The 144179-nt window shown below is 40.7% G+C and overlaps 4 protein-coding genes across 6 annotated transcripts; 1 reads left to right on the top strand and 3 right to left on the bottom strand.

Annotated features, from left to right (window-relative positions):
* Nucleotides 1-10896: 10896 nt before the first annotated feature.
* LOC116723939 (protein FAM110A) lies at nucleotides 10897-35443 on the bottom strand. Of its 3 annotated transcripts, none has more exons than XM_032569184.1 (3): nucleotides 35341-35443; nucleotides 14005-14346; nucleotides 10897-13914 (listed from the first exon to the last, which is right to left on the bottom strand). In XM_032569184.1, exon 3 carries the CDS (start codon nucleotides 13901-13903, stop codon nucleotides 12497-12499), a length of 1407 nt encoding a protein of 468 aa, XP_032425075.1. In that variant the 5' UTR covers nucleotides 13904-13914; nucleotides 14005-14346; nucleotides 35341-35443; the 3' UTR covers nucleotides 10897-12496. The 3 variants fall into 3 exon arrangements, with proteins under 3 accessions (XP_032425075.1, XP_032425059.1, XP_032425066.1); XM_032569168.1 differs by lacking the exon at nucleotides 35341-35443 and adding an exon at nucleotides 22781-22965; XM_032569175.1 differs by lacking the exon at nucleotides 35341-35443 and having other exon boundaries at nucleotides 14005-14614.
* Nucleotides 35444-60750: 25307 nt separating this feature from the next.
* On the top strand, nucleotides 60751-67182 carry cox4i2 (cytochrome c oxidase subunit 4I2). Its single transcript, XM_032557603.1, has 5 exons — nucleotides 60751-60898; nucleotides 63581-63686; nucleotides 64731-64895; nucleotides 66728-66859; nucleotides 66938-67182. Exons 2-5 carry the CDS (start codon nucleotides 63581-63583, stop codon nucleotides 67069-67071), a joined length of 537 nt encoding a protein of 178 aa, XP_032413494.1. The 5' UTR covers nucleotides 60751-60898; the 3' UTR covers nucleotides 67072-67182.
* Nucleotides 67183-75313: 8131 nt separating this feature from the next.
* bcl2l1 (BCL2 like 1) lies at nucleotides 75314-111203 on the bottom strand. Its single transcript, XM_032569161.1, has 3 exons — nucleotides 110913-111203; nucleotides 104535-105283; nucleotides 75314-75508 (listed from the first exon to the last, which is right to left on the bottom strand). The coding sequence occupies exons 2-3, from the start codon at nucleotides 105072-105074 to the stop codon at nucleotides 75365-75367; spliced, it is 684 nt and encodes a 227-aa protein (XP_032425052.1). The 5' UTR covers nucleotides 105075-105283; nucleotides 110913-111203; the 3' UTR covers nucleotides 75314-75364.
* A 2308-nt stretch (nucleotides 111204-113511) lies between these two features.
* On the bottom strand, nucleotides 113512-142337 carry arfgef2 (ADP-ribosylation factor guanine nucleotide-exchange factor 2 (brefeldin A-inhibited)). The gene is made up of 39 exons (XM_032569150.1): nucleotides 141989-142337; nucleotides 137231-137261; nucleotides 136826-136949; nucleotides 135231-135377; nucleotides 133840-134019; nucleotides 132754-133033; nucleotides 132549-132671; nucleotides 131980-132107; nucleotides 131582-131715; nucleotides 129968-130202; nucleotides 129781-129880; nucleotides 129456-129595; nucleotides 128611-128719; nucleotides 128342-128528; nucleotides 127877-127988; nucleotides 127586-127791; nucleotides 127382-127466; nucleotides 127039-127210; nucleotides 126715-126866; nucleotides 125885-126013; nucleotides 125634-125792; nucleotides 125392-125539; nucleotides 124885-124981; nucleotides 124766-124806; nucleotides 124522-124691; nucleotides 123523-123674; nucleotides 122536-122708; nucleotides 122251-122411; nucleotides 121604-121734; nucleotides 120484-120613; nucleotides 120263-120398; nucleotides 119676-119814; nucleotides 119461-119518; nucleotides 119268-119376; nucleotides 119044-119183; nucleotides 118110-118287; nucleotides 117776-117914; nucleotides 116170-116287; nucleotides 113512-115025 (listed from the first exon to the last, which is right to left on the bottom strand). The coding sequence occupies exons 1-39, from the start codon at nucleotides 142161-142163 to the stop codon at nucleotides 114861-114863; spliced, it is 5493 nt and encodes a 1830-aa protein (XP_032425041.1). The 5' UTR covers nucleotides 142164-142337; the 3' UTR covers nucleotides 113512-114860.
* Between the last annotated feature and the right edge of the window lie 1842 nt (nucleotides 142338-144179).

Raw genomic sequence — 144179 nt, 5'->3', positions numbered from 1 at the left:
GAACACTAGCACAAAATATCGTGATAAAACTTTTAAGTCCAGATCCAGACCTACTGAGGTCTGAGTTCAGTTGGTGTTGGGTTCATTACAGCGTGAAACTTTCCCACTTTAAAAAGTGAATACATTTCTTTATAGCAACGTTGGTCACACTGAGGTCAATGGAAACCTCTGGTCTGAGCAGGGAACAGCAGCTAAAACCAGCTTGAATTTACTTGACCAAAACAAAAAGAAGCTTCCTTAATTTGGAGGAATCCCTCAGGGTAACAAAGGTGAGCAACGTTTTTTTTTATGTTTCTGTTTTTATATTGGACCATCTTGAGCGTAACTTTCTGGTGTAATCAGGCTGCAGTTGGCAGGTTGTTGTCTGAGTTATTTTCCCATAGTTCAGTTCAGTTCGGATGACAGCTGCTGATGACGGTTTTTACTGAATCCCTAAGTGCCAGCTGTGGCCCAACGGTCTACGGGCACACACACACGCACACCCCCACACACACACGTTCTATTGCACAAGAAGCTGCCGTAATGACTCTAGGGACACATGAGGAGTTTGAGGAAGTTCTTTGCCTTGCAAATGTCTCCATCAGAACCAAAACATCCAGATTATTCCGTCTGTAACCACCAGTATTACCTCGATATTAGAAAAAATAAATTAAAACATAGCCTTTCGTGATGTTTACACCACTTTAGGTGATCACTGAGGGAGGCATTAACCGTTAATCCTGTATGGGATGGCTGGAGTTTAATTCTTCTATGAGCCATGTTGCACTTTCAAACATTTTTAATTTGTTGAAAGAAATGCACAAGGAAACACGGTTAAAGGCTCCGAATGGAGTGTCTGAGGCCTCTAACCTTCATGAACAACCTTCCTGTAGAACTATATCTGTTATATGCATATAATCACCTAAAATGTGTTAATTTATATACAGTTCCTATCATCAGGGCCACTTTTTTTCTCAGAATTGTGAAAGTCAAAATTCTGCCAAAAAGAAAAAACGGTCAAAATTCTGAGATTAAATTCTGAGGTCCTATTTACATGACAATGATCCAGCAGAAATTGATTTTTTTTTTTCCCATTTCCAGATTAAAGAAAGAATTCAGAGATTACATTCAGATTTCTTTTTTCAATGCTCTTCCATATGTTCTCCTCCTTTGTTCTTTGTATATGTTTACTTAATTTAGTGCTTCTTTCTATTTATTGTTTGTCATTTTTTTTCCTCCTTAACTTCTCTCTGCTTTGTTCATCTTTTACCTTTCCCTCAGCTCGCTCCCCTTCCCAGCTGCCTCTCAATTCCACGTTTGCCTCCTCCTGCTTCTTTCCCCAGCTGCATCTACTCCCCTGTGATTAGCTCCTCTGGTCCTCATGTCATCCTCCGCTCTCTCCACCTTCCTTTCTACGTCGTTCTCCACTGGTTTTTCCGTCTTTATCCGTATTTCTCTGCGTTCTGTTCCACTCTGCATCTCAGTCCAACTTTACACCAAACATATGGACACTTGTTGCTCTTTTGCTAAAACACTTTAATTTATTGTAAAACATCTGATCATTATTTAAGACATTTGGGGCAAAGGATGTTTTTGCTTCTTCAGTTCATATTCAAAATGCATTTTAAAGTAAGATTAAATCACACTAGTCTCAGAAGTCTCTCCAAGCTCATAGAATCATCACTGATTTTTTTTTTATTTGTCTTTGTAGCATAGCTTAGCACAGCTGTGAATGCTAGCAAAGCAGCATGGTAGCTGGTGTTTTTGGTCAGTTTTCCCATCAGACACGAGGTTAGGTAAACATTACGCTTTCAGCTGCCAACTGTCTTTCACTTTCTGTCTCGCCGACAGCAGCCAGTGTTCCTTGGCAGCTTTCACCGGTGGGTAAACTCCGTGTTTCCACCGATTGCTGCTGTAGAGCTGCTGGCCAACAATTCTGCTTTGGCTGCAAAAGTGAAGTGGAAATCCCGCTTCAAGCACATCTTTTTTTTTTTAAAACTCAACTTTTTAAAAGAATTATTTACACAGAGTGAAACTAAAGTTAATCAATTGTGTTCTTATTTTATTATTTTAATCGGGAGATTGTCCTACTCAGAGAGAGTTTATCTTCTTCGCCTCATGTCAGCGGCTGCAGAATGAAAGAGAATCTGTATGGTGAGCTGGGACCGAAGGGTCCAACAGCAGCCTGGAGGCCATGTCTGCTTGGTGTGTTCAAAGGAGTCTGTTGTCATGTTAAAGTCCAGAAGATCTGTTTACATCGTACTTGGCAAAGTCGGAGGGCCTTCAGCTCCATCCAGCTTCTGGCAAGACACACTGTGACTCCAAGAAGCATGAGTCACGAAAAATACCACAGGGGGGAAAGGATTAACAGCAGCAGAGCTGGGGGAACAAAAGGCCATTTTGCAAAGATGAGAGTCAACAAAATAACTTTCTATATACACTGTAAAGAGTCTGAATGTGACGACTGAAAAAAAAAAATCTGCCTTCAAAGACGTCCTGCGTGCATTTCACTGCACATAAATTAGCCTGAGCGTTTAGTTTGGAGCTGGCCTGAAAATTAGAACACAAATGAGCCTCTTAATGTAGCGCAGCATCTATTAATACCTATGTACCAAACTATGAGGTGGGTGTTGATACAGCATGATGAGAAGTGTGATACAAACTGACAATGAAATTATTTAAACTGTTAAGATGGATGGATGGAAAATAACATCTGTAATAGATAGTGAAATAATATTGAATTGATGAAATGGCAAAATTCATACTCAAAGTGAAGATTGTTATTGTTTGTTTTTAATCTAGAGATGATGACAGGATGGGGGGGGAAGCTGGAGACTTGACAGCAGGACAGTTGGACTAAACATGCAGGCAGAACTAAAGTGAAGTGGTTTAGATCAAAGAACTGAAATGGCCCAGACAAAGACCAGACATAAATCCAAATTGAAAATCTTAACCCTCTGATGCATGACATATTGACTATACAGTCTTCCATGAGTGGGTCTTTTTGGACCCGTGTTTAGATCAATGTGTTTTTATGCTACTTTTGTCATTTTGATTCAAAATAACGTTTAGTATGATACTTTTGGCTGTGTTTTATTTCACACAAGTATTATTTCATGTTGGCGCAGTGGGTAGAGCCGTTGCCTTGCAGCAAGAAGGTCCTGGGTTAGATTCCCGGCCCGGGGTCTTTCTGCAAGGAGTTTGCATGTTCTCCCTGTGCATGCGTGGGTTCTCTCTGGGTTCTCCGGCTTCCTCCCACCGTCCAAAAACATGACTCTCTAAATTCTCCCTAGGTGTGAGTGTGTGTGTGGATGGTTGTTTGTCCTGTCTGTCTCTGTGTTGCCCTGCGACAGACTGGCGACCTGTCCAGGGTGAACCCCGCCTCTCGCCCGGAACGTTAGCTGGAGATAGACACCAGCACCTCCTGACCCCATTAGGGACAAGGGTGTAAGAAAATGAATGGATGGATGGATTATTTCATGTTTGAAATATTTTAATTTTTCACTTTTTTAAGCATTTTTAGAAGAAATTGTAGAACATTTGTGACGATTTGTAGAACATTTTTAAAACAAAGCTAACCAAGCTAGCTAACATTGCCGTCTGTATTCTATTGTGCTGTGTGTATCATGCTTGTGAGTGCGTGTATGTATGTACATTTATTTATCCATCCATCCATTCATCCATCCACCCATTCATTTTCTTCTGTTTATCCAGAGTCTGGTTGCAGGGTCAGCAGCTTCAGAAGGGAGGCCCAGACTTCCCTCTCCCCAGCCACTTCTTCCAGCTCCTCCGGGGGAATCCCGAGGCGTTCCCAGGCCAGCTGAAAGACATAGTCCCTCCAGCGTGTCCTGGGTCTTCCCCGGGGCCTCCTCCCGGTGGGTTGTGCCCGGAACACCTCACCAGAGAGGCGACCAGGAGGCATCCTGACCAGATGCCCGAGCCACCTCAACTGGCTCCTCTCGACGTGAAGGAGCAGCGGCTCTACTCTGAGTCCCTCCCAGATGACTGAGCTTCTCCCTCTAAGGCAGAGCCCAGACACCCTAAAAAACTAACACTAATTTCAGCCGCTTGTATCCATGACCTCATTCTTTCGGACATGATCCAACGCTCATGAACATAGATGAGAGTAGGAACTTAGACCAGTAAATCAAGAGCTTTTTGCTTTTTGGCTCAGCTCTCTCTTCACCTCGACAGACTGGTACAACGCCCGCTTCACTGCAGACGCTGCGCCAATCTGTCTGTTGATCTCCCGCTCCACTTGGGGCAGGACATCCTCCCCGACCCGGAGAAGGCTCTCTATTCTTTTTCAGCTCATTTATTTATGCATTTATGCATTTATTTATATATTTTTAAGAACCTTGATCACATTGATCAACAGGTTTTGCATTTTATTCAACACATTTTCTCTTTTGGTTTTCTCATCCAGGGTGTCAGACACACACAACCCCCCCCCCCCCCATACACACACACAAATAATACACATGCACAATAAAGTATAGGCAGTAATGTTAGCTAATTTGGTTAGATAATTAGTGTTAGCTAACTTCAAAGAAGGCTTATAGGTTGATTTGTGACAATAACACTGCCTCAGTACTGATGATCGACACACACCCACACACACACATTTTTGAGGTAAAAATACAGATAATAATAAGTTCTTGCTGTGTAAGATATTATTATTCAGGGGTGAGACTTAGGACTCAGTGTGTATGGTTCACAAATAAATGTTTTCCTGACAGTCACAGCTGGTAAGAAACAAAGATTCCCATTAAATTCCATCGGAAATGAATGCGGGTCATTTTGGACCCACTTATGGAAGAATGGGGCAGTGACATAAAACATGCTATTTCTTAAAATGTGTAAAAGGTAAATAAAAAATTTGAATTGCATGATATCAATAACATGTTTGTTGAGGAATACCTGGAATATGAAGTGATGAAAGCTTTTCATTACAAAAATATTGCAAAAAGATGACCTCACCGGGTCAAAAAGGAGCCACTTATACATAAGAGGGTTAACAAAGGTGAACAGCAGAAATCAGTTTCCTTCTGTATCACAAGGATGCACTACTTTGGGCTGGTCTATCACATAAATCTTAGTGAAATATAGTGATTGTTGTAGAGAGGCAAAATGGGAAAATGTGTATGAATACATTTCTAAGACACTGTATGTGACAAATAACTGAACTCGTGCTTGCTTTCTGTATATCTGTGGTTGGATGAAAATGTAATCAGGTGTTAGTTGGACGTTGGTCCACAGTGACAGAAAGTTTGTGACATTCATCTGTGTGTGTTTGTGTTTCATGCAGATCATCTTAACAGCTCCTCCCCGTCTTGTCTCTGCACGTCTTGCTTTAAAAAAAAAAAGTCGCTTGTGGTTCGTTTGTTCATGTGTGTTTTCCAAAGGCGGCCATAGGTGTGATGTCACGTAGTTTGTCGCTAGATGATTTCTGTGCAGCCTCCCACACTCTCATGGTCCTGTGGGGAAACTCAGGACTAATCATTCGTCTGCTGACAGACGGTCTGTCAAGAAAACATGAAGAAATCTGTATTACACAACGCTCCCATCCTTTACCATTAGCACAAAGAAAGACTTACTTACACTGCTGATGCCCCATAATAGTTTTTTAATCCGTTTTCTTTATTGTGTCAGAATGTTTTCACTTGTTCATATAAAATGGTTGATCAGTGTCCAAATAGACCTAAGGAATAAATGAGAAATCTGAGTGCCTTCAGTTACTGTGTCCAGGGTTCCTCCGGTCAGCTCCTTTAATTTCATTTCATTTATTTGGTAGGGACGATGCACATCAAAGAAAGTTTCTGTAAATGTGCCAGAATTAGCCAAAAAGGCTATTTTTCATATTTTGTCCTTTGACAACGCTCAATTTGTCTTGCTACAAACAAACTGAGGCTATACAATCTAGTTTAAAATGATTGAACTACACCACCAATCACTTTAAAGCTTTAATAACTTTTATTTAAAAAATTTTAAAAAACGCATTTTTTTTACATATTTTCCAAAACTGTCCCTGTGTTGTGACAGTATGCTATGACACACATAATCTGTGAAAACATCCAGCTCCTCTGCCCTCTCCCAGTCCGCCCAGCGCTAACTAGAAACAACCAATCACAACTAGAAGGCGGGTTTTAGTGCTGTCAATCATTAATCCGGCGTAAAACACCAGAAAATCTCAACAGGGGTCAAGGCTGGCTCAGGGTGGGGTCTGAAGGGACGCTTTCCCCAACAATAAACAAAACTATATATACATAAATATACAGTATATACGCCATAAAAATCTGCAGTGGCACAAAATTTATCATAGCTTCTGTACTTAGATCTAAGGGATGAGTGAAAACTGACAGAGGTGTTGCTTTTTGAAGGGGTTTCTAGTTTGTTTCACCCACTTCATCCATATGACAACGTTTACACTAAGAGGTTCACCCAAAATCTTGGGAACGGGGATCATCCTAAAACCACACTGAGTGTGGATGTACTCAGGCGATCCGACGGAGAGGGAGAGAGGAAGAAAGGCAGATGGGTCCGAAGCGATAACGGATGTAAATGCATCCCTCTGCAACAACACGCTAAGCTAACACAGACAACCCAGTTTTGTTTTCCCATGGGATATACACTCAGTCTCACAGAGAGAGAGACACACACACAGCCACGCGCACACACACACACACCCAAACACACGCACGTCAAAAACCCAGAGATCCCATCTGCCCTGACGCTTTAATCAGCTTATCACTCCCTGCTCCGTGGCCATTCAGGCCCTGACATAGTTCTGCTGTACACAGGAGTCAAGTATACTGTCCCACTGCAGCCTGCATCAGCTGTCGCTAGCTAACCCTGAAATAAACGGAGCTCTGATGTAGAGAAGCACATCCTTAAAAATACAGATGAAGGAACATCTCTAATCTTGCTCCCGCACACAGTTGGGGCCGTTGTAGGCAGAGAAAACGGGAGAGAATTTCAGACAAAACTCTCGGAAATCTTTAGACTAATCTGTTTTAGTCTACCGGAGTGTTGTAGAAAAAACTTGAACGTTTCTGAGCTTGAAAAGGCACAACAAAAAAAATTGCAAGGAAAAAGTCAGAAAGTTAAAAACTTTTTCTGAGACTTTGGAAGTTATTTCTCAAAACGTTATGAGATTAATCTCAAAATTTCTCACTTGTTTCTCCTGACTTTTCAAACTCAGAAAGTTTTCTTTCCTGAAAATTTCTGATTACGTTCCAAATTTCACTTTTTGTTTCAAGCAAATTTGTGATTTTTCCAACTCAGAAATTTCCAATTTTCTTTCAATTCAGTCAATTTAATTCAAACAGGAAAAAAAAAAAAGATTGAGACAACAAGCACATACTTTTCAACTGAGGAGAACTGGACAGGTTTTACAGTGCGCATTCTGTCCTGAGTTGGACTTTTCACTCAGAAAACGACACAGAGCTGAGGCTCACAGACGTATGAGCGTGTTTGTATTCCAGCAGCATGCCAGAGCCCAGCTGATCCCTCGGTAAATATTGACATATGGTCGGTCTGTGTTGGGAGAAGGAGCATTAGGATGACATAGATGATTTCATTGGGTGGGGGACGTCCTCATCATCTGTCCACAGGGACACATCGCATTATCCCACTGCATGTGTTCCTCTTCCAAAGGCTTCAGGGGTTAAGCGTTGTGGGACTCTTTTTTTTTTTTTTTTTTTACATCAAGCCTTCCCATCATATTGTTCAGTGGGTCAGAGGTGCTTACTCTGGGTTACATAATGAACAGAATGTCTGTGCTGGAAACGAGACGAATCGTCATCCTATCTTCTCAGTCAGATGTGTTTCTTACGCAAGTGTCCGATGGGGTTGGAGTGGAGAACACATCAACGCCTCCTTTTTGCTTCTGCTTCCTCAAAGCAGAAGCAAAGGCGCTCTGTATAAATCATTATACACCGCTCAGTTTTGAGTGGAAAAATATATACAGTGCCAATACATGCAAGATACTGTATATTGTTTAGTTTGTGTGAAATTCTTCTATTTTCCGAGATGCTTTGGTCTTTGATTCATGTCTATAGAAGCTGGTGTCCTTTCTTAGATACTGAATTATAAATGTAACAGCTCAAATTGGTCTTTACTACGGTCATTCAGACAGCACACGGTCAGACAGAAATGAAAAAATACTTTATTTAACCCAAAGGGAAATTAAATGTGTAACTAGTGTCATTCAAGTATCTTCAAAGAAGCGTGTGGATGGTAATGTTGTTGGCAGGATGGATCTCCAGTAGCAGTCAGTCTTGCAACAAGTCTGGAGAAGTTTCTGCCTGAAGACTGTTGCTGTGTCATAGTGATGGTTATTTATGACAGCAGAGACAATATTCCACAGTAACATCTACAGGATGAGACCTTCAGTTGTTGGCAAGCACTACAAATCCACCTCATTTGCTTTGGTCTTGGAAAGTCAGGTCTTGAAAGGCCTGATTTCAGTTTTGGAAGATCTGATCTTGGAAGGTCGTGGTCTTGGTGCGTCTGGACTTGATCTAGTTCTTGGAAGGCCTGGTTTCAGTTTTGGAAGGTCTTGGTCTGGGAAGGCCTGGTTATTATTTTTTATAGATTTGTTATTTTTTGGAAGCTCTGGTCTAATCTTGGTCCTGGTTTCAGAAGAATCAGTCTTAAATCCATCTGCAGCAAATACGAGTCTCTTCTTAAAGTCACCTGAGGGTTTTGCAAGTCAACTATTCAAACCAGCCATGAATTGTGACAATGCATGATTACATAATAGTGAGGATGCTGGACCCAGACGTACCCTTACATAAGCCTACATTCCTACTTAATCCATCGTGGCTCTTGGTCCTGTGGAAGTGGGTGAAGCAGTGCAGCGAGATTCAGGGACATTATTGAACTGATCCATCATTCATCCATGAGGAGAAACATTTATGGAGGCCCTGTTACAGTTCCTCTAGTTTAGTGTTTCAACCTCAAGCTTCTCTGCCGTGTTTGAGCCTCATAACTGTTGTGTCATGTCGTCTTGTTGGATCTGTGATTCTTCCTCTGAGTGTTTCTGCCTGTTAATGAGGGCTAATCTGGACAGCAAACAGCTGCTGTCATGATGCCCAGCTTCATCAGTTCACATTTGTCCTCTGGCCACCCACATCCTCCGCTACAGGAAGTAGCAAGCAAAAGGAATCTAGGTTCCGAAAGAAATTCCTTGCACTTCTCAGATCATTCTTTGCCCGCCTCCATCTGTTTCGGCTGCACGATTTAGGGGCAAAACCAATTATGTCTGAACAGCCCTGGAAAGACAGCATTTTGGAAAATGCTTTGAAGCTTCAGGGTGGAACTTGTAATGTTTTAAAAATGACAAATCTAATCAGTCTTCTGTCAGTGGTCCCCAGCTCAAAATAGGTGTAACCCACAGTGCAGATGTCTGAAAACTCCACCTCAGACAGGAGACCTCATCCAATGTGGCGTTTGATCTGGAAAACGGAAGCAAAAAGGAAAGTCTTTATGGCGAGCCGGCTCAGTTTTTAGTTCTCTGGAAATTCATTGTAAGGGAGAACTCATTTTCTATTAAAGCGAGCTGAATCATTGTTACTGAAATCTAGGATCTTGGAGAGACTGAAAAACAAAACACTCCATGCTCCTCTATTTATCTAATTGTCTCACAACTTCAAAACATTGTCTGGCTAAAACGTGCTATTATCTAATTTCTAACACAAATGAAATCAGAGTGTGGAAAGTAGCTCAATGTAAGTTATTATCTATTATTGCTAAATTCTTGTTCGCCAGGAGTGAGTGCTACAAGTTAATGGCTCAGTGCAATCTGCTGGGTTTCCAAAACTTTCCAACCAATTTCAAAAACAAACTGTGTTGTTTAGTTATTAGGATTCATTGCAAATGTAAAAGAATTTGCATGTTTGGATTAAGTCGACGTTTTTGTGGAGTGCCTTCTGGCAACATTTCTTCTGAGTCTAAAATGAGCAGGAATGAAAAGACTTCAGCTGCCTCAAATATTAAAAAAAGAAATCTTTAAGAAAAAACTGCTTTACTGAAGCATACTTTTGAGCTATAAACTTAAATCATTTCATCCAATGTCAGAAAACATTTTAGATTTTCTGACATCACATTTCAAGTAAGAATAGAATTTACTGCCAACATAACCCTTTCACACCCATTCATTTTACACTGCACCTCTTTAATAGTGTTTTATGAAGCAGTTGAACCCTCCAAAAAGAGATTTAAGAGCCCTGAAAACAGGTGTGGTTTAGTGTGAAAATGAGAAACCCCCCGTCTGCTCCCCCAGTGAAGCGAGAGATGTTCTGAATTTTACAATAATGGACTCTTAAGACAGCCACAAAAAGCAGGAAAGTGAAGAAAAACTCCCCTGGGAAGCTCAGTCTGAGCGCTGGGTGTCAATTATTGATGCAGGAGTGAGATGTGGATTACCAAGAGTAACACTTGCCTTCACTTAAAAGTGCCCTGCAGAAGTATTCATACCCCTTGATCTTTTTTTTTTATTGCATTTAGTAAAAATTCTGTTTACATTATGTGATAAAGAAACAAAGTCGTCCATGTTTGGAAGGGAAAAAAGGGAAAGGATGCAGGATTTTCTTTTTTCCTTTACAAATAAAAAGTAGGAGAAATTTTTACTCAAGCTCCTGCATTCAAACACGCCTAAATAAAATTTACTTAAACAAAATACCTTCAGAAATCACAAACTTGTGTGCCAATTCAACTCGGTAGAAATCTAGTTCTGTGAAATTGAACTTCATGAAGTCCAACTTTGGGTTGGAAGTCTGTGACTATACCATGACACAGCAAAAAACCTCAAACGGTGTGAATACTTTAGCTGATCCCAAAACAGATTTTGCATTATAACCTGAGGAAGTGACACAAAGACTTCTTTAAAACTCAAAAAGCAGAAATACAGACAAGTTAATACTCAAACATATTTTATTAATGGATTCGGGATACAACACTGTAAAGCATTTCGGACCTCTTTATCAAAGACTCTTTGGGCATCCAGTGCCTGAAAAAAAAAAAAAAAAAAGCATATTTTGTTTTCAGATGCTCTCTGATCTGATTGCCACTGCATGCTACTGCTGATTCTGGTGTGAAGAAGAGGAAGACCAGACCAGACTGAGAACAGTTCAACAGACGCAACAAACAGGAAGTTTAATACAGAGCGATTCTCTCGCGCTCCGTGCGGAGCAGCAGCTAACACATCGCAACCCTTCTGTTTACTCACTGAACGTGTGAGTGCATTTAAATGCATGTGCGACTCAGTCTGATCTCTGTACACAAAATCCCCTTTTAGTGAAAAAAAAAAACCATTAAGTTATGTTTTCCAAATAAATACTGGTCCATTTGTTACTATGCCATCTTCCTGAGTCACGGACATATTCGTGCACCACAGATCCCGGAGCGCCCTCTGTTTGCTTGTGAGATCATCCTTCATCATATGACTCGCTCTTCCCTCCCCCCCGTGCCAAGACGCACGTGGTAAACCGATTTCCCAGGCTGCGCCAACGCAGAGTAATCCAAGGCTGCATCGGAGGCAACAAGTAAGGATCAGATGAAAACTCCCCTGTGACTGAACTGGATGTGCTGTGAATCTGGAAGCCTGGGGCTCGCTTCCTGATTTTTTTTTTCTTCTTTCTTTCTTTTTGATATGACGTGCTACGGTATAGTGTATACAAACATGCTGACAGAAACATTTATGGTAACAGTCTTACAGCCAGCCATTTTCTCTGTAATTTTTTAAAAATACGAACATATTTGTGGAAGCTTTACTTGTAGGTTTCACAGTATGAACGTGCTTCTCTTGCTGCTCTGCTTCTCTGTGCTGTGCAACTTTTTGGCAGTCTGTAGCCAAACTCCGGTATAAAACACACACACGTACATGTACACTTACAGTACCTATAGGGACCTTTTAGCACCCTCTGCCTTCATTCTCACCAGCATTGACAATAATCTGTTATTGCTTGCAAATACCAATGAGATCAACTAAAAGAACGTAACAATGCATTGTCCAGTTGCAGTCCTGACTTGCAGCCTTTAGAACAGAAACTAAGGGGTGCACCGACTGATCAGCCGGCCAATCAGCCAATACTTGCATGTGAAACCGATCTTTTGTGACCTGGAAATCAGCTGCTGATTTTCTGTTTGTGTACCGTAAGAGACGGTACACAAACAGACCCGACAACGTCTTCATATTAACAATAGTTACCACACTATTGCCAACTTAGTGACTCTGACACTAAATTTACCAACTCTTCAAGCAAAACATTTGGTATTTTGCAAAAATCGGAAACAGCAGGTCAGATTTCGAAAGGCCACTAATCGAGCAGAAATTTGCAATCGATGCACCCCCAACATAAACTGACTCATTTCTGTCTTTTTGCCCAGTAAAAGTGAGTCCTCTCAGGAAACTGAAGACAAACTACCAGATGATCCGGAACATTGATCCGGAACATTGATCCTGAACGTGGAAATAAGGCAGCGAAACAAGAACGAACAAGCCGTCATCATCAGTCTAGACGTTCGAGACGCCACTGTTCGCCTCTCTCGCCTGCCGGATGCCGTACAGCCACTTGATGACTCGTGCGTTCCTCTCGATGACCGAGATCCCGTAGGGGACTCTGTCGTTCGTCCTCAAGGGCCCGTCCTCATCATCCTCCTCCTCGTCACCGCCTCCGTACCCCCTTATTCGCTCCACGTCGTCCCCGCACTCCGAGCTCGGCGTGCTGACGCTGCGGAGCTTGGAGACGGACACAATGTCTGAGTTGGCCCGGGTGAAGCGCTCCACGCCGCCCAGTCCCTCCACCTCCTCTGGGTCCAGCCCACAGTAGTTGAAGAAGCGCTCCAGGTCAGCAGTGGCGCGCGAGTAGCGGTCGCTCAGGTCCGACTTGGAGCGGTGCAGGGATGGGTGCTTGCGGGAGGAGCCTTTGGAGCTGGCGTTGGAGATGCGTGTGAAGGCTGGGGAGGCCGGCGGGATGATGCCCGCTCGGACCAGCATAGGGCTGGGGGGTGGGTAGGCCGGAGGCGATGCCAAAGTTTGGGATGAAGTGTTGACCTTGGCTGGTGGCTGATTCTGTGATTGAGGAGGCGGCGGTGGAGGGGGGAGCTGGGAGTGTGCAACCTGACCCTGGGGGATCTGTCGAGGCCTCAAGTGGGGATGCAATGCAACTCTCGGTGGCTTCTTCACCTCAGCATGAGGCCGAACGTCAACTCTGCGGACAGTCACTGAGTTAGGGGCGTTGTAGGGGGCCTGAACCCCCCGTACAACCCGTGCTGGGACGGGGGGTGGACGACGGGACAGTTCTGCTGCAGGGACGCAACGGTTATTGCTAAGCAGGGAAGACGTGCAGGAGGAGGTGGACGAGGAGTTGTTGGTACCGTGGTTCAGGGGTTTGAGGTTGTTGACGAGTCTGTTGCTCTTATCCTGTTCTGCAGACAGGCTACTGCAGATGCTCTTCACCCCTGATGATGGAGACGAAGAGGAGGGGGAGGTGGAGGAAGACGACTGTGCTCCGTCACACACATCATTGATTAGATTATTCAGGATATCCAGGTTGAAGGGTCTCCTCTCCCCCAGCACCACGCCGCCTCCCCGGTTCTCCACATCAGCTGGGCAACGGGGAACCTTCCGGGCGGTCGGGGCGCCCACGTTGCCCTGGAGCATCATCACTGGGGGGACAAGGGGCTTCCGGATGAGTGGTGCCTGGATAGGCGCCTGCCGAGTCAAGGCCACTTGCTGGCTCTTCACGTACTTGGCCTTGTCGGCCTCCAGGCGCTCCACGGCGCTCAGCTTGCGGGCTCCTGTCTCGGCAGGGGGGCGGAAGTAGTTGGGACCCTTGTTGAGTATTCTGAAGGGTCTGCCTGAGGTGAAGGCGACCCCGGCCAGGCGGCCATCTGAGGGCCTCAGCGTCTCCACCGGCATCACTGCGGGACCTGAAGCAGAGACAGATGTTATTGGAGAATTCTTACGAATCGTACGTCAGACATCCCACCTCCTCCCACAGCCCACATTAACTTTCTTACCAGTCGCTGATCTGAGGTCCTCGCTTTTCTTCTGTCGCTCCTCTCCTTCTTTTTTTCTTCTTTCCTCAGTCAAAGACTACTTGTGGGACTGGGTCAGCTGAGGTCAAATTCCACATCAAGACCGTCCGGACTGCCTCTGTCACCTCGGTGGCGACCCACTTGGGGGGCGGGAGATCGGGATCAGAGCCTTAATGAAGAACTCAAAGGTCCGAAGATGAGCCAGTAGTGAGAGCGGTAACACGGCAGCCCTCTCTGATCCTCTTTATGACGTCCTGCTCGTCTGCCGAAGCTTATCCCTCCAGCTGTGATCAGAGGCAACCACTCAGCCGAGCCGCTTCGGTCCTGGAAGGGTAGAACAAGGAGTAGTCCAGGTCAGACTCAGATGGAGTTTCTGGTTGCTGCTCAATAAGAAAACGACAAACAAAAAAAAAAACATCCACACAGTCAGATACACACTCTCTCTCTCTTTCTCTCCTCACACCGACACACACAGCTCTCCGTCTGACAGACGGAGACTCTCTTCAACTCTGGAGTGGAGCAGACTGGGGGGGGTAGAGAGGCTTTAATAGTACGTCTGGCTCCTCCCAGGCGCCCAATCACCCCGCAGGCCGGGAGCCGTGGAGGCAGGAGCCGCTCCTGTATTGGCCCAGCTCGAAAGGCACTCCAACCAATCAGACCTCTCCCCACCTCCCCTCCTCCTCAGAGCACAACAAAACACTGAGGCAAGGCTTTCATTCAAATGAAAATTCATTGAAAGGGAGAAAGGGGTGGATGGGTGCAGTGGGGGGGGACAACGGACGAGACAGATGCAATTTTTTACATTGACTTGCATCAAGCTCAGTGGGGTTCTATGACGACGCTGTGCAGAAAAAAAAACACACACAATTGCACTTCTTTGTTCGTCTCTGTGTCGGGAGAAGAGGAAACAAAGTGAAGAGTCTGTTTGGGTGTGAGCAACTGATTCTTTAAATAATTAAACAAAGGACGGTGTTATTTTAAAGACATAAACTGGTTTCCACACAGTTTAATAGTTTATGTTGGGTAAAACGCAACTGAAGTCAAGAAATGCTGGTTTAAAGTTCAACAAAGGCAGACAGGAAAAGTTTCTATCCATTTATTTCTAGAAATAACAGCGATTAATTTTGGATTATTTACCTCAGATGTCAAAACTTCAAAGTGTTGCTGATATGAACAATCTATTTACTCCACCTACATGTTTCTGGCTGTACTTCTACAGAAAAACAACTTCCCCTCCCCCAGGACAGCCGTTCTTATCATTTACCACATTACCTCTACAGTTACATCACACTCAGTTAAGGGTCTTTCTCCTCCCTACCCCCACCTCTCCTCCACCTGCAACCCATCTATCCACACAATTTAATGGGGCTTTTTTTTTTACTGCCATCCTCCACAGCATATGAACTCATTGTTTTCCCCCTGAACAACAGCCAATTAGAAAGAAGACTGAGAGCAAAACACATCACTACTGCATTGAGAAACAGGAAGTTGGTTTGCCTTAATTTGAGCCTCAAGAGACAGAAAAACATGTTTACTAAAGCTACGCAACATGTCCAGTTGAAGTTATCATTGCGATGTGTGCAACATCAAGACAAACAGACTGAAAAACAGTTTACGCCCAGTAGCCATAAGGGCATTACATGCTACCTAGTACCATTTATAACCCAATTTTGTTATAGTCCATGTAATTCCATTACATGGTTTTTATAATGACAATAAAGATCATTAATTGATTGATAAAACCACGACTAAAAGTACATGGGTTAGGATGAGGGAAAGGGCAGCCAATATTTCTGCAGACCCCACACATTCTGGACACAAACCGCTTAGACCTTTAGTTTCAGTAGTTGCTTTTATACTGTGTCAAAAGGGTAGGGAAATATACACACATATATATAAGTAAATATTTGTTATTGATATACGATATTGATATGGAATATCAGCATCGGCACAAACTTTTACATGGGTGCATTCCTAATTTCTTTGTTTTTAATTTGCCAACGTCTCCAGTACTAAATATCTCTCTTTTGTATAAAAGAGATGGATAAAATACATCTTTTTTTAAAAAAAATCTATTTTGCTATAATGCAAAAGAGTTAATCATTTGATATTTTCTGTAACTCAAAAAAGTTGTTTTAACACAGAAGTGACATCTAATGAACACATTTTGATTCAAAGTGAATTTCAAAAGCTGCAACATGATTAAACTTGCATTATGCTGTAATGTACAAATGAAAACATCATGAGAAAAAATACTTTTACTTTACACTGTAAAGTATCTACATTTAGCAACTCTAAATAAATAGAACAAAAATGATCTTTCACAACACTTAAAAGTTACTTTGTCACAGTAACTAAGTAGTGTACATGGTAGATTAAACTTTCTTTAACACCTAATGGGCTGAAACTAGCAATCTACACAGTAAGAAATTAAGTCTGATGTCTCTCTTCAGAGAAATTCTACACAATAAAAGTCCATATTTGACACAGTTTCAACGAGCATCACAAGTGTTGAACGTGATTCAAAGCAAAGCTCAAACATGACCTTCAAAATACCAATCTTGCTCATTCATAAGTTAGATTATGAAGAAAGCTGCTTTGAAATTTCTTCATGCTCAACAGATCTCTTCCTCTAGCGTGCTTGGTAGTTTGGATGAAGCAAGAGGAGAACTTCTCTTTCAGTAATGACGGCAATCACTGAACTAGGTTTGGATAAATCTGATGAGCAGGAACAGATTTAAAGGAACTTAGAAGGAAAGGAGAGGTTTCAGAGTTTACTGTAGCTGTCGGGAATTTTCAGCTGAAGGAGGAAAATCGATGGCATCATTTCTGTTTGTTTGGACAACAGCTGTCTGAAAATTATTCTGCTCATCAGGCATGTACTTTTTCTGATGACCAAACTGCCTTGTCAAAAACTGGTTCCTATTAACACGACAATCTCTGAATTCCTCTTGCCTTAAGATTTAAATATAAGTGGAATTTCTCTTTAACACAGAAGCCAGTGAGCTGAATGCAGAAACCATCAAAACTCTACAATTTATTTACACTTTTCATAGATGGTACAAGAATCCTGCAGGTGAAGGAAAATTATTCATGGATTTGTTTATCAAGCACATCTGCGAAAGTGCAGCTAATGAAGCTGAAATACCGAGTAGAAATTCTACTTGACACATTATTGGTTGACGTTTGGAAAACAGCTCAGTTCCTGAGACACTTGAAAGCTGAATGGGTAAAACAGAACTTTGCTTAGATCTGATGGTTGAACAACCTCAATAACAAGTTAAAAACAATATATTTGTTATTGAGCTCATGTCTATTTAATCACTAATTTATCAGCAAAAAGGGGTTTTTAATTTAAAATGTTGCTTGTCAGCATAGCTTTTAATAAAATGTGATCAATTACAAACTGCAATTCTCCATTGTTGCTTTCTTTTTACAGAATCAATCATCAGACTCCCTCATCCCTGATGTTGGCAAATCCTTTAAACAAATGAAGGACTCGATGCCAGTCACATTAGCTTAAACTCATCTGCAGATAACTTTAACCCAATTATTCATGCTTTATTCAGACAATGTTTACTTACAATGTAGTCATGAATAGAGAGACAGAGCACCAATTCTCATTAAGCTGCTAAATAAATTCCCCCCATATGGAGATCAGGTTTGGTCTAAGTATTTAAATGTGAAAGCTGTAGAGCTATGAGCATGCAAACTATCTCCAGGCTGGAAAGTCATTCCAGCTGAAAACAGCAGCTATTGTCATTCGTTTTCTCATGAAAAAGGGTCAGACGGCTAAACCGTTATCTCCGCTAATGTGTGTGCAAACAACACCGCTACCCCACTGATCAATAAACCACATTAGCACCAATCAGCGTGAAGCAGAAAGCAAACAAAGTGTAAAAGCATTTTGTGCAGCCACACACACACACACACCAAGACACACACAAAAACCCGGCTGATGTCTCCAAAAGCATCAGACTGCAGTCCCAGTCCAAGAAATGACATCTCTTTTCCACAGTGGAAACTTCGATTGGTTTCCTTATTATAAAAAAAAAAGTGTGATCCACAGTGGTATGAATAAGACTGCTTTTTACATTTAGTGTTTCCAACCACTAACTGTGGTTGGTGGATGGTGGCTTATGGTTTGTGTCTCATAGTGGATGTAACAATGTGGAGGGTAGACGACGTGTCAGAAAATGAGTGAGAATGCTGCAAAAGAGCTTAAATGGAGCAATAATAAGATGACACACCAGCTGGTTTTAAGGTCAAAGTTAGTGAGAGAATAAAAAGAAAGTAGCAACATGTAAGGGAAATGGGTTCCTCGTCAAAAATCATGTAATCCTGCACAAAAAGTGTTCACACCAAGTCAGGGACAGTCAAAACATACAGAAGGAGCTCTACTCAACTCCATGTGTGGTGGAGACCCTGAACACACCATCACCATGGTGACAAATGGTGGTGGCAGCATCAAGCTTTTCTTCAGGAGGTGGAGGACAGCTGGGCAAAGCAGATTTTTCTCTACATGTGCAAAGTTGGTAGAGGTAACCCCAGGAGGCCTTGCAGGAGAAATATCATGATATAAGTTTGTAGATGTGCACGAATTGATCGGCCAGCTGACCGGCCGATACTTGCATGTGAAATCAATCTTATCTACCATTGCAAAGGTCTAAAATAGACGTCGTCCCGTTTTGCTCTGCTGTAAGAGAACTGATGAGCCCACCCAGCAAGTCACCATCTACATGTATGCCATTAACAATAGTCAACCCACGTTTTGCCAACTTTAGCATTACATTTTGCACACAAAAAAAATTAATGGTATAAGCCAAAGTTAGAAAGTCAGGCTTTTCAAAGAATGGGGAATGGCTAGAGGACTGGAATCTGTGTTTTCCAAATCTTAGCTCTTCAACAGAAAATGGTACAAAAAATTTGTTTCTTGGGTACCTCAAAATTTTTTTCTCACATGACACAACTAAACAACTTTATATTAAGAGTAAATGTGTTAATATTGTCCAAAACAGTTTAATGGATCATATTCACATAGTTTCTTCCGCTAATATCATTGAGTGACTGGCCAGAAAACTGCAATTGATGCAGCCCCTAAAAGGCTGTTAAGGCAAAAAGCAAACTTTGAAAAGCTTAAATTATTTTTCATCCACGTAATTATATACTATCTTCCCAACAAATTACATTGAAGTTTGAGGTTTTAACATAACAAAAATTTAAAAAGTTCAGCAGGGTTGAATATTTCTGGAAACAGTTTACTTGGAAAAAACAGAAAAAGAGGATGTAGCCTTCTGAAGGTCCAAACAGCGAAGGCCGTGGCCAAGATGAGTTCGTATGTGTGTGTGTTCTGTGACGCCAGATTGTCGGTCATATCACAGCGGCCTTGGTCCCTGCAGACACTGACTCCCCCCACCCTTCACCTCCACCAGTCAGCATTGAAAACAAAAAAAGCTCCGCCCAAAAGAGTTGTCAGAAATGTCCTCTACTCACACGTGGATTTGACTGGAGGAAGTCTGGTCAAGTTTGATTACAATTAAAAAAAAAGAAGAAAAAAAAGAAATAGTGAGAGACAATTTGCTCTAGAGTTTCTAAACAAACTGAGTGACCTGGTGAGTTTGTTAGCAGTGACTTGTGAGGGCTTTGCCCCTGATGGACGAGGCGAGCAGGAAACACTGACACATTTTACAACAGCATGACGATAAGAAAGAGAAAAAAAAACAATAAAAGTTGCTCAGCTATGTAGGTGTGTTTGCGTCTTGCAGGACGGCCCTGTTTTTACGAGTCGTCTATTTATGGCTGCTTGCCATTTTCCAGGGAAGATTTCAAACAATACACTGAAAACGTTGTCTTAAAGACTGCAGAAGAACTTATCTGCAGCCTGACAAATACAATATAACAAATACTGATGCGGACTTACAACTAGCAGTAAAGGAGCGGTGTCGATCGGTTTTGGAATGGAAACAGACATAACAGTGTACCGAACATCACCGACCCGTTATTGGAAACTTTAGAATTAACAGAATGGAATCATTTAGGCAGGTGGTGCTGACATCACCTTTCTAATTCTTATCATGCCTCCCATATTCAAAGCTCTAACTAAGCCCAATTTGAATTTTTAAAACCAGGCTCCATTTTATCTTGCCGCTCATTATCCCACAGAGACATCCTGACTTCAACCAATGACAAACTGAAAGAGTTCAAAAGGCTATCCCCCCCGTCCCTTTAAAGGCTAATTTAAGTGGGGTGTTGGGGGGTCCTGAGACGTCTAATGAAGACAGACAGCCCAGCAACACGTCTCATTGTCCTGGCCTTTACACTGAGCTGTGAACCCATTTCCTGGAATCAGAAATGAGCAACATGCATAACTAACATGACCGGACTCCAGAGTTATGCAACTATATTAACTGCAGAAACAACCACTGAACCATGAGTCAGTTGTTTTAGCACTTAAACCTCTCTTTGGCAGCATCCAGACTCCCCCTCTCTCTGTCCATAAGGGGCCTCCACCCCCCCAAAGGTGGGAAAGGATGCAAACAAAAACTTTTTGTGTTGTACAGCGTTAGATGCATGCACCCATTTATAAATATTTCACTGAGTTGGTTAGAAGTGAAAGGAATAAGGATAATTGTAGCTTAAAAAACTAATAATGAAAACAGAGAAGGAAGTTGAAACAATCGTGCCTTTCAAAGCAAATTCAAAGAAAAATTATTGGGAAATGTTTCTTTCTGACTTCTCGTGACAAAAGGTTCATTGCAGCCTGATATTCAGCAAGATTTTGGAGAAGAAGAAGAAGAAGAAGAAAATGGTGTTGGGTTATTTCACAATACTGCCCTGCTGTAAGGCCAGAAAAAAGGCCTGGTTCTCAGCTTGATCGTCTATGAACAGCTGGTAGAAACTCAAAAATCAGATTTTTTTTCTGATCTGTGCTGGCACCATTGCTAAACATGGAGAGGACTCTGCAACAACAACACTCTTCAGCGTAACAGTTGTTACAGACTAAATACAGATAACTTTCTATTTTAATAACTTACCACCTCTTTACCTTCTTAAACTTTTTATGCTGCATTAAATAACATGGATGACATACAGAACCTGAATGCGTGGCACAGATAATTAGCTAAAACTTATTGCAGCGCAAGTAGTTTTTGGCAAAACATATTGCATACATTAACATTGCAATAATGATGAATTTGCAGCCTACTGTGTTTTAATCTTTTGAGTTTCTACACTGTCTGTCATGGAACATGCTGGCTTTAGAAACGTTACAGATATCAATTTCAAGAGAATCATTTACATTAGACGTGAAGGAAAGTTGGAAAGTTTAAAATCCAATTCCTGCCATTTTTTTTCCTTTTATTTAGAAAATAGCAATAAAATCCTGGTTTACACCAACTTTTCTCTCTCTCATCCACACAGTGTCACTTTGCCTCTCCTCCAAATAATTACACACCTCTGCTGCAGGAAGGCTAGAAAAAATGTTTCGAATGATCTTAGTCGGCTAAAGTCAGTATTAAAGCTCTGCAAAATCAGATTCTAAGAAATTGGCTCCAAATCAAATGATGCTGTTTCCCAGCTGTTTTATGTTTGACCAAACAGCTGAAGCATGCATTTTATTCAAATCTCTGCTAGCATCAAGGTAAATGATTTTAGATGAAAACAGATACAGTTTTGCACAGAATTCTGTTTTTACATTTTCCCAGGGATGATTCTCAAAACCGAGATGATAAATCCCCAACTGATCCGAGAACAGAGTTAACCATACATTAGAGCGCGAATGAGTGGCTGACGGCAGCTACTTTCACCTCACTCAGCTGGAGCTGATCTGCAAAGATAACCAGAACACACGCACGCACGCACGCCGACTGTCACACACCTGGGGGCATAAAGCACACATTAAACGCTTGGTTTTATGCAGCAGCTACAGCACCCGAAGGCAAACAAAAAAAAAAGAAAGGAGAAAAACAAAGACTTTTCTCTTAACGTGGTGAGGAACATTCCAGAAACGAGTAATCACATACTGCTGCCCTGACTCAGATCCAGAACCACCATACACACAATCACACACACACAGGAAGAGAGAGTGGTCACCAGGATGTCAGTGTTGGATTTATGATGAAAGTGTGTTACTCACACACGCACACGCCCACACAGAGGCATCATTCTCCTATAGTTAACCCTTTGTAAATCCTGGTTCTCTTATCACAGACAGGTGTTGGCAGCAGAAACAGTTTCTACTTGTTTTAGCCAACAGTTTGATTAACTCCTTCTCTTCGGTCTAAAAATATCACATTAATCGGTATGAGAGAAAACTTTTCCTTTCTAAAACATCTTCTCAGTGCCGTGTGTTCATCCAGTCAGCGTGCCGCGCCGCGCTTCAACCCGTTACAGCCGAGAGAATGAAAACCTGCCCGACGTTACAATTCACATCGGTATTTTTAGATCTGGTATTTGCAGAGAAGGACAAAGAAGTCCAGTCAGCGCGCTGAAAAGCACAACAGCTACTCATACTATCATAGACATTTTCAGATGCTTCTTGGGACGCTTTACAGTAAATTTAAATGTTTGTTTTTTTTCTTGACAGACAGAAGTATAATGCAAAAAAAAATAAAAAAATCAATAGATGACAAATTAAACTCATTTAAAGTGGAGAAAAAAGCAACATGACGGCCCCTTCTTTTAAGTATCTAAACTCATATCTACACAATGGATGAACAGCTTTCTGCTCAAACATGCAGGACATAGAAAGTGTACTTACTCTATCTAAACAAGCCGTGTAGGCAGCTCTGAGGAATCCCACGCTTCACTGAAGGAAGCAGGTAACAGTGCAGCTTTATAAGTAGCGCCGTGCCTTCCTGTGAGTAAGTGTTCAGGCCAAATGAGGAGCAACCTGAAAAGTCTCCCTGCTCCTCAGGCTCCAATCCACTCCTCCTCTTCCTCTGCTGGCTGAGGAAGACTCCACCCTGCTCTGCCTAGAAGCAGGAAGGGAGGTAGGGGAGCAGGAAGTGAGAGCTTTAACGAGAAACCACATGGTCCTCCCAGCACTTTATTATGATCCGGCCCTTTGTTGTTGTTTTTTTTTGTGTGTGTGTGTGTGTAAATAGAAATTATTTTACCTTCCTTATATGGTTTATCTCATTTTACCTACACTGTTGAGTTGAAAAGTATATTGAGGGCAACAAAAGATTTATTTATTATTATTATTTCTTATTAAAAGTTGTAAAAAAAAAAAAATATTTTCATCTGCACAACTAACACTAGGGATGTGAATCTTTCAGGGTCTAGCAATTAGTGCCATTTTGCAGCAGAATCAAGTAATTATGTTAACTTCATTTGGTACAAAAAAGGTTTACAAATTGCTTCTACATATGACTTAGAAGCAATTTGACTTCGTCATCTAACGTCTTGAAATCTGCTGCTTTAAAAAACTCCTGCTCTTTTCTGAAACTCCGCCTTCAGGAAGTCATCACAACATTGCTCCTCTATCAACCCTTTAACAACATTTTTACCAGTGTTTCACTGGGAAGTGGCTCGTATAATGAGCTCAGCAGATGCACAGTTCCACAAAGTGTTTGCTAATTGCTGCTGGCTAGTCTGAAGGAGTAGAGTGAGGGAGTCACAGGGACAAGGCTGCACTGAGGAGGAGCTGTGGTTTTAGGTCCACCCAGGCATTTTGCACAACTGAATGGTTGCCTTGGAGATTAAAGGATTTCGCAAACATGCATGAAAGATTCAAGGCAACACTCCAGGTATGTTTTTGATGAGGGAACAACATTATAACATAATATAAAGCACAAAACAGCCAATTTTCCATAATACTGCCATTTTTAAAGACCTGTAAAATTATATCCCTCCTCCATCTTTATATGCATAATCAAACTTTATAGCCAGTACAACACATGTACGGTACATGAACATTTATGGTGGATCATTTGTGACCTAATTACTTCACTTCTTCATTTGATCTCACTTAGTAGATAAAAATATCAGTGTTTGAAGATAACCTTTGCATTAGTAGAATTCATTCTCCAAGGCTATATTTTGTCCTCTGATCATCTCCCAAACATTTGCCTGGAAGGGATCCAATTCATTCTCCTCTAGCACTGAGGGCTGTAAGTTTATCTGATCAAAATGACTAAGCTTCAAGTAAATATCACAATATCACAACACAATTAGTTGTTCGATAACCCATCAGTCAGAGCAGCTCACTGAATGTCAGAAGTCAGAAAACAAGCACTTTCATATTGGCATGATTACATAATGAACTCAGGATAAAAAGTTGGAGTCCAACTAAATATAAACAAGGGAAGCAATGATTTCAGTTTGGTGGCATGTTTATAATGCCGGTAAACATTTCGCCATTTCCCCTTCCAACAAATTTCTTTTGAGTCGGAAAGAAATTCTAGGAAAAGAAATGCAATGTGAGGCAGCTGATGAAGGAAGGGGTTTTACTGTAAGCAAGGTGTGGTCTGTATCCTGCTTTGAAAACCTGGAAGCAGAGATGCAGGAGGAGCTTTACTAATGCAACACATTTAAGCAAGTAGGCAATTCCTTCTATGGTGCCTTGTTCAGATATACAAACTTCATCATGTTTTACTAAGATGCCATCCATGTGACACACCAACTATAATTGATACTTAATTGTAAAGTGGATGTTTCTGGATCCTTATTGAAACCTGAGAAAGAGGCAAGGCGAGGAAAATTTTGTATTGGTCATTTCTTAAACATTTTAATAAAAGTAATTTTTATAACAGTATATGTCAGCCTTATGAAACCAGCAGGAAAAAATGTATTGTAGCACAGGGCATTCTGGGGAAATACAACCAAAACAAATGCTCGAGTCTAGCGCTAGCAAGAGAAGCTTGTTGTTTTTTTTGCCAAAAACAAGAGAAATCCTACAACCGATAAAATCTCACGGCAAATTTACATTTCATGACGCTCACTGTTTTCTTCAGGGGTTGTTGTGTTATTTCTTACAGTGGTTATTGGTGCAGCATTAGGGTATCACATATCTGGCCACATGTTGACTTGGCTTGAGATTCTGCGGCAATTGTTGAAAATTGAGGTTCTGAACAGGCTCTGGAGTATTGATTATTTAGCAAAGAATAGACTAAAATGTCTCTCGATGTCCAAACCCAGCAGAGAAGCACGTCAGCAAAGTTGCAGCTGCAACAAAATGAGATCCTAGAACTCAGAAAGGCCAGAAACAAATGCACGTCACATACTTGGCTTCAAATTTACACACTACTATTTGTGTTTGTAACCCGTCACATAAAATCCCAACACAATATAATAGCTTCAGCAGATTTTTTTCCGAGACACAGTTGCCGAGCATCCCTCCCTCCTTACAGTCCAAGCATCCAGCGCTGCTTGTTTAAAGGAGTCAGCACGGGAGGGAAGCGCCACACTCACCTCCCTGTGGTCAGCACACATGTATACTGTACATTCTAACACACAGATTCAGGCACTGCACCCCCCATCTCACCCATCTCACCCAACAGTCTTAAGTCAAACCCACATGACTGCAGTGGTCAGTCCCTCTACAGAGCCAGAAACAGCGGGCGGATTTCCCCTGGACTCTTTGCTAAGCATGAAAATAAAAGCAGCGTCCAAAAAACACAGAGGGAGTAGATAGTTGGTACAATAAACATTTCAGCTGGGTCAACAAATTCCGACACACCACCTATGGTGCCAATCAGACCCCTGTCCCTTCCTTCCTCCCCTCCCTTCCCTACAAATATTGAAAGAACAACATTGGATCGCTTCACTCCTTCAAAATTCCAGCGTCCTATCGGCTGTCTTCCTCATTCATTATGAACGCTACAACACTTTTAAGCTGGTGGATATTTTTTTTAAGTCACAATACTTTTGTAAGTCTCCTAGCAGCAGTAACGTAACTCCATGGGAACGTGAACCTTCTGGCGGAGATGCAGCGGAGGCAGGTGGATTAAAAGTATTAGTGTGAGTGTGCAGTGCCTTCTCATTTGGCCAAACACTTTGTGATTCCCAACATTTAGCACACTCACGTGCCTACCTACCCATAAAGTGATGAGTCAATATTGACACCACCATGGAAGTTTACAAAACACGCACACACACACATTACCGCTCTTTTCTTATTTCCCTTCCTTGATCCGTCACTTGGTCTTTTTATAAAGACCACCATAAGAGAGTGACGGGTATTAGGTTCCTCTGGCTCCTTTCTCTCATACCCAAATCATAATCTCTGTCACGTTGAGCACACACACACTCCAGAAATGCAAGGCGCGCCAACATTGCCACTCACATTACAGCATGCCTCCACAGGCCCTGTCTGCGACACCCCGCATCCTTGTTGGGTTGAGAAATCCACCCACAACAAACTGGAGGAAATGTCCTGGGAAATATTTGTTAAAAGAAGAGACAACGTTAATATCTCTTCCAATATTAACGTCAGTGGAAAAATAACTTGCGCGAGGACACGCAAGATGAGCAAGAGTAGTTTAGGAGCATGTGGTTTGAAGACTAACTCTGAAATTATGTTACGTATTTGGCCATAAACCTGGAAATATTTCAGGAATGATAATAGATGGGAGCTGGATTCAGATTTCAAGAAAGACTCGGTTAACAATGATATGCAGTGTGTGCTGAATTTCACAGTCAAAACAAATATTATAGGCTGAATCTAGCAGAAATGTTCTTTACAAAAAAATTAATTTACATAAACAGGTAATGTAGCAAAGGAGACGACTGCTAGAAGTCTTTATTGAATTGAAGAGTTTGAAATTCAATGAAATTGAAGTACAAGAAAACTACTTTTGGGATATTTTTGCTTGCCAAAACTCTGACTGACAAACATATATATATATTTTTTTTTGTACAGCGCTTTGTGATGTTATGTCTGTGAGAAGCACTTTATAAATAAACTTTACTTACAAGCCAAAACATTGTCACATAGATATGGAGTTAAAGCCACATTCCAAAACATGATCATTCCTACCCTAGAAAAAAACCAGCCCCTTGTTCCACTCTTCACTTCACTCAGAGGGCCTGGACCCTCGGCTATTGAGAAACGATTGCTTCGTCGTGGTAGGGGTGGAGCAAGATATCATCGTACAAGATCTCGCGATATTAAAAGAAAAACAAAAAATACCACTATTTCTCACTGAGTTGATTGTTATGTCGTGAGCACTTTGCCTTGTTAAGTTGTAAGAAAAGATACCCCGAGTACACTTAAATCATTTGTTTGGTCACATTTTAGGTTTCCAGTAGGAACTATGAATGGCAAAAGAGTGACAATCAAGACATAAATAATGTGTACGCACTGCATCGCTGTAACAACCAATGCATGGATTTCTAAGGGTACGTCGAGCTACTTCGCAATCACAACACACCATCAATAGCCATTGGGAAATGTTGTACCTGTTGTACTGCAGACCATATTTGTAGCACAGTCCTAACGTCTGACAAGATCAAAAGAAATCAGAAAAAGGCAGATCAGGTTGTTCAGTTTTTGGCAAACCTATAAAAATACAGAATAAATGTCTTCATGAAGAATAAATTTGATCTTTGAAGGCATCTTAAGAATAATATAAAATTCTCGACCTGTCTTGTTCTCGTGAACGCAGTATTGTGAGTTTTAGGTATAGTTACATCCCTACTTCTTGGAGGTGTGAACTCTGTTGAGGTTTTCAATTTTACCCAATTGCTAATGTTTGTCCGTGACACATGGACCAGTGTCACGGACAATTCATGGCATCGCCAGTTCGATGCCATGAAGATTACTGGAAATTGCCTGCTCTGTAAACAACCAACCTTCACTGCCAAGAGAGAAGTGTCGATCTGAACGAGGCAGCGGTTAATTTTAATTCAGTATTTGGAAGCGTAGCCAACACGGACTACATGGCTTTGTTCACTTTCTCTCCTGCCATTGCTAAAGCTACAGGTAGACAGTAAAACAGTGTAAAAACTTAACGGCATTATTCACAACTTTTCCTTCTGTTCTCTGATTGGCCTGGTAGAAATTCTCCCTGATTGAATTTAAGTTCAAGGGAGATTATAACAGAGCCGAATTGCGTAGGAAGGTGATGACCAGGCTGCATCATACCACAAGTTCAAGGGTTTTCTGGGCTTAAAAGAAAGTTTCCGGGCACTGTGTACCTATATCCAGTAAAATCAGTTCAACACAATAGAGCAACATGATCTATAACATAGACATGCTACATCCCACTTGTTCAAACCGTCTGGTTAGTAGGTCAGTGGATCCAGTGAGGAGGGGGCAGGATAAATAATGGTTAACCCAAAGTATGTCTCTAGATAACGACCTCCAAACAGCCGGAGGCACTGATGACAACAGGGCAGAGTCTGTCTCACGTGCAGTGCTGATGGCCTTATGGGAATTAAAATAGGAAGGAATGAGAGGAAGGCTGGGATTCAAACCGTCATCTGCCTTAGAAGGGTGCAGCAAGTGAAACTAAATGGGCAAGCATGCCTACAGAAAACTGCTGCAGAGAATTTGAAACCAATTAATCCATAAGAACCAAATGTTGCTCACTTAACCTGAGCAGTCATCTACATTTAGGTGCTAAATGTCTGGTTAACCAGCCTATGACCCAATTTGTAATAATGACTCAATTTGGGCTGCCTGCAACACAAATGCCAGAAGATCCAAATCCACTCCCACACTAGGTGGACAAAGAGAAAGCATTAAGGGAGATCTGTTCAGACGTATAAAACTGTATTACATAACACGTTCAAAAAATTTTATTCAAGTATAGCTGGACCAAAACCTGAAGGATCATAGTGTTTTGGGAGGACAAAAGTGAGGGCCACCTGTCTGAGTCAGTACTGAGTTCATCTAAGAATCCTTGGCGACAAGACTGGCCATCCACACGTGAAGAGACGGCATGCAAGGCCTGAGCCTCTGCAGAACCAGAGACTAAAACCTGCCAGGACAAGTCACACTGACCTCATTCCTCAGCAGGAGGCTCGTCCAGGCTGCAAGCATCCAGAGGCTGGAGGGAACTCCTGCAGTCAGGAGACTGGGGAATTCAGGACAAATATAGCTTATAGACTTAAAACTGACGATCAAGTATTCTCCATCCAATATTAAAGAATAGAAAATGAAATGTCGGATGTGCAGAGCTAGTTGAGACATTCGATCAAAAAAATAAAATAAAATTAAAAAAACAGCAGTTGTTAGTAAAATGTACTTCTACAAAACATCAAATAAGAATGGATAGTAGATACATCACACAGAATTTTATTGGAAAACCTCAAATTATTTTCAATTCATTTTACACTAATTTTCTTCGTTGTTTTGGTCTGTCACATAAAATACCAAGAAAACAAGGCCGAAAGCTAACTAAAAAGTTAGTTGCCTTAACCCTAAAGTGCTAATCATTCCTTATTTCCACTAACGCTCAAGCAATACATCAGCAAAAGTGAAAGATAAAATGCTAACTTCAATTTAAATAATATCAGGTCTTGAGAAACTACCATCCTGAAGCAGCAAGTTAACTTTCGCTTTATAAATTACATGTGCAGAGATATTGTATGCATTTATGTTTATATCTTGTTCTCTATTTGTGTTTTACTCTGTTTTTCCATGTTTCTTGTTTGAAAAAAAAAGGTACTTGGAAATAAAAGCAAGAGAACATGAGGACAGGAAATGGAACTGCTGCACAGTCTTCACCCACTTCAAAATAAGAGCATGAATCTAAACGACTATTTGAAGAACTCTTTAACATCCAAAACTTCAACACAGATGTTTAACTTTGCTTAACTGAAAGTTTACAAAACAACCTAGTAAATTAGCACATTAGAATTTATACCAAAAACTTTATTTAGGTCATGATGAATGCTTTCAAAGTTAGCAAAAGTACTAAATGAAAAATTTGCTCCTCTATTAGCACATTCACAAGCTATTTTGTCGTTTAGGCTGTGCACCCACACGGATCCGCCGTTTTTGGGAGACCAGAAACAATCATTTTTGTGTTGAAATTTATCGGATCTATGTTTCAATATGTACATGTAAGCCACGTCTTTTTCGAAACAATGACGTTGCTCCTCCCTCTCTCCTTGTAACCCGTGTGCACGTTACTCTCACAAACAACAAACATGACACAGTAAGCTGTTGTTCGGTGTTTTTTTGCGTCATTCTGTGGCAGTGTTAAAGCTCCACAGATAGGCCCGGCATGCTTACTACAGTGTTTTCTGTCATGCTGCATCCTGTCCGCACGACAGTCTTCATTGATTTTTCCCTAATTTTCTTCTTTATTGTTTACAAAACAATTGGCATGTTTGTCTCCATGTGGAGGGAGACTGAGTTGACAAAATGTGTATAAAGTTTCAGGGGTCATAAATACTTTTGTACTTTGCTGTATTTCTGCACTACAGGCAGTGGTACAGTTTACCACATACAAACACAATGACGCCATGTTGCCTTGTGTTGCACCTTTCAAGAACACATCACTAATCCAAATGTGTCAAAAAAAGATGTGAAAGATTCGTCTGTGGTGTTTTCCAGTTAATCACATTTTCTGTTATACAACTGACTAAATGAGCAGACAGAGGTTACAGGCTCATGCAGTCACACTTATTCTAGGTATTCTAACTCTATAAACGTGAATCTAGGTGGGGTGATGATACAGCTGGGATTAAATGTTGTAGCTTTTCTGTCTGTGCAGTAACTCCACTATGCCAAAGAGGACATCTACCATAAACCTAAATTAGAAAGGATTCCCTCTTCTTCTTTTTTTTCCAGATGAGCTAAATTCAAAAACAGGGTATCACCACAAGGGAGGACCAAAATACTGCAGAGTAAACATGAACAGCAGGGGGAAAAAAAGACTGAGACAGAAAACCTCACTTCCCAAACCTCAGACATGGTGACGGATAAGACGCTGTGAAAAAGATGTAAATCTTAAAATTCTTTCTTAGCTGTGAAGATTAAGAATTGAAGCAACCAAAGAAAAACTAAATAAAAACAACTTAAAGAAGCCCAAAACAAAATAAAAACTAGGTGTGCATCAATCCCCTTTTTTACTTCTATTGAAAACCAATCTGAGGTTAAGTATCAGCCAATACTGATCTGCTACACAAAACCAGTGCTGAATTGATTGAAAACATTTCTATCTCTAAATAAATGTACTGAATTACTAACTTATTTGACAACCAGTACAGTACACTTAAATACACATACATCAACATGCAGAAATAACTTTAATTTGTCCAGTTAGGAGTCTAACAACCCACTTTTTTAATTGTTTATTTAATTATGAATAAACTGAAGCTGACAAAAATAGGTTGACTAACTTGGTCAAACATGCAATAACTGCAACAAAATTTCTTTCAAATGATTCAGAAAGTGCAATTAAAAATTCTACATATGATTTAAAATAAATAAAGCATGATGTCACTCAGAGCACAAAGCATTAAGCTGAATAGATCTGCCCTTATGGATCTGAAAAACTGTCACCGATACCAGATCTAAAGCAAATGTCAATATCGGGACCGATACCGATATTAACATTGGATCGGTAGATCTCTAATAAAAACAGTTTCATGGACTTTTGTCTTGTTTTTATTGCTGTAAACTAATTTCTCCTTCCATTCTCAAAGGATTTTATTCACAGAAAATATTCATATGATTAAAAAAAAGAAAACTACCTATACCTACCTAAAAAAAACAAAAAAAAAAAAACAGAAACGTCTTTTCATAGTTTTTTGAAAAAAAATAAATAAATAAAAATCGACAAAATCCAACAACCACGAGTTGCTGTATTTATACTGAGATTACTAATAAAGTAATGAATCCCGACTAATTTTTCTACATTAAAAGAGGCTAAATATAACCATACATTTTATTTTTTTTCTATTTGTACAAAGTTTTGAGAACCACGCATTAAAGCCATACGAATACATTAGCGAGCGCCACAACTCTCTGAGTCAAGGATTAAACGGTAGCTGTCGACATAGTAAACCTTTCTGAGGGGCTGGGAGTAGCTGGAAAGCAACAGGAAAGAAGTCAAGAGTAAATTCCAAGAAGAAATCCGTGCAGACACGCTTTCCCAAAGTGCCACGCAAAGAGGGAATATTTACTTGTCTAAAAATAAAGAAACATGTCTATTTCCAACATGGGTAGTAGTTAGAAAAACAGCTACACTGCCGGTAAACTATAATCCTTCAACATGACAAGATGTTCCAAGAGCATGCTGGGAGCAAGTTCCCATTTCCTGCTTCAATCCCAGCGAACAAAAACGGGACGCCGGTGGGTTGTGGTGGGCCTCTGCCTTGAGCTGAAAACCTCATAAGCTTCTTTCCAGACACCACCAACCCGGATTCCTTACAGCTTTTCATTTCTGTCCCTGTATAAATGGACAAAGAAAACCAAAACTTGTTTGCATTTCTCTGAAAACAAAAGTGAATAAGAATCTGTTGGTTTCTACCAGCAGTGTATGAACTCTGTCATAAACTAATACTGATTGAGGAGTGAAAGAGAAGCCAGAATGTTCCAGAATTCCAGCAGCATCAGCAAACCCGCCGTGAAGAACGCTCCCAACACTGAAAGCTCGTAAAACACGCTCCACGCTGACACGTAGACGGACTTTTCTAAGCTGCAGGATGCGCATTCCCGGCCTGGGAATGATTAAGAATGGAAATTACAAGGTGGCGTGTGTGTGTTTGTGTTGCTGTGGCCCCGGGGAAGATAATGTCTGAGAGTCATTCACACCTTCTGGTTAAGAGCTGAACTGGGTGACAGCTACACAAGACTTTCTGACAGCGTGAGGCAGAGACGGAGCAGTTCCAGAGGGATTTGCCCAGCTTCGTCACTCAGGCTGTGAGGAAATCTTTCAGATAGTCATCAGTTTTCAGCTGACTCTCAGTCTACTGAGGAAGGACAGCTTGAGCCAATATAGGAAGGGTCATCTGAGTAATAGAAGCACATTTCAGGTTCCAACTTCCTCCTGTGACTGAGAAAAGGGAACCATTTCCCTCCCCCTGGTGGAAATACATCAACAGCTTCATGGAGGGAAGCCCATAGTGACCTTTACACCACATTCATATCCTCCAATGCAGAGGTGGACTTCCTCTTCTAACGCATCAGGCGCCATGCAAACACAAATCCGATTAAATTCCACTATTGACACTGGAACATTTTTTCATCAAATGACTAATTTGAAGCTGATGTTAGCATCCAATTTGAAGGATTTAGTATTTTTAGTAAAGGGCTCATTTAATGCCCACAGGATTTTGTGATTGTCTTTATGATTTTATATTCTCCAAAACACTGATATTTTGGTACTACCTCAGAAGTATTTACAATTTTTGCGCTTACATATGACAGGAAATGTGACGCTTTGTTACTCGCTACATTGATGGCAGTGTATAACTTAACAGGTAAAGCTGAGGCAGCAGTGTAAGGCAAGTAAGAAAAACAGAATCACTTAAAACCAATGTTTTTGATCTTTTTTTGCTCACAATTATGCTTTAGCACCAGTAAATGCGGGAACCTGCTGATTTTGTGTGAATTTCCACAATTGCATAGAAGTGGTGCCCCCAAAACATTTTCACAAGGGTGGTCAGACCAGCCCAGTAAGAATTTTAGGTGGGCACAGCTTAAAAACCAAATTTAAAAAATAGATAAAATTATATCATTTCATTTATTTATTTTGTATTCATTTACTTATAGATTTTTACATTTACGTGGGACATCCAGAATTTTTCAAGAGGGGGCCATGCCTCTCCAACCCCCACTTTTGGGGCGCCACTGCCGCGCAGTCACAAAAATCTAGAGAGAATGTTTAATATACCTTAGAGCTCCAGTTCATAACCTGAAATATGGATAGAACCTACACTGCACTAAAGATTGCATGAAGATAATGTGTTGCAATTTCAAAACTTCGGGCTTGTGAATCAACTTTCAGCAGATTCAACAGTAAAGTTCAACTTAATCCAATTTCCCACAGTTAACCCTACCGCAAACATTCCTCTCCGTTCTTATCAGTGCACAGTCATTTCAGGCAGTGGTCAAAATATTCCACTAGGAATCACCTTCAGGAAGCAGACATGTCACTGGCTTCACTGTAAAAATGTACAGTTAAGCCCATGTTTATTGTTCTCCTGGTAAATTCAGCTTGAAAATAATTGCATTTAACAAAAATTGAAAGCAAATGAGGTAGAGCAATCCCAAATGATAATAAAAAAAATGCAAAAGGTGTTGTTTTTTTTAATTGTCTGTTGTCTGGGATACTGAAAGTAATGTCTATTGCTATCAATAATTGCTGATCAGTTCTTTGCATGCATCTGCTGGTATTTAAATGATTTATCTTAAAAGCTCCATGTCGTTGAGGTTGGAAGGCCTCCTTGCCATCACCCTCATCTTTAGCCACCTCCACAGATTCAAATCAGAACTATTCTGCTCCGTCTTTAAGTCAGAAGAAACAAAAAGACGAAAAAACTAAAAGTTTTCTTTAAATTTAGATCTGCTACAGGAAGGGATTGTAGAGATTGTATTTTGTTTAATACAAAATGATAGAAAAAAGCTAACAAAATATTAACTAATGAGATTTCTTTTCAAAAATGGTCAAAAACTAAACACTGAACTCCCTTAAGAATTACATTTTCTCAGCCGGCAATGTGAGAAGTCTTGCTCAAAGTACTGTTTAAAAGAGAAAATATTTTGAATGTAACCTGAAAATAATGCAGATTAAGTTCACACTACTCTGAAATCTTTCTTAATCTTGTAAAAATGCTTAAATAACTTCCATACTGCATCTTAGGCCCCATGTAAGAGATTATTGTGCAAAAAATGATTCGTCATAAAATCAAGAAAAATACCGAGAACCCTGAGCATCCTCTTCAGGAGACCGCTATACAAGTCTTCAGTCGGAGGTTTAAAAAGGTTTGCTGCAGCACAGACTGCTAGAGGAAATTCTTCCTGCCCACAGCCATCATCATCTGCGACTCTTTTAATTACGACAAATTAATTACATCTGGTTGATCCAAAGCAGAGTTATTGTGAATGCCAATAAAACGACACAATTCTTTTTTTCTGTGTGGTTTCACAAGTCGCGCAAATATTTCACATATTGTGGTGTTAAAAAAACTCTATTGTCATATCAGAATAAATCAGTCCAGGTATGGACACTCAGAGTAATGCAGATGTTGACCTGCAGCTTGCCCAAACTCGTGAAAAACTGTTAGGTAGCCCGTTAAAAGCATCGACACGAAGGCTAGAAACGGGATGCTAACGTCGGTCGTACATTACTTTCTTCACACATGTGCAATATTTGTTGTGTTCATAACTAAAATGTATAGCTGTGGGATAATACGTACCTTTCGTTACTGTAGCTTTTCTGAGTCAAACGAAGCTGGTGGGGTGTTTTAATAAAAGTTCACCAACATTATAAAAACAAGCTGGGGAAACTTTCATTGAAACTTTCAATGCTAGCGCGGTTGATACCATACGCTAGCCTAAATAGGACTGCAACTATTACTTCCAGCCTATAAAATAGGAGCATATAGTGTCTCATATGTATCCAACATGATATTAAATTAATATGCTACTCTAAGAAAATTAGAAGTTTATAAAGAATTATGCAGTAAAAATAAAGGGGTGTCTGCGTACAGCACACCCCTACTCTAAGGCTTCTCAGCTTTGGTACGGTCCGCCTCTCCTTCATTGGTTATTCGGATTCCTTCGCCATTTTTGGAGGATACTAAGTGTGCGGTAACCTAGCAACTACTGTTTCTCGCGAGAATGGACACATGGCAGGCAAATCTCTGCCAAAAGCATAATGGAAAACATAGACATTTGAGTTCAACAGTGCTTCCGATATTTTTATTCACCCATATGCTTCTATATATTTTGTTTCGCCTCAAATCCTAATAGTTAAATACTATGTATAAAGATTTAGTTGTAGGGTTAAAAATTGATACATTTTCCTGTAAAAAAGGGAGGGTTATTTCCCATGCTTTAATATAATTATGTATCCACTGAAAAAATCCCACCACAATAAGGAATCAAATTACTTTCTAATAAAGAGTACAACAATTGTAGGGTTGTAACGACCCCAGAAAACGTCGTTAGTTGATAGCTTCCTCCAGTGGAATCACTCCATTAGAGAACTATATGGGTGCAAAAAAATCTGAAAATATCATGCTTTGTTGACATATTTCTTTGTAAACTCTTGCCGCAAATTCCAATACATACCCATGCTTATGTATACGCATGTATGCTCTTTTATATCACTACTGAATGATACGCACATACCAGGGATTGTATTGGAAGCACTTTGCCACAATCTCATCGTCAGAGACAAGACTTCCATAGCTAACTTACATACTAAATACTTACATTTAAACCTGTTCTATGTGCCATATTTGAAATAATCATCTCAATTTAATTTCAGATCAATTTGACAGCGCACAAACAATTTATTTTTATATATATTTGTAAATAAATCCAGGCAAAAAGGGAATATTTAAAAGCTATCAAGTCCCACGGTGAGTCATCCAGGAAAGATTCTTTCACTTCAGCAGCATCATAGATCTCCTTTAGATTCTCGTGGAGATGGGGGCCAATGGAAGGGCTCAAGTTCAACTAATGACAAAACAAGCTGTGGGGATGAGCTAATGTTTTGGCAGCAAACTGCTTTAATTAACTAATTCAGGACAGCCTGAGCTCTAAGGAGAGGAGAGTTTTTCTCCCCTTGGTTCACGTGTGTGCGTGCAAAGGAGACTGGTTCCCAGGAGGAAAAATGTTATTTTGTTCTCCTCTGAAACCCAACCGGTACTCCTTGGAGCGCTCTCCTTTGACTCAAGGAGAGGAGGCTAAACGTCTGGATGGGTGTTGATAAGAATGAGAATGATGCAAAAATTTCCACACATCAGAAAAACTGCCAAGAGCAGCATGAGATGCGATATAACACAAATTATAGCTGCAGATGCTTGCCTCACATCTTTTCTGAATCCAATCATGAGAAAAAATGTTTCTTATTTTTCTTTTTTATGAAGGGAATGTAAATGTTGTTCTGTTAGCACTGTCGTCTGAGATCTAGGTGGATATTTTAAGTCGCCGTCCTTGTCTTTTTGTGAGGAGTTTGGATGTTCTAACTGTGGCATGTGTGAACTCACTCCCACAGTAGAAAAACATGCATGTTAGCTTATCTTGCTGCATTTCCACTGACCGTATAATTGCACAATATGGCATTTTGAAAATAAATTTGCTTAATGGAAACATGGCAATTAAAAAAAAACCTTTGCTTTTTGATAAAAAGGTTTTGCCGCTACGATGAGGTGTTTTTTTTTCTTTGGTCGTATCAAAATTGGTTTATTTCGCGAAGCTGCAGTGGAAACACCTTTTCACATCACACCAGTCACATGACCAACAATCAGATGTTGTCACTGACACAAACCACGAAGACGAAGACAACTGGAAGTAGAAGGAGGATTATGGCCTGGCATGTTTTCTAATGACGTATGGCGTCAAACGTTTTCACTTGTGATTTTAATTGCTTTTCGTATTTAATGGAAACAACGCAATTACGAAATTGTGCTTTTTCAACAATAGTGGGATACTATTTTTGTGCACATTTGTGACGAAAATGCAACGACGGTTAGCTCTACATTTAATGAGCTGTTATATTTCTGTGTTGACTGTAAAGGATTCGGCTCCTACTTGCAAATATCCACTTCTGATTCTATTCCTATTTGTTTGGGTTGCCTTTAGTTCCTTCTGCAGTTTCTGTCTGTGCTCATTTTAAATGTTGAGTCATAAAAAAAATCTACTTTCTCTGACTGAAAGAGCAGGTATTCACATGAGGACAAATTACTCCCTCACACTGAACTCTGTGGAAATTCCAAATACCGCATCATGTTTGCCATTACTGCTTTTCATAACATTTGAGCTGCAGCTTCCGCTGTGTGTATCTCCTGCTGAAAACACTTCCATATTGTGTAGGTGAAACCTTAAATCTGCTTAGTTTTGGTTAAACGCAGACGTGCACGGTGGATTGTTTGGTTTGGGTTTTATGCATGAGTAAGAAGACTGCAGGATGCAAAAGAGGAGCGTGCGAAAACCGTTCAGAAAAGATTGGATATTTGAAAGCTGTTTCGGCATCGCAGCGAAACAATTATTACATGTTAACCTTCTGAGTTCTGACCTGAATTGCTAAAGCAGTAAACACTAAGGGATTTTTTTTTTTGTTTTTTAGATCCTTCAACATTAGCACTGATCAGGCCTTCAAGCATTTGCTGTTCAATTCTATGAATCTCTTTCTTCACATTGTGGTGCTTTACAGACCTATTAAAACTGATTTTTTTTTTTTTTTAAATCTACACAAAATAGTCTACAAAGCCAAACGTTGCCATGAAACCCATAATTGAGCTCCTGCGGATCCATTGGTCATCTTGGGATGCTTCTTCTATGTCATCTCAGGTGAAACAAAGATTTTATACAAATTCCAAGTGAAAGAAGTTCGGAACTAAAAGAACCCTTCAGAGATCCTCCAACCCAACTGAGTACCCAGAAAAGAAAGACCTTGTTCAGAGAGACGACCAAAAAAGCAATGGTTGCTAAGGTGGATTTCAAAAGTGCTACACTGAAAAAAGAAAATAGTTGAACCAACTTAACTGAATTGCTTCAATTGGTAACAAGTAATTGTTACCAATTGACAATTTCTCTAAATTGTCCCTAGGTGTGAGTGTGTGTGCATGGTTGTTTGTCCTGTTTGTCTCTGTGTTGCCCTGCGACAGACTGGTGACCTGTCCAGGGTGTACCCGCCTCTCGCCCGGAACGTTAGCTGGAGATAGACACCAGCACCTCCCGACCCCACAAGGGACAAAGGGTGTATAGAAAATGAATGGATGGTAACAAATAATTCAGTTAAGTGTATTCAACTTAATTTATTAAGTTGGTTTAACTTGACTAATTTAAGTCAGGCTTGCTCAATTCACTGAAGCTTGCGTCATGTCGTCAGACACAGGATACGAAGGCAGCATTTAACTTAATTGTTTCAAGTAAAAGCAAAGTAAAAAGTTCCTTTAAGTAAAAAAAAAAGTTAATTCAGCTCAGAAAAGTAAGTTGTCATCACTAAACCAAAAGAATTTAGTGAGGTTAATGTAAATGAGTCCATAACATGAACTACAGCCCAAATACACTTTTTAGAGTGTGGGAGATTCCCTCAGGGAACCTGACATCTCCGTCTCCCACACGGCTCTCTAATGCATACAGAAAACACAACGTTGAAAACATGGAAACTTAGACTGACCCACTGACTAATTGACTAACTGATCAACAGTCAATATCAATCAATAATATTTAAAGGGTAGTGTCTGGCTGCTACATTTTATCTCAAACCCTAAGGAAGTAGCAAGAGTGTACTTAGGTTTTATTAGTCATAAAAAGTTTTTATTATGGCAGTAAGAGAAATAGCTTTCACTATTGTGTTCAATAATATAACTACATCAGTCTATTAATTTCATGTTTTTAATCTCAGACATATGAGATTAGAGCAAAACATTGCTTAAATAAATTATTGCTGTTTCATAGCCCAGCAGTGAAGTTCATGAGTATTATTATATGTCTAAAAACACAAGAAGATGTGAAAGATGAAAGTTGGAAACGCACTCTTTGGTTTGGTTTTTGTATCTTAAAAAAGCGTTTGGTTTTGAAAGTGAATGCCAAACATATTCAATCTTTATATTTCCAAAGAATAAACAGAGTTAAGGTTTGAAATGTGAGACAAACTTCTTCAGCTCATCAACACAAGCCGTGGCGTCTGACTGCGTGTTGGTGCCTTTATTTAGCGCTTCTCAAGCAGAGGCGCAGACTTCCTCCTGACTTCAGTGCTATGAGACTTGGCAGCTCCTCATTTTCCAGCTTACATAACCGTCTTATCGTTTCATGTTTGGTACCTGGGCTCCTGGCGTCAACACACACCATCTCACAAGCACACACCTTCCAAAGCCAAATGCTCAAAGTGAAAGTATTTATAGGGGAAAACAGCTCGAAGCAACATGCTCGTAAAATCACATTTGTCAGAAACAATTTGGTCTCCTTACGTTATGCAACAAACCTTCTGTTTCTCCACAAAGATTAACAATAATGTGTTTCGGAACCTGTTGACTAGCCTGTCTGGCTGTTGTTTAACCTGGCCATGTTGATAGGTACTCGTGTCATTTCCAATCAGGCAAGGATTGCCTGACTTCAGTCAGGAAAGGATTCTGATTCAGGATTCTCCCTGAAATGATTAGATCTGTGTCTAATCATTTCAGGGAGGACGAAATCTCGCATGGAGGAACTGAAAGTCATTATAAAATCAGGGTCTGTCACACAGGTTATTATACACACTAAAACAATGGAAACACATTTAAAGGGGCAGTATTATGTGTTTTCTAGGCACACAGTGCCATTTTATAGTACAATCAAGGAACTATATTACCTTCAGTTGTTATAAATATGATGTATATCACTTAAAAGAACTTTGACTATTCAATTTAACACCTGGCAATTGGGCCTCCTTAACTTTAAGAAACTCCTGCTCCTTCTGAAACTCCGTCGTGAGGAAGTAATCACAACATTGCTCCTCTATTAACCCTTCATCAAGACGAGACTCAAAATTGGTGGGAAGTAGCTCATGCTGATGCACAGTTCCAGCAGGTGTTTGCTAATTGCTGCTGGCTAGTCTGAAGGACATGAGTGAGGGAATCATATTTGTTCACTTACAAAGTAAAATTTCTTTTAAGCCACACACATATATATATATATATATATATATATATATATATATATATATATATATATATATATATATATATATATATATATATACAGTATATATACAGTATATACTGTATATATATAGCATTTTATAACAACTAAAGGTAACTTAGTTGTTACTTGATTGTGCTTTAAAATGGCGCCATGTGGCTAGAAAACACACAACCTTTAAAACTCGAGATGTTTGCTTTTATAAATCAGAACTAAAAACAAGACTGTTTATTGTAAGTATTTGTAAGTACTAAGTATTTGTTTTAAATGAGACTTTTATAGTTTCATTTTCTGTGTGATGCTTAAATTTTTATATTATTTTTACAGGAGGTTTTTTGTTTTAGTGTGATTTTCTTGATCCCTCTTTACATTACCTTGTGTATGAATTGTGAAAACAAAATAAAGTTACCTAAATTCCGAGTGGAGATGTTAGAAAACTCAAAGGACGGTGCAATCTTGGTGCAAAAAAAAAATGTCATTCAAACCTTCTGTCTCATTTGTCATGATCTGTTTTCCCTTTATGATGTTCCTTTTGCATCCCATGGTAGAAACAGGTGTTCACCTCTACACCAAACAGCACTTCACTCAATTGGTGTTGTAGTTATCTCGTGTAACGTACCATTCACTGGGTCTCTGTAAAGGAGACATTTTCATTCGAATGTTTCTGCACCTTAAATCTGTTGTCTTGATAAAATCGTGATTCCGTTTTTCTCAGGAAAGTGAGATGGGAGGGTATTATTGCAACATACCTGCACTAAAAATTCCTTGGAAGCGTCGTCTGGATCCTGGAATTTTCCTACAGCCATGTCTCAAACAAGCACAAACAACAGAACTCCCTACAAAATGATAGAGATTTGATCTCTTTGTTTCTGTCGAACTCAACCCGGATAGTTGTTTTTTTTCTGATGAAGTACACATTGTTGTTGTTTTTTTCAGAAACCTAAAGGTTATCACAACAGCCATTTTATAGTATAACAAATTAAGCCCTGAAGATGAAAGCTGAATGGACCAAAATGGTAAAAACCTTTTTAAAACTTATGTAGCTTTATGTTATTAAAGCTAAAGTTTAATCAGCAATACTTTTATAACAAATTTTTGTCAGATCATGATTTGTTGGTTAATGTCAAGTTGTCATAACAAAGACATTTTGAATAAAGTCAACTTTGTATTAAAAGTGTCATGATTTACCGAATGACACTTTATGACAACAGTCATAAATATTCATGAAGACTTATTCATGGTCATGACAGGTGTTATGTCATGTTTGTGACGGAGTCATGTCAGTCTTATTCACAACCCGTCAAATAAAGTGTTACCAAAAAAAATGTATCAAGTTCATTAATAAACACCTTTCTTTCATTTGTCCTGGAGGAAAGCAAAGTTCTATCTTCTCCTTTTTTGGCAATGCAAATCATTTCCTATTGGCCTTGACCATAAATGTTCATTAATGTTGATTTGATCAGCTCTCTCCATCTGGCGTAACACCGTAGAACTATTTATACTGCCGGTTTCCTGGTATTCAGAGTTCGCTGCTGGTGAAAGGCACGGCTTGGAAAAAAGCAGTCCATCACGGCCGACAGATTTCCTCTTTAACGCTTTTCGTTAGATTCATTCAGGCGTTGGTCAACACTCCTCATCTCCTTCCACCGGGCTATTTCTAGAGCTTCTCAGGAAGTAGATGTGCAAAAATAACACATGCCTTTGTTGGCTTTTTGGAATCATGTAAGACTATTTATAATTTGGTCTTTCCCTTGGAAACTCTACTCGGTTTTGTTTCTTTCACATTATGAATTGGAGCCTGCGGAAGAGGATTTGGAACAAAAGAATGAAAGGATCCAGACTTTATTATCAGAATTGTGACATTTTTCTTGGAATTCCGACTTTAATCAAAAAATTCTGAAATTTTTCTCAAAATTCTGACTTTTTTCTCAGAGGCCATTTACTTTTTTTTTTCTCAAAGTCAGATAAAAAAATTTTTCAGAAGCTTGTTCCCTAAGAGCCAGATGAGATTAATTATACTTTGAAACTGTGCCTGATTTCAGCCCAATTGGAGGGAAAATTACTTTAAGTACACAATGGGCATCGGATATGTCTCCAAACAACAATAAAATGGGGGGACAAACAAGCCAGAGAAGCAGACCGAGGCAGAGTCACGAGGAGCAGCAGAGGTCCTCCGTGCCTTGGCACTCCGCTGGAAAACGTGTGCAGAGATCGGAGCCGTGGCCCAGGCAGCGGACGAGGCTTCCAGGGGAGCGGACCGCAGCGTTCCTCTGGCTTTCCTAATAGCAGTGTACAGCTGTGTTACCTCCACTCGCTGGAATGTGAGAAAAACGGAAAAACTGACACGCACACATATAAAAACACTTGCTTAATGACTGCATTCTGTGCCATAAGCTTGTAAAATAACAAAAAAAAAAAAAAACTCAACAAATTTCTACAACCACAAAGACATGAGCCGCCATGCTACAAGTTTGCACTAAATGTAAATTAGTTTGTTCTGTTTATATGTCATTACAACTCTATATTCCATACCTTACAAGCAGCCTTTTCACTTTCATTGGCACATTTAGTTTGTAAGAGCCTTGTACAGGGCTGGTTCATTCTGCCCAAAGTTTGAGAAAAGAAAAGAAAAATACATCCTATTCAGATGCAAAGAGATATAGAATCAGTTCTGCTTGACAGCGGGTGCTGAACTGTAAAAATGTAGTGCAGATTAACAAAACCCAGACTTAATGCTGCCGTCTTGACTGCAGGGTGTTAGGTTTAACTAATGTTAGTCAGCGTAGTCCTGTTTAGCATTTGGGCGCATGTGCAGGGTGATGGGCCAGCAGGCACGTGTGGGGGCGGAGGGGTAAAGGTCAAGTCGACGGTTTCGGGTCAGGTGATCTCAGGATTTGGACAGATGGTGATTTACCAGAGTTTGGCAGCAGGTTCCCTCTGGGACATCCCAGACACCCCTGGGGCTTTCCACACAAGTCGACTGGAAAAACAGACGAACGGAGTGAAAGTGCTCAAAATCGGACATTTCAACGGAAAATAAAATAAATAGATGGCGAAGAGGTTTTTAATTGAATCATGCTTTCGTGTTATTTGCAGGTCAAAGCATTATTGTGCATTATGGGTTTCACTAAAGAAATAAACATTTACTAGGTTAAATTTGCTCGTGGAGGATGTCAAGAAAACTTCCCCTCATGTCTGTCTGCATTTTATGAAGCTGCATGCTGCATTAGCTTTACTTATCCTGGCAGGAGCTTTGGCAGGAGAAAATGTAGTAGTTTTGTAAGGGCACATTGTGGCGACCACAGCTATCTCAGCAAACGTTTATGTCTTCAAACTTAGAATTTACTGCTCTGCTTTTGCTTGGTAAGAGTGCTGAAGACAAAGAGACAAGGTCAACATGAAGGTTTTCCAGAAGACTTCCTGAGCCTCTCACAAGCCGGCTACTAGAGCCGCTCACATTTACTTAAAAACAGCAGATCTTAGAATTTTTCATTTCCAATGGCTAAAAGAATAACAAATAAGTGAGCACTGATGTACACCAACCTACTTTGTTGTGGAGAGTTAAGTTTTCCCTAACACGCATTTTCATGTTTTTCTTGTTTATAGTTGCAGAAATTCTGTGTGCGTGTGTGTGTGTGTGTGTCCGTGTGTGGGTGCGCGCGTGCGTGTGTGTGCAACACAGATCTTTAATTTTAATTTTGATCTTTCAAACTAGCCTGTATTAGAAAACCAGCCTTACAAACCTGTATTTTCTCTCTGTTTTTAACATTGTTTAATGTGCTGACTCGATGAAATAACTTGGAATTGAATTGAACATCTCAGAATAATTCTTGCCTATACAGGAAAACAGATTGAACTCATAAAACACTTTTATATTCCTACTGACCAGTCAGAGCACTGTACACAAGAGACGCATTCACCCATTCACACTCACACTAAAATATCCCTGAATAATTCATTTATTTAAAAGTGAATCTCATATGTATGAGGGGCCGTTTAGGACAAAATTTACGTTTGTCTCTCACACACTACCAAAAACTCTTGCATACTCCAAAAAAGTAGCCACGCACACTCCAAAAAATTACGTTTTGTCTCTCACACACTACCAAAAACTCTCGCATACTCCAAAAAAGTAGCCACGCACACTCCAAAAAATTACGTTTTGTCTCTCACACACTACCAAAAACTCTCGCATACTCCAAAAAAGTAGCCACGCACACTCCAAAAAATTACGTTTTGTCTCTCACACACTACCAAAAACTCTCGCATACTCCAAAAAAGTAGCCACGCACACTCCAAAAAATTACGTTTTGTCTCTCACACACTACCAAAAACTCACGCATACTCAAAAAAATAGCCACGCACACTCAAAAATTACTCACGCACATTCAAAAAATACTCAAATTGCGTATACACACACTACTAAAATGTCACACACACACACACAAACGTTAACTTTCTCGCTCACATACACTACTACCAGCTCGCGCACATACACCCAAACGTTAACTTTCTCGCTCACATACACTGCTAACAGCTCGCACACACACAGACGTTTATCTCTCACATACACAAGACTAAAGTTGAACACACACACAGTACTAAGACTCGTTTTATGTATGTGTGAGAGCGAGACTTTTTATGAATGTGTGAGAGCGACACTCTTTATGAATGTGTGAGAGCCAGACTCTTTTTGAATGTGTGAGAGCGACACTCTTTTTGAATGTGTGAGAGTTGTCACGGAAGAGGCGGGGCATAATTTTTGGATCAAACTGCGCATGCGTAGATCCTAAACTATAAGTTTCGATTGTTGACTCACTGTATGTTCTATTACTTAGTATATTTGTGCTTTTAAATATATATAGAACGTTTAACTTTCTTGTAGATTAAATGTGCTATAGAAATAAATGAATCTGATTGATTGATTAAAAATAGCAAAATTGCTGTAGTACAATCTGTCCACTGGGTGCCAGATTGTAGCACTGCGGGCAGTCGTTGAATCGTTTAATGCGCCTGTCAAAGTGCTGGTTGCCTCCGGAGAAGATAGAATGGTGTTTAAAATGGCAGCTGCCTGACCAATTCTCTCTCGTTTCGAATTAGAGTTAGCCATGTTCGGTATAGCAAACTCTTTCTTCTTCGGCACTAGTTGGCGCCGGTTAATAATTCCTGTAATACTGGCACCCAGTGGACAGATTGTACTACAGCAATTTTGCTATTTTTAATCAATCAATCAGATTCATTTATTTCTATAGCACAATTAATCTACAAGAAAGTTAAACGTTCTATATATATTTAAAAGCACAAATATACTAAGTAATAGAACATACAGTGAGTCAACAATCGAAACTTATAGTTTAGGATCTACGCATGCGCAGTTTGATCCAAAAATTATGCCCCGCCTCTTCCGTGACAACTCTCACACATTCAAAAAGAGTGTCGCTCTCACACATTCAAAAAGAGTCTGGCTCTCACACATTCATAAAGAGTGTCGCTCTCACACATTCATAAAAAGTCTCGCTCTCACACATACATAAAACGAGTCTTAGTACTGTGTGTGTGTTCAACTTTAGTCTTGTGTATGTGAGAGATAAACGTCTGTGTGTGTGCGAGCTGTTAGCAGTGTATGTGTGCGAGAAAGTTAACGTTTGTGTGTATGTGCGCGAGCTGGTAGTAGTGTATGTGAGCGAGAAAGTTAACGTTTGTGTGTGTGTGCGCGAGCTGTTAGTAGTGTATGTGTGCGAGAAAGTTAACGTTTGTGTGTATGTGCGCGAGCTGGTAGTAGTGTATGTGAGCGAGAAAGTTAACGTTTGTGAATGTGCGAGCTGTTAGTACAGTGTATGTGAGCGAGCTGATAGTGTATGTGAGCGAGAAAGTTAACGTTTGTGTGTGTGTGTGTGACATTTTAGTAGTGTGTGTATACGCAATTTGAGTATTTTTTGAATGTGCGTGAGTAATTTTTGAGTGTGCGTGGCTATTTTTTTGAGTATGCGTGAGTTTTTGGTAGTGTGTGAGAGACAAAATGTAATTTTTTTGAGTATGCGAGAGTTTTTGGTAGTGTGTGAGAGACAAAACGTAATTTTTTGGAGTGTGCGTGGCTACTTTTTTGGAGTATGCGAGAGTTTTTGGTAGTGTGTGAGAGACAAAACGTAATTTTTTGGAGTGTGCGTGGCTACTTTTTTGGAGTATGCGAGAGTTTTTGGTAGTGTGTGAGAGACAAAACGTAATTTTTTGGAGTGTGCGTGGCTACTTTTTTGGAGTATGCGAGAGTTTTTGGTAGTGTGTGAGAGACAAAACGTAAATTTTGTCCTAAACGGCCCCTCATACATATGCAGTCATGACACACAAGGTGAAATATTTCAAGCTCTTTTTTTTTCTTCTAATTTTGACTGGTTATCTGTCTGCTCACAGAGTGCTTTGTCAAAGAATGTTAATGCAAAGTTGAGTGGAAGGAAAAACGCATTTGTACACCAATCGGCAGGCCACTTGACATGGATGATTACTCTGGCCACTGAGCCACATTTTAAAGCTGCACTATGTAAATTTTATATATATAAAAAAAAAAGCCATCTCTTTACACATTTGTTTAAACTGTCACTATGTTATGACAGTATGATATGAGACAGATAATCTGTGGGAAAAAAACAAGCTCCTCTCCCTTCTGCAAGTACTAACTGGAAACAACCAATCACAGCCAGGGGGAGGCTCTTAGCGCTATCAATCGTGGTCATGTGTGCACCACTCACAAAACCCTTATCTCACCTTTGCTCTCTGCTACAGTGTGGCTTTTCCCCATCAGCAGAGCCTGTCATGAATCCTAAGGCTCTGCTGAGCATTCACGTGAATGCTAGTCTCTGATTGATGGGAATGCCAGTTAGCGTTAGCATTCGCTGTCAATCCATGAGGTTGACTGGTCCAGCTCAGACCCGCCTCCCGGCTCTAATTGGACAGCAACAGTAGCTCATGGTGGAGGAGATTAAATTTTTCAGAGTCATAACATACTGTCATGAGATGGTGACAGTTTTAACAAATATGTAAAAAACAACAACACTTTTTTTTTTACAAAAGTTACACACTGCAGCTTTAATAGCCCCATCTGCAATGTTTCTGTTCAATCACATTAAAACTATTGGTACAAGTTCAAGAAAGTGAGAATAAATGTAAGAAATCCAAACTTACAGTATGTTGTAATAACAATATCAATCTGTGCCAAAAATAAAAGAAAACTTAAGGAAGATGAGTTTTCCTACATAATACGCATCACCCAGTATACAGCCTCTATTCCTGTCCTACTGACAGGCCGCTGCTGTGCCTCCTCTCCATCTAGACAAACAAGTGCCAAGAGGATGAAGGGAGGAGGAGGTTGAAGGGCAGGAGCGGGTGGGTGCAGCTAGATGCTGCAGGTCATAGGTCAGACCTGGGATCTTTTGTATTATTCTGCTTCATGCTCCACCTTTTGCAGTGAGCTTCAAAGTAGACACATGAAATAGTCTCTGGAGATTTCTGTCATGCACACACTCGCTCACACAGAGTGTGGTTGATTTCAGCTGCAAAGTTGAGGTCAGAACCCAAGGGAAGGAGCATTTTCTGACCTCACAGATCCACGAGAGAGATAATTTATAATCCACCAATTATGTCATCAGGGCCTCACCACATCCTCTACTCTTTTGCACTAACCTCCTCTAAAGTTTCGTGTTTGTCTTAAAAAAGTGCTGCCTCGATGAATTTTACGTAATCAGAGAAAAGCAGGTCACAGAACTTCTCTTTGTTTCTGCGCAGCAGACAGGAAGCAGCCATTAGCAAACTCTTTATAAAAATGTAAAACGCTTTGCACATGTGCCAGAAATTTCTACAACACTGTGCTAATCTTATACCTCTGAGAGAAAACGCTTCATACAGCAGGACTGCAAAGCTCTCACAAGACTGCACTAAGGACGGCTTAGTGCAGTCTTGTGAGAGCAGTTTTTTTTTTAGATAAATAGTGAGTTGAAAAAAAGGGCAGGACAGGTGTTTCATGTCTTATCTGGGGAGGTTTGACAGGATGACAAATGACTAGAAAATCAGCACGTTGGGTTGATTTCCACTGGATGTTAACCATGTTTTTAATTCCTGGTGTGCTTTTTTGGGGATTTATGATGCTATTTGTTCTCCAACGTTGCAGTTTGTTTTATTTTAACAGACGTTCTCTTCAAAACTCATAAACAATCCCTTCGAGGCTTTGGTATGGCATCCGAATCCATGTGCACAAAACCACTGGAACTTGCACTGTGACATTTCATTTTGTTCTATTCTCACTCACAAAACCTTTTCTTTTCACCTGATTTTATATCTGGTGGACAACATGGACTGAAAAGTTTTATTACGATATTTGGTGGATAACAATAAAAGTGACGTGAAGAACTATTTATTACATCTTTTTTAGGTAATTAAATGGGTAAAAATGTAGTTTTGTAATAAACGTCTTTAAGTTTATTTACCTGTCCTGCCCTTTTTTCAACTCCCTGTTTATATGCCTAAATCATTTTTGCCCAAATTATTTTTGTTAAAAAAAAAATTAGACGTCTTTTTTTTTCTTTTACCATAAGATGATTTAAAATCACTTTTGGTTAAAAAAAAAAGACTTATGCCATTATTTTAGTAAGGTACACAAACACTGAAGAAAATCAATAATAGGTGAAGATGTCAATATATGCCAGCTAGCAAGACAGTTTGCGTTCATCCATTGTCCCTTCATCATTAATCACCATTCTGAAGCATGTTATAGTAAGATATTTATCAGGTCTTCCAGCTGACACAATGACACTCACTTTCTCTATATTAGCTCTGCAGAATCAGTGCATATAAACCACAGCATCAGCAGATGAACCAGTCACCAGTGAGCCTCTCATTCCCACCGTTTATTCAGTTTATCCTGGCCCCCTCCACCTCCTCGCCTCTCCACATTCCTAATCTGGGACATGGAGTGTGGCGCGTGCATGACTGCAGCAACATGGAGACCCTAAGGACCCTCTGCTGTTCAAATGTAGAGAGATGCACTTCAACCGCAACCATGAATTATGGATCTTATGAAAATGAATAATGAATCAAACATAATGACCATCGTTGAAGGAAGCGGTGCAGAGATACGGGGGGGGGGGTGTGTGGTTTAATCCGCCAAATAAGTGTTTCGTAGCAAACGTGCCGTTTTGGGTTTGAGAACATTCTGTCTGCGCTGCAATCTGAATCCACAGAGAACAGAGTTAGAAAATGGATTACAGTGAAGCCCGGTATTTGCAGGGCTTCACTTCACGCTACAATAGCCTACAAACAGCTAAAATAAGCTTACACTAATAACTGCCTATTTTAATAGTTCAAACAATAAATGCATCAATATGAACCATGTAAACCATCTTAGAAGCTATCTAGCTAATCAGTGTTAAGGAAAATGAATGGCAAAGCAGGTCACAGAACTGCTTTGCCATTCTGTGACATCATAGGCATGATTTTGAAACTACATAAAGGCAGCTATGTGTTTGCATTGTGTGCTGACTGCAGACTGTCAAACCTGCATAGATCAGAGGGAAGTTCAAGTCAGATATGAAGCAAGAACACTGCAACACGTTGGAGGAGGTCTGATGGTTGATGTTTTTCTCTCTGTTAGGAACCTAGGACATACAGACAGGTTGAATTTCCTACAGGAAGTGTGGATCACCTTCATATGTCGCCGAGTCTCCATTAACCATCAATTTGGGCAATTTGTAATTGCAAAGATAAATAAATAAATGTTCTTAGCTAAAAGTTTTTGGAGCTAGGATGAGGTGGTTTTTCAGCCACATCGAAATAGATATATTTTGCAGTATTATAATGGAAACACTATTGTTCACATCACAAAGTCACGTGGTCGGATGTTACTACTGTCAAAAACCACAAAGAAGACGACAGGAAGTGGCAGGAGGATGATGATTTGTTTTTGTTTGTTTTTTATGGAGACAATGTGCCGCTGTCTCCACCAGAGCTCTCACAGCATTACACAGTTCATGAAAAGCACAAAGTACAATTTCCCCAAAACGTCTCATGCATAGAGGCTACCAAGTATAAGTGGCACCACGCAACATTTACCTCCATCTGATAAAACACACACACCTGGTAACCAAGCAGGATCTCATGGTGAAGTGAGCTGTTTTGTTCAAGCCACAGCTTGTTGTTGGCACTTATCATTTCATTCACTCTAGTTCACACATGAGTTAGTTTTGATACTAGCTGACTATGTTTTGCTCATTCCATAGCTTACCCGTCTCTAACTAGCTGTAGAGTTCAGATTCAGTTTGGTTTATTCAGTGGTTCCAGATGAGCCTTGTGAAAAGCAATAGAGGAGCTCAGATGTTTTCAGTAGGAATAGCGGAGAATGCCTGGCAAAAGTATTCGTACCCCTTGAAGTTTTTCATATTTTGTGTTCAAGAGGTATTTATTGGGACCAATCAATCAATCAAATGTTATTTGTATAGCACATTTCAGCATTAAGGCATTTCAAAGTGCTTTACGTTATAAAAACACAAAGTCATGCAGCTTAGAATCAACAGTGGAAACATTACATTAAATCAAGTGCAATCGTTAAATTCTTAATCGATTGTACTTCAAAGGCAACTCTTAACACAAGTTAGTTTTTAGTCTAGATTTAAAGGCACTTAGTGATTCAGCAGTTTTGTAGTTTTCTGGAAGTTTGTTCCAGATTTGTGGAGCACAAAACCTTAATGCTGCTTCTTTTCATTTGGTTCTGGTTCTGGGGATGCAGAGCAGAACCAGAACCAGAAGACCTGAGAGGTCTGGAAGGTTGATACCTGATATGATTGGTTGATATGATTTATCTGATAGACCAACACAAAACAGGGTGTTGTTTTCAAGGGCAGGGCAGATAATATATATTTATTTTTTGCTCAATATGCTGCTCTTCCCTCACATTATGTGTTTTACAATGATTTAAAGAATTAGTAAAATAACAAAATCAGTGTTTGATTATATGGTAAGTCCATCAGTCATGAACCTCGTCGGGTCGGGACCCCGGGCTCGTTTCCGCAGGTGATCCATCGTGGGAACTGAATGTTTCCTGACACACAGAGGAAGGCCCACCGCTTTCAGGATGGAGACAAAAACTGACCCTTTACCGCCATGGAAACCAACCAACACAGCAGAGCCAGAAACAATGTCACAGGAATACCAACTGAGGAACAAGTAACCCTGAAAATAAACTGTTGGAACTAATTTAATAAACTTTTTTTTCTGTTTGCTTAAATAAAATAACATGAGAACATCAGCACTATTTGTTCACTCTGCTTATATGAGATTGCAAATTGACTTATTTTATGTTTCATATTTTCATTTGTCGGAACACCCTGAACTTGTTCTTCTTCAGTCCAATCTGACAGAGTTTGAACTATTTTTGCGTGGAACAATGGACTCCGGTTTCAGTCTTTAGTGCTGGTCAAAACTTACTTCTGTAAAGTTTTGACTCAGACAGGCTGAATATAAACTCACCAAGCACAGCTATGCACCAATTTCCTTCTAGTCCACGAATATGGCGAAGTTTAGTGCTGTTAGGAAAGATTTAGGAACATTTCAAGGTGTGAGAGTACAATATTTAGGCAATAACAAAATTAAAAGGGTGGTAATATGTAAAAATCAACTTTTTTTATCTTTGCATTATGTCATAATGTTACTCCTTCATCAAAAACATTCCTGGAGTGTTGCTTTGATGAAGCTCCTCCCCCACTCAGCTCCTCCAGACTAGCTAGCCGCAATTAGCAAACACTTTCTGGAACTTTGCATCTGCTGAGCTCATTATAGGACCTACTTCTCAGTGCAATGCTGGTAAAAAATGTTGCTAAAGGGATAATAGAGGAGCAAAGTTGTGATGACTTCCTGAAGCCGGAGATTCGGAAAGAGACAGAGTATTTAAAGAGACAAAGTCCCAATTTCATGTCATTTAATTACAATATCAAATTTCTTTTAAGTCAAATTTCATGTATACAGCATTCTTTATAACAACTGAAGGTAATAGTTACCTGATCATGCTATAAAATGACACTGTGTGTGTGGGAAAACACATAATTCTGCTCAAGGAGAATTTTAAACTTTAGAGCAGAACTTTGGGTTTCAGTTTTATAAATACTTTCAGGTCCCCAAGTACAGACTCCTCATGGTCACCGCCAGGATGCAACAAGTAATCTTGTTTTCCTCCTCAGTAGAATTCTGTATATTAAGAACACATATAGTGATTGGGATACAGTTAGTTCAGTAAAAAAAAAAAAAAAACACGCTAATGCTGAACCTTCACACACAATGTTATCTCACCACAGCAGACTTAACTTTAGAAAGAAGAAGAACTGAGAGGAGGAGCCCTGGAGGGAGACACAATAAGAGCATGACTGAGGAAACAAAGAGGAGAAGTCTCGCTGCTGACGAGGCACTTTATCCAGGTCAGCGTCAGAAAAAACAAACAGTGGAAGTCTTTCATCGGGTGAATGGACAGATAGCAGCTGATTTGTGGATCATAATGTGTAGCACGGCATGAGCCTAATGTCGGCTGGCGGTGTAAGAATGTGGAGCAACGAATCTGAATGAAAAACCGCAAGAAATGTTTATTGCTTAAACAAAGAAACCAGAGTTTTGAGGTTACAGTGGGTCTGCTGAAGAGAAGAAAATTGACTCAGTCAGGCTTTGATTTTCATTTCGGGGCTTTAGGAAAAAACATCCAATTTCGGTGGACTTGATGTTCTTCGTGAGGACTCATGATTCCGTTGTCTGTGCTGCTCATAGACGGTGATAAATCAGCTCTCAAACAACTGTGCGTCCATCCCTGAAGTGAATTTCTTTTCCACATAAATGCTGGGGTTTGTGGGATAGATTATCACCGAACCCTGGAGGCTTAGAGAGTGTCCAGTACTGTTGCCACAAAATTGTTTGCCTTTTTCTGTGTTATCCCATTTAGATCCCAGAATGATGAAGTCTCTCCCATCTTACGGTATGCAAGAAGTGGTAGCACCATGGAGAAGTCACACACACCACCACACCAGACTGAACACAGACAAATACTAGCAATACCATGCTTTACTGAGGAAGGAAAGCAGATTGTCTGTGGAAAACAGGTTAGCTCCCCCACAGAACTGCATGTGCAAAAGTACAAACCAATATCAAAGGGGAAAATATGTCTCTGTTCTTCTACTTGGTCATCTGGTTGCCAAAAGGAATAGCTACATTTTAGCAGGGGTCTATCTATGGATGTGTTTATAAGTAGTTAGGGCCCATGCTGTTAGTGACAAGCTCCTTACACCTGACAGTGGCTAAGTATTCTGCGTTTTGGGGAAATTGTAGTCTGTGATTTTACAGAAGAGTTATGGATTCAACACATTGGGATGACACACAGCTTTTTAAGAAGTGCATGATGCTGTGAGATCTCTGGTGGAGCCAGTTGCACATTATCTGAAAAAACATGAACAAGCCATCATTCTCCTACCACTTCCTGTCGTCTTCTAAGTCATTTTCGCCAGTAGTAACATCCGGCTGCTGGTGACGTGATTTGTGTGATGCCAGCTTTCTATTGCAGCTTTGTGAAAACTTTATTTCAGTGAAAGCATGTTTTCGAACTTGCCATGTTTACATTAGGCACTTTAATTTTTGTAATTCAATTTAAGCGATTTTTTTTGGTCAAAGGAAACACAGCAAAAGAGTTTGCATGGAATGCGGTGTGCTTGGGGACAGAGAATAGGCAGCAGAGTCATTAGCAATGACCTTCTGGAAACAACTGCCTCTCTCCATCCTGTTAATGTTAATGAACATGATCATCACCTGTGCAATGCATCTGATTCCAGGTAGCATCAGCGAGCTGGTTGTTAGAACGCTTCCATCCAGATGACGAAACACTTGGTCTGCTGTGAAACATTCTGTACATCCAGATGCTGTGGTGAATGTCTGAGTTGAAACTAGATGTAGCAATGGAAGCAGTCGGGACCACCAGCACACATTGATCCCTTCTGCTGGTTAACATGGAGACGGAACACGGACTAGTAGATCAACATCACTGCTGACAACGGATTTACACTGACTTCTCAGAAAGCTCCTTTTCCTTGGCCATCAGGATGTGGCAGGTGCTGCTTCAATTCCAAGTGCTGCTTGATATCCTTCTAAACAGTCAAACTCATCAATACGCCCTGGACAAGAGAAGCACCATTTCCCCTCATTGTCTATTTCTGATATACAAGAAATACATAATAACAAGTTGTGAACTGAGGTCATACAGACTGCTCCTGCAAACTTGTGCAAAAGAATGGGTCGTCCTCAAGAGCTCAGTGAATTCCAGTGCAGTGTCGTGATAGATGGACACTGCACTGTGTATCTATTGGTGAGTTGAAAAACTTCACCAACCTCCTACAGAGTCAATAGCTGCAGACCACCAAACTTTATGTGGTCTTTAAAATACCTCAAGCAAATCCAAAGCCTCACGTCACCACGTGCAATGCAGTGGTGTGAAGTATGCAGCCACTGGAATTCAGAGCAGTGGAGACTTTTGTGTCTAACTTCACAATAATGTGTTTTTTGGAAAAATGCCCAGAAATTTCCACAAGCACACTCCTAAACTTTGTAGAAAGTCTTTTTAGGAAAACTGAAACTGTTACCTGTACAAAGTTGAGCAAGCATGGCCGTTGTTGTGCCAATGGCAGTGGAGGATAATTTTTAAAAAACAGATGAACATTAATAAAAGCACCAGATTCACATTATTAATATGTAACATAACAAAGTAAACAGTGAGATGAAACAAAAGAAGGAGATGTTGTACAAGTTCATATGTGTAAAACCAAGAGAGTCTTTACTTTTGGCAATATAGCATCTATGCAACTTGTCTAAATTTCCAGAAAATAACTGGCTCAAAATAACATCAACCCACTTGTCCATGGATTTTATATAGCTGCACGATTCAAGACTGAGGCATATTTTGCTTTCCTTGATTTAGATGATGAGGAAAAAAACTGATTTAGGAACCATATTTTGCTGCTATTTTGGATTATGCGTGCATTGCAAGCCGCTTGCCGGTCCCTTTCATCCTTAGTCATGCTTTGGATGTTCTCTTTGAGGAGATGCCAGCCAGGGGGTGAGAACACAGGGCCCACCAGTGCAACACAAAGCAGCAGGGTAGAATATGACAGCAGTCTTTGGCAACAGCAATGAGGAGAGAGAGGAAGAAATGAAACCTCGCTGATATGGGGGAGACAACAGTATGACCCAGTTACGTACAAAGCCTCGCAGGAAGGGTCTTGAGCACTCATGTGCTGACAACAGCATACTGCAGAGTACTTCCAATGTCTCCACAAGTTCAGCTGGTGAAGGAAGGTCAAGAGTTGTAGAGGTTAAGGAGCGACAGATCTGAGGTTTCACACAGCAGTCCCAGAGATCTGAGGCCACACACCGTCACAGATGGGGGTTTGGCTCAGTGTGACCTACATTTGCAACGGGAGAGGAATTAACGGTTTGCTGCAGACGCATTCTCCTGACAGTCTGCGTTCCTACAGTCTCTCTGGATTTCCTTTAGAGGAGGGAGATCAGTAGTTACAATGATGGACATTAGTGAGACAAGACTTGGAGAAGTGACAGTTTGAGAGGACCACCGTCAGGACTTCCTTCCTACAGGAAAACTGAACTGAATTCATCAAAACAGTGTGTGTCCATCACAGCAATGATAAAACAACACAAAGGCATCTAGTTACACTTGATACATCCAGAACACACCAGCTTAGTTTGCAAGAATTAGGCTAAGACTGCATTCACACCAGCCCCGATTAAACCGCTTTAATCAAACTAGTTCATTTGCCTAGAAGGTCTGGGTCACTTGAGGATGTGTAATCAAACTCTAATGTGTACTTGATCTGGTCCACTTACAAATCTCAGACTGGGCTCATTTGGAATAAACTCTGGTGCTGTTCAAATAAATATGTGAAAGCCAAGCAGACTGGAGGCCACTTCAAAAGGAGGAAGCGGACTATAGCGTAGAGAATGCTGGGTAAAAACAACCAAAAAAAACACAAACAGACAGGAAAAATGACTCGTGGTATTTTACCATAATAAAAAAGAAGCCCTACAACAAAATACAACATTTCTCCAGTTTTGTTTTCATTTTGTGTCTACTTCAGAAGTTTTTGTGCCGTTTCCTTCAGCAGTTCTTGGTGCAGCGGCCCCACAGGTGAGTGGGGTGAGAGGGGCACAGGTTGCAGTACAGTGTGAAAGCAAACTGCAACAACTGAAAATGTAACAAATTTTGCAAGTTTGGTTCTCAATCAAACTGAGTCTACTGGACTGTCAGGCTTGAAAACATCATAAACCTGTCAGTCGTCTAGATGTCAGATGGGAAATATATGTGAGTAGGCTGAATGTGTTCTGTCGTCGGGCGGTTTGAGGAGACGGGTTACTGTGTGGTTGTATGGCATTTGGACCCAGATCAACGCCAAGCTCATTACCACGTTTCGATCTTCAGTTCTGCTGTTTTACCGTTAAAAAACAGACGATGGGTGTGGGATGAACACAATGGGGAAGAGAATTGATGGATGAAAAACGTTTCCTCTAGAGAGATGGAGGGACACCTCCATGTTAAAGGGGATGGAGCTGGGTGGGGTGCTGGAGGTCAAAGAGGGGTAAAGACCCCCCCAGGACCCATAGCACAAAGTGTGCGGTGGAGGAGGTGTTTGGGAGATATATGCATTGTCATGGTGCTCAGCTAATTTCCATAAATAAATGAGGGACGCGTGCCCTACTGGGTCATGCGTTGAGCTGGCAGCTGCTGTCTTGTTTGACAGATGCTTTTGTTAGATGTCATGGAGGGAGCAGCTCTCTGTCTGGAGAGACAAATAGAAACTCTTTGCTTTGATTTACTCTGGTGCTTCATTTCTTACGCTGCAGGTTGTTTCAGTTGCTTTGTGTCAAATGATTTTCCAGGATGGAAAACTGAAGTCTGACCTGTTTGGCAGCTTTTTTTTTATGACTTTGATTGTTGACTGCTTTCTAAAATTGGAGCTGTCGCTGATGCAAAACAAGAAGTCTGGCACTGACTTCCAATATAGACAGATTATCAAATCCTGATATGAAAAGTCAACTCTTCCGGAAAATGGTTGTGTGCTCGTTGAATATTTGTGCAACTCGACAGTTGGTAGTCATAAATCCAAGTATGAGAACCTCCTTTGAAGATATGTTCAGTTTCTTTCTAATAAAACGTTGGTGCTTATTGCAAATCCTCTGAATACTTGCAGTAAGGAGGTTGAAGAGTTCAAAAATGCTAATGCCCCAAAGGGCATTGTTTCAACTCCAACTGAAAAGATTTTTACTTTTATTTTCTTTCTGAGTTAAATCCACCAGCTTGTATCTTTGTCTTTACTATTTATGTAGTGCTGCCATCAAGTGGACGTCTGTGTTATTACTTACCAAAGAAATCCATCCATTCTATATTTTATTATGCATTCTTAATATCTGGTACATCTTTGATGTGTTCCGACTTAGAGATCCCCTGTAATTGATAGAATTATCTATTTTATAAATATTTTTTTTTTGTTTACTATTAGCAATGTTCTTTAGGTTGTCTATCTAGTTAGTTTGATAATTGGTCATCTGTGTGTCTCTAGTTTTATATATATATATATATTTTTTTTTTTAATCTGTACATTAATTTTTAAAAAAGACAAAGACAAAACAGATGGTACAAGGCTACTGTTTTATTAAATTCCGACCTGAAGATACTGAAGATAGTTATAAAAACGTAGCAAAGCAGACTGGTAAAAGTGCATCCACAAGGGAGGAAATCCCATTTCATTACAGACCACAAACAGGGAAATTTGTGAAGAACAATTTATTAGAATGTAAATGTATTTTTTATCATGCTAGCTTTTTGTTCTTGGGGGGCCCCCGGGTGGCGTAGGGGCCCTAAGCAATCGCTTAACTCACATGTGTGACTAATACAAATGCATATAGTGAGGAGTAACCTTTATTCAGTGTATCATTTGGAACCTAGTGGTATTTATTTCTTAAATACTGAAATGTAAAATCTGGCCAAAACATAAGGAAAACAAAAACTGCTTTAGTTGACTATCTCTGCAGCCCCAGAGGGCCCAGTTTCTCATGCAGGCAGCAGGAAGCAGAGGCCTCTCCACATCCTGTTTGGACATGTGGACCTCCAGGCTGCTGACTCCAGGGAGGAGCATGTTTACATGTTTGGCTTACAAAGATACCCAACATAACAGCTGTGTTTACCTCCATTAAATGAAGATGTGAGGTGATCCGCCTCTCCGGAAGTAGCCTTCTGGTTAACAGTAGCACATCGGTTACCACGGAGACCAGATCTATAACAAAACCCCAAGGTTTAAGTTTTCACTGTCGACTCAAGAGTCACCCAGAAAACTTTTGTACGTTCGTTCATTCATCTTCTGTGTCTGTTTTTCCTTGCAGGGTGAGGAGTGTGTGGTGTTGCCTGTCCCCAGTGGTCACTGGGTGAGAGGTACGACCTGGACTGGTCACCAGTCCATCAGGGCAGCACAAAGACACACAGGACAATCACCCATGCACCCACACATTTATACCAAAGGACTCAGAGAGACTAATTAACCAGCAGTCATGTTAGGAAGGAAGCCGGAGTATCTGTTAAAAACGCAAAATATGTGCAAAGACTGCAGACTGGGATTCAAACCAAGACCTTCTTGCGCCGTGGCAACAGTGCTACCAACGCAGCATAAATCTGACAAGACTCATTGAGATATTCTAATTCATTGAATATGACAGTATTGACAGAAGCAGAGCAGATCTTCAGCACTTCTCTCCTTTTCAACACAATTAAAGCTGCGATATGGAGCTTTTATAAAAAAATTTTTTTTTTTTTACATATTTGTGAAATTGAGATGTGATGTCGAGGCAGCAAAAGACGTTTCGGCATCGAGCTCTTCTGCCTTCTCCCTGTGCTAACTACAGAAATAAACCACTCAGTCAAACAATCAGTCAGAGGCAGAAGGAGGGCCTTAGCGCTGTCAATCAAGCACATGTACATGCCTTCATCCTCTGCTGTGCTGCAGCTGGTTCACCACAACACAGCCTACCATAAGTGTGCGTGCTAGTTAGCATAGCCACCAATGACAGCGCATGAACAGTTTCCCTGTAAGTTGTTATTAGCACATTTAGCAGCACATACGTGAGGTTAATTGAGAGCACTAAACCTCTCCTCCTGGCTCTGATTGGTTGTTTTTGATCAGGAGTGGTGTATTTCTGCAGATGGCAGTAGGATCACAGGGAGGGAGCTTAATTTCTTGCTGATTATCTTTCTCATGCTGTCACAACATGGTGACAGTTTTAACTAATATGTTTTAAGGAAAACATATTTTTGTAGAAGTTACCTACTGAATATTTAACTGCTAAATGGCTCTCCAAACTCGCTCTGGTTGTACTTTAACCTGAGTTGGCTGCAGATGCAAGAATCATGTCAACCTGGCAAACTTGGTTAGTTACATAATACATTTGGAGTGCTGACCAGTGACCTCCTCCCTTAAACTCACAAAAATGACAGAGAATTTGCATTTTGCTCTTTACTTAAGCATTCAGTATATTCTTAAAGTTACTGGTCTTGTCAGTTGGACCAACAGAGGCGTGTCTGAAAGTTAACCTGTGCTGTTTTTGTGTTTGTTGTCCTTATTCAACCTTTCCAGTCCGACTTTTGCTGCTGACTCTTGGCTGCCATGTTGAGATAAAGGCGGCTCAGTGCCAATCAGTACCTGTAATCCCACACAAAGCTGTATCTGAAGGACTCTGGCCGCCCCATTGGCCTAATTAAAACCTGGAAGGAGGCTGTAAATTGTTCTTGTCTTATTTGAAACTGAACCCCCTCTCTGTTTTTGCTAGTCCTCTCACACACTCTTCTCGATTGTTTATTTGTCCGATCTCTCTCCCCTCCTCTAAGCTCGGTCCCTCTCCCAGCCTCCCTCCCCTCTTTCTCTCTCTTCCTTTGTCGCCCGCCCACCAGTTGATTCCAGCTCGGTGTCAGGAGGCGACGGGAGAGAAGGCCGAAGAAGACTTTTTTTCTCACGAAGCGTTGCTGCTTTTCCCGCTGCACCTTCCAGTCTCACCATCACCGTGAGTATCCGGCTTTGGTCGCTCACACCAACAAATGGAGAGGAGCATAACGGGATAAAACCAGGAATAGACTCCCACCCACCACCACCACCACCCTTCAACACAGACCCAGTCTCTGTGTTGAATCCCAAAAGGATGGGGAGAGAGGCGGACGTGCAGGGAGGACAGGAGCACAGATTGACCGGAGAGATTTCTAGAAGTGATTCAGTGAGAGAAAACTAAAGAGGAACTGAGTATGTAGAAAAAAGTTACAACATAAAAAATAACTAACTTCTAGAAAAAAAAAAATTCTGTCCTTGCAGACATTAAACAGCCGAGTAGAAATGTAAACATGAAGGCTCGTTGGTGATCCAAACATTTAGACCTCTGATGTGTTTCAAGAAAGAGACCAGCTCTGAACACTGTGACCAACAAAGACTTAATGTCTCTAGTTGGTCTGAATTGCACATTTGAAACCAATGTCTGGAAAATCTGGGAACTTTGAAACTGGACCTTTCTACCCCTTGGATCAAATCACAGTTCAAATGAAATGCAGCAGATTTACAATAAATGCTCTTAGAAGCACAACTTGCAGCAGGAGCGTCCAAACACAGTTCACACGAAACACAGTCGGCTAGCTGTCTTTAGAGGCGGTTGATGTAGACAGACATGTTTCTACATTTTGACGTGTAAGATCTTTGCCAACAAATTATACTTTCTTGAAATGGCAATGTTTAGGCAAAACGCAAGGCATTTTCTTTTGTTAACCAAGTTTTTGCTTTCAATTGTCAAGAAGACCACAACCATTCGGTGAATTTTATTGACCAGCGTGCCTCAGGCCATAAACACAGCTAAATGTGTTCAAAGTGTAGGTGACCTACATCCAACCTTTCTTTTGGTGCTGCTCTGTTATTTGCTTTAGCATTTTGCATGTTTTGTTTATTGTAGGTAAAACTAAAAGAAATTCACCATTAATGCATTTCTAATTTATCTATGCAAATGTTGTGACCCTTGAGCACTTTCAACTCGTGTATTCTCACATTTTTAGTAATATCACAAAAATAATAATAATAATTTTAAGACATCATCCCAGTTGTAAAGTCCCTGTAGCTCAGAGGATATACTTTAAAATACTTCTGTTTGCTTATAAATCACTGAACTACTTAGCACCAAAATACATGAAAGATCTGCTGTTGAACCTTCCAGAGGTTCTGATTCAAATCTAGAAGAGCAGAACCAAACATGGAGAAGCAGAATTCATCTACTACTCACCACAAATCTGGAACAAACTTCCAGAAAACTGCAAAACACCCAAAACACTGAGTTCCAAAGTTTTAAATCAAGCCCAAAAACCTTCCTGTTTAGAGCTGACTTTTCTTAATATTAACTGGAACATTGACTAACATATTTTATTTTTTTTTTTTTTTTTGCTTGATGATTTGACCAAATCTGATGCTTATTGCTTGTTCCATCGTTTCTTTCTGTATTATGGTTTTTTAACGGCCTTGTTGCTGAAACCTGCCATGATGACTTGACTTCAAAGAAGCAGAAGATCCAATCACATTAACTCAATGTCATTAAAACCTCAGACGACATTTAGCTGTGAGCTTTGGGGTGAAGTTTAGAGCGAGAGCAGAGCCAGTAACGGCGGCGGCAGCAGCAGCATCTGGAGTGTTTGCATGAGATCAGGCAGACACACACAGATCACCTGGCCATCATCACTGCTGCTTCAAAGCCTCCCCTTGTTTAAAGAACCCAGACTGATCAAACCTAAAATACCAAACATGGAAGTAAACGTGACAAGGCGGGTTGTAGATTGCAGCGTCGTGTGTGATTAACAGTGAGAGCCGGACGGGTAAAGAAGGGATTTGGTTTCCTGCCAGGACGCCTTTCTGAAGCTCTTAGTCAGATGGTCTGTGTCACTGCTGTAAATAACAACATGACGGAGCAAAGTTTTGATATTTAAAGAGAAACAGCAGCTAATTAAGTCTATGAAAGCATTAAGCATTGTAACAGCCAGCACACGTGTAGAAAAGTTGACTTTAACTTTTATAATCTGGTGTCTCCACCTGGGTTGTTTTAAGACTAATTTAGGTTGTGGTTACTGTTTCTCTGTTCTTGTTTGAGATGAAAATCCAACTTTCTGCTCATCGCGTTGCTCTAGTTCCTATGTTTAAAAATATCGGTGTTCTAAAATTATGAATAAATGAGAAGTGCTATTTTACAGATGCTGTGAAATTTATTAACAACCGTGGTTAAGATGTTTCAAGTAAAATGAAGTCACACTTCTGCAAAATGTTGCTTATTTCAACAATAAACATGTATGTATGAAAAGAGGCAAACAGATTCACACCATGCGAAATGAAGGAAGGAAGGAAGGAAGGAAGGAAGGAAGGAAGGAAGGAAGGAAGGAAGGAAGGAAGGAAGGAAGGAAGGAAGGAAGGAAGGAGTACTATAAAAGTCAGAAAACAGGCTCTGCCAAAGTGTTAACATTTATGGTTTAGATTAAATTATATTTTTACTTTGTTTCAACTTACATTTACAATTCAGGAGAACTCGGAGTGCGACGACCAACAATTTGGAGCTTAAGCAGCTTGTATTTCTAGTGTTAGTCATGGAAACAAAATTCTGTCTCCAGATTTCTAGTAAATGACCGTTTTGAGCAGCAGACGGGATAAAAACATTCACTCGTGTGTTTTGCAGATGCTGCGCTTGACCTCGTCTCGCCTGGGAAGTCTTCTGGCCGGGCGTCCCACAGCAGCCCTGACCTCCAGCAGCAAGGGGAGGCCGGCGAGCCAGCAGAGCCATGGTACAAATATTACTCATATTAATAATCTGAAACAACTTTGATTTGCTTTTTGCATTTTTTTTTCTGTCATACACTGGCAAGGTTTCTCGTCCTGAACTCAATTTTGGAGCAAAATGTGAAGTTGTTGTAAATGATTTCTGTCTCTTTTCTTTGTTGACATTGAGTGGAAAGAATTTAATATAAGACTAGAATTCATATAATCTCTAAATAACACATGGCGTATGGAGAAAGTTCCTGATTCTTACTGTGCATTAATGATCAACTCAACGTGTTTTCATGAGATTTGGTCATGGTAACTAATCAACAATGGGGCTTTTTTTTGTTTGTTTGTTTGTTACCTGTTTGTTCATTCATTCCAGTTTCAGGTCCCACATGAGTTCTGAATAAATTTACCTGAACCTGTTGTCATAAATGTAAACAAATTATTCCGGGGGGGGGGAAACAGACCATAACTCAATATTGATCAGAGGAAACTACATTGAGATCTAATAAAACACAAACTGATTCCCTCCCTGTTCCATGTATTTAATCAACAAATTTCTGTTACAATACAAACAGGTTTTGCAGCTTCTTTATTAAATGGTTCCCTGTTAACATAAAAAAAAAATAAATAAATAAATTACTCGAGAAATGCGTCTTATTAAGAATTTGTTCTTATTCCACTTCATGCTAGTCGCGCTTCTTTTGATCATCCAACACGTTTATCCCTCCAGGGCTGAACAGGGAGGCTGGTGCCTAAATGTCCAGCAGTAATTATTATTATTACCGGTGTTTTTATTTGTACTTCAACAGAAACAAAATCCAAACATCAGAACGTGTGTGTGTGTGTGTGTGTGTGTGTGTGTGTGTGTGTGTGTGTGTGTGTGTGTTTGTGTGTGTGTGTGTGTGTGTGTGTCAAACCAGCAGATGGCACTGTTGCGCCATCTTGAAAAGATCGCGTCCTTTACATGACTGTGAAAACAACAATAAAAACAACAACAATAATAATAATAATAATAATAATAATAATAATAACCATATCTTCTTGTATTGCCGTCCTTCCAGAGGTGTCAGATTCAGTGGACATGTCTCGGCCGACGTACTACGACCGCGTGGACATGCCTCTGCCTGACAAGCCCTATAAGGACGTGCTGAGCGACGCTGAAGAGAAGCTGAAGCAGAAGGAGAAAGGACCCTGGAGTCAGCTGACCAATGAGGAGAAGGTCGCCTGTAAGTCCCGCCCCCTTTTTAATCTGAAAGGTTAGAATTTTCATCATCTGCTCCAGAGGAGCCGGCGGATTATTAATACCAGTAACACCAGTCAGACGAAACCTCTCCTGTTGAGAATGTGGAAGCTGACATCAGTGAGCAACATCAGGCTTGTTCAGGTTTCATTTCCTTTGTTCGTATTTATAAATCATCATTTGTCACATGTTTTAAATATGCTTTGAAAATAAACTCAAACTGATGTTGATCATGACTCAGACAGTTTATACTTGGATGTGTCACAATAATAAATCTTTCAGGGAAAATTTTGACAGGGGAACTGAAATTAGTCAAAAAAAAAAAAAAGAAAAAGAAAAGAAAGAAAATAGAAACCGTTACATCAGATGGTAAAACATACATTTACAGCGCCGTGTCATAAATGTAAACCAACTTTCCTTTCACTAAAATATGCAGAAATGTATCAAACTCAAGAGATTTACGCAGATCTGTGAATGAACCCTCTGATTCCTTCTCATTCTTCAGGGATTCATTAGTTCACACAGTTAGATATCTTTTTCACATGTGACCACATTGTGAAAAATGTGGTCACAGTGTGTTTCATTGCGGTTTCATGTGACCACATTAACACATTCAGTGTTTCATTGCGGTTTCATGTGACAGACCAACAAAAAGTGACGTGAAACAGTGACAGTTTTTAAAGTTCTGCAGATTTCAGCCCAAGACCTCTTTCCAAATACTTCATACTCGGTCAGGTTGGCTGGAGAGTATCTATGAACTATTATTTTTTTCCACAGACTCAGTTTGGACTTTGACTGTACCATTTTAGACCAATCCACCACACTGGTCTAAACCATTCCATGTGTTGCTAGATTTGTAGTTGTGCCCTTGTAGCGGATCAGTGCTCCTTTGAATATTTTGAGTTTAAGATATTGTTTTGGAATGGGGAAAGCTTTTATCGTATTGTTTATTATTTTATTGTGATAAATGTCTTATTGTTGTCACAGTAAATTCCACTTAATGATGTTTACAAAACCCCAAAACTGTCCGTATTGTTGAGATGGTTCTTTTTTTTTTTTTTGACAATTTTTCTCCGCAGATTGTTCAATAAAGGCGACTCAATAAATATCAATACATTTGAAAATGTGATCAAATGCAGTCACTGTGGGCAGTTTAGCGATGAAAATCACACTTCTTTATGTGAACGGTGTCAAAGAAACACATGGAAATGGTGTTCAAGAGCAATATTTGTGTTGTGGGGCTTTAATTGTTGGGTCATGGAGTCAGTTAGGTACAAATAAAGTAATAAAAAGTTATTTTCATCACTTTAAGCTTTATTACAAGAGTAATAATGATACTATTACAATACCGTTACTGTTGTAAGAGAATCGTTAAGGTTCTTCTGCTTTCCAAAGATGCATAGTTGCAATATCACACAATATTGTGATAAAATTGTAAGTTTAGACCATAACTCTTCTTTAAACTTCTCCGCCATGTTCTCCCTGACCCGTCTGCTGTGCTCCTCGGTCCTGGTGGTCCTCTTTGTTCTCTAATGCTGCCTAACAAAACACATTTTTAGGCTTCGTTTCAATATGCGCCACTTTGTGCTGGTCAATCGCATAAAATCACAGTTCGGCGCCTTAAAAGTTTTAGTTGCAACGAGACAAAATGTGGAAAAGTTAAACGGATCCAAACGCTTCTGAAATAATCATTTTGTAAAACACGCAATTCTACTTTCGGCTTTCGAACTTGTTCCCTTTTGGGGTTTTATGTTGTCTTTTTTTTTTTAAATCTTGAACGTAGAAGTTGAAAGCAGGCTCCTCTCTGCTTCCCTCCAGTGTACCGTCTCAAGTTCTCCCAGAGCTACGCCGAGATGAAGGCTCCCACAGGAGAGTGGAAGACTGTGTTGGGTGGAATGCTCTTCTTCCTGGGCTTCACGGGCCTGGTGGTCTGGTGGCAGAGGATTTACGGTAAAAAGGTTTTCACTCTCTTAACAGGTTTGGCAGTGAAAGGAGAGACCTGGGGTTGTAACCTGTTGTTTTCCCCAGTCTACCCCCCCAGGCCCAGGACGCTGGAGGATGACTGGAAGGCCAGGCAGCTCCAGAGAATGCTGGACATGAGGATCAACCCCGTGGAGGGATTATCCTCCAAGTGGGACTACGACAAGGGCCAGTGGAAGTGAGACGGGGGGCCACAGAAGCTCCTTTACCGCTACTGAAGGCTTCTGTCACTACTACTGCTGTAACCGTCCACATGTAATCACAGATTAATAATAAAACTTTATGATAACTCAGTTTAGCTTGTTTTGATTAAGGAGCAGAACCAAACCTGTGAAGAGAGTCTTATGAAACTGTCTTTCCTGCAGCATTGAACTAAAACTTACCTTTTATATCAACAAGTTTTTTATTTGACAGTTTTATCAAATAGAAAATTCACATTTTGCACTTTTTAATGCTTCCACTTGGGTTTCTACTGCTTCTAAAAACAGTCAAAGCGTTGAAAAAAACAAGCAAACAAAAAAAATAAAAATAAAACCACTCAGATGTTTTCAGGTAATACGTTAAAGTTTTTTTTTTTTTTGGTGTCTGGAAAATGAAAACGTCCCAAATGTGACGTCACAAATCAGCAACCCCAGCGAAGTCCAGCCTGTTTCCCAGCATTCCAAGCGCCACTGCAGCACATTTGGTCAGCTGGATTCACTGCTTATGCAGTAAATGAAAGAAAGGCTGCTGAAAAACAGAAAAAAGTGTTTTGTTGTTCACTTATCATCCAAAAACCACTTGTTGTGTTTTTATTGGTTGTGCAGGAGGCTCCACATCTCCAGCACAACACATGGAGGGAGAGACCAGCAGCAGCTTATTTAGATTTAAAGTGACAGACGCCCTAAAACATTTCGAAAGGAGCTCGAAATAGGCAGAACTGAGCAGACTCAAATCTCATTATCTAAGGATGATTTGTGCAAAAAGATGTGATGAACATGATTTTTTTTATCACCCATAGACGTATCCTAACCTGTTCAAGGAGGCATAATAGGTCACCTTAAAGGCTGAGTGGTGTATTACATTTGCAGAAATGTCAACACTGAGTCAGAAATCACCAGCCATGTGATGGAAAAGTCCAATTTTACAGGAAATCTAGTTATGAAATATACTATGAGTGTTATTTGATTGCTTACAGTTTTGATACATGATGCATACACTTCTGGTCAAGATCTGATATAATGATATAATACAAAAAAAAAGGAAAGAGGTGGAAAGAAATTTTAAAAATGATTTAAACTATAGCCAAAGTCTCAAAAATGGCCTCAGTAATGAGTAATTAATCAGCAACATTTTGCTGAGATTTCATCTCCACATTTTACTAGTTACATTTTACTAGTTAATACAGGTCCAACTGTGGTTTGTTTCTTTTTTTAATCTACATTTTATTACATCAACAAAGAGGGCTGCTCACTGCAACATCTCTGCATCACCAGCTGCAGTCTGAAGCCCAACCTTTAGGTCCCGGTTGGACGTCCACTGGGACGAAACATCTCTAATTCATTTCAGTAATGTTGGAAGACGTCAAGGTTTATTTTTTTCTTATCTGAAAACAAAACTTTCTTACATCTTTAAGTGTTCCATGGAGAGGTTTGTGGGCATCATAGACATTTGTTATTGAAGCTCTTCTCTCCTTGACGGCCTCTGATGGTTGTTGGGGCTCCAGTTGAGGATCTGAGGATCATCCGGCTCAACTCCGGTGAAATGATCTTGTTTTTGTTCCAACGCCCTCAGGATGTTTAATTGTTTTGTTCATTAAACCTTAGCAGTGATTGGTTGTTGCTACAGACTTTGCTTTTGCAAATCAGCAATGTTTCCACATTCGGACACAAAAAGCTTTCTTGTCTTTGCCATCAGGGAGACATGACAGTGAGTGTTGAGATTCAATGACATGTAACAGTTTGTTTTTTTTACCCCTCCAGGGGGTCTTTTGTGGGCTCTAGTGTCCCTTATATGATAGTAGGCTGACAGGAAACGAGGGGAAGACATGCGGCAAATGTCGTCGGGTCCGGGAGTCGAACCCGCGACGGCCGCGTCGAGGACTCAAGGCCTCCAAATATGGGTCGCGCTAACCGCTACGCCACCATGGCATACCCACAGTTTTTTTATATATATGTATATATATAGCTTGACATTTCCTTTTATCTGTCTACTTTATGTGTTGTATTTTTTGCCACCTCTTGGCCTTTGAAAAAGGTTTTTAATCTCAATGGGTTTTTATTCTGGTCAAATAAGAAGTTAAAAATATATATATATATAAATAAAATATTTCTGCAGAGATCTGGACTTTTTCAGGCTGGATCCGCTGACAAACAGCCTGTTTACCAGCTCGGTTTGGTCTCTTGTTCCTTTTTGCTTGTGTTGCGTTTTGAAGCTCCACGTCAAACCTGAGGTACTTGTGGCTTCTTCCCCCTTTAGATCCGGACCAGGAGAGAACATACACTGAAGATGCAACACACTCCAGAAGACGGCTCATTCCTAAAGCTTTTACTGGCTTGGAGTGTTTGCACTTTTGCATTCAGTCATTGATGAATGTTGTGGAATAATGTGTCTTTTGATGCAGCAGAGTCTTAGGCTCTCAACTTAAGACTTGGGCCTTTACTCTTCAGGCTGTTTGCTTTTCAACATACAAATCCACAAAGAAACAGAAATTCACATGCGCACACTCAGCTGAGGGCACTTTAGACGTAAAGTATGATTTTTTAAATTTTTTTCTATAGAAGGTGAAGAAGAAATTCTCCAATCAGGAGCTGAATCCATGATCGTCTCACTGTGAGGATCCAGAGCTACCCGGTAACACAGTGTGCTGCCAGAACCACTCAGATTACAATAAAACTGAAAAGTTCATTTGTTTCGGAAACGCAGCTCTCTGAGTGAAACACATCATATCAGGGGTTATTGTATCAAAGTGGGGCCCGGGGGCCACTAGCAGCCAGTGGAATGATTTTATCTGGCCCCTGACTTCCAATGATATGAATAGAGACTTTCTATTTTTAATTAAGGCGAAATTATCAAAGTAAAATTTCCTTAAAAATAAATTTTACACCAATTGTTTGTCTTTAAATAACCGCACTGTTTGCATTCTCTTGCAAGGGTCAAATATATCCAGTGACTTTTACTGAAAAGCTGACTATGCTGCCCCCTTTTAATTTATTTATTAAAGTTGATTAAAGCAAGCGTTTTCAAAGAAAGAGGAACACAAATCCTAATTTTATTGCTCAGAAATGACAAAAAAATAAAAATAATTCCAGTTCATACAGATAAAATTAGCTAAGTTTCTTTTAATAAGGTAAATTAGCTAAAACCTTTTACAGTTACATGCTTAGTTTACTGTTGTTGTAGGTACTAGAACGTTCTTTTGACCAAAAGTTTGGACATCTCTGCTAATATAAACTACATTGATGTTTTCAAGCCTTTTATTTTGTTAAATATGATGACTTTCTGCTTCCAGCTAATACCGACCTGAGTTATCAACGGTGTTCCTCAGGGTTCTGGGTTGGGGCCAGTTCAGTTACCTCAGGTTATATTTCCTTTGATAATAACCAACACATGATCTACATTTACAATCTTAGGTGGATGATGTACAACTTTGTCAAAAAAAAACAGAAAGCATTGCATTCTCTGATCGCTTCAGTTCGGGGTATTTTTTTCCCAACATTTTTAAAAAAAAATCATAAAAGAACTTTCGTTTTTATTATTATTATTATTGAACAGGAATAATGTCAGCATATCTTTTTGCTGCAGGCTGTGATTGTGTTTCTGTTGAATGGACTTCTTAAGATGGGGCTTTTACTTTCAGTAGTGAAAGTTTGGCACTGGAAAAAGGACATCAGCTTGAGGCTCACCCCGAGATTTGAATTTGCTCATTCCATCATGCTTGACCTTTGTTTGTATTTACATTCCACCTGTTTCCTCATGTTTCCTCTCATCAGTCGTGCCGTCACTTGGACTTTCTCTTTCTTCAATTATGATTTCAACTTTTTGCGCTCACTTTCTGTAATATGTTCCACTTTTTCTGTTTGAAGTTAATTAGGGGTTGCCAGGATTAAGCGTAATTATACAATGTCTGAATAATGAGAGAAATCTTCTGTTCTTATTTAAAATGTCTTAAATTTCTTCAAATTAGGAAATGCCTTCTGAATTTGAAGAAATTGTGCCTATAATTTCGTCAAATTCAGAAGTTTATGTCCTTTTGGTAACTGACCTGAAACAGAAAGTGATCATTCTGATTTAAAGTCTGGACTGTATAAAGCATTGTGTATAAAAAAATAAAGCTTTCTAGTTGAGCCACTGTCATCAAGACTTAAAAAAAAGAAAGACTAGGAAAACTTAAAATACCTTTAAACATTGTTTTATTGGGTTCAGTGTTATCTCAAAGTTTACAATGGCATTCTAAAGACATACTAAGAGACAATTGGACATAAATATGATTTCCTTTTTTTATTTAGATTTTTTTTTTTCTTTTGCTTTTTATTGATCGGCTTGTTTACCCAGCATTAAAGAGACTCAAAAATTCGTGTCTTCCTGTCTACCAACATTGGAATAATCCTTAAACAAAAGAGAAGAAGAACCCACAGGTGACGACGCACACCAATGCAAAGATGGAGTTTAAGGCCATTTTGAAGGGGCACAAATATGCTTTTTTTATTTCTTTTTTTTTTTTTACATCAAATATAAATTAGTCTTAAAAAGCCATCAGTTCTTTACTTAAATATGTCACTAAGCTAACTTACTAACCTAATCAATTTAAATAACAAGCATATTCATAGATGTACGTCGAGGGCCGTGCCGTCACACTTCCTTCATATGTGCCGCCTTCAGAAACGGGTTGCCTGACAGAAACACACGTACACACACACCCCTGCACACGCACACACACACATATAGATGTTTGAGTTGGGGCCCAGACAGCAGAGAAAACTGTGAGCAGCTTCTTAATGGAGCATACACTAGAAAAATAGCTATATAAATATACTGTACTGGAATGTATGACAGCAGACCCTGGTTTGTAGGATGATGCTCGGGATACAAGCATTTTAAAATCAATATGGATTCCATTTCTGCTTATTTAGTGAGATATTTCTCTCAAAGACAGTGATCGGGATTATGGGAGAAACAGAGAAGATGTGGGGAGGGAGAAACTTGAAAGAGGATATATCAGAGGTGGAATGGCCGTGATAACTATGACGAAGTGAGAATGAATGTTTCACTCATTAACCGGGACGATTTTATTTGAATTCTTGACTCTCGACGCAACATGGCGGCACGCTGACTTCATCAGGAAGCGGGTCCAATTCCAGCAGCGCGAGGGGACAACAACTCTGAATTAAAGATGGATACATGTTCAGAAACAAAGCCGAGGTCTTCCCCCCCCTCCTTCAGTTCTCTCCTCCGAAGTCTCCAGTGGATGGCTTCTCGCTGGTGCGAGGCGGCAGGTGGCCCAGCCGTGAGTGACGCACACGAGTAAGCTGCCGTGACAGCCGTGGGACCCGCGGAGGAAGAGGAGGAGGCGGGGAGACGGCTGGAGGTTTGACAGCTTCCAAGTGTCAGGGGAGGACGGAGGAAGACGAGGGGGAGGACGGCGGACTGTGGAAGCGAATCACGGAGAACTTGGGAGTGGTGCGGTTTCATGGTCCTTACGGTGCGAGACGTTTTCCTACTAGAGGTTTGATGGCGGAGCCACATCATCAATCTGCAGGCTGTAATACTTCGGCTGGTATTAACTGGAAGTGAGCTGCTGATAAATGTCAGGTGTGAGTAATGGCTCAACAACACACAGCTGCGGAAAGTGACAGCAGGAATTCATCCCTCTGGGTTATTTCTGAAGAGCTACGGACAGCAGGATGGAACCGAGTCTGCTCACTTTTAAACCTACTTAAAAAAAAATAGGTTTTTTTAACCTACTATTAAAAAACAGCAACTCCAAGTCCAATTACTGTGACTGTAAACAGATACAAATAAGGCTAATTAGCTTTGCTCAAGTTCCTTTAATGAGTGCAGCTCTGCTGGTGGAACAGGCTACAGAGAGATGATGATTTATGGCCGGAGTCCTTTTAATTAGCCTTAATAAATCAACAAAAGCATTTGTTTGTATTTACAGCAGCAGTTAAGGGGTCTGACACCCACTGAACCAAGATTAGTTACATTTATTTCATGTATGGAGTGGAACTTTATGGAAGCCTTTAACTGCTGGAGGTTGGAAAGAAATTCAGGAGTTGTTTATTAAATCGAAAAGACTAGTTACGAGACAAAACCCCTTTAAAACGAGTTTGAGGCTTATTTTATAACTCATTAACTTGTCTCATTACAATATAAACTTATATTGTTTTAACGAGTTTTATATCTCGAGACATAAAACGTCTTGTAATAACAGAAACTCATGAGTTTTGCATCTCCATGCAAGGAGAAAAAACTAGATAAACCAGTTGAAACAAGTTTTATACCTCGTTATAGCGAAAAAATACCTTTAAAAGTCTCCTTTTAACAAGTTTTATATATCTTTGAAGAGTTTTGCTTCTTTTATAAGGAGGAAAAAAACAATATAACTCCTTAAAATGAGACGATTATTATTTTTGTTATATTGACATGTAAACGTTCTCATTTTAACGAGATCAAATGAGACGAAACTCATCTCCTTATGAGAAACTTGTAAAAACAAAAAGACAAAAGAAACTTTAGCATAACCAAAACGTTTGTTTTAAATCTCGTCATGATGTTCCACTTACAGATCACTTGTTAAAAATGCATGAATGGGTTCAGTAATCTCCTTGTTCTCATCCTGGGTCTTCTAGTCTAGACCACATCTGAAAGTCCCAAGAGGTGTTGCTGTTTTACTGCGACTGTTCTGAGTTATAACGAGCTTATTAATCCCCTTATAACATATTTTTTTTTGTTTAAACAAGGTACTGCTCCTAATTCCCCCCAAACCCCCCAACCTCTGGCAGCTAAACACTTCTGTAGAACTTAAAAGGACAAATTTAGTATTTCTGTTCTTTGCACCAGCAGGTGTAACACTGACTCTGGGTGGTAGAACAAAAATGCGTGCCGCATGGCAGCCTGTTGGAGCTGCTCTGCTACGTTAGTTTTGATTTGTTCTTTCTACAGACTGTGACCAGTGTCTTTGGTTGAAGTGTTGCATGTCTGGACAAATTTTCCCTCTGGTTTTGCATGCGGTGTTACATTTTTACTTTTGAGCGCTTGTTAGGGTGCTTAACCGTGGCAACGAGATATTATTTTTCCAACTGTGAGCAGGTGATTCTCATCTCAAAGCTCGAATGACACCTGAACTACAACAACGAGTCCCAGAGGAGTTGAACAGGATGCTTCAGGGAAACGGAGACGGGAAGTTTAAACCGTCTCTTCCAACAAGCAGGAATCATATCCTAACTCCAGCCAGAGGCCTCTTCAGATTCACTGCGAGACTGACTGCTGCTGGAAACCCTTCCAGCCCACAATGACCATCTGAAGATACTTTGATATGAGTTAAAGCAGCATTTCATTGTTGAATTGTAATCAATTTTTAAAGAACGTTGCACTTCACTAATTACGTTCTACTTTGTGTTGGTCAATTGCATTAAAAGCCCACATTAAAATACAATGAATTTTATGACTATAATGAGACAAAGGGGGCGAATGAATACTTTTACAAGGTGTTGTAAACTGCTTCATGTTTTCATGTTCATCTGTTTTCCAGTAAGTCATGCGTTGCTACGGTCTTGTCTGGATCCTTTAACCGCTCATAAGAGATCCTGACAAGCTGCCAACCAAATCGCCGCGGTAACCATGAGGCGAACGGAAACACCGACACTATGCCAAGATCCAACAATGCTTTCCTCAGCTAGACTTTCCTTTAAACTGCGTATGGACTGATGGATGAGGATGATGATGGGGATGGCAGACAGGAATTTGGAACTACAGAAGGTAGTTCACTCTCCATATGGCACAAACAAAGAGGGGGGGGCAACAAAACACACCGACTTGATGCGACAGGCTTTCAGTGTCACCGTTAAAACTAAACTCAGCTTTGTAGAAAACTAGAATGGCAGAGAAAAAAATTTGTTAAAACTAATTCCAAACATTCGAAAAGAACGATGAAAATAAGATCTTTAATAAATCTGGGCAGCAAAAAAGAAAAAAAGTTTAAAGAACAAAAGGAAAGTGGTGGAGGGGAGAAAAAAGGGAACAAATGGCTCAGTGAATGAAAACAACATGTCAGTCTTTGTAGAACCACAAAATCGTATCGAAGAAAAAGTGAACACAAGAATACTAAAAACTTTTCTTTTTTTTTTCTTTTTAAGTCTTCCGGCGACGTTTTGGATTCTCAGTCTGTTGTGGGACGAAGTAAACATCATCAGCAGTTCTGATGAGACGAACAGGACCTTCATGTTTAACGTTGGGCGTAGTGATTGGACGGCCGGGGGGGGCTGTCCCCTCCGCTCACAGGCGCTTCTGGGCGAAGATGGACCCGGCTATGAAGGCCGTCACCACGCTCATCCCCAGCAGCAGCCAGTTTTTGAAGCTCTCCTGAGATCTTCTGCTCTCTGCCGCCGCGTTGCCCCCGAAGATCTCAGCGAAGCGCTCCTGGAAGACAAAGAGAGAGAGAGAGTCAGCAAGACTTAATCTGATATTAATGTCTGCATCTGATCCTGAAAAATATTCAGCATCGGGTATCGGTGACAATGTTCCCAATCCATAAAGGTAGATCTATTCGGTCCAATTCTGTGTGTGCGATTATATTTTCAAAGGAAACAAAGCTATTGAACAAATTAAAGTTGTTGTGTTTTTACATTTTTGACCAAGCTTGTGAAGCTATTGGTATATTTAAGTGTGCTGTACAGGTGCAGAGTTATCAACTTAATTCAGTACATTTGTGACTGTGTCTCAAAAGCAGAACCATTTTAAGCAAATTCAGCACCGATATTTTGTACTGAATCTGTATCAGCTGATACCAAACCTCAGACATCTGTATCAGTAGTGAAAAATGTGGGCCGGTGCCTCCCTAGTTAAAAGCTGGGGGGGTGGAAAACACGCACTTTGTTAAAAAGCACACACACATTTTGCAAATGACAAGCAGGTAGATTCCCTTTTTAAAGGTCTCCAGACCTCAAACACTCAGAAAGATCCATCACAACCCACAGACTCGCAAACCCCCGAAAAATCCCCTGCGAGGTTCCTGTCTGGACTCCAACAACATGGCCCTGCTAATTAACAGGAAGAGGCCCCGCCCCTTCCCGCTGCCACCTCTCCGGCACCCCGTCAGCCCCGCACAGGTCCCTCCAGAACCGCCGCCGTCGCAGACAGCCGTCCTCCGTCTGCCAAGCCCGCACTGCCTCACCGCCCACTGACTGTTATTTCCTGGAAATGAATCAGCAGAGGTTTCGGTTTCAAGTTCTTGCCACACAGAGGCGCCAGCGAGGCTCTGATCAACACACACACAGACTGGAGACTTTCATCAGCTGACACGGACAAGGCCCCTGTTAAGTCATACTAATGTCCTCGTGTTGTCAGGAGCATGTCACCAAAACAACAGTGACAGTGACTGACTGAGGTGGATCAGTGTTAGTCAGAGTGAACTCAGCAGAAGGGCTTTAAAAGGAGTGGGCCAGGGGGGCTTTATTAAGTTTTAAGCATTCAGATATGTGGATTTATGTGATTTTTCCCAACATCCGCATGATTTCTACCTGCACAGAGAAAAAAGGAAATAAACTGCCTGACCAAACAGCAGAAGGGAAAGCGTCTAAATGGAAAAGGACTGCCGTGAACAAAGTTTCAGCTGACAGCAAGGTATTCACTGGAGTTAAAATCTCACGTTGTCACGATGTTCTAAAGTGACGGATGAACCAACAAAATATGATGGAGAGTGTCAGATAAAAAAAAAAGAAAATACCACGTTTGGTCTATAAACGAACAGCATTTAGTTTAAAATACGCTTTCTAATAATCTGACAAATCCAAAAGAAAATAATAGCCACTGAAAAAAAGAAGAAAAAGGAGAAGAATGTCAAAATTAGGCTGGGGACACAAAGGTTCTTTTTTCTTATTACGTTCCATCACAATAGTAATGTATTCAGCAGTGATTGGGGAAATTCTACCTGCTAAAATATTTCTGCACATGTATGTGAATATCTCATTGTAAGAGACATCTGAAGTTGTACACCTTTATCTCTGGTCAACCATGGGGTTTTCCATCCCTGCTCTAAAACATGAACACAGAGGTCGTGTTAACGGAATATTTTCCGTATTTGACCGGTTATGTTTTAAACGACGGGAAAATGTGAAGCCCGTCGGTCATTTGACAGGTTATAATTCACACCTTTGACTGGTGCACATGCGCAGACAATATAGACCAGGGGCGCCGTACAGGGGGGAAAAGTTAGGACAATTCTAAGGGCCCCTGTCCGACAGGGGGCCCTCCACAATTTATTTATTTATTTTTTGTTCATAGAAATAAATAAAAAAATTTGGGCCCTGTCAATTACAAAATTAATCATATTGTATTTTCGAAGATTGATTGAATCTTGTTGATTCCACAGCAGCTTCATCCCTCACGACTACAAAATTGCTATTAATTTAGTCTTTTATCGTATTTATATTGGTACTTTTATTATTATTTATTTTATAATTATTGGAGCCTTGCAACAAAATCTCTTTCGGTATGTACATATTTACATTTACAATTGAATAACAATAAAATCGGTCTATGTCTATGGTTATCAATGGGCTTGTTTTCATGTGCTCTCCCATCTTCCGCAACTTTTTTTCACTTGAAAAGCAAAAAAAGAGAGAGAAACTGGGCCTTTTCTTTCTTTTTTTGCATCTACTATAATTTACTGATCCATTCCTACAGAAAATGTAGTTTATTATTGAAAAGATAACATAAAAAGGGGCACAAAAAGTTAGTTTTAAAAATGTAAAATTATATAAGGTCCTAAGAATTTTGTGGTCCTGTGCTTTCAAGTTAGCGATTACTTAAATTTTGGCCGCTTTGGTAAAAAGCTTGGGCTCTAGGGAGCTCCATACAATAAATACAAAACATCCTTTATTTTTCAGAAAGTCCAGCTGTTATCTTTCAGATTATGAACATCACTTTTTGTCCTCAACTCATCGTTTTCCTTGCTTGTCAAGATGGTGCAGGAACCTTGCTTTTGTCCTTTAAAAGAAAAACAAATAAAAACGCAGGCAGTCAGCTGATCACCGTCTGAATCACTGGAGGTTTCCTGGGAACAAAATCATTGTTCCCTGACGGCCTGGCCATTTTCCAAGCAACAAAGCCGGGGTTCATGACTGGTCCGGAAACCATGAGACATCATGTTACCAAACGCGTTGGAAAAACATAAAAGCGCTTCTAGAAAAACCTGAATAACAGATGCAATGTCATCACTGCATAGTCATATGAGAAATAATTACTGTTATCACGGCTATCATCAATGTTATTACTATTTAATGAAGTTGTCAATTATGGTATACTGACTTAGAAAGAATTTTAATTTTAATATGTACAAAAGCGATTCCCAGATCAAAGATAAAGGAGGCTAAACAAAACATTACAGTGCAATTTTTTTTCTATGTACAACCTGAGGCACCATTGTTCCACTGAAGGAAAAAGTTCCCAGATGATGAGACGGAACCTCCAGATTTCACCTCCAGGGGTCTCTACCCATCATGGCAGTAGCGTTGGAAGGAGCATTCAGAAGAACAAGAATGATACTTCTACTTTTCAATTACCAATTTTTGATGCTCCTTTGCAAATTTTAAGTGGGTAAGTTTGAGGTGTGGTAGGACAGGCGGCTTTGTAAGGGTTTTTGTTCTTTCAAACTTTTGCTCACAAATGCCATCTTATGATTATTGGACAGTACTTTGGGTCAAGGATCTGTCTTTTCATCCTCCAGCTCAGCACACGTGAAATTTACTTGGGTTTTACTACTTGCTTCGTTTGTCCCAAATGACTCCAGATCCTTTAGGAAACTGAAAATGACTGCATCCAACCTTGGCAGCGATTGGTCCTTACGAGAAGCCTCATTTATGATTCATTTCAGATACATTTATGAGTCTCTGAGATAAAAGGACGGAGGTCATATTTATGATTCAGACTTTTCAGGGCTATGGCCTCAAACTGCTGATAATCTGATGAACAGCTTGAAAACTGTTTTGTCTCTTGCTTCGGTTTCTTCTTGCATTACAAAACAACACACAACCCGGTTGTGATGCATTGTCTTCAGGTTTTGATAAGGAGTGTAGTTGCGCACCATTGTTCTCTGTTATACTGAAGGACTCTAAAGGGAATACGGTAATAAAAAAAGAACTAATTCATTTCAACTTTTAATAGATCTTCATTACTGTTGCGCACTGCAACTTTGAGCTCTTGGAACTGCAATATCATACACATGGGACATGTTAAAGATTGAAGAATATTCCATTAAAAGCCATTATGGTAAGTATAACACGAATACTCCATCACTGCGACCAATTACAGCATGACAAATATGAGATCACCCTGCATTGATTAAGAGTGTGCTGTGCATACAAAGCTTCTCTCTGAATAATTCATTATAATGTATCGGCAGAAAATTACAGTAAATTGCAGTATAGTGGACTGTCCTGATGTCAGCGCATTACACACAGATACACGTGTGATGCAATGCTCATTTTAAACCAGGAGAGTCACTGCAGCTAAAAGTGAGAGAACAGATCACCTGTGACACATCCTGCTTATGTTGACGTTTTAAAAAGATAACTGTGGAGAATGATGCAACATCGAGCCAATGGCACCCGTGACTTTCTAATGTAAATCTTAAATTAAAGAGCTTAAATGAAAAGACGATCAATAAGGAGATGGAGAAGGGAGGGGGGCCTCTCAGGAACACCTCTCTTTTCCGGCACATGGAGGAAGGTAATACCAGAACCAAAGGCAGAAAGCAAGATGAAGAGGAAGCCGTTCCATGGGTGTGTGAGAACAGATCTCTGAGGTGTTCTTTTCATGCTATTCATCATAGTCAGAAAAGTGCCTGACGCTTACAAAGGAAATGAACCCGCCTTTAAGTTCTCTAGAAACACTGGTTGCTCAAGGTCTGGAAACATTAATAACGGCAGAACATGGAATACCATACTCTGGAGGGTAGGTGTTGTAATGTTGTCAAAGTTCTCAGGAAACCAATGTTAACTTTCACAGGCATCAGAGTGTGCTGCTCTGTGATAAGAGGCTTCAGCAGTGACTGCTGGCACATGATCTCACCAATGCATTGTCAGAAAGCAACACAGACATACTTCTATGTCAGCGCAGAGTGTCACAAAAAGTGTTCACACCACTTTAACTTTTTCCACATTTTGTTACTTAACAAAACTGAATAAGATTTATTGGGATTTTGTGGAGCAAACCAATATAAAGTAGTTCACAATTACAAAGTGGAAGGAACTACAACTACATTTTCGCTCTTGGAAGTTGATGAGAGATGTGGATGTCGATTCTGAATTGATTAACAAACAATTATACTAATGTTGATTCCCATCCCTATTTTGGAAGTTCAGAAAAAGATTAAACTTTGAGTCAGGTAAGTGTTGAATTGGGGCAGTTTCTGATGAACACATTAAACCCCTGTTTCAAGCTTCAGCAAAGTCATTCACTTGGAGTTCAGTTTGTGGGATACTAAAATAAGCTAACCTTGTTGAACAGTAGCTCTATTCATTCATGGTTTAATTCTATGTAAACACACACACAGAAACACTTATGCTGTAAAATATTACCACAGCTTCAGTGTGTAAACACTTAAGGAGCTTTTTTCTTTCCCCCCACATCAGTGTTAACTTGGTCAACTACCTAGGACCTGTGGAATGTGATAATGTGTAACAGATCTGAACAGAGTGAAGGGTTTTAGGCTTCATCAAAAGCCTGCGCTCATGAGGCTGGAATTTGTCCTTTCATATTTCACATTTCTGATCTCTTACTCAATGAAACAGTTTGTCTCGGTAAAGCAAACTCATGACCCACTCTACCAAAAGCCTTGGTAATGACTGTGAGGAATCAAAAGGACTATTTACTCTGGCCATGGGCGGAAGCTTCCAGAGTAAAGTAAATATTTAACTTCCACCTCACCAGAACGCAGGGCACAGCCCGGATGAAGCGAAAGAACACTATCAGACAGGCGGACACTTCGGTCTATGATTTATGAGGACAACGTGAACAGGCGGTGTTCAGGAACGAAAGCAAATGACGTCATGCACAACAAGCAGTTGAGTTCAAAATGTAAATTTGAACACTTTGTTTTGATTCAACTAAGAATGCCCAAATGGATGACTATGCAATTAGAAAGGTTTCTATTGGCTCTAATGAGTGAAGGAGAGAAGCAGTCTGACCCTGGTTTCTCCCTGTGAAACCTTCCAGAACAATGTGAAGAATGTGGGTGTATAACTCTTGATAAGGCCTTGTTAACTTTTCTGAAACAGACAAGCCTAGACATGTTACCAGTCAGTGTTAAGGAATTACTTCTGAAACAAAGTTTGCGAATTACATGGTTTAGTGGACCTTTGAAGAGCTACCTCAACATAGTATTAAGAATTCAACATAATAGGTGTCTGCCTATTTTGTGACACATCATCACTCAAAATTAGTTTTCACACCTGATAGTCCGGTAGACTTGGTTTGATTGGGGACCAAAATTGCATACAAATTTGGTCCCCAATTTTGATGGGGAAAATTTGTTCCATTTTCAGCTATTGTTGTTCTCTTTCACACTTGACTGTGTCAAACAAACCAAATCCTTAGAGCAACCCGTCCGCTCGCCTGTGGTGGTGCTACACTAAGAACCACTGAAGGAAGCAACACATAAATCTCTGAAGTAGACACTAAGTGCAACTCCTTTCTTCACAAAAATGGAGAGGTGGTTGAGTTTACTGGTTGTAGGATTTCTTGTTTTTCTTTGGTAAAAAAAAACATTTTTTACCACAAGCACTACACTTGCACAATTATTTTGGTTGTATTTACCCAGAATGCCCTGCACTGTAGTTCACTTCCTGCCTTTACAGTCTTCAGTCCGCTTGGCATTCACATTTGAAACACAAAAAAGTTCACTTCAACCAAACTGAGATCTAGGTTTGTAGGGGAACCAGAGTTGGCTTTTTTGGTCCGCATTAGAGTTCGATTGCATTCACACCTCCCCAAACAAACCGGACTTTCTAGGCAAACAGACCAGAGTTCGATTAAAGTGGACTAGACAAGGTTGCTGTCAATGCAACCTTAATGTGGAAAGATCCTGCTTTAGTTTGATCCTCAACTAAAGAAAGAATATTTTAATAAACAGTAAGTTCAAAGTATTTTAGGCATTAAGTAACAAAATCTAAATGACTATACAATCACAGCACACATCTTTTTTTTTTTAATTAGAGGACAAAAACAGACTGATGGCAACCTCTGCTAAATATGGCATTCCTCAGGAATCATTTCTTAGACTCCTTTAACTTTTTCATCATCTTTAAGATGATACAATGGCTTTATGATAATAATTAGGGATGAACAATATGGGAAAAGTGACAGTGAAGCAGGACAGGATTGTGGAGTGTTTAACTGGTTCAGATGAGCAATGTCGGTGGTGTGGTCATTATTAAAGTGGTAATATTGATAAATATTTTTCTTTCATATTCAAGGTGAATTATACAACTAATTTTCCAGTGGAGGTTCTGTCACACATTCTGTTAGGCAGAATAATATATGATTCCTGGACAATATATCAAATTAAAACCATCAATGCCATATCAATACACTATCAAAATCACCACGGATTGCTTGGATGTAATGTTTAGTGGAATTTCATATTTCAATGTCATGCCTGCACATTCTGTACTGATAATATTTTTGGTCTGTTCCACCTGTAATGCCCACACGTGATATACGTTTTTAGTGGTAGAGATGCTAACGCTCACAATCTGTGTTTGGGACATTGTGATGAAGGAAAAGAAAGAGTCATGAAAATGGGGGCTATAATTAATATACCATGTCATTCGAATGGTAAGGCAATTACATATTTTCCTGCTATTGTGCAGCTCTACCGCTTGCAGATATACGAGGTCTCAGTGTAACCACCGCAAATGTGAACAGTAAGATAAATCAAATGCTTTAGCTCAACCTTTACGGTGGCAGCCTCATTATTATCAGGTTGCCGTGGTCACACGATACATTTAAATACCAATCACCTGCAGCTACATTCCTCTTTGCATAGATCTGCAGACATAATTCAAAATATGACTTTTCCGTTGTCCGTCTCATAACTTGGAAAGTAAATGATGCGTGTTTTCCTTTCGGAATGCCTTACTCTCCGGCCCATTGAGATTCCAGCTTTATTCTATCCCGTCTATTACCTATGCACATATCAAGTTGGGACTATTGGTGTAATAGGCTCTAACTCAAGCTTCACCTGACAGGTAAACCCCATCTTTATCTTCTCCTTTGCTTTCTCTTTCACACGGTCACGCCTTTTTTCTTTCCCTTCATCTCAGCTGAGTTCCCAGAGGAAATCAGATGCTAGGCAGCAGCCTGCAAAGTGCTTCACCACCAGACCTGCTTTTTCTTTTAACTCAGTGTTTTCTACATCTTTAACTTCCCCTTCCTTTGTTAGCTGGGGAAGACTATAAAAGGATAAAGAAAGGATTAGCCCATGAAAGCAAAAGGGCGAACATTAAAAAAAAAAAAAGAGAGACAGAAGAGGAGTTAAAAGTGAGGGGAGGGATTCCGCAGCTGGTTGCCACGGCTACCGAGAAGCAGCTGATTAGCGAGTGAGACGTGCAAGGGTGTTGTCTGGATCTGCAGGTCCAACTCTGCAGCTGATAAATGGCCCGGTTCTGCGTGTGAAGAAAGGAGTGTTTTAACGATCATTAGAGGCATCTTCCCATTCATCAACCCCTGACTTGTTGTTGCTTCTATGTTGCAACATAAACAAGCTGCAACGCTCAAATCCCCCGATGGTGAAACCTCCTGACCGTGACTCGTACACAAACGTCGATTAACGCCACACGTCCTCTTCCTCTTAGGCAAAAGAGGACTGAAGATGGATCGGAGTTCAATAAGTTGGAGACGCTTTGAAAAACACTGTCTGCCATTGACGATTGTATTTTATTTAAATCAATTCTTCAAGCCTTTTAAAAAAAAAAAAAAAAAAAAGCTCCAATGTCGCTACATTGATAACTAATTTTTCCTTAATCCTGGAACTATTAAGTAATTAACTTCTGCAGTTCACTCTGTATGTTTTTAACTACTTAGTTTGATCAGTTTTTTGGTTGGTTCTTTCTTTTGAACAACTTATTCTTCAGGAAGAAAACCACCATTCAAGGTAATCTTCAACACCTCATTTAGTGAGGAGAGGGAGCTTCCTCTTATTCACCTCCACAACAGCGCAATCTTTACTATCTTTTGTTCAGTATAGCTCCACTCAAGGACTGTGTTGAACTATCTTGGTAAAAAGCCCACTGCCCTCTGGTCAAGGTGTCCTTCAATTGAAGGACACCAGTTCATTCTGAATAGTGCTAGGTTCAGTCTATGCAGGCTTAAATGGGATTTATGTTCACAGTTCACCACTTACATATTCTGAAACATGTTCACAGCTACAAGTAGGTCTCGCTCATTTATAATTTTTCTGAAGAAAAGTTTAAGAATACATACATGTAGGTCATATGCCAATAACGAGGATGTGCATATACCTATTACTAATAATAGGTATATGCAGCATATACCTATTACTAATAATAGGTATATGCTGCATATACCTATTATTTCTCTGTGAAATATGCAAAGTTTGTTCCTAAATCTTTTGTCCACCTCCAAACAGCGCCGCCAAATGATATTAAGGTGTACTGCACTACTTTCCCGTTCCCCACCTGCAAACAAAATCGTTTAGGTCAAAGTTCTGAAAAATGAAAACTCCACTCATGGACAATTATCAGCAGTTTTTTAACTTTTTTCCTTGCAGTCGGTTTTAAAAATTATTTGGAAATGTGGCAGATTTCTCTCAGGTCACATTTTGTAAAGACTGTTTGGTACTTCTGGCCTCTATTAAACAGTAAGTTGACAGGAAATTAGGTGGAGAGAGATGGGGGAAGACGATGCATGCGTTGAGGACTACACCCTCTGCACATGGCGTACGCTCTCTACCTGAGCCACTCAGCACCTTAAATCATAAGATTTTAATTTAAAAGTGCTGTAGTTACTGTTCTTCAGTGAAATTACTGTCTTCACATTAAACAAACCTAAATGTTTAGTAGCCTTCTTGAAAAAAAAATCTAAATACTATTTATGAAAGTCATCGAAAGTTGGAGGACCTGTGCTGGTGTGACTTTCTTTTGGCTGCATGTGGGCTTTGAACTCTCAGTTTTACATCTTCACAGGTTGCTGCATCTGTTTGCAACATCAGATTTAGACATGCAGCTCTTGACAGACGGAACACGCTTTCCAGCAACCCACAAGGCACGTGATGCACCACAAACTGACTGCAAACCAGTTGAAACACGCAAAGGCGGAGATTCTGACGGAGCTGTTGGCAAGGCGATGCTCTAGGTGTCAGTCACACGCAGAGAACAATCCCAGGCAACCAAGCTTTACCCGCTAGATTATTGTTTGCAATACAAGCTGACAAAGACTCCTCCTCCACTTGGAGACATGTATGTTCTCAGTCATCTGCTTTGTATAGACTATCTGTAAAAAAAAAAAAGAAATACAATCCGGATCAACCAGTCCTATCCAGAACAAGTGGAGGAATGAGCCTTCAGAACAAAATGGAACGTAAATGCAATACATGTTTTCTTGCAGGTCTTATGACATAAAAAGCCATTATAGCGATGACTTTCTTAAGATTAAACTGGGTAGAGTTTGGCGATGTCAGTTTATTTAAACTAGTTGGAGACATTTTCTTGAGGAGGGAGTCTAAAAGAATCAACACCCCAACAATAAGCCATCATGCAAGTCATCCATGTGTGTATCTATTAAAAACCTCAGCTGAGTGCAAACTTTTAGGAAATAGAGGAGCTCAACCATCGATGAGCATATGCACACACCCCTGCGTAACTATGAAGACGGTTTGCATTCCATCCAAGTGGTTTTATGAAGCGCTGGGTCTGAGCCATGAAGGACGAGATGAAGACAGACAAAAAAAAAACACCCTGTTCAAAAGAATGGTTAAAGTGACAGGTTATCTGGGCAGAGAAAAATCTAAGTATTGTTTATTACATACCAGGGTGATCTGCAAAGGTCTGAAAGTAAGCCACTATCCCGTTATATGTAGAAAATTGGTATCGGTCAAACTGGATTCGGCAAGTGAGGTTTTCTGAAGATCGGTGATCGACCAGGAAAGTGTAATCGGTGCACCCATAACAAAACTGAAAACTATTTTACTATCAGGAGGTGTCCTCAAAATGGATTATAACAGTTTTGGGCTTTTCATTATAGTTTAGTTTCATTTCAAGGTGACTTTTTCTTTGTCTAGTTAGTTTAAACTACTTACTATTTTTCTAGTTAAATATTGCTTTGTTTCGGTTTAGTTATTATAGTAGAGTTTTTAGTTTTTTCATACTTTCCCATGATTTTTAGGTGTAGAACTAAAAAAGTTCTACACCTTTTGAGTATCGCATTACTTGAGTATTACAAGTATTGGCATTGTGATTATGTTTACAATGATTGAGTAAAGAATACTTTACTACCCAAGTATCTTCATAATTTGGGTAATGAAGATACGATTTTTTAAAAATTGATTCAATTATTGTCACACAACCAACTGACTGGTGTTTTTTCCCAACTTTTTCCGTCGTCATTTTGAGGAAGTTTCATAGCGCGAGTTTCGCCAGAAGAAGTATGGAGAGCTGTGATTTTCCGACTGATTGTGTGGAAAAAATATATTTCACATAAGTCCGAAAGGCTGATAAATAGATTCATAAACACAAAAACGGAGGATGTCATATCTCTAATTTAAATAGGTTTTAGTTTTATAAATGCACAATATAGTTCTTGTGAGTTAAAGTTTTTCCCCATTAGCTACTATTATTTATTTCACTTAAAAATGTTTTCTTAACTGTAGTTTCTGTTATTTCATTATAATAGAGAAATAACGTTCGCTATAATAACGTTGGCTCTCACTTGGCAATTTTGTTAACTTAATAAATAGCCAAAACACACCAATTATTGCACAAGAGCGTTTGTGTGCTCAATCAGAGACCAGGTCTACAAGATCCGAGTTGGCCTAAACGTACAAGGAGCCCTAAAGTCACAAGAATCAAAGTCTGATTATCTTCTTTCTGCATAAATTGATAAAATGCTTTCTTTTGAAATTAGGATGATGTAAGAAAACCATTTCTTTATTTACTAAGATATTAAAAATGAAATGATCAAGCATAACGGGAACAGTTCACTCAAAGGACAAGAGAAAGCATAATCATAGCTCACCAAAGCCTGATGACCCAGAGTGAGCTCGTCAGAAGGACCTTCTTTGCAAAACATTTCAAACTACCATCTGTCCTGGCTGCAGCTGAGCAACACTTTCCCCCCCAAAATTGCAACATTTGCTTGCTTACACGCAAACAACGCATGGGCCCAGAGTGCCGCATGCAACACTATTGCTTCACGTGTTGCTTTTTTTTTTTTTTTTTTTTTTTTTTTAAATCGAGCAAAAAATAAAGGCTCCAGTCACATCCGACTGGATGATGAAACTGCTGTTTACATCACCTCACACAGACACGGAGGCGACTCCCTGTCCTGCCCGGTGAAACCGATCGTGACGTGAGGCTGGGAGGTGATGCGACCTCTGATTTACACCGTGACAAACGGTCTAAGACGGGATTAAAGGATCGGCAAGATGAAGAGATGCAGCTGCTCAGCTCTGATCCACATACAGCTCCTGACGGAGTGCTGACGTGATGTGAAAGTGCAAGTCAGATGACGGTCTGAATGGCTTACTGTATCCGAGATGATAAACATGCTGTACGATAAACATTACCATGAGACACACTGTGCCACAAACGCACAACGGAGAAAGGTTTGCACAGTCCAACCCCAGATACACTTTCTGTTTACCGTTATTATCTTTGAGATAGTCCAACAGTTTAATTGCAGTTCACCCACTTAAATTCAATATCTTTAAAAAGACTCCCTTTATTATTCTATACACACGCTAATTAAGCTGTGACAGACTATATGTTTACAGAGGGCACAACTGATAATTGAGAAAAGTTCTTCAAGGAGGCAAACATCTGTCAAAATACAGTTCCAGGCCAAGGACAGTACTGGCAACAACAACAACCCACTTTTAGGACAGCTGTGCCAAGGAAGTGAGACTAGATGACAAGAAGTTTGTTCATTACTGTCTGTGGGGTCATTTCTGACTCCTGACAGCAAAACTTGGAGTTTACTAAATGACTGGAGAATAAAAAATGAATGAAGCATAGCTTTTTCTATCAGATTTGTCTATAAACTGCATTAAAATACTGTATATTACAATCTGAAATATAAATTAGTGAGAAAACATGTTAGCATTAGCCTGGCTCTTCATCCAACTTCTCAGAATAAAAACATTGTCAGCAGGAGCAAGGGATGAGATTATTGAAAAGTAGTGGTGCACCGATTGGCTGATCATTAAAAAGCCTGATGTGCCAATTTTGTCCAATACCAATATTTATGTCCAAAAAGTTGCTAAATATAGCGACAAAGTCAGGAAGTTGGCAACCCTAGGATGACGCTTGTTAATTGTTATTGTGGCTATTGTTAACCATGCACAGTTGTGGAGGTAAGATCAGATTCTCATGCAAGTATTAAACGATCACTGATCTCTCAAAATTAAGAACATCTGAGCCAATTTGTCTGTGAACATGTACTCATGACTGTTTTTGTAAACAACATATCTTTTACTGCGCAGAAAAACTGATACTGCAGAAAACAAAACACAACTGGTAAATTAGATGAGTTAGTTACTGATGAAATGCATTTTACAGGAATTTTAAAGGGCATTGAAGTTTATAGCAGATTTGTGGCAAACTAAGTGTTATACTCAGAATCAACAAATACTTAATAAAAAATAAAAATGGAGTCAGGGACAAAAGAATGATTTTTTTTTTTTTACCAGTCCAGGGGGTCTTTTGAGGGCTCTAGTGTCCCTTATATGAAAGTAGGCTGACAGGAAAGGGGGAAGTATAAGGAGAAGACATGCGGCAAATGTCGTCGTGTCCGGGAGTCGAACCCGTGACGGCCATGTCGAGGACTCAAGGCCTCCAAACATGGGTCGCACTATCCCCTACGCCACCACGGCACGCCCAAAGAATGATATTTTAATTAAAATGTTACACTTTTGGGAAAGGTAATCACTAAGGAACGGGAACATTCATACACAATGACTGAAAATGGGAAGATCAATAAAAAGGAAATCCTGGGGCGTGCTGTGGTGGCGCAGGGGGTTAGCACGCCCCACTTTTGGAGGCCTTAGTCCTTGACGCGGACGTCGCGGGTTCGACTCCCGGTCCCGACGACCTTTGCCGCATGTCTTCCCCCTCTCCTCACCCTCCTTCCTGTCTGCCTACTTTCGAAAAAATACAAGCCACTAGCGCCGCAAAAACTCTTCGGAGGAAAAAAAAAGGAAATCCTGCTTGAAACAGGACATACAAAACATTCAAAGTCAATCTGAGAAACTGAAGATGCTTCTGTGCTGTTGAAATTCAGATGAGTTTTTGATGAATTGTTCAAACATGGGTCTTCCCTGGCTTACACTTAGCTTTACCCACCTAGCCACAGCATCATCTTGCTCAAATACAAACAGACACAAAACAGAGAACTTACATTGTTAGTTTCTACTTTGTGCATTTCCTCGTCTTCCTGGACTTTAAATTATTAATAATTGTTACAGTTGGAATATCAGACAGCCTCCTAAATGTGATGTTTATTTACACTGGGTCGTCACTATCACATGATTAGTTCATTTTACCGCAAGTACTTTCATCGTCCCAGTTAAGTTGTGGTTTCATGATGCCAGTTTAAGTCTTTAAAGTTTCATATCTGTATCCAGTTAAGATGTGAAGCCAACAATGGAAAGGCCTGTTCCAGCGTCCTTATCAATGTTCTCATCATCTCCACGAGTCCCATTTCTTCCTGCTCCTCCTTATGGGCTTCCGTCCCCGTTTGCATCCTCATCGCCAAGGCATTTGAAAGGATAAGAGAGTCAGGTCCAATGCCAAAGATCCCACATGACCGCCAGAGGAAGGAATTTGAGTGGAACAGAGCTCTGACGAGTGAAAAACTACTTTGACCTCACAACTCAGGCATTTCGGTTAAGAGGTTTTTATGGGCAAGCGCAAAAACCGGTGTAGAAAAGTCCTGGCAAAAGGCTAATACTACTCCATCAACTAGTCAAAAAACCCAACCACTGTGAAGAGATAATATAACAAAATACATGTTAGATTTACTGATCCCTGAAGCAGGGTGCATCCATTCGGCTTGTAATGGCAAAAATGTGCATGTCTTAAAGTCGGATGTTCTTTTTCCATTGCTTAGTATGCCTGGATGTGGTTCCCCTCTGCTTATTTCTTGGATGCGCTCCTCGCACTGAGAATGTGACACGTTAAAGCTGACAGGCAGCAGCGGCATTCAGAAAAGGAGCCAACTGAGAATTTTAATAACTCCAAATTTAAACAAATCCACAGTGGCGCCAGAGATAAAATGGTGGGATAAAAACTTTGAATCTCATTTCATGTCTGAGGGGAGAGGCCCAGTGGAACTCTTCAGGGTCACCCAGAAAACCGGCAGACAAACAATCCACAAGACAGATTACTTGTAACCACACACAGCCGTTTTAAACTGTCAACTTTTATATCTACTTGTAATCTTTCATTGCGTTGGAGGATTCTGTCTTATTTGTGCTGCAAGACCTCAGAGCTACTTTTAATACGGTACACCACAGCATTCCCATTTCTTTTCTGGAATGTGCTGTTGGGATTATAGGATCAGCACCGCAATGCAGCAAAACTTTTACAATGTCTTTTGTGGTGTCCATCAGGGATCAATTCGTGGACCTTATTCATTTCACGTTACTCGTATGCTATCTTTAGGTTCAATTTGAAAAATAATAAAAAGAATCTCATTTTATAGCGACACATCAGACAGAAATGTACAACTAAAGAATAATGTAAATTTATTCTTGACTTTATTCTCACATTTTTACACCTTATATTTTCACAATTTTATTCGCACATTATTTTGACTGTTAACTTTATTGTCATATTTTTAAGACTTTATTTTCACATTTTTGCGACTTTATTCTTGCATTATGACAACTTTCTTGCATTGTTTTGACGTTGTGACTATTCTCATATTTTGGCTTTATTCTCATGTCATTACGACCTTATTCTCGTACTACTACAATTTTATTCTCATAGTAGTAGGGGAATAAAATCTTACAACTACGGTATTATTCTCGTTTTACTACCACTATTATCAAATTATTACGACTTATCGACTTTCTTGTATTGTTTTGACTTTGTTGACTTTATTCTGATATTTGCATGCCTTTACTTTCTTCTTTTACTTCGTTTTCATATTATATTACTCGTGTATTATTACAACTTTATTTCCATATTATTTGGTCTTTATTCTCAAATGACTTTTTTCCTGTACCTTATTCTTAGCCTGGTCCTAATACTCCGTTGGGACATTTTGTTTGTATAATTCCACAATTTTGAGTTTTACATATTGTGGAAATCATTAGACAGCCAGAACATAAACCTTTTTAAAAATGTCTTTTTAACTCTAGCTGCCTGGACATTTCAGAACTGATTTGTTTGTTTAAACCCAAATCCATGTTTTTTTCTGTTCCCCATATCCAGATGAAAGCAGAGGAGATGGAGCTGTTGTTACTAAATGCCCCTAAACAGTTGAATAAACCACCTTTTCATGTGAGGATCTCACAAGGTTTCTTCTTGATAATTTAATCTGTGTGATGTGATTTTCTTGTCCTATCATGTCGCTGAATTATGCAGTCCTACGGTCAACTTTTTGTTGTTTAGAAATATGCTTCTTGAATTCCTTTCATGTGCTGAGTTTGGCAAGGCGATCAGAAAACAAAGCATTACCGCTGGCCTTCATGGAATGGCGCAGGGCGATGGAAGGAGCGGTTTAAAGTTTGATGGATCATTTCCAGGCAGAAGAAAGCATCACCAACACAAGGAAATTAAATGATTAAACCTCCCCTCGGTGATAACACGTGCGGTTGTTTATGCCAAGCGAAGAAGTGCCAGAAAGTAGTCTTTCTTCCACTTTCTGGACCTTGAAGGCGACATCACGCATGTCTATGTGTGTGTGTGTGTGTGTGTGCTTGAGCTGAGCCGGTGGTGAGACCATGAATTAAAGAGGAGATTAATGAGTCAGGACAAGGAGGCTCAGACTCCAATCTGTTCCCCGCCGCACTCTGGGGGCTGTTTCTCTACAGAACCTAGTTCTGTCAGCAAACACATACACACACACACATCTAGTGTGCACACTGATACGACGCAGCAGGAACACTAAGGACTCTGGACCATGTTAGAGAGTCTGGCAGAGACAGCAGATGTTTGGGACAGTGGAGAGAATGACAGCAAAGAAAACAGAGAGGCTACCAGGAAAGGATGTGTTCAGCAACAAAACCCTTCACCCTGTAGGCCTTCACCCCACCCTGACACCTCACCACGACCCACAGACCTGCCATCTGTCTGGAGGAGCTGAAGGAGAAAAACAGGGGACGGCGAGCTGGACTGGAGAGAGACGGAACGAAGGAACAAAGGGAGGCAGAGTAGAGAGCGATGAGACAAAACCAGAAAAAGAAACAACAAAATAAAGGAGGAATACAGTTGGCAACTAAGAGTGTTGTCGCACCTGATAGTCCGGTACTTGGTTTGATTTGGGACCAAAGTTGCAACATTTGCTACATTTTCAGCAGGTGTGGTTCACTTTCTGCACTGTTTCAAACAAAACAAAACAAACCATTAAGAAACCTGTCCCCTTCTCCCCCTTGCCTGTGGTGGTGCTGCACTAAAAATCACTGAAGGTAAATTACATGAAAACCTCCAAAGAAGACACTGTGCACAACTTTCTTCTTCAGGAAACGTGAACAAAAATGGAGTGGATTTTAGCGGTTGTAAGATTTCTATTTTGGCATTGGGAAAAGATCACAAGCCATTTTGTCCACTAACACTAGACTTTGATTTGGTGGTATTTACCCAGCATGCCCTGCGCTCTAGTCCACTTCCTGCTTTTGGAGTGGTCTCTGATCAGCTTGGCATTCATATATGCATTGGAACCCTGCCAGAGTTCACTTCAATCAAACAGACCTGGGTTTTTAGAAAGCCAACTAGAGTTGGCTTTTTTGATCTGCATCAGAGTTCGATTACGCATCCACACCTCCCCAAATGAACCGGTCTTTCTAGGCAAACCGACTGGAGTTTGATTAAAGCTGACCAAACGTGGCTGCTGTGATGCACTCTCAGAAGGGGGAAACCCAGAGAGTCTGTGCAGAGAACATCGTTCATGTCACAGAAAGTTGGAAAACTTGAAAGACGCATTTCCACATATGATTAATATCTATCGGCAAGCGACAAGTTTCCTTTTTGTTCTCCAATTTGATTATTTTCCCTCTCTCACTGCAAACCTGCTGATTACAGCTTCTTCCATCACTGCCTCCCCCTGGCTATTCATTGGTGAATATCACACTGATGGCTCTGATGCTCTCTAGCATCATTTACTCCTCTGGAAGAACTCTGCATTATCATGAAAGACTCATCAGCCGTCTTTATCCAGCCCTCAGTTCCCCAAATTTAATACAGAGCAGGAGATTTACTAATCCCATGATATGCTCCATAATCTGATCATGGATACGAACACAGAAGAGCGTAGAGAGGAGGATGGTGAGGGGGGAGAAAAATGCAATCAGGAAGGAACGGATGCGGATGGATGCCCAGGCTGCATGCATTAAGACAAACGGGGAAGAAAAAAAAAAATCCTTTTCCAAAGGAAGGAGAGAAAAGGTGGGAAAAACGAGGGGACGACCAGCAGCAGAGAAAGAGAAAGAGGGGAACACAGACGGAGAAATGAGAGGATATGGGGGACGGGGGGCTGTGTGTTCTCGCTGGTGACCCGATTTTCCCACTAAGCTCTAAAAAAAGTGGAGCAGCACGTAGGCATCTGAGGCTCGCTGCAGACATTCAGTCACACAACATGCGAGCTGCATGCGGAGCGCATCATTCATGCTGCTTCACCTATTGACCCACATATGGTTTCCTCACGCAGCTGAGTCACTAGCATGCTCTTCCTGAAGCCCTTTGCCTCCTGCATCAACCTCCCTGCATCCTCATCTTCTCCGGGCTTAAAAAACAAACAAACAAAAAAAAAACCCAACCCGACCCGGACCAAGCCTGATCCGACATGACTGGTTAACATTAGTTACAGGCCAGAGCCCGAAACAAAACAGACATTTTAATTAAGATTTTGACGCTTTCATTTTTACTCTATTATTTGAGTAAGTAGTGTAACTTCTCCTTTTGTTTATCATCTTCCAGCTCCATCTCGTCACTTGTAACCACAAGGTGAGTCAGGTGCAAATCATCTGGGATGTGCGATTGATAGGAGCGGAGCTACGTGCTCATTCATTGTGCAATGAGCTTTGCTTGTTACAGTCTAATGAACTTCTGCACCTTACTTTCTTTCCTTCCTCAACAGGATAAGATGCCAACTCCTCTATTTAGACGCAGTGCTGGACAATAAATCTACAATACATTTTGCGATAGACACGTGATCGATATCACGTCTGATAATATTTTCAGAGGAGGAGATTCTGAGGCGGTGCTGGTGTATCTGCGTGTTCCTGTGTGTGCAATGTGCTGCAGGACTTCAGGTCTCATCCTGAAGTCCTGCAGCTTGTCTCATCTGACAAATATCTTGTCAGCCGATATTTACAAGTGGGACCATAAACAGCCAGCAAAATTTACTGAAGTAAAAACTTGGGAAAAAAATACAACTTTATAATGTATATAATATATATGAAGGTCACCCAGAGGAAGACCCAGGACACTGGAGGGATTATCTTTCTCAGCTGGCCTTAGGAACGCCTTGGGATCCCACCAGAGGAACTGGTCCAACTGGCTGGGGAAGTCAGGGCCTCTCTGGTTAGGAAGCTGCCTTGGAGGGAGGGAGGGAAAGAATGAAGTAAGGAAGAAAGGATGGAGAAGGTAACGGATGGGCCCGGCTGCACACACACACACCGAATCACACACCAGTAGGTGACTTGTGTCTTAGTGTCTTGCCCAGCGTCATGTCAAATTGTGACAGATGGAATCAAACTCACAACCTTCCAATATCCAGTCGACTACCAATCCTACTCAGCAATTTTTATGTTATTTTAGGGACATTTCTGACAAGAAAACATTGGTATCGCTTAGGGGTGCACCAATTGCAGTTCTCTGGCTGATCACCAATCTGTAAAAAGCCTGACCAGCCGATTCCGATTTTGGCCGATACCAATTTCTTTGTCTGAAATGTTGCCAAATAACAGTCAAACCTCTCACAGCAGAGCAACAGAGGACAGTGGCTGATTTTTAGACCTTTCCCGAGTTAGTTAAGATTGGTGGATATAATCGGCTTCACATTTAAGCATAGGCTGACCACTGATCTTCCAAAACTAAGGAATTCGGGCCGATTTGTTGGCACATCTCTACTATCAGACAAAATCGGAATCAGCAGTTTTGACTTTTAAAAGATCGGCCAGAAAACTGCAATTGATGCACTTCTGTTTATAATCCGTGGAAGCTTAGGCATGAACGCCTTTGGAAGGTACCACAGTACATGCAACAGAAATTTCTTCTCCCAAAAACAAAAAAACACAGGGATAGTCTGGAAAACACAACTAAAAAAAACAACCATTGCTCATAAGGTCAAAGGCGAGTGAATCAGAGTGTTTGCTGTCGTGACCCTGACTTTTGACTCGCTTGAACAAGCGGTCACCTCTGATGTCACCAAACCGATGCTCGGCTTTAATATATGCATGCAAAAACAATAGAGAAGGGAGCATGGCTGGGAGTGTTATCTGCATAAAGCCGCCCACTGCATGCACACACACACACAGCCGCTTATTGACATGGTTTGAACAAAAAGTGGCCGCCATTGATCCGACGGCCGTGTCAGGATGAGACAAAGGCGAAAGTGGCTTTTCCATCATCAGGTCCTTTGTCTGCAGAGCTGTGACACACCTGTGTGGCATAACTAAAGAGACGGCGAGGCGAATTTCTAGGTGTGTGTGTGTGGGTGGCCGCATGTTCTTTGTTTGAAGAAGTCACGTGACCCAGTCTGACTTGGCGCCGTCCCCTCCCCTCTGCAGTGCGCCACCGTACAATAAAAAAAACAAAAAAAAAAACAAAAACATTCTTATATAAAAAGACAACAACAACAACGTTGCACCAAGTGTCTGGCTCCGTACACCCACTCAGTTCTGGAAAGTTCTATAGCAAACACAAAACTCTGGGATTTGATCGGGGTGGGGGGGTAAAAGGGATGAAGGGAAAGACAAAGGTGGCGAGGACGGGAAGGATGGTGAGCCAGAGAGGGTCGATGAAGCGGTTTTGGACGTTACAGCAATATCTACTATTTAACAAAGTGATCAATGGGAGAAAACTCCGGAAAACAGGGGAATTTAGAGGGTGGGTGGTTATGGGTCTGTGGCTGATTCAGTGGCTAGAGTCCAGAGACAATGAAGAGAGACTGCTGGGACAGGAGTAGCCAAATCAAGAACTTCAGAAAAAGATTATCGATGTGAGGATGATGCAATTCAGATGGAGGTGCACAAAGGAAAACACGGTCCAAAAAAATCAATCGGTGGCAGGAGGAAGGAGAGAGGGAAGGACACGGAGGGGGAGATGTAAAGAAAATGAAGCCTGGGTTGGGGGTGGAGGCAGAGAAAGGTTGGGAGAGAGAGTGGGGGGAACCCGGATAAATCCCAAGAGTGAGATTTCCTCCGTCGATCTAACCGCGCATCTGATGTGCATGTTAATTACAGACGAGGAGAGACAGTAAATATGTCTGCCAGAGAGAACGGTGCGCTGGAAGCTCAGGTGCCCCCCCCCCCGAGTCAAAACAAGTCAATGAACAGACCCTCTTCAAGACTTTAATCTCATTCTCACTGTCCACTTTAATGTACAACCTGCCTGCTTACACTCACAGTGTATCAGCACCCTCAGTTCAAAGGGTAAAAATCCTTCATATGTGTGAAACTTGTGTCAACATACCATCGTCGTAGTAACAAGAAAATCTGACATTTTATTTGAGAATAGTCAGGAATGAATCCCATGATCGTTTTCACTAAATCAGGGGTTGCATAATTATTGACACCTCTTCTGGTAATCTATTGTGTGTATATATATATATATATATGTGATAATAGTGGATGATGTTGAGTTTACTAGTGGGATTTTTTATTATTTATGCTGAGCAAATTCCCCATTTGTGTTAGCAACAGTAGGGCAGGAATCGCTTCTAAACAAGCGGTTGCTATGTAGATGACATCTAATGGTTGTTATGGAGACTCGCTCACTCCAAGATGTCACTCTTTACAGCACTTTTCTAACAGTGAGATGTTTTTTGTGAGTAGTGTCATAGGTCGTCAATAAACCTAGTGTCAAAACAAATGGGTCTCTATGCTGCATCACATTTTTACATTTCTGGCCAATACTGGGTTTTTTTCCCCCTATGATAAGTCAATTAATATGGCTACAAAATCAAAAGGTTTGCAACTGTGGGATGATTATTGTTAACATTTGAGGAGGTCATTAAGATCAGTTTCTCATGTATCTCATGTATTGGTGCTGATTTGTCAGTGCGACCTCATATGATACAGATCAGAAGTTCCTCTAAACTCCTATTAAATTCAAAAAGTCAAAATGTCTTTGTTACATTTATTTTAAAGGGATTCTTGAGGTACCAATTATTACAAACTTACTCAAATGAACAGTAGGATTCTTTAAAAAGTCAACGTATATGCAACTACAATAACTGATTTTACTCACAGCAACTACATCAATAGATCTGCTCATGTCTGTATTAGATCAGCTCTATAAACAGCTTTCCATCTCTCAGTCTAGACTAGGTCAGTTCCTACTTAATAAATAAACAATTTGCTCAGATGAACTTCTTTTTTTAAAGGGTAATTTCCCAAAACACAGCACAGTTTCTGGTAAAGTGATACACATATACAAGTTGAGAATACTTTCGTCAGCTACGGTGTGCGTGGGTCGGTATGTTATGGACAACGGAGAAACACAATCTACGCTGTGTGCTTGTAGAAAGGAATTTGTATTATTGACGGGGAACTTTTGACCAAATGGGTCAGTCAAAGTTATTTTCCCTTCGGTTCAAAACGACAGCTTTAATTTTTCTATCTTGTTTTCAGATGCGGCTCCGCAGATAGATGTGACGCACTTTGGGGCACTCCGGTGACGCAGGGGTAGAGCGTGCGACACGAATACGGAGGCCATAGTCCTCAACGTGGCCGTCCAGGGTCGATGACCCTTGCCGCATGTCTTCCCTCTCTCTGTCATAACCCTCTTTCCTGTCTAACCACTCACAAATAAAGCCAATAAAACCTTTGAAAAAATGTGACAAACTCATCTAAATGCTGAACATGTCAGAGCAGTCGCTGCAGAAGTTCAGAAGCTGCAGAAATGCAACTGTGTGAGCTCGTTCCTCTTGTACTTAACTTTCCATGACCTCACTGAAACCAACGCGAGCACAAAGCCCGCCGCCTGCACTAATGGTGTCCCTTTTTCCCTCGTTTTCCCACTGAAACGCTCCCTTGTTCCCATCAAGCTCCAGCCAAGCGTCCCTAGACCATGGCAACGAGGTTCGCCTTTATTAGGCTGTCAGAGGAGAAAAAAAAAAAAAAAAAACACTGTTTTCCCCAGTAGCTGCTTGAGATATTATTCATCTCTAATTGGTAATAACCCCATCCCCCCTTCCTCACCCCCTCCCTGAGGCAGCTCAATCTCCACTAAGTAATCACTGCCATCGCCTCCTCTGGTGGAAGCAGCCTTATTAGGTCGGTGGCACTGTCTCTACCTCTCCGCTGTCTGCCAAGGAGGTTTATTATCCCACAATATATGGCTTTACTCGGCTGCTTCTTTTAAAAAGCGCGAGCTGCAGAGGGAGAAATCTGGCTGAGCCCATTTATCTCCCATTCTCAGCTCCAATCAGATCTCTCAGCAGCCCGGACAGGGAAGACTCCAAAATAGGCTCCGACGGGATCGTTTAAGCTCAGGCGTTCACTTTTCCTGATGGCGAGGGATGCTCTGTTGTGCAAAACACCTTTCACTTTTCAATATGCATCTCCTCCTCCTCCCGGCCCCAACTCAACTATTTCCCCAGTTTGGGAATCTGCTTTTCTGTTTCCTTTGTCTTTTGAAGAACATTTTATGAAATATCCAGCAAAAAAGTGCAACCTCCTATAGCAGTGTACTGTAGGAAAGACGGGGTTTCTGCATATTTCAAAATTAAAATTGCACTCGTTCCTGATTTCTGAGATTTTGCAGCGTTTTGGACATTTGAGTAAAAATAATATTAAGGGTTGAGTGCTCGAATAGTAACCCGGTCTTAATATTTATAGAATCGGCGAATTCCGAAGTAAAACAATGCTGCGAGTGAATTTCAATTTAGTGCGGTATTGGGTGATTCCACTGCTGTTCTCGACATCTGAATAAAAATAAATATCAATAGCTTTCATACTTAAGACTTGTAAAAGAAAATAAAAAAAAGGAGATTCTGTAGAGGGTGTTACTCTTACTCTTGCTCTTAACCAGTCCAGTTCAATCTGAAGGAAAAGTTGCAGAGAGTAAATAGGATGAAATAATCCTTATTTGATTTCTGGATGAGTTTACATTCAGTCAGTGAAGAATCAAAAATACTTCTACGTTGAAAAGGTGAAATAAAACTTTGAATAAGAAAACTGTGCACTATCAGGTAAAATAAAAAATAAGTATTAAACACTTTTAGAACCATGAACCTTCAAGTGTAGGAGTAATGAAAATGCATGTGTATTTCAGATACAAGAACAGTTGCAATGCGGTTTAGATACTTTTAATTCCTACATTTGCGGTGGTGGGAACCATCTGCTAATGCGCTACTAGTTGAGTTATTTTTTTTTAGCTTAGCACTTTAACATTTTGGCTAATTTTGAAAAGGCAAACGCACTTAGCTTCCCCACAATAATTTTTCCAGATAAATTCTAAAGTCCAGTAATACACTTCAGTGTGGAAGCTGTCAGAATATCAACATCAGAATATGTTTAAAAACAAAGGATGTGTCCAAATTCGGGAGTTGCACCCTTTGAAGGTAACATTTGAAGGCTGATTATGTCACAACGAAGGCCATCTAAAACCGATGGCTCCTTCACAAATGCGTCCTTTTCTCCAGATTTGTTCTTGTAACAATAGTAGACAAAGTAGTTTTTTTAAATATAATTTTTGCTAAAAAAAAAAGAAAAAGTGTTTTAATTATTTAATTAACTTAAATGGATTAGACAAAACAAAAAACTTCAGCAAGATTTTGAGTTCCACTTTTATCAGTTTATATTTAGTTTCTTCACAGTTGCTAGGTGACAGTACGTATATACATCGAAGTAAGGGCAGGAATATATCCGAGAGGGTCAATTTAAAAAAAGGAGACTTTAGCAGATGGTAAGCTTTCACAAAGGCTAGATGCATTACAGCAAGTTTGCTTTGTTTTATCAGCCAAAGACTCACCAAAATCTCCTATCAGTGCATTTCTACAATACAAAGGATTGTTTCATGTCACTCATTCACATCGAATATATGATGTTGACTTTTTTTTTTTCTCTTCAGTTTCAATTCCTCTAATTCATTGCTATTGTAACAATAACAATGAATTAACAAGTACAAGGATTGAGAAATATTTCAGCGCCGCAGAGAGAGTGACCTTGCTGCTTCTCGGGACAGACTGATATTTCATCAGCTAACAGTAAGAGCACACCTGCCTCACAGCGATACCCACATCTGCCAACGGCTTTGACTTCCCTCCTCTGAGGAGGCGTCGGGGGAGGAGAGCGAGGAACAGAAGAGGAAATAAAAGACAGAAGAAGAAGAAAAAAAATCCCACAACAAAGTATTACACGGGTTTTCACCAAGAGACCGATATGGTTCAGAGAAAGTGTAGGGAGAGTCTGAGGAGAAATGGGGAAATAAGTCAAAAATAAAACGGGAAAAGTCACAGCACCAGCGGTAAAACACCTAGCAGTAGATCTCAAGCTGGGCTACCACTGGAAGTGGCCCAGATTTGTCACAAACAGATCAGAACCCAACAAGTTTATTGAGCTGAATGGATCTAGAAAATAAGATGAAGACGGAAAAAAAAAAAAAGGAAGGAAGCAACATCATGTGCTAACTGCAACTGCAGGGGAGAAGTGAAACAACAGTAAATGGAAACATCCATCACCCTGATCCATTCAAAATTTCTAATGAAGTCATTCACGTCTCCCAGTCCGGGTGACACTGACACGCTAATCAGTTAGCACGCCACACACACTTATTTATGCCTAAAATAGTACTGATGTAACTTATGCTAAGCCAAATGGAGGAAGCTTGAGATCATTGGCAATGGACAGATGGGTTTAACAACAACACTGATGTCAACATGTGGTTATGAAGGGAAATTTAGACTGACCTCCTCATGATTCATGTTTTCAAATAACATACGCACTGCGTCTCCAGAAGCACCGTTTTGGTTATTATGAAACCCAAAAAAAACCCCTCACTTTCACATCAATCATGTGCAACTGCATTCCAAGTCATTGTTAGGCATGCCAACAATGTAGTACTGAAGCAGTTGTAATATTTTTGCAGGTAATGATTATACGAAGAAGTCTTCATAAAATGCGGTGATTAGAGTCGCACCGAGAACTCTGCATGTGACTGGAATCGGCTCGTTTTTGGCACGATCGGCTAGTTGAAAACTAAGAAGTCCGACCTTGCACAGTAAGAAGACATCCTGCTTAAGTACTTATCAGGTTGTACAGACAACAGCACTATTCAGTATTAAAGTTGATACTGAAAGTTGGCAAAAAGCAGTTATGAAACTCTAAGATACATTAAGAAATCAGGCTTTTTCAAGCTTGACAATGCTATATTGATTCATACAGTATTAGCGCAACTAGCTTTTTAGCGAGAAAACCCACCAGTGTGGAACTGGCAACTGACCTGAAGTCGACTTTAGCAGATAATAAAGTTGTTATCAACTTTATTGATAACAATAAAGTTAATAAATAACTTTGTTGTGTTTACTCACAACAAAGTTAGGGCAGCTTTGTTGTGCCCTAGCTAGCTAACGTTGCTAGCTAGTTGCTACTATAAGATGCATTTTAAAAATCACAACTCCGTTCGTTTTCCTCATTTGTTTTAAAATGATTGGAATAGTCAGAATCTGATGAGCTGTGATAAAGCTTTATATAAACTAAGAGTCAGAAATGGGTCACAAAATTCTGATCGGCATATCTCCTCCAACTTGAGTTAAATTTGATTTAACCCTTAACTGCCACCCCAAAAACACTTACATGTTATCCAATGGGTCCATGAGGACACTGGTGTCCTCGTGACAGTTAAGGGGTTTTAACAATGCATGCACAATTCACTATATGTATCTAACTCCTCTTGAGAACCTAACTGCTAACGTTAGCAGTGGTTAAAATCTGTCAGCGAACCACCAACAAAGTAGTGCAGCTGGAGTGTAATCATGAGATCAGCACGTGCTTATTTTTTTAAGGTGGGAACTCAATTATGTAACAACTAACAGCATGTTGTAAAGTTTTATGATTATAAAACATACCCTGTTAGCCATTTGCTAAATCAGACTCCTGTAAAATCCAGGTAGCTAACCCTGAAATGTGTTTCTGTGCACAAACAGCGGGGCTATGCCGGCCTAGCTGTAGTTTCACAAACATGCCTCCGAATGCTGAGATGTCGGTTTCTATAGAACCGACCTCTGACCTGTTGTTATCCAGCAGTGGGTGACTATAAACAACTCCTCCCTCTGGTGCTCTATATCATAAAATCAAACGGCTGGGACAAAGGAAAACAGCTGACCTCGACTGTCCTGGAGGTGATACATCACAAAGAAAACAACAGCGCTGCACTGCACTGAACAACTACACCCAGAAAAAAAAGGAGAGGCATGCATAGCTTTCATGTGAATGCAGCTGCTTTGGCAAAGAGCACAAGAGAAAAACACTGTCCTGATAAACTGGTCAGATGGTGAGGGAGTGGAAGCACAAAGCGCGGAGCCAATCAACTGACCGCACAAACAAAGGAGTATCTGTAAAAGCCCTGGACTTCATCTTTCCCTGTGAGAACTTCCATCGCTGAGGCAGGCGGGCTGCAGGACGGCTACAAAGCCCGTTAAGCCCCCCCACTTCGATCCAGCTCATCGAGTTCCCAGATGCTGATCAATTAGTGGACAGCTGAAACAGCTGCTGACCATGCAAACATCCTGCTCTTACTGGGTTCTAAACCCAGACGGTTCTCCGACACTGTGTGCTGACTCCTGCAGAACGTTTCTCTCAACCAATGCGGCTAATCCGGACGTCTGTTCCCGTCTGCCGGTCAGGGCGGCCGACCAGTGTGTCGTCGAGTCAAAGGCATGTTCACGGCTGGGTAGCAGAGACACAGCGTGTGATGAAATGAAACCCGAGCCCTTGCAGGTCAACATCAGCAGGCGGCCAAGACTCAAAGCATCCGACACATTAACACTACACAGTGAAGCAGGTGTAGTCCTGACAGAGAAACACAACACACAAGGAATGCTCCGATCACGCTTGTCTGGCTCATGCCGATTTCTGGTTTCTATTCTCATTCCTTGGTTAAATATAACAGCAATCTTCAGCTAATATGCATCACATTTATAAAGAAAAGAAAAGAAACATTCTATTGTTTATGATCATGCTTGTCTGGCTGATGCCACTTTCTGGTTTTCCTTTATTGGTTGAATAGAACAGCGGCCGTCAGCTACCAATTTACTTTATTTTTATTTTTTACATTTAATCAGCAAGTTAACATTTTCTACAAGTTCTTTGACGGATGCTGTAGTTTAGAAACTTAAAAACAATAATAAAGACTTATCCGCATTTATGCCAGAAACAGTATGTTCATAAATTTTATTTGATTTTTAAAACACATTGTATTGCCTTGTTGCTGAAAATGTGTTATATAAATAAAATTACCTTACCTTTCAATCAACTCGAAATACATGCTCTTGGTTGATGCCTTTGTAGATCAATCATCTTTGATGCATTGAATGAGAGGCGACAGTTCCAACCTCTTATTGGTGCATCGCTACAGTAAAAAGTGTTTAATTTGTAAAGCCCACATGTCCACCCCACATCTAGTTCAAAAATAAGGAAGGTATTTATTTCTGTTTTCCAATCTGATTGCTGCCAGCAGGGTTCCACAAACAAAGGTGTCGACATGGAAATCTTCCATGCGGGAATCTGAACTGAGTGTGGCAGCGCAAGCAAACATGAGACTTAACAGTCTGTGTGTGTGTGTGTGTGTGTGGGTGTGTGTGTGTGTCTTTTTATAAGACTCACCCATCCTCCTTGGCTCTCCACCCAAGGTTCAATCTGCTCATCCAGGTAGACGGTCATCCACTCTACAATCCTGGCTACCAGGTGGCTCATCTCCTTCTCCACGCACTCCACGCACAGCGCGCCACCAAACGCGAAGAGCCCCACGATGCGGCCCCAGTTGACGCCGTCCCGGAACACCTCGTCCATCACGTTCTCGAAGCTCTGGTAGGCGGTGGCCGGTGTGATGTGCAGCGTGCTGTGAAGGTCGTTGAAGGCGCGGGAGTAGCGCAGCTCGAACTCACGGGCCGTGTCGCGCAGGGCCACTTTCACCGCGTCCATCGTTGCCGCCGACGCCGCCTGGTGCCGCCTAGGGGATCCTGGACTCGTCCCGTTAAAAGTCCCATTAGCGTGCGTCTCTAACGTCTGCTCGTCGTCCATCCCCACGTCCCCGGCAGCGGTGCCGTCCGGGGGCTCGTTGGGCAATATGTGTTGGATCGGATAGTTCCTCTGAGACAGTTTAAACTTAATGTAGAAAAGCACCAGTTCTCTGTTTCGTGACATTTTTTGTGTGTTTAAACAAGTTTCTTGATCTTTCTTCTGGTCCGTGTCTCTCTCCGTCTTTTGGTCCCTACCTAGCTGTGGTAAGAGCGAAAACACACTGTGCTTCTTCCTGGGGTTCCTCCGTTTAGACCACCATGGTCAGCTGACAGCCACAGGACTCTTGGAGGTGAAAACCCAACCCACATAAGGCTGACGGATCAAATCAGGCCCTGCAGAAAAAACAACAAGGAAAAGGTCAAAGTCTCCGTAGCCGATCCATAGAAGATACTGCAACAGTAACAGAAGGAAGGGGGAGCATGAGGACAGTCCTGTACTTCCAAATTGAATTTGGACAGGTGGGGTCAAAGAGCAACTCTCTAATTGGGCTGCCGCATATGGAACAGATGGCAGCGACAATAAAGATACAACGGTGGAGTAAGAGAGAGCTGGAGAGAAAAACGACAATGAGGGCGAGAGTGTCAGGAAGGTGGCGAGAGATCCAGACAGTCCTCCTTATCAGTGACCTCTGTCCTCCAGTTTGACCTACCTCATCTCCACGTCGTCTCTGTACAACTCACACACTCATCTGTGTGGCGTCAAACTTATTCATCCGCTTCAATAACTGGACTTTTCCTAAATATTTCAAGTTTTTACCTCAAACCCGTGTGCCTGGGCCAACACAAAGGATCTTCATGGCCTGAAAGTTGTGTTGTCAACAAAACTCTGGCAAACACCACTTGCATAAGAGGAGATTCAGTTCCATTTGAACTAAATCAGACTTTTTTTTTTTGGTTTTGTTTAGCTTCGATCAGTTGGTAAGAAACAAAAAATCTGATTTTTTTTTCCCAATTAGTAAACTCAGCCTTGAAGCACTAACTATTGAAGCTTTTGAAAATGTCTTCACAAGAAATAACGATAATAATGGAGCAACCCCCGGTATTCACAGTGGTAACATCTGTTTGTAAAAACTTAAAATCCCCAAACACTTAACCCCAAAAAACCCCTTATTTAAATAGTTTGAATAATAAATATTCTTTGGCAAAAATCATCTTTGCACTTTCATAGAAGCTAACATCTACAGCCATCCCTCTCTCCAGTCCTGGAGGTACAGCCAATCAGTGCCAAACAAAACAAACATAGCTCCTAGATTGGCTGATTTGCCAACACCATCCAATAGTGTCTCAGATAGCATTTAGCTTCCCATGCTGCGTTTTCTTTTTCAATATTTCAGATACAATCTACAAAAAAGTCCGCAAATAGGCAAATATCCCCCGAATAAAGTGGAATTGCGTTCCACTGGAAAGGCCATGAATACTGAGCTGAGAATAGGTGAAGGGGTCTACTGTAAATTCATCCTTCCATTATCTAAACAAGCTTATCCTAAAATCGTGGGGGTGGAGCTGCACATTGGACACATCGCCAGTCCATCATATGGGACCACTTTAGTCCGAGCAAAGTGGCCGGATAAGAGAGCAGGCGGGTCACAACAACTACGATAACAAAAGCGCATTAGCCCATTCAGAAAAAATGGTCAAACCGACAAGTTTACCACACAATCTTTGACAGCTGGAGCAGATTGAGGAACAGAAAAGGAGGGAGAATTAGCGATTCAGGGGATTTATTAGTGATGGAGGAGGATGAGAGAGACGTGACGAGGGACAGATTGAGGAAGAGTTCAGATTAGCTGCTGCTGCCCGGTAAGAAGGAGTGAAAATGTCCACGAAGAGGCAGAAGGGCAGGTGTGAGTGAGTGGGGAAAGCCAACAGGTAGTCAGAAAAACTCTGGGATAACACAGGAATAATGACGGCTGTGGAATTAATAGTGAACATGTTCTGAGGTGTTTTTAGTAAAAATAAGAATTGTAAATTTCAATAGAAAACGTAATAAGGGAAAACAAATAGAACAGTTAGAAAACAGCCACTGAAACCATTTAATTTTTTTTTTTTTTTAAATCACTAGACACATCTTAACTTAATACTATCTGGGGGAGTTGTAGCCAAAATGTGAAAATGTTCAACATAGGAAATGACTGCAAGAATGTTAGGGTTGTGTAGTTAAATTTGCTGTTAGTAATTACTTCAAGTGAACTTACTGCTTTACACCTCTGTTACGGTGTCCATGCTTTGCAATGTTAAATTAGTCTGTACACGTACATATGTATGGCAAACTTATTATCAGTAAACCGGTTTTCATAGAGTTAAGAATAAATCGTATATTTTATATAGTTTGCTTGTATAGGTGGGGTTTGTAATCGAAAGAGAAAAATCAGTGGCTGGTGAAATGTCTGAGTGGCAGGTAAAAAAATTGATCTACCAGCCACTGTGGCTGGTGGAGAAAATTTTTAATTTCCACCCCTGAACACAACACAAATAAAGAAACCCAGAAAAATCAGTTGGTGACTTAAATTGGACTGGTTTCCCAAAAACTTAAAAATACAATCCTTTACAGAAATGAACGCGTATTATAGTAAAGGGACCACGTTCGAGCGACAACACTCCATGGAAAGGAAGTGAGCGAGGAAGACTTACTTTGTCGCTTTTCAGCATCAGCGATGTGCTAAAAAATTAAACATGCTAGTGGCCTCTAGAAAGAAAATTTATCACAGTGCAACAAAGTAAGGCACACAGACACTCATGTTAGAAAGGCCAACCAAGCTAATTGCTAATCAATCCCAGCAGAGAACTGGGATCGATTATTGAGAGTTTGAGTCTCCTGCAGATTTACAAAACAATTTAGAACTATTAAAAGTATAATAGTAACTAATTCATTACTTAAAATGACTTTAAAATGTGACACTCAAGTGCAAACAAGAGATTTTGTTCCTCTAAAAGTAATAAGATGGGCTCAGCTGGAATATCTTTGATTGGGTAATGTCAGGGTGAAAGGGTTTTAAAGATGGGTGATAGGCCCGAAAAGAAAAGGCATCCCTAATAAAATAAATTAAACATTTTGTGATGCAAGACTTCTGTATTTAACTTGTCTCAGTCTGTTTTATTAAGAACTAATGGAGATGTCCTTCACTTGTTTTTATTGGGCTTTGTGTGTACAGATATATCTGCCCCATATCCTGTTGGATTTTTAGAGATGTAGAGCTCTGTAAATCTAAAATAAATTTCAATGCTTTGTTTTATTTTACAACACAAATGTCTTTTTAAAGTAATTATGCTTAAAATGCATGTAGAAAGTAGAACAGAGTGAACAAAGATCCCTGATCGGTTACTATGACGGATGTTGCCAGCCTCTGGTTCAACACCCACAGAGAAATTCTACACTTTGTTTTGCTGCACTGGTTTAAGGAAGCGGTTTAAATGTTAAACCTCTTGGCAGGAGGTATGTTTGTATGCCAACAATGCACTGGAGTCCAAATCAGATCTTTCTGATGGGCTCGGGATTTACAATGCACCTTTTAGACGTCCAATAATGCAAAATCTACTTTAGAACACAAAAATAATAAATGAGGCAGGTCTTGAAAGAGGGGAAAAAAAATGACTCACTGCTGGGTCACATTATGAAATGAAAGTTATTAGTAGATGAGACTCAAACGCACTAACGTAATCCCTGCTGTAAAAGGAAACAAGCGCATTTTACTTGTATAATTACATTCCCATCCAATGTATTGCTGAGTTGGTAGAAAACATCTGACTGAGACATTCGGTAACAAATCATCTGTGGGAGAAGTTACCTTCATTCTGTTGTTCTTCAGCCCACTCATTCACTTGACTCTTTTGTTTCACAAAAGGATCTGGCTGATGATTCCAAACTATCTCCAAGTTATCACATAACCTGCCATTTCCTGCAACAATAATGGCATTTAAGCCTGATAAGCACATGAGCCTAATAATTAGTGAAGCAGACAGATGGATGCAAATGATCCTGGCATCACCTCGTAACACATGCCTCTTTTTCACAACACAATGGAGAATCCAACACTCTGACTAACAAGTAATATTTCAGGTAAGGTCGGGAAAAAACAAAACTTCAGCTGTCCGTCTGCACCCGCCCAGTTCCAGGGATATCAGGACCAGCCCAGCGTGGCGGATGGGAAGCAACAAGACTGCAGTGTTTACAAAGGCCACATGGTCCCCAGCTGCCAACACGTGGCTCGGGCTGGAACATCGCAGTAGAGATGTAAACACGGCAGCTCCATAGGAATAACAGCGAGTCCAAATGGGGCGTTTGAATGTTTCCACGAGATCCGGCAGTAATTTGATCAAAGTCTGTGGTGATATTGATTATGGGGGGAAATTTTGGCAGGATTGTTTTTTTTTTTTGTTTTGTTTGTTTGTTCTTATTAAAAAACAAACAAATAAATAAATCAGCCCAACTTTTTTTTTTTTCCTGGATGTGTCGATTTGACGACAGTCTTAAAATTAAATGTTCACAGCAGTCCACAACATTCGCCTGACGAGGACAATAATAGTAGTAAAAAATCCGATTTAACACGACTGTCTTACCAGCGCTGGTTGAAAAATAAAAATAGTAAAGGGAAATCCTCCTGGTTCTTTCCGACTCTGTCGAAGTGTGGAGACGCTGTCAAAACGCTTAAATGTAAACACTACCACTCTGTTCGCTGTGTTGAGTAGGTTTGAGCATACATTTCAACATGTGCCCCTTTTATGGACCCTCCCCTGTTGCGTAACAAGAGACGCGATTAGCTGCATTTCAGAGGCTCCGCTTCATTTGTCATCCGGCGAGGCGGTCCGCACGCCAGGTATGGGAAAAGGCGGGGAGGAGCGAGTCATTATGTTCAAATAAAACAAAAAGCTCCGATTCAGCCGCGCGCGAAAGCCACAGCAAGCCCCCCCACGGACAGTTTTCAGCTGTAGGATGACAAACACTATTCCAGGCACGAGGAAGACTCCTCCTTCTTTTCGTCAACGCTTCCGCTGGGTCATTCACCGGCGGACAGTTGGGTAACGCATCCGGTGTCGTGTGGTCCGCGTTTGAATCGTGAGCTGGACCTATCGGTGCAGGACCGCCCGTCTCGACTGTGACTAAAAATGTGCCAGAATCCATGAAATATAATAAGTAAAACAGTGCTGTCTGAAAATCTTACATTTGTTGTCCTTAGATCGATGAAGTTGTTTATTTATTAACGGAAACGAGATATTATCAACAAACCATTTAACAAACTGATTTCTTAATTAACTACGCGCCTTACTAGTACTGCCTATTATTGATTACATTTTCGGAGAAATTACAAAGTTTAGTTTAAAAGAATATAATTAAAGCGTATATAAACTTTCTCTTACCGCATTATTTCCCTAATATTTCATAATGAAAAAAAAAAAAACTGCTTCCCAGAGTGCTGCGGATGAACGAGGGAGTCCCTGAAGGCATCATTACCAGGCCATTCTCCTGACTTAACACACTGGGAAAGGAGCGTTAATCACGACACGTGAAAATTAAGCCACTTTGAGACGCCACCCTGCACCAGATTTAAATAGTATTCGCCACACCAGCAATTCAAACAACAACAATAACATTTTTAAACCCGGCTACGATGACTAGCACAGCTCCACCTCTGCCATCCTTACAGAGGCAGCAATCCAGAGAAATATGGCTGTCACCCTGTCTCATAGGAAGCTGTGAGCTTCCAAATGTGTCCTAAAAAAGCAACAAATGGTTCGCAGAACCACCCGAGCACATTTGGGCTTAAGCACAAAAACGTAACGTAAAAAAAAAAATCTTGGCAGAAACAAAATCTAGGTCTCTCGTTCATCCATATCGGTCGACCTCTTTGCTGTAGGAAGATTCACAAGCAAAGCCACAGCAAGCGCTCCCCCTTTACACGTAATTCCCCCAATGGAAGAACACACGGGTCGGAGTGAGACTCGTGGGATTGAGTGGAACTCTTACTTGTAGGGTGGCCTCCACAAAATCATGTCTGTCGGAACACTATCCGAAGCCCGGTAGAACTAGGAGTGATCCAAACCGTCATTGCTAGCCTGACTGGCTAACGCCGACGGAGCTCGTTACTGGTTCCCAGTTGCACAGAACCGCCCACCTCCTACGTGGTGCGTGACCATACCACAGCCTGTGCTGCGGCCGTTCGCTTGAGGAATAAGTTTATTTCACTACCCTATACAGTTTTAAACCCACGGTAAGGCTCTTCTGGTTGGAAGTCGCGGTTGTTCTGAACGGCACTTGGCGAACCGTCGCTAAAAAAAAAAAAAAAGGAGGGGAATAACAGCGAGTCCAAATGTGGCGTTTGAATGCTTCCACGAGAAGTTAAAACTGTAAGCCGAAAATACAAAACCGTACCGTTAACAGTTAATATTGTCTTACTTCTTGTTTTGTAATATTAGCTTTACAGGGGTCCATGTAGCAGCTGTTGGGCGCCTTTCCACTTAAGTTGACAACAAAAGGTGTGAGAGGTCTCCATAGTAACCTTTGTTACCCCAAAATCCTAAGGCTCATCAGAACACCAGGAAAGTTAGACCACACTGCCATCGTGTGGACACAAGTGAGAATGTCAGAAATCTGTCAACTGGATCAACGGATTAAAACCTCTTTTTCCACACAAGTTTAGAAGCATACTTAAAAAAAATAATAATAAAAAAACAGACTATTGAGCCGGAAAATCATTTGCATTCATGAACAAAAAAAACAAATATATATATAAATATATATATACTGTATATATAGTATATATATTTTCTTAAGCATTGTTCAAAGAGATGTTGAATCTTATTTTTAATTTACGTCTGGGGGACAAGTGGTTTTTAATGCACTTTAGCGTTAATTAAACTAGATATTTCCAAAGAAAAAAAAGGAACGTTTTCACCCAACGTAGCAGAAGGCAGTGTTGTTCACTTCAGGAAGATGCTTCTTGTAACCTTAATACCGTCAACAGTCTGAGGAAAATGTTTTCTTCTCACTTTCGACTGTGAGGCATTTGTAGAGGTTCTTGCACTAGCAGCAAGAAGCAGCAAGAGCTTCTTGACAGTTTTCTCATAAGGTCCAGTTCTCCTTCAACTAATACTTTTTTGCCTCAAGAATTCCTTGAACAATGATAGAACTCATGACATCTATGATGGTGAGCTGGACAGGTTTTGCTGCAGCAGAAGTATCCCTAAATTATCGTGCTTCCATCTCTATACTGCAAAGTTGGTCTGAGGTTCATTTCTTAAAACGGTTTAGTTGGTTCAATGACAGACAACTCCAAGCATCCTCTTTATCAAATTGTCATACAACAGCAGAGTGTCTTCTGACCACTACAAAAAAAAAAAAAAACACTTCCTGCCCACAATCAGCAGTATCTGTACCCGTTGAAATCTTAATGAGGTTTTATTTTTCTTTGGTATTAACAAAGCATTTTTGAATTGAATATCACTTATATTGTGGTATCTAGTTTTCTAATAGTCTGACCTTTAAGTGACCCTATGAGCATGCTCGCAGTTGTCAGGGATGTCCTTCTCGTCTAGACTATTTTCTGTGCAATGGAAACCTGACTTCAAATTCTTTTTGGAGTCGTTAATTGCCTGAGGAGACTCGGTCTCCTTCCGGAATGACTAAAACAGCTTTCAAACTCACTATGTAAGATAAACGTGTGGGGTTTTAACAGGGCTAACCTTCAAACTGCTGAATAATGAAGTGAATCCCAAAGTCAAACAATTTTAAGAGCAAATTATAAGGGTGCCCAAATTTATTCATCAAAAAAAACCCAACCTTTTTTCAAAATTAGCCTTTATGTAAAAAATAGAACGAAAATGTCTTTAGTTTTTGTATGCTTATATTAATGGAATTTTTTTACTATTGTTAAAGTTGATATTAAAAATCCATGTTAAAACATTAAAACTCAGACTTTCATCAGGTGATGGATCAGGTAACGTTCAGCTTTATCCCATTCTGACCACTAACTGGTGAAATGTTACCTGATTTCAAAACTTTGTCACTGCAAAGGAAGAACACAAAGAGGAATCGTGGATGTACTGAATGAGAACCTGATGGAGGACATGACTCAGCTGAGTCTCTAGAGCAGGGGGGCCCAAAGTCAGTCCTGGAGGGCCAACATCCTGCATGTTTTAGCTCTCTCCCTGGTGGAAGTCACAAGCTTTTCAGCAAGTCAATGTTCTTCTTAGGCCTCCTAACAAGCCGTCATTTGATCCAGTTGCGTTAAACCAGGGAGAGAACTAAAACATGCAGGATGCCGGACCTCGAGGACCCACTTTGGGCACCACTGCTCTAGACTAGAGCCTAGGAGCACACTGATAAATCTGCCGCAATTTCCTTAATTTTGCAGAGCTTGGCAATCGGCTCATAGGAACGGTTTTAATGAGAACATGTAAAGTAACCCCACATATCAGCATTGTCCAAAATCAGCTTTGTTAAGATCGGCGCTCGGTACAAAAGCTGCAATCGGTGCACCCTTTGTGGGGATCCACTGAAGGAACAGTCAAAGGAAGACCGTCTCCTTTGAAACAGACAAAATGTTGTTCAGCAGTACGCCAAAAGCACCTGGAACAGACCAGAAATCCGATTTATTGATTACTTCACCAAATGTTTGGAAGATTACATCACAATATTATGTATAGAACCATATAAGCACTTTCATTTCTATGTATCTTACATGGAAAACTTTACAGTCTGTACTTGTGTCATTTACTGTATAATATACATATATATTTATTTATTTATATACTCCCTGGCACAAGGGAAGAAAAAGTAGACATCCATAGTTGCAAGGGAAGGAATGCTTTTTTCAAAAAAAATATATTTAAATGCACTTGAAATAATTACATACATCCTTCAGAAAAGCTGGGGAACACACTCCGAAAGAACCGCGGTCGAACGATGTTGATGAGCGTTATCCTGAACACTTTTGTTGAACTGCGAGGTTAAAGTAAACCAACACTGATGGATATTTGGAACTAATAATTGAATGGGGCAAACAGATGTGCAAAACATGTGGAAATGGACTGTAAACCTGACTGACAGATGAAGGCAGAGTTTTGGGAGCTAACGGATTCTCTAACTGTTAGTCTGGATGGGGAATGAGCAAGAAGCCAGAAGAAAAAAAACCAAAAAAAACAAAATCACCTTTTTTTCAGTGTAAACGTCGCAGTTCTCACGAAAAAACAACCAATAAAAACAAACAAAAGCAAATAATCAAGATAATAAATAAAATGTCGCTGACAAAGGCGACAGAGCGAAGTCCCATGTAAAGCTGCTTGATCTCCGATAGTGTTGGTGCAGCAAACGGTTTTAGGTCTCTGTTAACGGGAATCGGTTGCTACCCAAACAACTCGGATATGGAGGTGGAGCGGAAACTGATGAGATCGTCCTCGTCCAAGCAGGCACATTTGGCGGAAAGCCATTTTTCAACAAAGGGAAACCTTTCGATTCCCGTCTGCTTCACTCCCATTCTCTTAGATTAGCTTTAAAAATGGAAACCAAAAAAAACAAACAGAAAGCGATCCAGGAACATAAAGAGGATTTAGCAACAATAAATTATATCTTTACAGTTTTTGTCAGTGGGACAATGAGAGACGAGAGCCAGTCACAGTGCTGTTTATCCCAGAGAGTGAGGATGGAGGTTTCTCTACAGGCTGACAGACGACAGAAACGTTGAACACTTTGATGTAGAATCCTGAAACAAGACCGGAAACGCACTCCGACGCCATTCCCTCCATTCCCCCTCTAATCCAGTTTGACAGACAGAGGACAGTTTATGCATCAAGTCCACCTTAGACCCTCACGTCAGCTTTCACCTTTGTTTTTATTTTTAAAAATTATTTTTTTAAAAAGTTTTCTCCCCCCTTGCCACACCCAGACATGCGCCGAGCCCTCCTCCCCCACCATCTCCTAGGAGACGGGGGTCCGGGCGGGCGCTCCGTCGGGAGCAGCGATTTGGAAGACGGAGCCGATGCGCAGGAAGAAGCGCCTGAGGACGGCCCGCAGCTCCGGGATCAGATCGAACTGCATCATTTCACACAGGTGGGGGTAGTAACAGGAAGCATGGGGCTTGAACTGCAAGACAGAAATATGCTTATTAGGACAAATGGGGAACAGATGGGCAACATATTCTGCATGGAGTCTTAAACTAAACATATTTAACATTTGATCTCATTCCAATCAGTGGAACTGTATGTGATACAGTTAGCTGAAATGCTAAATGGAAGGAACAGGACGCATGGATTAAAGCAGCAGTATTATGTATTATTCAGTCTCATAGTGCCATTTTCTAGCACAATAAAACTATGTTTCCTTCAGTTGTTAAAAAATGTTAGAAATATCAAACATACCTTAAAAAATTTTGACTTGGTATTTTAAATTGAAATTGGACCTCTGTCTCTAAAAACTCCTCTTTCTGAAACTCCGCCTTCAGGAAGTCATTACAACATGTCTCCTCCATTAACCCTTTAATAACATTTTTACCAGCGTTGCACTGAGAAGTGGCTCGTATAATAAGTTCAGCAGATGTGCAGTTCCACCAGGTGTTTGCTAATTGCTGCTGGCTAGTCTGAAGGAGCCAAGTCGGGGAGTGGCGGGGGGAAAGCTGCTCTGTGAGGCGGAAGCTTGAAGCTTGGAAACTGCAGCTCTGAGGAGGAGCTTCGTCCTCGAAGGCGGAGCTAGGTCCACCAAGGTGTTTTGCACAACTAAACGGTTGCTATGGAAGATTAATGATTTCTCAAAGATGCATGAAAGAATCAAAGCCACACTCCACATATGTTTTTGATGAGGGAATGACATCATAACACAATAAAAAGCTCACAAAAGTAGATTTCATATAATACTGCCCCTTTAAATGTGAACTGAAGAATTCCACTAAAGTGCAGATTTTGCTCCTTTTAAACACTTTACTGTCCCCAGCTACATTTTGTCTAAACAGAAACTGTAGCTCTTTTGGCCTAAAATTCTCAGAAGATATCTGAGTCACAGTGGTGGTCAGTGACGCATCGATGACTCATGGGCTCACACCAACAGGACATGACTAATGGCAAAACATGTCATTATTAACATTTTACATCAATAAAAGCCAACCAAAAACACCTCTGATCCCACTTATTTAAAACCAGTGGGCATTTCACTCATTCTCCAAGCCTCTCTTTAAGGTTTACTGACAGCTAATGTGTGATGACAGGTAAAAATGTGTGTGTGTGTGTGTTCATGCCTTGTCGTCGGGCAGCCGTAGTGTCCTGGTGAGCAGCAGCATCAGCAGGCTGTTCCAAGCCTCTCTGTGGCTCTCTGAGGTCAGGCTGATGAAGTAGCTCAGAGCTTCCGTACACACCCTGAGAGACGGGACACACACAAACACACGCACTTTAACGACAGCTGAGCATCATCGGTGCGGCAGGAAGATCATCAGCGTTCCTTAAAATCTTAGGATTAAGACACCAGCGGCGCTTCCTGAGACAAAAACTTCCACCTTTGCAATCATGAAGTGATCCAGTGAGTCAGAGAAGTGATGAAGGCAACGAGGGGATTTGCATCAGGCGTTTAAATGCCAATATATTCCACTGCCTGCACCAGCTCATCCATTTCTAATGAGGCATGAGACGTGTGAGAAAAACAAACAGCTCCGCTTCATCTAACAGCTGCTATTTATCCCAAGTTGATTGGGCATCAGCCCATTCAGGTCCATTTAAAGTTGAGCATTTGTGTTGAAACTAAAACCTAGGACTAAACAGGATGGAGTAACTTGCAGTGATTTTCAAAAAAAATGTTCCTGTATGAAATATTCTATTGAGACTGCAGTAACCACTGGAAGTCTATGGTTACCTAAAACTAAAATGGGAATTTTATGTCAATTCACCAGAACATTACTAGGGACGCACCGATCCATTCTTTTCACCTGCGATACCAATACAGATGTCTGAGGTTTAGTATGGGCTGATATCGCTACCAATACAGAAAAACAGTGCTCTTTTTTTAAAACACAGTCATAAATGAACTGATTCACAAATATATTTGGTAACTCTGTACAAGAATAGAACACTTAAATACATCAATAGCTTCACATGCTTGGTCAAATATGCAAAAAAACAACAACAACAAAAACAACTTTAATCTGTTCTATCAGTGCAATTAAAAGAACAGCCAACGTAAAATAAATGATAAAGAAACTGACAAAAACAATAGGTGTTTGACTACCTTGGTGAAACAAGGTAGTCATCCTTGTTTGACCGCAACAAACCTTCTTCCAAACGGTTCAGAAAGTGCAATTAGAAGTTCTAGTATAGTGTAAAATAAATAAATCATGACGTCGCTCAGAGCACAAAGCATAGAATCAGACTGAATACATCTGTCCTTATGGATTGGGCACATTGTTACTGATACCCCATAGAGAATTTCTTTTCAGTATCAGGACCGATACAGATACCAATTTGTGCATCTCTAAACAATATAGTCACTGCTTGCTGTTTTGTCTGAATAGAAATGAGTGTAAAAGCTCGTTTGGTTTCCAGAACTTCAGATTTTTCCCTTTCCCGTAATAAAAAAAAAACTTGACTGTGGAATCTTCAACTTATCAGCTTTACAGATGAATGGAGGACACATTCCTGATTCTATGAAAAAACTATTTTTCTTCCAACAAACATCTCAAATTTGTTGTTTAATGCAACAACCATGGGGCATTGCATTACTCAGCAGCATTTTTTTGTAACTCAGTCAGTAATGGTCATTTACATATATGTAGCTCTTTCCGACAGGAGTGTTCTGAGATGAGAGGAGTTCTGTTTATTGATTTGATTATGATCAGAATCATCTGTTGTACTCACAGCAGCAGGCGTGTCTGAATGTCCGGCCACGAGTCCTGCAGCTTGGGGTCCGAGTACATCCTGAACAGGATCCTCAGGCTGCAGGCCAGGCTGCTGGTTTCCTGCTTCAACAAGTTGGGCTTGGACTTCCCCTTAAATCCTAGAGGCAAAAAAAATATATATATAGAAAAGGTTCGGTGGTTTAAATGTGGTCTGCTCTTATTTTGATAGGGGAAAAAAATGTTCTGAAAAGGAATCTTCCTTCCAGAAAAGGATCCAAAATAATCATTTGTAGCGAGGGAATTTAAAGTTTTGTTGATAGTAATTAAAGAGCCCTGCGGGAGCCTCCACCTACCTGCCCTCCACAGCGCCGTCCTCTGCTCGTTGTTGGAGTTGAACTCCTTGGCGAAGTTGTGCGACTCCAGCAGACAGTCGAGCAGCTTGAAGAGGTGAGCGGACGTCATGTGACAGTACATGCCCTGATCCGGAGCCGGCTCTTCTCCCGCCGCCTCCGACTGCTCCAGAGCGTCTCGCTGGGACAAAGGGGACAACACGTTCGCTCCAATCACTGAGGGTGGGGTGGTAAAGGCTTTCTGTTTGCCACAGATTTCATAGAATGATCTGAGAAGGTAGAGCTTTTTTGGTGTTTGAAGACAAATATGGATTTTTTTTCTTTTTATCTCGATAAGTTTCCATAGTTCAGAGTAGTCAATAAATCATGTGATGAACTAAAGCACAATAATTTCCACTTACATCATTTATCGTTTTTCTTTTCTTCCTCTCTTTCTAAGAATCGCAAAACTGAGCTGGTCATATCAGATCTCTTCTACCGAAGCTTTTTTCTCATTGAAATATTATTATTATTATTACTTTTTTTGTCATTTTTAGAGAGTTTTCTTTTGTGACATTACGAGAAAAACTCTGGTAATATTGCCAACATTATGACTATCTTCTCATAACTAAACAAGCATTCTCGCAGCCAGGTCATAACGCTCTGTTGTACAGAAGAGACGACTGAAACTAAAGCCAGTTCTTGAAAATATTTTCTGCCATTTGTAATTTCTGTTTTAGAAAAGAAGGCAAGTTTCATCGTACAATCCTTTTTTTTAGAATCCTTAATTAGATATATATAATCTAATTCAGTTCCAGAAAGTATATCTTTTGTTACAATCATGTAAAATATTTGCTTTCAATCTCTACTGAGAAAAGTTTTCCCGTCCAGATAACGACTGAAAAGCTTCCAGATAAACAGCATGTTGACATAAAGCAGCAGGTTGTTCTCTGCGTACCTGAGCGGCAGCCATGTTGTCGGCATCCTCCTTCTTGCTGGTTGCCGGGTAGAAGACGATGTTGTCAACGGTCTGGATCAGCTCCAGCTGCACAACGCATTTAATGAGCAGGCCCGCAAACAACCTCTGGTCCGAGACTCCTGGAGGACAGAGGGACGGGGGAAAGAAAAGCTCAGAAGTCTTTCGGTTGACCTTGGGTAAAGATGGCGGCCGTGTTTACTCACTGGCGCTGGACTTGCCCTTCCAGGTGTCGTCGCTCGACATCTGGCTGTGCCCCCTCTCAGACAGAGCTCTGTCGAAGCTGCTCTGAGACTGACTGTCGAAGTCGGCCTCCTGCGAACGCAGCAGAAACATTTTGACCGGTGAAAAAGTAACGGGGGACTTGTTGTGTGTGTTACTGCAGGGTGAGTTCCTTACAAAGTGCTTTCCCTCAGCAGCTTCCTCATCCTGTCCAGCCGGTCGCCATGTCAACAAGCTGATTGGCGGAAAAGATAAAACACAGTGGCAGATTTACACAGAGGGCAACGTACGGCCTCAGCGCCAAGACTAACGCATGAGCAAAATGGCCGCATTAAAAAAACTAATTGAATGAGTGTGTGATGTGAGAGTGAAGTGTGTGAGTGGCGGCTCACGCGTGGGGGCTGGTGTTCTGGAAGATCTCCAGCATGCAGGAGCAGGTGACGTCCCAGACCTCAGGACTGAACTTCTCCCCGTTCAGAATCACCAGGTTCTCCAGACAGTTGGTCCCCGACCGGGCCAGCTGCTCGTTATCTGCAGCACAGAGGAACCAATCAGAGAGCGACTGGGATTCAGCGCCGAACAACGGGCAAGACTTAAAGACGAGAGGAGGGACAAGTATGCGGACGGATGGATTTATGGACAGATGAATAAATAGATGGATGGACAGACAAATGGATGGATGAACACAATATAATCCAGTCAGCAAACGTAAATCTTTTTCCATACTCCTGTTTTCTATTTCCATTCTTCTCCCAACCTGGAAAAAGCTGAAATTAAATTCCATTCTTTTCCAAGCTGTGAAGGAACTCTGATATATGCAGAATAAAATTTTTTAGCACCGTCTGATAAAGTTTAGTCAGGAATATTTGGGCGTTTTAAACATTTGGGCGTTTTTAACATTTGGGCGTTTACAGCTGTGTAATGCAGATTATTCCTTTAACTATCACAAATATAAGAATGACACTAGTGATGTCATCACCTTGGCGGACACACCACTGCAGCTGAGTGAAGATGTCCTGCAGCAGGATTTCACTGAGCGGCTCATAAAACTGGGTGAACACGTCACAGACGGCGTACAGAGCGTGGTTACACGTCGTCGTCATCCACTCGATTTTCTGAAAAAAGAAAAATAAAACCATCATTCAGAATTTATTCCACCTATTTGGTGCGTTTTATTAACTCGGTTATTTGAACTCTGACCTCCGTCTGCTGCTCTGGGAGTTTCATATTGTCGAAGATACGGAAGACGATTCTGAAGAGGTCGTGCCACCAGTGCTTCTCAAAGGAGTGGCCGTAACTTTTCATGATCTCAAACATGACCGTGAGGCCTCTGCAGAGCAAACACACACCGGAACATCAGCTCTGTTGGATTATGTCCACAAAACAAAGCGGACATGATAAAGAAATACGGATGGTTAATGTTTTAGGGCAAAAACCTAAAGACTATGGCTGTAAAAATCGAAACTTGAACACATTTTAATAAAATCTACATTAGGTCACAGACTGTTACGACTTTCTTCCCGTCCACCATATACCACCACATATTAGGTTCGTTGTAGATAGAACAAGAATTTCTGAGTTCCAAAAGTCAAAAATTTGCTAGAAATTGAGATTTAAATTCAGAAATTAAGATTAATCGCCAAAATTTTCTAGAGTTTGAAAAGTTGAAAATTTGCTAGAACATTTTTATTAAATTTGAGATTAATCTCAAAAATATGTTCAAAAAGTTTTTTCCATAAAATTTCTGAGATGAATCTAGAAATTTCTGGAGTTTTGGCAGAAATGAATTTTTTCCGTGAATCTTTGACTTTAGGAGCCCAGAAATGTCCTTGGTTTTTCTAAAATAATTCTGAAATTATTCTCAAAATTTCAGCTTTTTTTGGCGGACATTTCCACCTTTTTTTTCCTAGCTAGAATGGCCCTAACACACTGTCATAAGTGCAATATTAGCTTGTAGTGACCTTTTATGAGCCAAACAACCTAACTGCATAACTTAAATGGTTTTAAAAGATGTCTGTCTTTTACTGCTGCATGAGTAAAACCCAGACTGATTTGATGTATAAAGTGAAACTTTTAGCTGCTTCCAATCAGTCCTGCTATATTTTACACAATTGCAGTTTGCTGCTGTTTCCTGATGACTCATTTCACATTTTTTTTATGTTTCCCTGTCCTGGAAGTCATAAAACCTATTTAAAAAAAACTGTTTTCACCTCAACTAAGTAGATTCAAGTGTTTCAAAGAGCTAACCAGGCTCCCTCCATGGAAGCAGCGTGTGTCGCTGTGTGTACACAGAAACCTGAGGCTCGTCCGTTTTTTCTACCTGGTGCGGACATCCAGTTTGCAACGATTGATGATGCATGACAGCTCGAAAAGGATGGGAAACCAGCCGCGAACCCAAACCCGATCCCCAGGCGCAACGTTCATGTCATCGCTGGTGTACTCCCTCAGCGCCTGGAGAGCACATTTATAGGTTAGAATTAGTGCTGGGAGTCAATTCAAATTTTTTATTGAGTTAATTGCAAAGTTTGTAAGTAGTCAAATTTTAATTGAAAATTGTAAGTAATATTTTTAATTCAAATACCCTTTTATTATTATTAGTATTATTGAATAAATAGACACATGAGCTCAACAACAATTATTGTTACTTTTTAATCTGTTATTCAGGTTATGAAACCATCAATTTGGTGCACGGTGTTATTCTACCCATTCAACTTTCATAGTGTTTTAGGAACTCCTGATTATTCATGGATCTTCAACAAAGGTTCCCGCAACAATCTTTGTAATAAAAAATAAAAATAAATAAATAATGAATCAATAAAATGGCTCTATGTGCCTAGAAAATACACAACGCTGCCCCTTAAAATATTTGTAATCTAAATCAATATCTTCCCGAGTTTAGTATAAATGCTTTCTTTGTCAGTTAAACATGTTACGGACTTATCACAATAAAAGCTGGGGAGAGGTTACCTGAGGTCGTTCAGAAACGTATTTAGCACAGTGCCGGATGAGCCGGATGGCCTCCATGCTGGTGTCAGGAAAAGCTGCGTTGCACACAAACTCCGATAAACACTTCACGGCATCCTGAAAGGAGTCAATGGCAGCAGCAAAATGCTCCGGGAAGGTTTTCACTGAAGAGAAAAAGACAAAAAAAATAATGAGCCCAGAGGAGCAATACCGCCCCCTGCCTGTGGTGCATTTAGGTGGTTTCCCTCCTCCCCAGCTTAAAGATGGCAGCCCCGTCGATGCACTCACTGACGATGTGGCCTGTCGTCTGGAAAGCTAGCTCCACTATGGTCTCGTCGTGATCGGAGGCAGCCTGGTGGAACACGGAGAAGATGTTCTTCCAACCAGAACGGATGTTGGCTGCCTGGGAGTTGACCATCTGAGCCACACACCTGATCACCATGTCCCTGATGGTGGGAGACCTGACACATGGAGGGGGAGAGAGAGAGAGAGAGAGGCGCTGGATGTGACGGCGAAATAATCCAAGGTGCTTAAACAGAAGAGATCAGAAATAATTCTCTGTTCTTAAATGTTTCATTTTTTATTGGGAAGTCAAAGACTAAATTCTGTTTTATTTATTGCAGAGTAGGTCGGCAACTAATGATTTTTTTCAGTCATCGATTATTCTGACAAATAATCAGATAAAATATTCGCACATTCTGCAGATTTTTCATTTAACTACTTGATCCTCTTTTACACACTACAAATACATAAAAAGATGTGAATAAGCAATACAGTCCTTTAAATAGGAAAAATAAACCGCTTATTGCCCTTTAGTGAATGCTTGATCATTTGTAGCAAAGGATGCAGATAAAAATATACTGCCAACTAATCTGACGATTTTTTTAGATCAATAAATTGATAGCAAAATGTACTTAATATTTTTTTATTTTTTTTTTTTTTGAACCAGGTGATGCTAAAATGCCACTTCAGGAGTTCTGGGTAAAACATTGTATCAAACGAAGAAGGTTTTTCATTTTAAATACAAAATGTTTAGATTTTATTTGAACAGAGCTTTGGCTGAATTACTGCTCTGACTGTGTTGTCCTTTCAGCCATTCTTTTGAATCTGTATTCTCCAGTTAATTAATCGACTAATAAATTAGTCGACGATTCTTTCGACCATCAACTAATCACGATTAATCTTTTCAGCCGTAGTATTGTTTATTGGGTTTTTTTTCTTCAGAGGGCTGAGAGTACCAACTCCTTTCTGTACTCATATCACCCACATCTTCACCTGTTCTTCTTCATGATGTGCTCAAAAGGCCTGAGGAAATCCTTCTGGAAGCGAAAGTTAGCCAGCTCTCCTTTCTCCAGGAACTTCATGGAGAGCTGCCTCAGTGAATCCACGGCAAAGATGGCGACATCTTCATTAGGGTTGCAGCCCACCTACAATAAAGACCAGAGTCATTATTGAAAGTGAGCTTTCAGCTCCAACTGGGTTCACATTAAAGCTGGAAAATAGATCAACTTGCTCAATACATTTGCGCAAAAAAAAAAAATCATTTAAATTTAACACTACCACAATATTGATTAATAATAATGTGACTTTGAGTAGCAACCTCTTCAGTCAGAGGTAACCAACTATGAAATTGATAGCAAAAGGTATTTACATAACGTTTGTAAGAAGTTTAGTGATCAGTGCTTTAAGTGGACAAAAAATAAATGCCTGTATTCCCCTTATTGTCATGCTAATATGCGACAGAAACATGGGTGATATTTTTGTACAGATTTGTTTACTGATCTATAGATAAGTAGTTTTATAGTTTTAGATCAAATTTACACATGGAGCACATTTTATTAACTTCAAATCTCACAGCATTAATATTAACATGAAAAATAACAACAAAAAAATGACGATATTAAATAAAAGCTCCTTAAAACAAAGAAGTGAGTAGTTCCCTTTAGACTCAGGACTTCAATAAGGTTTTTACTATTTTGGTTTAAAAACGGTACTAGGTATTAGCTCTGGTCTAAACAAACCCATGGCACTTTAGCAATATTCTTTTATCTTCAACACAAATAGAAAAAAGGACACATAGTTTGGTAGTTGTTCAAAAGATTACTACCTTATTACGTTTTAATGGCCTTAGTTTTTGCTAATTTTCTGTACTTTATGATTTATTTGGAGCCGCTGAGACATCAGAGCAGATTTTGCTGTAGAGAAGCGGAACGAGGTGGGGCTTTATTTGGGAACAGGAAGACCCAGGCAGACATTCCGGACCGTTCCACTGACCTTGTTGAAGTGATCTCCGATAACCTGCCAAATTCGAGACCACTGCAGCCGGATGCGGTTCATATTGTAGTACGAAATCTCCACGATTTTCTGCAAGCTGAACATTCTGGGCTGATGTGCCGAGGCCAGCTCGTCCATGGACACCGCACACAACCAGCGGACAAAGTCCACTGCACAGAAACGGACACACAGTGTATGGTTTCGTTTTCTAACCTGCAGCTAATCCCAAACAGCGTTGACTCACCGATTGCGTTTCCATCTAGTCGGGTGGAGCCGGTGAAAATCCTGGAAACAGAAAACCGGATTTAGAAGTAAAGCAAAAGACAGCAAGGAGTGAAGTGTTAACTTTAACTGTTGTCCCACCTATCAACAGCCACCACCACACTCTGAGAGCTGGTCTCTCCCACTGATTCCTGGATGTGAGCCATTTGTCTCTTGTCCTGACTTCCAACCAGGTTTCCTGCAACAGCAACGCATTAAACTTGCAATCAAAACCCACGGCCAGAATTGGAGACAGGAAATCAAAATTAACCAAATCAGTGAAAAACATGACAGTAAAAGTACGACGGCATATTAGAGCCATTGTAGACAGAACATTTTTCAAAAAGCTCAAATATTTTGAGATTAATCTCAGAAATTTATTTTATTTTTTTAGTTCCAAAAGTTTAAAAACTTAAGGAAATAAAAAAATCTTTTGATAAATCTCAGAAAAAAACCCAACTTAAAAAGTTGCTTAAAAAAGTCGATTTTACATAATACTGCACCCTTAAAAAATATGTTGGTACTGCACTTTTTCAGCCAAATATCAAAAGTCGTTTTGGAAGGTCCAAAGAGCAGCAGGCTGCAGATCCCCGGTTTGGGGGAACCTACCCAGTCCCAGAGGCATGAACTCCTCAGTACCAGGAGGAAGCCCCCTGATGCTCCCCTCTCTGTCTCGGACCACTCCTGAGATGTAGCGCGTCTTCACCCCTGTGCCGATCAGCTGGGCCAGCTCCAGCTGACTAATACATCTCAGTATCTATGACAACCGTACAACAACAACAACAAAAATAAAAATCTCTCGTTAAGGTGGAGAAACGGCAGCGCTTCATTTTATGTGTAGGATTCTGCACCTCATGCCAGGAGTTGCCCAGGTAGTTCCCATCAGTGTGAGCGACGGTGATCAGCGTCTTTATGGTGTCGATGTTCTTCTGCTTCATCTCGGTGATGCTGGAGCTGGCCGTCAGCAGCGTGAAGCGGGCCAGGGCTTGGACGTAGGCGTCTCTCTCCAGCTGAGAGCAGAAGCTGAAGTCACTACCCTGACTCTAATGTTCTCACCACTGCGTGTGTGTGTGTGTGTGTGGGCGTGTGCATGTGAGCAGACCTGCATGCTGAAGATGCAGGCGATCCTGACGGCGCATCGGATGCCCTCCAGACACAATGAGGCCACTTCTGGGTCGTCACAGTCCTGCAGTCCCACGCTGAAGGCGGCCAGCAGTGGAGTCCAGGCAAGCTGGGATACACAAATCATAGGTGGAGTCACTTTATTTATCAGGAAATGCAGAATACAGCCTACCTTTAACTACCCAATGCATTTTTACAACAGAGTATTAGGTCCAGACTAAATGATTTTCATTTGAATTACAAGAATAAAGTCATAATATTAGCAGAATAAAGACACAATACTATCATAGGACAGTTGTAAAATTACAAGAAAAAAGTCGTTTTAATGAGATCAACGCTTCCATAGAGTTATCAAACTGATGTGAGAAGTTTATCTAGTCTGTGGTTCTTTCTTCAATCGTTTCAAAATTTTGCTGATTATAATAATTTGATTCTTATGTGTTAAAACACTTTACAAGTATGTTCTACTTGTAAAGCTGACACCCAAATATAACTTTACAAAATGCCCAACATTCCTCATTTTACTTTATTACTATTTTTCCTGTAGGAGATTTTAAGAAATTACTACTTAGTTCTTCGTATTATGACTTTTTCTATTAACAGTACGAATTTATTATCATATTAGTTCAACTGTAATATTGATAATATATAATTTATATTATCCAGCCCTACCTGTGAATATTTATGCAAAGCACTGAACTTCTGATTCTACTTCTGTAGTTTCTAACTAAAAAAAAAATAAAAAATTTTTCTACTTCATTTTGATATTTTATTTTGCACAATAGATGGAAATGGGAGGATAACTGTTACCTTGAACATGGGTCTGACGTGCTCCAGGTGTTTGGCACTGAAGAACGGAGCCTGAGCGTGGCTGACGGCCTCCATTAGCGCTTTAGCCGTCTTCGCCATCTGCTCCATCTCCATATTGTACAGCAGGCGGCGCTGCTTCTCACTGGCCACACCTGGAGGAGGAGCAGCATCAATCTAAAAGCTTAGGGTCAACAGTCCAAACGCTGAGACTGGAATACAATTAAGTCTGATGTGTCTGGTAAGTCTTTTTGGTAAGAAATATCTAACACTGGTCTTCAAACAAACTCGTAAATGCGAGCAAAGAACGCTGACTGAAGTACTCACTCTGCTTGGTTGACTTTGGAGTGATTGAAAACTCTTTGCTTTCCTTCATGGCAATTTTCTTGCCAGCGATCTCATCGTATATGGAGGAGAGGTAGTCCTCGGGGAGGTCCTTGCTGTCGTTAATGCCCCGGTTCATCTTGATGTACTGCTCCTTTGTCATTTTGTTCTTCACCTAAAGACATAAAGACCAGGCTGGTTTGGTGGTCTAAGTCAAAAGCTTTCAGAGACCATGTCCATTATCTCATTGATCTAAAGTGTCCCAAAGGTGGCCAAAAGGCCTATTTATGCCCCTTAGGATGATTATATTGAGTGGGCAGAAAGAGTAGTGGCCACTAGTTCCTACCTGAGGACTGTGCAGATCTGTGGTTAGCATGATGATGGAATACGCCAGCACATATGCAGTGTCTGCACTGGCAAACATGGTTTGTCTGTAAAAGACAACAGAGTTCATGGTAAAAGTTAGAGCATCAAAATCAACCCATAAAGCTCTAAAAGTCACGTCAGATGAGCCCAAGTGAACTCTCCAACCATCACAGGCTAAACGTACCCTTGGTTACATTCGAGGTACCGCGCAGCAAACTTCTCCATGAGCCTATCGATCTTCTGGGCCTCCCCTGGCAGCCGGAAGCCTTCCAAGAACGTTCTCAGAGCCGAAACAAAGTCGCGGCCACAGAAGTCCAGCTGGTCCACGTAGCAGTACATCACCTCTTTGTTGAACTTTGTGTTCTCGCCAAGAAACTCCCCCACCTGCGTCTGTTGACGGGTACACAGAGAGCGGTTTAGCTAGCTTAGACGTGGAATCCATCAGGGCAGATATTGAGGTTGGTGAAGCCCTGACAGTGTCCAGCCGGTCCTCCTGGTGGAGAAACTGGGCAATTTCCTCTGCAGTGGAGCTGAGCATGCCCTGGTCCTGCAGGTACTGGATGCCACGCTTGGGTTTCTTGTTGAACCTGTAAAGGGAACGGTTCTGATTGGTCCCCATAACACCAGGAGGCCTAGATGCAGTCAGAGCCTTGCAGAAACATTTCTACCCCTTAAACCTTCTCACATTGTCAAGTTTCAACTATTGGGATTTTCTGCAATACAGAAACACAAAGCAGTGAAAAAGTTTGGCATGTATTTGTATTCAATCCCTTTACTCTGATATATTTAATAAAATTAGAGCTGCACTGATTGCAGTAATCTAGCCGATCACGATCTTTAAAAAGCTCGAGTTGCTGAATCCGATTTTGACCGATATTAGGGATGCACCAATGTGAAAGCTCCTAAAGCTCATTTCCAATCGTGCAGAGAAAGTGCTCACAGTTCGATGCCGTGCTCGATGATGTCCTTCTGCTGCTTGATCACCTCATACTGCTCTGGGTGGTCTGCCTGCGACATAGTGATGCTGGAGTAGTTGGAGTCCAGCGAGCTGACACTGTCCCGGCGTCCTGCTGTCTGCTCAGGGAGCTTCAGCTCTCCTCCTTCTGAGTCGGGTGGATGCTCCTGACCTGAACACAAAACACGCCTGACGTCACCGTGGATCCAGATGCCCTGTGCCGCATACCAGTCATGGATTTACCCTCCACTCACCCAGGTTAGCTTGAAGGTTGGGATTCACATACATATCTTTGCTCCACTCCACCATGCATTTGAGGATGGACACAAGGCACTCCAAGCCCTTCTTACGTAAACTCAGCTCCTGCAGGAAACCCAATGGGGCAAGTCAGCCACACGCTTTGATTAGGATTTAAATTTCCAAATAACAACTACGTGCGCTGAAGAAACAGCAAATGGCAAAAGAAAATAAATCGATAAAATAAATAAAAATACGGGTACACCGATTGCAGTTTTTTGGCCGATCACTGATCTTTAAAGGGGCAGTATTATGCATTTTCCAGACACAGAGTGCCATTTTATAGCACAATCAATTAACTATGTTACCTTCAGAAACATGACTTTGAAGTTTAACACCTTGAAATGGCGCCTCTGTCTTTTTAACTCCTGCTCTTTATGAAACCCAGCCTACAAAACATGGCTTCTCTATTACCCTTTTAGCATCGTTTTTACCAGCGTTTGCACTGAGAAGTAGCTCCTATAAGGAGCTCAGCAGATGCATAGTTGCACCAGGTGTTTGCTAATAGCTGCTGGCTAGTCTGAAGGAGCAGAGTCCGGGGAGGAAACTGCAGCTTAGAGAAGGATCTCCATCCTCAAAGGCGGCTCAGCTGACATGGAGGTTGCCATGGAGATTAAAGGATTTCTCAACATTCCATGTATGTTTTTGATGAGAGAATAACATTATAACATGATGTAAAGCTCAAAAAAGTCAATTTTACATAACATCACCGCCTTAAAAAGCTGATTTATCGGTGGCACCCCTGAAAAAAAAAAAGACAGCTGATGTTCAGAACAACCGATCACAGTGAGAGGAATCGCACCTGCAGAGGAGTCATGCCGAGTTCCTGCCCACTCCGGCCCTGAGCGATCTTAGACAAGTCGTTGACAAGACGCTCAAAGATGTTGGCGGCATTTAAATCACAGTCGTAATTTACATAGATGTCGACCACACACTGGGCATCTGACGGAGCAAACAGGAAAGCTTTTAACACAGTTCACCTGGGATAATCTGAGATGGTTTCCGGAGTGTTTTTCAAATTTAATAAAGATAGAAAACCAAGAAATCACATTTACATAAATAGAAGGCAACTAGACAGAGATGGGGAAGCAGTTCATGAGATGAAGGCATTTTTTTGTATCTATTACCTGCACAGATGCGTGTCAGGGTCTGAATAACCATCCACTTGTGTTCAAAGGAACTGGTCGTCGTCTCCAGGATGGTAAGGAAGATTTCTCGAAAAAACACCTGATATGGAGAAGGTAAAAGCTCATCATCATCTACTGCAATTAAGCAGCACAACCAGAGCAGCAGGATCAGCCTGCGCCTTCGTACCTCAATCTGCATCTTCAGGTGGACCTTGAAGTGTGACAGTAGAGTTAGGAAGATGGCTAATGAGAGCTCGAACACCTCTGGCACAGAGGAGACGCCGTTTTTGGACAAGGCCACGCACAGATATTGTTTGATGGCGTTCACGAACATCTCGTGGGTGCGGAACACTGGCCCGGCGCCCTGCAGCACAGACAGCAGCAGCTGCAGGGACACGATCTTAGAGCGCAGCTCATGGGACCTGCAGACGAGAGCAACACACTTAAATTTATTCACCTAACAAACGGCAACAAACTAATGAAATATTCTGGTTTGCTAATAATTCAGCGAGATGTCTAACAAGGTACAGGCAGTTTGCTTTGTGACGTACTTCCTGTACTCATTTCATTTCACTCTGACCTATTTACACCGTCTGGCCTGAAGTCTAGTGTTACAGTAACCAGAACCTCACCTGCAAGGCAGGAGGCCGAATCAACCTTTGGTAAACTAAGAGGCTCAGTGGAGGTTTCAGCTGAGAATGGAGGGAAAATCTTCTGCAACTCAATTGAACTTTTCCATGTTGCAAACACAACATTTTATGTGTTTTACTGAGATTTTATGATTTAGAACAACACAAACTAGTGCACAGTTGCGAAGTTGAAAGAAAATGATGTGGTTATCAAGAGTCGTGTTTCCATCAACGGTTTTTTTATTCGCATTTTAAAAGGTTGACGGAAACGGCGAAATTCAACATCATTTCCTGAACTTCGCAATAAACGTCTTTACGCTCGCTTGAGGTGGTTTGTGGGCTTTTCTGAAAAAGCACAAACAAGTTCTGATGTAGCAAATTTTTCTTCCACTTGCTTGTTTGTGCCTTATCAGAGGCATAAAAATCTGAAAATTTCTAGGAAGTCCGAACCTCCAGCAAAGAGGGGAGAACTTTCAGCCAGAAGAACTCCAGGCTGGGATTTGTGCTCCATGATTCTTAGCAACCTCTACTTCCAGTTTAACACAGTCACCCATAACATCAACATCTGACAAAATCACACTAGAACCCTGGTTGATTCGCTTCATAGAGGTAGATGGAAACACATCTAATTCTCGTTTCCTTTTTTTTTTTTGCTTAAAATGCTGCTTAAAAAGTGCCACGTTTTAGACTGCTTCTTGACAAAAAATAAATTCAAACCACGTATTATTTAAAGTCCACTTCAAAATGCACCACTTTGTGCTGCTTTATTACATAAGATCTCAAATCATTTGTGTTTGGGTGAATCATGTTAAAATTCTTGCAGTAAAGCATCAGTATAAAAACACAGTGGACATTTTTTCTCAACATGAAAAACATCTAAAGAAGGGGTGTCAAACTCCAGTCCTGAAGGGCCGGTGTCCTGCAACTTTTAGATGTGCCTCTGCTGCACCACACCTGAATGGAATAATTAGGTCATTAAGGCTCTGGAGAACTGATCTACACAAGGAGGAGGTGATTAAGCCATTTCATTCCAGTGTTTTGTGCCTGTGGCACATCTAAAAACTGCAGGACAGCGGCCCTCGAGGACTGGAGTTTGACACCCCTGATCTAAAGCATCAACATGAAAGGAGAAGAAAAGAAATGTGAATTCAGGAAGAAAACAAAATACATACTTGGGGTCAGGAGGACCGTCGGCCAGAGGTTTCATAGAGAGTTTGCACAGAGAGCGGAACACCAGAAAAGCATCTTTCTGCAGGATATGCGAGAACCGCGCTGTGTTGTTGGGTCCATGCAGAGCGTCCACATCCTGAGACAGAACGACAGCATGCGCTTCATTTTACAGAACTAATTCTGTTAACGTGACTCATTCCTGCTACCTCAGACGCAAAACTACTGATCTGTCACTAAAACTTCAGTGTAAACATTTTTTGAGAACTCTGGCAAAAGATTGGTACAACTATATCACATTAAGTCTCAATTAACGCAGAAAGCTTTCACATATTTATCAGTCAAACTTTCCAACTTAAGGCTAAATGAATATTTATGAAAAAAAAAAAAAAGGCTTCCCCACCAGAATGTCAGCGGAGGAAACAGAGGTGCGATCCTCGATGATACCGTTCATCTGCTGGGCCTCTGTACTGCCTCTGGATGGCGCCACCTCTGTCTGCTCAGGAGTAGAATGAACTGGGGGCTCACCATCTGAAACACAGGCCCCAGCAGACATACTGTACTTACACTGCAAAAACAACTAAATGTATCAAGTATTTTTGGCCTAATTTCTAGTGCAAATATTTTCGTACACTTGAAATAAGACAAAAGGCATATTAACGTAAGTTCACCCGCTTTGATTTGGTAAAGAAGGCTTAATACTGGAACTCAATTTTTTTAAATGTCCAAAGTAAAACATAACTAAACTACTAAAAACAAAATAAAAAAATAACAATCCCACTTACAACCAAAACCACAAATAAAACAGATTATGATGTCTATGAACAAAATTGCCCTTAAAAAATATGAATCACCAGAATGAAAATTATTGATCTCATTTTAATTTATTATGCGATTAATTGAATAACTGCTTATTGCAACAGGCTTCATCCGGCGCATCAAATAAAAAGATGGCATAAAGAATAAACGAACCGGTTCCAGAGTGAGTCTGCCCAGGCTCTCCTTCTGCTGCCACAGACTCTGCTGGGTTTGATTTGTTCCCTTCCTGAGCTGCTACAGGATGCTTCTCAACACCTTCATCTTCAAACACTGAATCTGATATTAATAAAGAAAAACTCCATGATCCAATCCACACTTTTAAGCTTTTTTTTTTTTTTTTATCTCGTGTGTGACGAACCTCTAGATGGAGTGACCTGCTCTGAACCTCCATCTTCAGCTTCTCCGTTGACAGAGGGCCTGTCTGTGTCAGGGTCAGCTGCTGGGGGTGGGGGTGTGGTGGAGCGGGTGGTGTCGGCGTTGGTGCTGAGGTCTGGGGTACTGATTCCTGGGGAGGGAGGCTCGGGGGTTGAGGTCCGGTCAGAGCGGGGGGAGCCAGACCTCCTGCCGCCTGGAACCGGGGAAGGGTTCTGATGGGGCAGCCGGAGCCGCTCCTTCTCCTGCTCCTGAGCCTCCAGGGCCTGAGGGCACCACCAGGGGGAGAATGACAGGCGTTTGTAACAGAGAAATGAAGAAATAATAATTATAGAAACAGAAGTGGAGCTTTTTTTAGCTGGCTGGCACGTTTTGCCCTCACTTACAGGAAGGAAATTTGCCTTTTAGGCCCAAATTATGATCGCAAAAAGCAAAGATCCTCCAGCCACCCTTAATTTAGTAGGCGTTTATGTTCTAAATTATTATAAATGTCATTGTGTTTGCAGGAGTAGGCAATTTTTGTTTGTTTTCTGTTTTTTTTTTAAGTGTTTAGGTTACAGTTCTACATTAAAGTTAATTTAGGGACTTTATCATATTCATTTCAATTAATTAAGTACATAGATTTTAACACATAAAAAATTTTAATACAATTAATTGTGGTTTTTTTTTTGTTTGTTTTTAATGTCCCCGCATGTTTCTGGTATGCCTGTAACTCTGACACATAAGTGAAAACGTATACAGTCTATTTTTCCAAAGAAGTTCCATAAATGATCAGGGGTTCCTGAAACACTGGAACTTTGCACCATCTGATGGCTTAAGAACTTCAGTAAAAGACTATAAACAATTCATGTCTTTGTTGTGGAGCTCATATGATATTTATTTATTTGCTTTTGAATTGAAAATGTTGCATCTGTAATTTGATTAACTACAGACCCTGCAATTAACGCTATAATTAACATGCGCATGATTGACAGTGCTAAGACCCTCCTCCTGGTTCTGATTGGTTGGTCCTGACCGGAAGTGGTGTGTTTTGTCAGTAGGACCTCAGGGAGGAGTAGCATGTTGTACTAACGGCCTGGTTCTCCATGCGTGTGAAGATGACATTGAGCATCTGAGTGAGGGTGGCCTTGGCTGTGGTCTGGTTGATGAGGTTGCGGCTGGCCAGGTAAATGTTGTAGCAGGTCCTGACGGTCAGCAGCACCGTGCCCTCGTGGATCTCTATGTGTGGGGAGGTCACTGCTGTCAGTAGGGCCTGGACAAACAAAACAGGAAGTGAAGACTTCATCACACAGGATGCCTCTGCACCTGCTGAGTCACCACTGCGCTTCCCTTTATCTGCGACTTATTAGAGCCTCTGCTAGAGTTTCAGACTGGTTGCTACAGTGTTCAACTCTTAAAGCAGAAACGAAACAAGTTTTTTTACTCTTTGTATAAAACAGAAAGACTGCAGCAACACTTTAGCTTGAAAACATAGTGATTATCAGTCTATAAATCTTGTGTCAACAGTTCTAAGTCTGAGTTTACTGCATGACAGACACGATCCTGTTCTAATCAGGATCTGTTTAAGGATCCTGCAGAAGTAAAAGAATGATAAAATACATGTTTCATCTTCAAAGCTAAATTATGCTGCTAAATATGGATCAGCAGCACCACAATCAAACTAAGTTGGCTTTAGTCAAAGAGTTTGAATCACCTGACCAACAGGACTGTCACAATACATTTTCTGAATGTTAAATTGCCTCAGAAGTTATTGCGATAAGTGATAATATTGGTATTTTGAGACCAGTTTTAAGTACTATAATGGTACAAGAAAAATAATGCAAGAACACCCTCCAATAACTCAATAAACTTTGATTTCTAATGAACATTTAACACTGGTATTGGAAGACATTTAAAAATCCAAATAAAAAAACACTCAAACAAAAAAAGTGGAAATCGAAGTCTTTGTAAACAAAAGTGATCTTCACAAAAGGAGCTAGTTGTGTCCAATGCATCCAGTCTTTAGTGAAAAGACAGCAAGAAGAAAAAAAAACTAAAGTCATGCAAAAGGAAATTATTGAGCTTGTTTAAATTTATCATGAATTATTGAAACCGTTTTACCAGCCAATATAAATAAATTAAAAAACTCTTCTAAAATGTTTCCACTCAGAACATACTGCATATAAAGATTATTTTCTATGCCAACGTGAAGCTAACACATCTCTATATCTGGACTTTAAAACAGATAAACAATGAGCACAACAGCTAGCATACCATCACCTTCCTAAAATAAAAGCCCAAGAAATTTTTGGTCAAAAACGATTTCAGTGAAAAAATATCACCACATCTTTCTTTCCAAAAGATGTTTTATGCATTAAAAAAAAATATATATATATATATATATATATTTTAAAAATCACTTTTGTCAAAAAATAAAAAATAAAAAAATTACGTCAGCCATTATGCAATATGTTCGGTGCGTGCCTTGATGATCTGTAGCTGGACTCCCTCATCAGTTTGTGGGCCCTGGAAGCAGTTGCAGATGGTTTCCACCAGCCGGTCGATCAGCCTCTTGCCCGGCGCTTTGCTGTCTGGGGCGTTCCCGGTGATGTGACCGTATGCAATCAGTTTCTACAGAGGAGACACGTTAGGGCAACAGAAGCAAAGGCAATATCTGAGCTGGTGATACTATATGTTCGATGTATTAGAATACATCAAACATAAGGTTAAATGAGGTTAGATGATAAGGTTAGATGACTATGGCCACCTGGGAGCAACCCTAACCTGTGTTAAACTACAGTCATCCTGACGAGGTTAATCCCTCCTCAACCATGTAGACATGACCAGATTAGAGATGCAGTGATCAGATATCAATATTGGTATCAGCCCCAATATTAAAATTTTTTTTTTTTAAATTCTAGCTCGGATATGAGAGACAATGTGTCTGATCTATAAGGGCAGATCTATTGTCTAATGGTGGTCTGAGCAACATCATGATTAGTTATTTTACATCATATCTAGAATTCCTAATTGCACTTTCTGATCTATTTGAAAGAAGGTTTGTTGCAGTTCATTTTTACATGTTTGACCAACGTAGTCAACCTATTTGTGTCAGTTTCAGGTCCTTTATTATTTATTTTTACATTGGTTGTTCTACTCTAAATTGCACTGACTGAGCAAATGAAAGTTGTGTTGTTTTTACATGTTTGACCGAGCTTGAGAAGCTATTTGTGTATTTAAGTGTGCTGTACTGGTGCAGTTACCAAATAAATGAGCAATTCAGTACATTTATGTCTGTGTTTATAAAAAAAATAAAACACTTCAAGTAAGTTTAGTGGTTTCTCTGTACCAGATTGTAACAGTCAATACCAGACCTCAGATATTGGTATCAGAAGTGAAAAAAGTGGATCAACCACAACAAAAGCAAATAATAACGGTGGAGGAACTCTGTATTGGTTTGGTTGTCGACTAAGGAAAAGACTTGAACTTGAAATAATTTTTATCAATGCATCACCTTTTCCACCAGCGAAGTCGCCTGTGACTACCTCGTTTGCTGTGTTAGGGGTGTAATGAAGCGGGATGACTCCACCCCCATCACTGCATCGGCCCATTCATACAGCACATGTTTTGTGGAAGAAGCTACTGTCATCTTGTGGGAGCATCAATGTACTACAACATTGTAAAAGAAGGCTTTTCACATCAACCACATAGCAGAAACTGCAACAAAAACATTGAAGTTTTTATATTTAAAATATTACCAAATATAATATTTACCACAACACTAACTCAAAAAAGTACCAACTAGATGATAGAACACACAACTGTGCCTAATAGGATCATTATTGAATGAAGTCATGAGGTCAGACGAGATTCAGAGCTCTAGGAAAAAATGTGGAGTCTTTGTTTTAGGTGCACACCAAGCATGTGGAACAGGTGGAACAAGATTTCACCACCTTGCAACATACGAACAGGTAACCGAAAAACACCTGCTGTGGACAGGAGACAAAAAGAGCTTGGATCTAAGTATTTAAGTGCCCAGACAAGTGTGTGTGTGTGTGTGTGTGGTAGTAAAAACAAACCTGCAAACAGTCCAAAGAAGTGCTAACTATCCGGGGGGACTTCGACTGGCAGGCCAGCTCAAAGGGCAGCACATATTTGTCGGCTTCGATGTAATTTGCTTTGGGTGGGACCACTGTGCCATCCCTGGAAGACAAACAGACAGCTTAAAAAACAAAAACAAAACAAAGGACCACATTCTTCGTTTTAACATTTTTTAAAACAAATAAAGTGCCAGATAATATGATTCATTGTTGCTCTGACGAAGCAGAAATCCAGATAAACAAGACTTAAGCTTTAAATCTTATAAACGCCACGGCCTGAGGGCCGCCTGAAGAGCTGCCGATGCACTACAGCTGCAGCCGCTACTGATTCATACTGGGTTATGATAGTCCTTGGCTCCTCCGCATCCAGGTAGGAATACTTACTTTTGCTTTTCCAGTTCTTCCTTGATTTCATCTAAGACAGGGGAGACAAGAGAGGTCAAATGAGAACACATATCCAAGGGTTAAAGGGTGAACATAACATTCCTTTGGCAGACACGTGTTTTAGTCTGGCACACAATCCTGTTACAAAGCAGAACCTGAGACTGTCTGTTTTTAATACTTAATATTTTACTGAACTTTCATCCCCTCATCTCATTTCCCCTGCTACTTTAACTATTCTGACTAATAGCTTCAGATAGAGCTTCACAGTAACGTGACCAACCAAATGTGTTACAATCTGATAAAGACTGCTGACTTCACAGAAAATGTCCCAAATACAGTTACATTATGATTTCATTAATAGAGATCATAGGAAAGTATGCGCTTTAAGTAAAGTTTTAATTAGTCCAGGTTCTAAACGCAAAATTCAAAAGTCGATCTGCACCAATACATTGTCCTCAATTTCCTTAATTTTGAGTGATCAGCGACTGGCCATTACTTACACATGAGACAGATGTCTCATGTGTAAGTAATCTTATCTACCGATCTTATCTGCCTCCATGAAGGTCTAAAAATCAGCCACTGTCCCGTCTTGCTCTGCTGTGAGAAAGGGCTGACTGACAGACCTGCCCTCCAGGTCCCACCAGCACATGTAGGGGAAGCAACTATGTAGTTGTTTTATTTTATTTAAAAAAAAATAGAAATAAATTTAAAAAATAGGTATCAGGAAAAATCGGAATCAAGAGGTTATAATTTTTAAATAATTCTTAATAAGCAACTAATATGCCATTAATTTACATCAAACCACTGTGAAACGCTCAAGTATTTCACTGAAACAAATGGTTTGCAGATATGCTCTCTGGCAGTGCATGTTGGGTAATCAAGGGGACAAAGAGAAACTGGCAATTTAAGCAAGGTGTGTGCAGGTTTCACAAAGACAAATTTAAGACTTTTAAAGATCAGTTTAAGGCCACGGTGAATGAAATTTAAGACCTGGTAAGACTAGCGCCTGACCTCCATGTATAAAATCCATTAAACTTCCAACTTCAGCGTTTTCAAATTGCGCTCTTACATCAGTGCTAGTAGTGGCTAACTGTTTCCTGCGGAGCTTTAACCATACCATGACAAAACTGTGACATTTGTCACAGTATGTGATTATTGGCAGCCTCTGCAGCCCTAGCCCTCACAGGATCAAGCTTTATAGCACAAATTGAACGAAGTGTCATACAGTTTGGCAACAAAAGAGAGCCAATGGAAAAAAAATTTATGTTGTCCAGCCAACCAAAAATAAACAGCATAGACAAAAAAAAGTTAGCAATGAAGATGTCAGCGCACGACTTAAGAATAATTTTTTCTTTAAAGTCTACATGTGCTAGATTAAATAGTCCTGACAATAATTAAAACCTAGGATTAACATACACTATACTGCCAAAAGTATTTGTTCACCCATCCATGTTATTGGAATCAGGTGTTCCAATCACTTCCATGGCCAGAGGTGTTTAAAATCAAGCACCTATGCATGCAGACTGTTTTTACAAACATTTGTGAAAGAATTCAAGCTGGAACTGTGATAGGATGCCACCTGTGCAACAAATCCAGTCGTGAAATTTCCTCGCTCCTAAATATTCCACAGTATTATAAGAAAATGGAAGTGTTTGGGAATAACAGTAACTCAGCCCCAAAGTGGTAGGCCATGTAACCTGACAGAGCGGGGTCAGCGGATGCTGAAGCACATAGTGATTTAAACTATACCAATTCCATCTAGGTTTTTTTAAGTACAGTAGGAGGACCTTTTACTTTCCTTGTAGGTAAAAGTAGAATTATGTTTTATTGTTTAATAAAACTGAATGAAGTTACTGGTTGCCGTATGTTATTAAAAAGGACATCATTGCATAAAATAACGGTTTATGCAATGATGTCTTATTATTGAGATCTATGAATGCAGAGACTAAAATTTGACAAAACCATCTTACACCAAAATGCAGAATGCAAGATGACATGATGTGTAAAATGTGCAAGGTCATGGAGGAAATGAAATAAGAACTTCTCTACAGCTAAAGACTGAACAAAAGATAGAACAATTATTTTTTATGCTTATAACCAGAATAAAACTGCTAGAGTTCACTGCTAAATTTAGATGACAACGGGCAAATGAAGACATTCATAATTGTAATTATAAAATACAGCAGTAGTAGTATAGTTTGTGTTTTTCCACTTAGGTTAGTCAAAATTATACATGCAGGCTCATTTGTACACATAGTCACCCCTGTTAATAATTAACTAAATGTCCATTGTCAAGTTGTACCTTGACCACATCCTTATTGTAGCCATCAAGAAGCTACTGGAATATATTTGGCAGTGTGTGTGTGGCCATTCCTTTGGCTTTTTCAACCTCAGAAGATGGAAAGCTGCTTGTAACATATACATATGGACGAGACAAAGACGGCTTTTCCAGTCAGACAACAATTGAGCTTTTTGACCACAATTACCAAAGTATGTTGAGAGGGGGAGGGGTTCGTTTCTCTGCTAGTTGTTATGGGGAATTGCAAAAAGTGCAGAGAGTAATGAAGTCAAACACTCAACTTCTTCTCAAGTCAGTAGGTAGATGGTTGAAACTTGGACAGAGTTCCTCATATCCTCATCTTTCCAACCTTACAGCCACACAAAGATTTAAAGTGGAGTGGCAAAAGCAAACGAGGTGGATTAGCAATGTTTGCCAGCTGATGGTGTCATCCAGGACGTGTTATTGTGGAATATTGTCTCTGCTGCCTGGGGATTGAGCTGTTAGCATGTCGTCACACTATCATAAAGCAACAGTCTTCAGTCAGAGGACTTTTCAGATTTGTTGCGAGACTGACTGACAAGGACTCTTTGAAGATACTTGGATGATACGAGCTACAACATTTAACTTCCCTTTAGTTTTGAAATAGCTCTAAAATAATCCCCAAAACACATAAGTGCTGGTTTATGCAATAGACAGAAGTAAGTTAACATTAATCTTTTGGGATATCTTTGACCTCGGAGATGTTGCAGATTCATGGATTATGCACGAAAGTAGCACCTGTACAACAAAACAGACCAATTAAAATGTTCTGCTAACAGCAGTAAAACATCCAACGAGAATCTTGTTGATGGATAAAAAAAAAAAGCATTTTGATCAAAGTGCATCTTCCTAGGAAAATTTCCCTAAATATTAGGAGTGTATAGTTATATTTGAGACTGCATGTATTATTTAAGAAGATCTACAAAACAATGAAACTTGTGCACTCAATCCCTGCTATTACAAATCAATACAGTACATTTGTTTAATGTTGTTTAACTGTTCTACCATGGAAAAAGAAATGCATAATTAAAGGTCTAAATTGAAATGTCTGTAAACCACTGAGTAGCACATTTTTTGACATACACAGCTGCAAAGGAAGCTGTAAATTAAAAAGACAGGTGCTATTTCTGTTGGAGATTCAGAAAAAACAACAACCACAACTTAGGAATCATGCTTCTGCTGTTCCAAGATCCACACCGTCTGATTAATATCAACCAATAAACAATGTGGTAAACTCACTGTGTCATTTCTGATAGTGGGTTACACATTTATGTTAGATTTCACACTCCCGTGGAGGCTTAACAACTTTAAAACAGCACTATCTGGGTATGACGCTTAAATTAAAGGGTTAAAATAGACTAAATGCCCGCAGGAACGCTGGGAGAAATTAGGTGAATAAATTGAGTGTTTCACTTCAAACTGGTCTTTCAGGAGACCAAACAAGTCATCAAATCCTGTGAGTACTCCTGAGTGTAAACAAATACAAGACGGAAGGAGAAAGAATTATCACAAATGCATACCTAGCTCTCGTCAGAGCTGGTAGGGAGGTCTATTCAGACCAAAGACACGCGGTTTAACTAATACACACCAAAGACACCGTGAGCTCAGCAGCCTGACGTATGTAACACTATCTGTGACTGTGTTCAATGGAAAAGCAGGCCGGGTAGAGTATCCGGGAATTGGATAGCTCCTCTCTGTGTGTGTGCGTGTGCGTGTGTGTGCGCGCGCGCGCACAGCAGGACTGGACTGTCTGGCTGGGTGACAGTGCTACGTACAACGCACCGATTGGTCTGTTTGCTAAACTAGCCACGGCGAGCTAACGACAGCTACATTTCAAACCGATGATAATAGTCATAGTTTAGCACACAGAGGAGAGCCATTATCAAAGTGTGAGAGTGGTGGCAACACATAGCGACACACCGCTGCCTTTAATCATTAGCTGACAGCTGAGCATGCAGGAAAGGCCATCAAAGTGCACGAAGCTGAAGTTAGCTTCCGATATGACGGTTGATTAAAGGGCTATTTCGTAATTTTATTTTTTTGGTATCTGAACAAATTGTGCGCGTTGTATTTTTTTATGCATTACAAATTGTGCTTAAAATTAATAAACAAAGTAAAGCTTAGCTGAGTGACACCGTAATTGCATTTGTGTACGTTTACAGAGTTTTTCAATTTTTCTTTTGGGAGTAGAGGTTGCCTTTGATCAAGTCCAGATGGAAAAAAACACATCTTATTAGACTCGTTAAACCTGTTGTGGATTAACCTACGCTAAATACATTTGTTTCAAATCACAATATTTGATTTGGGAACAGAAAATGGCTAATTCAGGTAGCTCATCCAACATAACCCCCCTAACAACAAGCTCGACACAAAGAAATACATGAAATGTGACCCATAAAACGGTGTGTCGGAACCAGAAGCCAACAGAAAGCACCTACCGAGCGCCACCTGACAGGCTTTGCGCAGCTGGCTGTGTTGGCTCCTCTTCACCTCCTTATCCGACAGGATTTTCTCCAGCGCCCTGGACAGAAACATGCTCTTGGTTTTACTGTTTCCCGACTGCGAGTGCTGCCGTTGCTGCTCCCGTGGCGGCCGCTGTCGCTGCTCCTGCATCTCTCGGTCGAGTAACCGCTCCTCTCCTCAGGCCGTCATGTTCGGCCTGGCCCCCGCGAAGAAAGCAGGTAACGAAGGAAGCTAGCAAAAGCCAGGCTATCGGTGTCTGTCCAGTAGGGGTTCTATCTGAGCTCCAGCGCCGCCATGCTGGCTACACGTCACGTCATGTGATGGTGATGCTCAGCTACTGGTGTGTCGCTCGAAACCGAGCCGATACCTTGGGTTCTTGTAGTTTACCCTAACCAGTAACAACTATGTCCTGTTTGTTCCAGCGGAAGTCATTCTGGCAAAATGTTTTATTTTATTATTTTTCTTTTAAACATTAGATTAGAAAATAAAAAGTACTATACAGTACTATAATTATTCTAGGCATGCTTGTATACAAACAAACTCATTATGTATAAGAACTTGGCTTAGCTATTAATTGAAAATAAGTAATGAACTTTAGGAGCTTGGGACTCGCTTGCTTCCGTTAACCATGATCCGAATCCAGGAACATATCCGGAATTTCCACGGCTAGCCCACTGAGCCGTCATGGTCTGACAACAGAACAACAGTCCAAGTTGGACACAAATAGTCTTTCCGTCCAGTAGTTTGTTTAAACAAAAAAAGGGCACTTAACACGATCGAACGTTTAAAGTGCCACTTTTTACAACTTTTTCAATCAATCCTCTGAAGTAAAAGTAAAAGCCGACGTAAAATACGGCGAAACTATTGCAAGCCCATTTACTGACATTGTGTCAGTCTGTTGATACTCAATTCATTCAGCGACAAATGTTGAATATTTTAGACCTCACAACTAAACAAAATGGTTCTAATAGTTTATCTGAATAATAATCTCGTTTGGTTCTTGTATTATATTGTAATTTTATGATATTGTTGTCAGAAATATTATGACAATATTTTTAGTATATGATTTCGTTTTTATTCTACTCATTAAAAAAAAAAAAACATGTTAAAATACCTTACAGGAAAAACAAATGTTCCACTTAAAAGTGGAACTTTTAGGTAATTATTACCTAAATTTTAGGAACTTAAAAGGTAATATTAATTTCCATTATTATGATTCTGCTCCTCCATGGGCTGCCACCTTATCGTGGTGGAGGGGTTTGAGTGTCCCAATGATCCTAGGAGCTATGCTGTCTGGGGCTTCATGCCCCTGGTAGGGTCACCCAAGGCAGACAGGTCCTAGGTGAGGGACCAGACAAAGAGCAGCCCAAAGACCCCAATGATGAAGGAAAACTTTGGACTTGGTGTTCCCTCGCCCGGACGCGGGTCACCGGGGCCCCACTCTGGAGCCAGGCCTGGAGGGGGGGCACGATGGCGAGCGTCTGGTGGCCGGGCTTTTACCCATGGAGCCCGGCCGGGCTCAGCCCGAAGAGGAAACATGGGCCCCCCCTCCCATGGGCCCACCACCCGTGGGAGGGGCCAAAGGGGTCGGGTGCAGTGTGGGATGGGTGGCAGCAGAGGGAGGGGACCCTGGCGGTCCGATCCTCGGTTGCAGAAACTGGCTCTTGGGACGTGGAATGTCACCTCTCTGGTGGGGAAGGAGCCGGAGCTAGTGCGTGAGGTCGAGAGGTTCCGGCTAGAAATAGTCGGTCTCACCTCGACGCACGGCTCTGGTTCTGGAACCAGTCTCCTTGAGAGGGGCTGGACATACTTCCACTCTGGAGTTGCCCAAGGTGAGAGGCGTCGGGCAGGAGTGGGCATACTTGTTGCTCCCCATCTCGGCGCCTGTACGTTGGGGTTTACCCCGGTGAACGAGAGGGTAGCATCCCTCCGCCTACGGGTGGGGGGACGGGTTCTGACTGTCGTTTGTGCTTACGGGCCGAACGACAGTTCAGATTACCCACCCTTTTTGGAGTCCTTAGAGGGGGTACTGGAGAGTGCTCCTCCTGGGGACTCCCTTGTTCTGCTGGGGGACTTCAACGCTCACGTGGGCAATGACAGTGAGACCTGGAGGGGCGTGGTTGGGAGGAACGGCCCGCCCGACCTGAACTCGAGCGGTGTTCTGTT

Source organism: Xiphophorus hellerii, chromosome 1 (genome assembly GCF_003331165.1).
Source record: "Xiphophorus hellerii strain 12219 chromosome 1, Xiphophorus_hellerii-4.1, whole genome shotgun sequence".
NCBI lineage: Eukaryota > Metazoa > Chordata > Actinopteri > Cyprinodontiformes > Poeciliidae > Xiphophorus > Xiphophorus hellerii.
The sequence above is the reverse complement of the archived record's forward strand: the minus strand, read 5'-3'. Positions and strand labels throughout refer to the sequence as shown.

Excerpts from the sequence above, each read along its gene's own strand:
- LOC116723939 (XM_032569184.1), bottom strand. The coding sequence starts at position 13,903 with ATGCCGGTGGAGACGCTGAGGCCCTCAGATGGCCGCCTGGCCGGGGTC.
- cox4i2 (XM_032557603.1), top strand. The coding sequence starts at position 63,581 with ATGCTGCGCTTGACCTCGTCTCGCCTGGGAAGTCTTCTGGCCGGGCGT. Across the intron at positions 63,687-64,730 it reads GGCGAGCCAGCAGAGCCATG|AGGTGTCAGATTCAGTGGAC; the intron begins GTACAAATATTA and ends CCGTCCTTCCAG. Across the intron at positions 64,896-66,727 it reads CAATGAGGAGAAGGTCGCCT|TGTACCGTCTCAAGTTCTCC; the intron begins GTAAGTCCCGCC and ends GCTTCCCTCCAG.
- bcl2l1 (XM_032569161.1), bottom strand. The coding sequence starts at position 105,074 with ATGTCACGAAACAGAGAACTGGTGCTTTTCTACATTAAGTTTAAACTG. Across the intron at positions 75,509-104,534 it reads TGGAGAGCCAAGGAGGATGG|GAGCGCTTCGCTGAGATCTT; the intron begins GTGAGTCTTATA and ends TTTGTCTTCCAG.
- arfgef2 (XM_032569150.1), bottom strand. The coding sequence starts at position 142,163 with ATGCAGGAGCAGCGACAGCGGCCGCCACGGGAGCAGCAACGGCAGCAC. Across the intron at positions 135,378-136,825 it reads CTTCTTTGGACTGTTTGCAG|AAACTGATTGCATACGGTCA; the intron begins GTTTGTTTTTAC and ends TCTCCTCTGTAG. Across the intron at positions 124,982-125,391 it reads GTTCATGCCTCTGGGACTGG|GAAACCTGGTTGGAAGTCAG; the intron begins GTAGGTTCCCCC and ends TTGCTGTTGCAG.